Raw genomic sequence first — 144,179 nt, forward strand, 5'->3', positions numbered from 1 at the left:
CTACGTTTTCTTAGGACTCAAATTCCCCCACTTCACTTTATCTTATTGAATTATTATATGGGTCTCTGTATACCACTTTAAATCCTTTCTTAAACCAAGTGGATCCCATGTATAACTAAATAGTTCTCCATTCATCTATGCAGCCACTCCACAAATAATCAAGGTGTTTCAGGGTCAAGATTCCTACACCCCAATTTCTTCAGGTACCCGATCGTTACTGTTTTCCATTCTCAAGCACCTTAAGCACACAGCAATAATGGTAAACCATATATGCAAACCACACAGAAGAATACGGTTGTTTCACATGTATCCACCCAATCAACTTTGTGTCCTATTGTTTCTTGGAAGGATACAGAGTATGTTCTACAAAGTCAAGCTGCTGTCCAACTTTTGCTGCCTTTCTCCTATGAAGATATCATTGACCTTCCACTGATAGAACACTGTCTTTCGGTTGTTTTTGTGGCACTGACTCATCCAAGAAGCAGTTACTGAATGTCTAACACATCACACATTGTACAGGGCATCAGGGAGGTGAGAGTGCTCAAGACACCACCTGTCCTCAAGGAATTTAGAATCTAGTGAGACCCAAAAACAGGCAGGTGAGTACCATACTACAAGATGCATATTATGAATAATAAAAGTCAACAACATTTACTGGACATTTGCTACATGCAAGCACTGTTCTGTGCATTTAACAGGAGTGATCTCTTATATCCTCACACTGACCCTGTGAGGCAGGCACTACCATTTCCCTCACTTTGTAGTTGAGGAAATGGAAGCACAGAAGCTGCAAGGTTACATTGTAAGAGGTAGAATCAGACTTCAAACACAGGCAGTCTGACTCCAGGGCCTGCACCCTGAATCTCTCTCTACTATGCTGCTTTTCTGCCATGTAACATGATGGAGAGTTGGAGGAATAAAGGCTCAAGGGATCTTTGGACCCAGGAATGCAAAAAGGTAACTTTGGACAGAAAAAAATAATTAGTGAGACGAGAGAAGGGCAGGATCTCTGGCAAAGCAGATTAGGTAGCAAAATCAGGTAGCATTCCATGGCACGGAACCATGGGTGGAGGAAAGGCTGAATAAGCATCCTGCAGTAATGACCCGGGGAGCCGTTGGAGGGTGGCCACCGTAGAAAACTGCAGTCCCAGCCCTCAGGAGACCAGTGGGCCCCATACAGGTAGCACTTTTATATAAGGATCAAAATCAGCACCTTCCATGGAGTTCATCAACAGAGCAAGGCCTGGAAGCCTGAGGCCTGAAGAGGCCTCACCTACAGCCTTCACACGGGACAGAAGACAATGGAGTTTGCAGACAGTCGTTGTCTGAGAATTCTGTGTCTTTATGTGCTCTGTGTTTTAATGTTGGACTTGTGATATAAAGGATTTCTTAATTATCCTCCAGGTCTAATTTAGGGCCCTGTTCCAGTTACCTTCTGCTACCTAACAGAGCATTCCCAAACTTAGTACAATAGCCACCATTTTATAAAGTTCACCATTTTGCAAGTTGGGACTCTGTACACACCAGAGCTGGAATGGCTATAGGATGGCTTGAATAACTGGAATTGACTAGGACAACTTGCCTGGGGTCACATGTCTGAGGCCTGGGTTCTGAATTCCAGTTGAATTCCTAGGTTCTTCTCTATGTTATACAAGCTGGGGTTGAAGTATCTGAGATGGCTTCTTCACTCAGATGTTGGCACCTGGCTGGAATGGCTGGATAACCAGAGCTCATGGGTCTCCCTCTTCCCACAGGCTCTCCACCTAGCTATCCTGGGCTTCCTCACAGCGTGGCAGTCTCAGGACAGTGGACCCATTACCTGGCGGCTGGCTTCCACTAGAGCAGGCATTCCAAGAGAGGATGTTGCTACCTCTTTAAAGCTTGGGTGAGGCATCACTTTTTCCATATTCTGATAGCAGGCACAGTCTCAGAACCAGTCCAGATTCAAGGGGAGACGATATAGAAGTCAAAGAATTTGTGAACAAGCTTTCTCTATCACAGGGCCCTTCCTGCAGCTCCCCCTGGTACATTGTACTTGCCTCACTATGACGTTTAAACTGAATTGTGACTTCACAATCTTAGTCAACATTATAACCCAGAGGCCAGCACAGCATCCTCAATAAGGTTTTGTTGAATGAATGAATGAAAATTAAGAGGGTTTGCCCTATATTTTAGATATCACCAAGGATTCTGAGAATTGGAAAGCAAACCACCCAGAAATATTACCTGAACGAAATCACAAAAAATTTACCAAGGAAGATACCATAGAAATGTGTGTGTATTTGTATTTATACATGTATAATGGACACAGTATGTATATGTATAATTATGATGGTTTTGTGGATGCATGAGAGAACAGAAATAACTGTGCTATTATTAAGTAACTCTGTTTATATAGTGCTTACTATGTGTGCCCAGCACCATACTAAGCCCTTCATAAGAATTACCTCAGTACAGGAAGTTACGCTATATTATGGACTGAATTGTGTCCCCCCAAAAATTCATATGTTGAAGCCCTAACCCCCAGGACCCCAGAATGTGACTGTATTTGGAGAGATGGTCTTTAAGGAGGTATCTGAGTTAAAATGGGGTCATTAGGGTGAGCCCTAATCCAATATGACTGGTGAAAAGGAAACGAAGACATAGACAGAGAGGGAAGACCATGTGAAGACTCAGCAAGAAGACGGCCATTTACAAGCCAAGGAGAGAGGCCTCAGAAGAAACCAACCCTGCTGACACCTTGATCTCAGACTTCTAGTTTCTAGACCTTTAATAAATTTCTATTGTTTAAGCCACCCAGTCTGTGGTACTTTGTTATGGCAGTCCTAGGAAACTAATCCAAGGTCCCAGAAGATGTGGGCAGTAATACTATCAAAAAGGATGAAACTTCCCCTCATTCTTGGTCAAATGCCATGGAAATGAAGGAAGGATTGTGGTTCTTACCCAGAAGCACAAAAGATGACAGCAGCCTGCAGAAGGAGATATTAGACAGCAATGGAAGATGAACAGAGCCATCACTGACTGTTCAGAGGGAGGTGACAAGGAACCACTCCTAAAACTCCAGAGGGCACCATGTCCTGCAACTATGCAAGACAAGGGCTTGAGTTATTCTATTTATCCAGTAAAGAAACAGCCTAGGACTGGAGGACTGAAGGACACTTGGTTTAATACTGAACAGAAAGGTTTTTCTAATATAGTGGAGAACACTACCTATAAAACTTGCCTCTACAAAAGAAATAAGTTCAAAGCTTTACCTTGTATTGTAAAGTGCCAGAAAGCCAACTTTCCCCTGCAATGGCCTCAAGAAGTCTCACCCTCCCCCTGCCACCACCAGCCCCACTATTCCTGCCAGCAGGGAGCTCCCCTGCAAATGGGCAGTGGAGGGGAAGATGAGCTGGAAAAGGGATATTATATCAGTTTCCTGTGGCTGCTGTAGAAATCACCCCAAACTTGGTGGCTTAAAAATAACATAAATGTATTCTCTCACAGTACTGGAGGCCAGAATTCCAAAGTCAGTGTCACTGGGCTAAAATCAAGGTGTCAGCAGGGCAGTGTTCCCGCCGAGGCTCTAAGGGATAACCTGCCCCTTGTCTCTTCAGCTTATGGTGGCTGCTGGCATTCCTGGATTTGTGGCTGCATCACTCTAGTCTCTCCCTCCCCCCTTTCTGTCTCTGTGTCAGATCTCCCTCTGCCTCTCTCTAACAAGGACACTTACGATGGCAGTTAGAGCCCACCCAGTAATCCAGGATAAGCTCCCATCTCAAGATCCTTAACTTTACCACATCTGCAAAGACCCATTTTCCATTTGTAAAATAGTTTACAAATACTTCAAAAATTACAAATTTTTATAATATATTCCATGTGGAACCATAAGGTAACATTTACAGGTGCCAGGGATTACGACCTGAGATTTTAGGGGCCGTGATTCCTCCTTCTAAAGGCATCCTCCACCTTTGCCCGGCAAACAGGATTCCACCAGCCCTGGAGAGACCATTTTTGAGGCTGCTTGGGATGTCTGTCTTGAGATAGACCTAACATATATGATTTTCTGTTTGCGTGTATGATTAGCTGAGCACCGAAATGCTAATTTTCCTAATGATATGAATCTAAACATCTTTCATTCATGTTATGTCTACATCTATCATCTTTTATTTCTTTAAGGCCGCAGGCTGGCTCCAGGCTGCAGCTCAGAGTGCAGGTTCTTCCGACATGCCAAATATACTCAGATCTGCAACTTCTCCCTGATAAAGAGGTTGGAATCCTCTCCACCGTGCAGTTGAGATACACAGGAACTCAAGAGCTGGGGTGAAGGCCAGCACTCAGAGACCTGGGGCAGCAGGATGGAGAGGATGGATGTGTGATTTTTAGCACATTAGCACATTTAGATGTGTCAGTGTTCTGTGTCCGTTTGACTACAGCTGGAAACTTTGTTCTCCAGGAGCCTCTTCCCTGTACAGATGTGGGTTAGAGTAGTCAAAAAGAGGAACTTATGGAAGAAATGAAGTCATATTCTCAGGTCACAGCGGGAAGATGCGACGGATGTAGGCGGGACTGATGGGATCCAGCCTCCAGCTGCTCTTTCTAATGAGGACCCACCAAACAAGAGCGGCCCCAAGCCAATCTCCAGAGCCAGCAGCTGCCCCAGATTTCTCTAGCAGCCCCCTCTGCAGGTCCCCGTGGGCAGATGGCCACCCACAGGTTGTGGGATTTCCTCCAAGCCGTGGCCTGCTCGCCTGGACCAGTGCTTCAGGCTATCATGTTCAGTGACTGTTTCTCTGGTTCTCCAACCTCCCCTGCCAGACTTTCACTTCCTCAGCTCTGCCCACGCTCACTGTGGATGTTCAACCCCTTGTTCCCACAGTGACTCTAGTGGTCCAACTGATGATGGGAGATGGCTTTTCAGAGGCACAATTCAGCTTGTAAGTTAGTGAACTGAGAGGTATTTCTCAAAGTTTAGTCCAAGACCCTCCTACGGCAGATATACCTGAAGAGCTTTTTAAAAACAGAACTTCAGGGCTTCCCTGGTGGTGCAGTGGTTGAGAGTCCGCCTGCCGATGCAGGGGATGCGGATTTGTGCCCCGGTAGAGGAAGATCCCACGTGCCGCGGAGCGGCTAGGCCCGTGAGCCGTGGCCGCTGAGCCTGCGTGTCTGCAGCCTGTGCTCCGCAATGGGAGAAGCCGCAGCAGTGAGAGCCCCGCATACCGCAAAAAAAAAAAAAAAAAAAAAACAGAACTTCAGACCTATGAACCAAAACCTCCAGGGATAGAGCCCAGGAGTCTGCATTGTAACAAGCAAGTCAAGTGGCTCTTGTTCACATACAGGTTAAGACAACTGTAGTATTGCTAAGATTAAAAACATTGGTGATCCTTAAAAACAGTAAGTAGTTCAGCATAATGTACTAGCAGTATACACTAAGAAATATTATGTTGTACTAAAATGTTAGGTTTCATTTTCACAACTTTTATTTTATAATGTATGCTACCGTCATGGAAGAGAGGCCTCCAGATCTCCAGCTTTTAGGAGAGAGCTTAGAGACAGGTATGGCCTGAAATGGTCCAGGTAAGCACATCACTGAACTATCACTGGTTACTTGTTCTGTGCTACAGACTGGGTGATGACCTGGTGATAATTAAGAGTATCTCTTGTCCTCATGGAGCATACACTCCAGTATGGGCGATGAGAATGTGATAATAACAGTTCATATTTGTCCAACGCTTACTATGTGGCCATTTGCATGCATCGTTTCACTAACAACCCTATAAGAGACAGACTCTTATGAAATTCATTCTCCAGGCAAGAAAGCTGAGGCTTAAAGAGCCTAAGTCCAAATGTCACAACCCAGGACTCCTAACCTCTGTGTCACCCTGCTTCCACAGAATCATGGAAGTGGGTCATGACTGACAGGCACCTTGAGTGTGAGGGCTGAGGAGTGCAACAGAATGACAGAAACCATAAAGTGAGTAGGAACAACTGACACCATAAAGCAATTTGGGGACAATCTTGAAATTGCATCCATAGCCTTTCCTCTACTTGGGATTTGGTAGTTACGAGGCAGAGTTATTTCATGGCCCTACAAGTCTTCAGACAAATGCCTTATGCCTTCTGTTAGTGCAGACAGCTCTGCTAAGACAGCCTGACAATCCTGCATGTTTCCCTGCGGTATGTATGAGTTAGGCGATCTGATACTCAGAAGTGTGATGCAGGTCCGGCCTGTGGAAGGCCCGAGGCAGTAGCAGGCTGCAGGTGCTATCTGTGGTTGTCACAAGTTTTCACATGAAGAGTCTTCCCTCCTGTGGGTGCTACCCACCTGGCTCCGAAGCTTGAGACATCAAGCTGCTCTCTCTCCTTGACTTCCTGATGATAATAGAATTGCCAGTTATAACGAAATGCCTTTTTCTTTGTATTTTTGTAGGTGACTCTGGAAACCCCAGCAGGCCATGATTACAAGGAAGAAAGCTATTGGGACTATAGACATCATCATGCTGAGTTAAGTAAGGTTTCCAATCCCGGGAAGCAGTGTCCAACCACAGCCGCCAGGCTTCCCTGGAGCTGCTTGAGGCTCCTACACTGCCCAGTTCCCAGGACAATCCTCGAACCTCAGGACACACAGCATCCTGCGGAGCCGTACATCAAGGACACCCTACGTCAAGGACACAGGACAAAAACCCCGGAATTAACCAAGCCCCCATAGCAACTGTTGCCATGGGCTCTCCTAATCTAAACCGGACAGCGCCCCGACTCCATATTAGGTAAAATATTCAGCATGTAGTAACCTTGTAGCATCCTGACCAATCACCTAATGCCATCCTGCCAGCAGGAATTTTCTTTGTCTTAAGGCTATAAAAGTTGGCCACTAGTCCACAAAGGGGGTCGGGCTCTCCCTGGTCTATCAGGAAGTCACCCCGCTGTGTTTGCAGTGCCCCTCAGTAACTCTGCTCTTTGTTCTCAAGAAACTCACTCTTTTCTAAAATACTTCATGTCTGGAAATTCTTCTTCCAACCGCGCATGGACCACAACACATCCCTGGACCCTTCCTGTCTGAGCTTCTCCTCTGATGCCCCATTACCATACCAAGTACCCTTGGACCAAAGTACAAGAGACCCAGATTCCCTGTTACCCTGCTAAACACCTTAGTATAAGGTTGGTTACACAGTCCTGAACCCCACCTGGTTCCAGCCACTGAAAGCTAGATCTCTCCTTGTAGATGCCATTGCTGATGGACTCCCTGGTCTTGTTTACTTGATTATTTTTTAACTGATGAACACACTCCCTCAACAGGATTTCTCACAAGAAACAAGTCAGTTTTTACTCCTACTCCTCTAACCAGAGGAATTTAAACCCAATCCAAGGAGCCCAAAGGAAACTGGTACTAAACCATCACTTCATCTTGTTCTTGCCCCCAACCAAAATTCATCCTTCCATTCCCACACCCACACTCACACCCACGATTTTGTGAACATCTGAGAACAGAAACAAACACTTGGAGGAAAGGATGGAGCCATCACAGTAATAGCACATGATAGGTTTTGTATTGGCAAATTAAAAGGTTTGCCCTCAAAACCCCAGGGCTTCCACACACCTCCCCAAGAACAGCATCAGGAGGTGGATTTTCACCAAATCCTTACTGAAATAAGAAAAGGAAAAAAAACGGCGTTTTGTGAAATTAAATTTGTTCAATTTAAATTTCTTTTGGGGATCTGTTTTGATTAGCTACTGTCACAAATATCTTGGTTTATTGCAATAAAAGTATACTTCTTACTGTGCTGGTAATTAAGCTATTGTATCTCTTCTCAAAACCCACCTTTCATACTCAGCTTTATGATGCTGGAGCTGGAATTCAGCAAACCACACTATGCTTTAATGGCTATTTCCTGAAGGTTCTAAGAGTACGAGGTCCCACAAGGGGCCTGCAAGGCTGGAGGAGGAATAAGGGATGTGCTCCTTCATGGGCTTGTCTGAGGGTTTTGCTTGTTTTTTCATGTTTTTGTGGGTTTCTTTGTTTTGCTACACCCATCAATGTCACCTGAGCACCACTTCTTACCTGGAGGCAGCTGCTAGTTCTAGAAGCAGTTGGTTCCGGTTTCCAGTTTACTTCCTCTTTCCCAGAAGGAGCCTCACCAAGCTCCCAGAGATCTCAGTAGCATACTGCAGGCCACTGTCCCCTCCTCAGAAGTCAGAGTTACGGCTCCACACTCGCTCACTCAGAATCCAGTGAAAATATTCCGGGTTGACAGTGGCCTTCCACATGGCCTTGTGGGCACTCCGGCTCCTGCTACCCTGTGACTCAGCCACTACCCGGGAACCCGGTCTTTCGCGGGAAGCTTAGCACCTGCCTCCACACGTGGAGGATGAAAGTGAGGAGGACTGTGGGGGATGAAAGTGAGGAGGATTGTGGGAGATGAGAGTGAGGAGGATTGTGGGGGATGAGAGTGAGGAGGATTGTCGGGGTTTTTACCGGCCAGGGCCGCGAGCCGTGAGCCTCACTTCCGCCCTATCCCCAGGGCCCATGTAACTGCAAGGTACGCTGGGAACTGTAGTCCGTCTGTGGCTTGTGCTGAATGCAGGGCAGTCACTGCCCCAATGTCCTTCCAACACTTGGATGTTAAAAACGTCCTTTCTTAAATAAAAAAAAAAAAAAAAAAAAAAAGTCCTTTCTTTTTTTATTGGGAGGAGTTATTCGCACGCTCCCGGGACAGCAGGGCAGGTCCTGACACTCACTGGTAAAGAAAGAACAAAATAATGACATTTGCAGCAATATGGATGGACCTAGAGATTGTCATACTGAGTGAAGTAAGTCAGACACAGAAAGACAAATATCGTATGATATCACTTATATGTGGAATCTAAAAAAAGGGTACAAATGAACTTATTTGCAAAACAGAAGTAGAGTCAGGGATGTAGAAAACAAACTTATGGTTACCAGGGGATGGGGGTGGGGGATAAATTGGGAGATTGAGATTGATATATACACAGTACTATATATGAAATAGATAACTAATAAGAACCTGCTGTATAGCACAGGGAACTCTACTCAATACTCTGTAATGGCCTATATGGGAAAAGAATCTTAAAAAAAAAAACAAAGAGTGAATATATGTATATATATAACTGATTCACTTTGCTGTACGCCTGAAACTAACACAACACTGTAAATCAACTATACGCCAATAAAATTTTTTTAATGAACTTTCATAACTTAGAGTAATAGTAGATAACAGGCTTTGTATTGGCAAAATAAAAGGTCACTTGCCCCCAAAACCCCAGCGCTCAGTATGTCAGTGAAATTCAAAAGACTGAGAACCACTGTTCCTTGCTAACACAGGTGGCCTCAGATGCCCTTTTCATGCTCACATCAAGTGATGTCCTGGTTCTGTTTATGCTCATTTCCAAGTTACACTCTTTCCTCCTGAACACAGTGATGCCTAAAACATCTCTCCCACTATTGCACAGAAGACCTACAGAAGTCATCCTTGATTCCTAACATCATGTTATGATTGCTCTCTGGTGAACTAGCATATTACAGCCTCCAGATGAGTGTTAAAACTGGAACAGCATTGGCCAAATTCTTTGAGCTCCCTGGAAGAGTTTTTCTATCCAAAAAAAAAAAGAAAGAAGAATTACATAGTTTAGAATAGTCTTTAAGTTAGTTTTGGTATTATCCTCTTTTCTACCTTTTGTTAAACTTAGTTTCCAGATAGTTGGTTAAGTTAATGTAATTACACTTGGCTGTTTCATGAATCTTTGCAAACTATGAAATATTTTGCATGAATCCCTACCTACCCGTAAATTACTGATGAACCCATATCAGGTATAGGTCACTGTAAAAGTATAGGTCATCTGACCTTTAGAAGGCAACTCTGATTATGAGGCCCTCTTCGGCTATCATCCTCTTGCCTACAAAATAAAAATGAGTTTAGCCTTTGGTGCTATTTCTATTTTAAAAAATAACAATGAACTAAGTTTTCAGGGTGAATAGACAGAACCCTTGTAATTAGTGTAGGAAGAATTTTTTAAACCTAAGTCAGGACTGTGGGAAGTAAAGAGGCAATTAATAGTCTCTCTCTTTCTTTATATTCATAACAAAAACATTTAAAAGGAGAAACATCATGCCAGCAGTGTTTTTTATAGACAGCTACTATTTCTTTCTTTTTCTGTAACTCTTGCAAATCCAAGGTGAGCTAGACTGTGCCTGACAATTGCTAGACTATCTTAAGTTCCAATTGCCTCGTGAACATCAAAACCAATGCATTGAAGACCTCTAGAAACCTATACCTCTTCCATTTTTCCTCTCCTATTCAAAGACACATCAACATCCACCAAGTCACCAGAGCTAGAAAACTTAGAATCATTCTTGGCAGCCTCCCGTGTACTATTTCTATACACATGTCTATCATTACATGCATGACATTGCATTGTATGCATTTATCATCATACTTGCCTCTCCTTCCAGCTACTGAAACATGGGAACCATTCCTTATTTTTTTTTAATCTCTCATGCTTAGTACAGTGCTGGCACAGAGTAACCACCAAGTAAGTGAACTTGAAATCGTCTACTTTCCGAGCTCTTTTTTTTAAAATAAATTTATTTATTTATGGCTGCGTTGAGTCTTCGTTGCTGCGTGTCGGCTTTCTCTAGTTTTGGTGAGCAGGAGCTACTCTTCATTGCGGTGCACCCGCTTCCCATTGCGGTGGCCTCTCTTGTTGCGGAGCACAGGCTCTAGGTGCGCGGGCTTCGGTAGTTGTGGCTCGCGGGCTCTAGAGTGCGGGCTCAGTAGTTGTGGCGCATGGGCTTAGTTGCTCCGCGGCATGTGGGATCTTCCCGGACCAGGGCTCTTTATTTTTGGTCACTAAGTCCTGCCCATTGTTTCCCTGAAATATCTCTTGAATCCATCCTCTCCCTCCACATTCAGACCCTTGTCACACTCTCACTTGAACTATCCAGAATCTTCTATCAACTGTTCCCTCTGAGTCCAGACTCACCCCACCTCTATCTGCCCTCCAGACAGTTTCCACTTTATCTTTCCAAAATACAAGTCTAATCAAGCTACCCCTTTGCCTAACACTTTCAGTCATTCCCTAGCATCTAATATCGGGTCCAAATTTCTTAGCATCATTCTCAACACAGCCTACCCCACCAAGTTCGTCTCCAGAAACTTGCCCCTGTGTGTCCTAAGCTCTACTTATTCCAAACAACTGATCATTTAATCAACAAATACTCCTTTGGGCCTCTGTGGTTTTTTCTTTCTCCTTCTTCCATTCAAAATTCCTTTCTGAGAAAACATTTTTTTGCCTCAGAAAACTCCTAATCATCTGTCAACACCTAGATTAAGTGTCACTTCTCTGAAGTCTAATTCTCCAAAATTCTCTAGTCCTCTTCCACTAAATTTTATGCCACTTAGGAATAGGAACCATGTCTAAATTATTATTGTATGCCTCGTGTCCAATTCAGTTTCTGACACCATCAGCATCAACAAATCTTTATTAAGAATAATTGCCAGCCAGGACCTAGGCTTCTTTGATATCTGAAATCCTAGTTGGTATCTTCACTTCTACAAAGGCTGGATTCCTGCTCTTCAGGATGACGCCCCCAAGTGTGTTATTATAGTACAAATTGGAAACCCTCCAGTACCTCTGCTCAAAGCCACAGACATAGTAACATCCCTTTTTAAGTAGCTAAGGAAAGTAAATTTACTCCTCTGCAAAAAATAAATAAATAAATAAAATAAAAACCTGCTGGTTGTATAAATCAGAGATGAAGTTAACACATAGTCCTTTTTGGGCTGATCTGCTTTCCTATGAAGATGGATTTGCTAAGAGAAAGGAAGGTGACAAGCTACACGAGGCATGTAAGAAGCAAATGCCAAGACGTTGTGAGGATGTGTGTGTGTGCAAAGAAGTGGGTCTTAGGTCTTGAGAACAGTAGGAAGCCTCTGGACTATGTGACGCAGGGAGGGGACATGATCAATTTGGGGTTTTATAAGGGTGACCATGGTTGCCGTGAAAAAAAGTTTGAAGTGGGGTGAGAGGGGTGTGAGAGACCAGTGAGGAGGCCTTTGCCATTGTTTTTTGCAAAAAGTGATGGAAGTGAGGACTCTGAGAGCAGTAGGGCCAAAGAGAAGGGGGCAGAGTCAACAGATATTCAGGGGCAGAATTACCAGGGCTTTATAATGTTTGGGCCAGACTGGGAAGGAAGCAGGTAGTGAGCAAGGGGTCCCTGTTTTTCATAACTGAATGGAGGGAAGTGCTATTCCCTGAGATAGACGGAAGGGAGCAGATTTGGGGAGGAAATAAGTTTCATTTTGGACACGTATGTTTGAAGTATTTTTGACACTGTGAGGATGGTGTGTAGACAGTTGAACATGCAGCTCTGGAGTTCAGAGGAGTGGTTTAGTCTGTACTGTTGATTCCATTAAAAAATTGTTAAATAAAATAGTTTGATGAAATATCTCACTTTTCAACCCATAAAAGGTGATGTCCAGAGTAGTATAAGTAGAGCAAGAAAGATTTCTCCAGAATTCAGTTTTTACCAGTCACAGCTCCATCCTTGTAGAACTTCAGGCTGCCAACCCCTCCAGAAAAGACTGCATTCCCCACTTATTTTATTTTATTTTTTTTATTGTAGAAATATATGCATTAGAAAAGTTCCCTATCATTTTATTCTCTAGAAATAACCACTGCTAAGTTTTCCTTTTTTTTTTTTTTTGCGGTTCGCGGGCCTCTCACTGCCGTGGCCTCTCCCGCTGCGGAGCACAGGCTCCGGTCGCGCAGGCTCAGTGGCCATGGCTCACGGGCCCAGCCGCTCTGCGGCATGTGGGATCTTCCCGGACCGGGGCACGAACCCGCGTCCCCTGCATCGGCAGGCGGACTCTCAACCACTGCGCCACCAGGGAAGCCCTCCCCACTTATTTTAGAAATGCTGTGGGACATGGTCTTGTTTTTACAAACCCTACTCAATGACCGTCTGCCTTTGCCACACTTGCCTGCCCGTTTCTCTGCCCCTTTGGCGGGGATGGTCTTAAAATTTCAATCCTTTCTGATTTATATCGCCATCTACTGGCCACTTCCTTGATCTGCAGCCACATGATCTTGAGCCCAGAGCAGACCTAATTAACCTGTAGTCACACACCCCAGTGTCTGTAGGGGCCATGTTTAAACTGAGTCACTGCCCAGCTCCATCCTACTGTCATGTGGAAATAACCAATATTGCTGGAGTTAACAATTTTTAAGAGAAACTGAAACTGTAAGGTTTTTTTTTTCCTAATGAAATCTCTGTACTTCTAAATGTCTAGCTCAGATTTTTTTTTCAGAAGACCACCTGGGCCAAGAAGAACCTCTTACAGTCCCCATTTGTTCCATGGACCACCAATTTGTGACTTTTGGTCTCATGGGTGGCACATGGACAGCATTCATGTATTCATTCATGACTCACCCCTAACTGATACCCTTTCCTACTGAATCTGAATGTATCCTCAGAATCTATCTCAACACAATCCTCCAGGGAGATAATGTTCCAAATATTCAGATCTGCATATGAGTTTAAACTTACTTGCCACGTCTATTCTAGTGGTAACCACAGAATAGATGCTCTTCCTCAGAAACATGAGAACATCACAAAATGCCCCAAAGTCCCTCCCTTTGCCTCCTTTCAAGAAAAACTGCCCTGGGCTTCCCTGGGGGCACAGTGGTTGAGAGTCCGCCTGCCGATGCAGGGGACACGGGTTCGTGCCCGGGTCCGGGAAGATCCCACATGCCGCGGAGCAGCTTGGCCCGTGAGCCATGGCTGCTGAGCCTGCGCGTCCAGAGAGGCCACAACAGTGAGAGGCCCATGTACCCCCCCCCAAAAAAAAAGAGAAACTACCCTGAAGCACACACACAAATGCCAGGATTCTTTCGGTGCCTATTTCTATTAGCAGGTATTGTGTTAGCTGAGTCTACAAACTATTCCCATTTCCTTTGCACCTTGCTTCTGCTTGGTGACCTTTTAAACAGCACTGAAGTTCAGTTGAATCAACATCTTTTTCTCTTTCTATTCACTCTTGGCCTTCACCTCTCCTCTCAGCTTTTTTTTTTTTTTTTTTTTGGAAATCTCAAAAGAATTTCCCTAAACACCTTGTTCCTGATTAAAAGCTGGACCTGGACACTTTTCTCTACATAATTCTCTAATGCAATGATAATTGATGGAAAAGCCTTTTCATACCCTGACCTCAGAACTCAAGGGCACTGGGAGAATCTGCAAGCCCTTGTACTTTCTGGAAATTGACTCACTTTGTTTTCACCTGAGTATAAATGAATTGAAGAAAGAGTTCCCATTTATTCCAATTAGTAAAAAACAATCATTTTCCCATGTAAAATTAAAGCTTAGCAGACACCTTTCCTTGGGAAGACATGAAGCCGAACACTTTTCATTTAAGACAAACAAGAACATTAAGAAGATATATTCCTTCAGAGCTGTACTCCTTCAGGGTCCTTGAACGTCAGTTGTTGGCTTACTTTTTAGCCAAAGTAAAAGATCTTTTTGCTGCTTTCTTGAAGGGTCACCATTAAGAAAAGAACCAGCATTGGGCTTCCCTGGTGGCGCAGTGGTTGAGAGTCTGCCTGGGGATGCGGGTTTGTGCCCCGGTCTGGGAGGATCCCACATGCCGCGGAGCGGCTGGGCCCGTGAGCCATGGCCGCTGAGCCTGCGCGTCCGGAGCCTGTGCTCCGCAGCGGGAGAGGCCACAACAGTGAGAGGCCCGCGTACCGCAAAAAAAAAAAAAGAAAAAAAGAACCAGCAGTTTCTCCATTATTGAGTTTCCTTTGTCAGGGGCAAAGGGAGGAGGAATTAGAGTCTCACATCTTGGAGAGTGGTTGTATTAGTTTGCTACAGCTGCCATAACAAACCGCCACAGACTGGGTGGCATAAACAACAGAAGTTTATTTTCTCACAATTCTGGCGGCTAGAAGTTCAAGATCAAAGTGTCAGAAGGCTTGGTCCCTCCTGAGGGCCTCTGTCTTTGGCTTGTAGATGGCCACCCTCTCTCTGTGTCTCCACATGAACTTCCCTCAGTGTCTGTCTGTGTCCTAATCTCCTCTTATAAGGATGCCAGTCATATTGGATTAAGGGCCACCCAAATGATCTCATATTAACCTAATTACCTCTTTAAACACCCTAACTCCAAATACTATCACATTCTGAGGTCCTGAGTGTTAGGACTTCAACATATAAGTTTGAGGGGAGGGGACACAATTCATCCCATAAGGGTGGTCTTGAGGATAGTCTATATTAGAGCAGAGTTTAAGTGTTTAGTGACAAGTAATAGAAACTAATTCATGCCAGTGTGAGCAAATCATCATCATAATCATCAAAAGAAAAAAACGGGGGCTTCCCTGGTGGCGCAGTGGTTGAGAGTCCACCTGCCGATGCAGGGGACACGGGTCCGGTCCGGGAAGATCCCACATGCCGCGGAGCGGCTGGGCCCGTGAGCCATGGCCGCTCAGCCTGCGTGTGCAGAGCCAGTGCTCCGCAACGGGAGAGGCCACAACAGTGAGAGGCCCGCATACCGCAAAAAAAAAACACAAACAAAAAACAAAAATAACAAAAAAAGTAAGAAAAAACTCTGAGGCAGAAAAACAATCACGCCTCAAGAAGGAAGGAACCAGAAACTGAAAAACTCTCAGGACACTCTCCTTCTCCTCCCTGCTCTCTCTGCAAACAGGCATATTCTCTCTCCACACACCTCCTTTCTCTTCTCCTCATTCCACAGGATAGAAAATGGTCCCTAGACTGCCAAGCTTCCCTAGGAAGGTCCTGCTGTTTATCCAGACTGGCTAGAAAAACTTCAGGACCTATTTCCAGGGTGAGAATCTGATGGTCCCAGCTGAGGTCAGGTGTTCACCATGGTCCAATTAGTTATAACCATGGCGATGTGGTCACCTGTTTCACACCTGACTCTTCTGGGCTCACCGCTGTGAACTGGGGTGGTTCCCATAGGAAAGGGGGGTGGAGATGCATGATCACTGGCCTCTGAATAGGGTAGATGTTCTAAAACTTGCCACTGGGTGGATAAAGATATTTTTTCTGCGTGTCCCACTCTTTTTTTGTCAGACGGTAGTACCTGTTTCTCTCCTGCTAGCTAGCCTAGCTAGATATTTCTCCTCTTGACGCATAGACAATAGGTAACTATAGCAACTGGTGGTACAGGTAATTGCAATAAAACATTGCCCGGGGTTAGAAAGCCATGGAGACAGTGATCCCTACATTCAACTGGGACATTAGTTCACAGCTAAGGTGAGTTTCCTGTCTCCAGAACAATCAGTGTTTTACCTTTTAAAATAAAGAAAAGTGTGTGTGCCACAATTCTGTCTGAAAGCTCAGGCACTGAAGTGGGCCCAGGAGATGCAATTTCAAACAAGGCTCACCTTTTCATCTTCCAGGTCCATGTCTTGGTTAGGTCTCCGGTACCTCTAATCTTCTCCTTTGTCATCTTGGCTTCAGCTGCCCACCGCTTCCAGGAGCAGGCTGATGAGGAAACACACAGGTTCAATAACATCACCTTTAGACCGGATAAGACAGCATTCCCTTGGGACTTCCCTGGCGGTCCAGTGGTTAAGACTCCATGCTGCCACTGCAGGGGGCACAGGTTCGATTCCTAGTCGGGGAATTAAGATCCCACATGCCATATAGCACAGCCAAAAAAAATTTGTTTTAGTAAATTTTAAAAAGACAGAATTCCCTCAATGTGGTCAATTCATCCTCCGAAGTTCCAGCCAGTAGGGTAGGCATCCCAGAACCTTTTGACTCAAAGTGATCTCCCTCCTCACTCACTCTCACCTGAATTCAAGGACACAAGGACAGTATCCTTCCCTCTCTCTATTTTAAAGTACACATCAAATTGGAGTGACTCACTTTGGAATCGCTGGGATAAAGAAACAGACGTAATCCAGGGTTTTACGGACTCGTGTCCTCTCTCGCCAGCCATTTGGGAGACAGCTGAGGGATAAACACATGGCTCCTGGAGCCAGGCTGCCTAGATTCAAAGCTCTACTACTTACTAGCTCTACCTCAGACAAGTTATCAACCTCTCTGTGCTCAGGTTCCTGATCATTAATGAACCAACGTACATAAAGTGCTTAGAGCTATGTAGTTTATTGCTATTATTATTACTACTGTTAAAGATCTGTCCTGAAGAGCCACCTCGGGTCGGTCTGTGACAAATGTAAGGGGCACTCTTCTCCATTCTTCAGTCAAGGCTCCCAGCTCTCCTGCCTGTTTTTATTGTCTCCTCCCCAGCACCCAAGCATCTGGGGGCCTCATGCAGACTTCCCCATCAGGCCCTACCCAGAACTCCCTCCCATGGCAGCCATACTCTCTGAAAGTGCTGACTCTCTGAGAGAGAGGTAGTTCCCCCATCTTTGGAAAGAATATCCTCAAGGTCTTCTGTCTCCTTTTGTAAGAGCTTTTTCTACTCTTTCTCCAATAACACGCATGCATCTATAGTTAATCAGGTTATACCAATTTACTAATTATCTTCTAAAGCTGTCCCCTGCCCTCCATACTCACTGCAACTGTCTGAGTTTGGATCCTCACCTGCACCTATCATCTCTCACCTGCACCATGACCTCAGCTTTCCTACTGGGTCACGCTACCAATTTTGTCTCCAATCTGCTGTCTGTAGTGCTAGCATAGGGCTTGTTCTAAAATTGTGATTTGACCACAGATTAAATATTTTTCCAGATTAGATTTTAAGGCTCCCTACTGCCAGAGAGGTATATTTCAAAGTTCTTTGCATGGCCCAGAAACCCCCTCCTGACCCCTACCCACTTTTTCAGTCTAATCTCCTATCACTGCACTTACCCATCACCTACACTTTAGCCACAGAAAGCCACACGCTATTGCCATTCTGCTCTAAGTATTCCTATGTGTGGTGTTGTTACTTCCAGCTGGAGTATCCCAGATTTCCACCCATCCACCTGGCTAACTCTTTTCCATTTTTCATGATTCAACTCAGCAGATATCTCCTCTAAAAGCCTTCTATGGTTCCCCCCAGGAATAATCAATTACACTCTCCTTAATACAACATACATGAAAAAGCACTGTAAATATTAGTTTTCTAGACTCCCCCCACTCTTTAAACACTTTATTGAGGTATAGTTAACATGTAAAAGTATAAGAAAATCCTACAACTCCACAGCCAAATTTAAAACTGGGCAAAGGACCTGAATAGGCATTTCTCCAATGATGACATAAACTTGGCCAAAGGAATATGAAAAGGTGCTCAACATCATTAATCATCAGGGAAATGCAAACCAAAACCCCAATGAAATATAACCTCAGACCTGTTAGGATAGATATTATTTAAAAAAAAAAAAAGAGGTAACAAGTGTTGGCATGGATGTGGGGAAAAGGGGACCTTGGTACCCTACTGGTGGAAATGTAAAATGTTACCGCCATTATGGAAAACAGTATGGAGGCTTCTACCCCACTTTACTGTAAACTCTTTGAGGTCAGGAATTACCTTGTATTGGTCTTAGTATTTCCCTCAGCACCAACCCCAGAAAAGAGTATGAGCTATAACAAACATTGGACAAGTGAAGGAATGAGGGAGGAAGGAGGGAGGTGTTATCCTTTACATACAGCAATAATAGTACTACAACGCTATCGACAGACTTTATCTTTTGGATACGTTTCCAAACACTGGGATGTGTCATATAGATATATCCATATATTCTCATCCTTGTTACCCTGGAACTAATGACTACAGTATGGCTGAGAGAGAGGTTAGAGCAGTCTCTGACTAGGGACAAAGCCAACCGGCTCCACCCTTAAGGAAATTCTGATCTTGGCCTCCTTATTAGCATTGCTCACTCACTCCCCAGCTGAGCCCAGAGCCTTGAACGAGGTCAGCTGGCAGCACAGCCCCGCGCTGGGATTGAGAAATGTAGCACAAATCTGCTCCAACCTGCAATGAAACCGGAAAAGCACATGTGCTACATGTCAGTGGATGGAAATCTTTTCCTCCCTTCCTGCCTTCTTTCCTTCCCTCCTTCCCTTCCTTCCTTTCTTTGATACACATTCGCAAATGTGGTGCTAGCGTAAACTTGAACCTAACAACTTTGGTGGTTGATTAAACTCTTCAGTTTCACTCCCCTGCTAATCAACTACAAAAGCCTTCGCACCACCGCAGAGAGGGTTTATCACTTAATTACTATAAAACGACCCCACAGGCTAATGCATGCTTGATCTCGAAGGAGTGGCAGTGACCATTGTGTTTTTATATCAATTGCACAGTAAGAAACAAGGATAGAGAATTCAGGCCTAGAAATATGACACAAGGTCTGATCTAAGGGGATGTGCTTTCTTGGGACTCAAGAAACGCATCCTTGGCTCCCACTACCACGCCCCGACACTTGACCTACCATTTTGCTATAATCTGAAATTTTAGGACCAGAAATGTATTCCTTTGGGTTTTTCCTATTAAAAGGCAAATATCATGTAGGATGGATCACATATCAAACTATGGTCCATCATTTATGCCTCAGATAAGTCTAGATAAATTGAGCCATTTTTCTAGGGCACTGGAGTTTATAGAGAATTGAAAGAGAGTAGCTGAAGGCAATGACCTGAGTAGCTGGGGCAGGTCCACCACCAAGGGTGGAAAACAAGGCAAAAGAGGAAGGAGGGTCGGAGAAAGCAAGTTTCGTATCTGTACCTCCTGCTTGGCATTGATAAAACTGTGGACAGTTGTGTGGAAATAAGAGGTTGAGGAGTCTGACTGTAGCTGGCATCCTATTCTGCAGGATTGAGTTACTGAAATTTTCTGCCACTGATTTTGCATCACTAGCATCCCAAGAATGAGGCAGCATGAATTCCAACTCAGTGTTTCCCTTTATACAGTGTATATGCTTCTGACAAGCTCTGGGTAAATAATTTTTCATAAGTCAAATCGTAATGTAGGTATTCCAGGGGAGAATTAGTGAGGAGATCAACTGGAACAGTGAAAATGTCTTAACTATTTTGTAGAAACGCTTGCTTTCCTACATCAGCCTTGCTTGCAAAGAAGTACACTTACAGTGTGTTTGCCTCTCTCTCTGAAAGGCAGAATGTTTAGAACTCTGTGACAACTACTGATTTAATTTACAAAATGCCTGTTCAGGTGGGCAAGGATCTGCAGGAGCGCCCTGATGATCTCATTATGCCTGTGTGGGGTGCATGAAGTGAATACGATCATCCCCAAACTGCTAAAAGGTTGTTCTTCTGACAAGTTAGTAAAGGAATGAGCAGTCAGTCTCCTCTCTTGGTAAACAGAGAAGATGCCAAGAACTAGATAAGAGGCTTCTTTCAGCTACAGGCTCTTATAGTGAGAACTGACAAAAAGTGTATTTGAACAAAAGCCTCGGTTGCATTGAAATAGTTACTAGAAACTCAAGAAGAATGATGTGTATCATTGTGGTAAATGAAGTTAGACACTCAACTTGCTTGCAACGTGGGTCAACAACCTAAAGGATGTTGTGAATAGAAAAGCATGCTCTGTATCTCATCAACTTAACTGGGTTTGCACAAGATGATCCTTTCATTCAATAAGGAAAATAACTGGCTTTTTAGGCAGTACCTTGGGGACAAAGTGAAGTATGCCCCCAAAGAACAAGGGTGCCCACTGAAAAGCAAACCAAATAAATCAACACGGAACAGGAGAAAGCAAAAAGTCTACCGAGTGCTTTCTGATGCATAATCAATGATATTGGCACAATGGAACCTTACCTTGACCCAAAAGAAATATTCTTCAAAGCTATCTGCATCCTTTTGCTTTGAATCCTTATTCAACAATCTGCTGATTGATAACTCAGCTCAATGCCTGGTAAAGGTAAAGGCATCCAGGCACAGGCAGGAGCTCTCTCTTGTAAATAATCACATTGGCATTCTAGTTTATCCATCAATCTCAGGTGAATTGACTTAGTGAGTAGCCATCACTTGAAATCTGGTCAATTCTAAGTATACTGATAAGCCCAGTTTCTGTAGCCCCTTACACAGCAGTACATTTACACAGCTGCTGCTATATAGCACCAAGAAGCCTTTCTATGGCTTTATCCTTTCCTTTACCATTGATCTTTTTCCATTCTTTCACCATTGCTTAAAAGGTTAATTTCCCCTAATGGTTTGACCAATAGGCAGTATCTCTACAATACCAAAAGAGCTAGTTGACCTCTTTGACTTGTTCAATGAAAAACCCAGCCATAATGGTTATTTGGGAGCACAGGCAGAGTTGCAAGGCTAGACTTGAAGTTAACAATGAAACCTGAGGTTAAAATTTTTAGTGCGATAGACCCCTTTAGGAATCTGATAAAAGCTTTGGAGTTTGGGGTGGTCCATGCATCCCATCTACAGAGTGCTATTTAAGAAACCTGATCTCATGCAAACCCGTCATTTTGTCCATGGGCAAACTGAGGCTTTGTGAAGGGAAATGACTAACCCAAGGTTACACAACTAGTTACAGGCAGAAACAGAATTAGGTCTTTAACATCTTCAACCAACGTTCAACTGACCAATTTTTTTTTTTTCCACTGCCTAACAAGTCATATTGACCTCAATTAGACACAGCAATAATGTGGAAATTCTGCTTGGGCACCCACCTCTCCTGAGACAGGAAAACAGCTCCAACAAGATCTCTTCCCCCAGCTGACCCCCATTCTCTCAGCCAAGCTGCACTGAGTCATTCCGCTCTTCAGTCTTTATTCCTATCTTTTAAAATGGGAGCTGAAAGAGGGAAACGGCTGACCAACCCAATCTGGAGAAGATTCCAGAAGTTATTAGTGCTCCCTCCTGCAACCTGAACTACATATGCAAACTTCAGGTTTGTCCAGTGATTTCAGTCGAATAAATGTGAGACCATGAAACGAGAATAGCCACTCTATCTGAATTCACTAGGCTGGTCAACGAAAACAGATCATCTTAGGGACCCAGGAAGGCTTCTCCTAAAGCAATTTCTCTGTAAAATATTAACTAACATTTCTATGATGTCTTATATTTCATAAAGTGCTTTCAGGTACATAAATTAACTAAGGAAGGAAAAATAAAACGGAGCAAGGGATTAGCAAATCTTTAACAATAAATTAAACAGCTCTGAAATAAAGATCTCTCTTTTTAACTCGTAAGGAATCAGACTCAGAATGGCTAAGTATTTTGCATGAAGTCACATAGTAACTAGCGGAGTCAGGACTCAAATCCTGACATCTGAGTACAGTCTTATTTGCTAGATGACAAATTGAGGTTCTAAGAGGTTATGTCACTCCTTCTATTCATCCACTGCCTAAGTTATGGTGTTTGTATTTGAACTCGCATCTTTGGATCCTAAAGCAAGCCTTTCGTTCTGTTGAGTTAATGTTTCTCAACATTCTCTGCAAAGCACCTAAATAAGAATCACCAGCTGCCTGTTCTTTAGGAAAAATAGGTCTTGAGTAGGGATTCTCAAAATGTGGCACTTGGACAGACAGCTGAGAATACTTGTTAGAAATACAAGTTCTCAGGTGCCACCCAGGACCTACTGCATCAGACAGTCTGGGGTGGGGGCCGGGAATCTGTGTTATAAGTGCTCCAGGTGATTCTGATGCCTGCTAAAATCAAAGAACCACTCACTGATCTAGTGGCATTCTTTCCCTTAACCCCCCCCCCCGCAAGACAACTCATTTTTACCTGGACCTTTTCTAGATCAAACAATTCTAACACATGTACCCTCACTTAAAAAGCACTGAAACGTATTCAGTACTTGATCTAAGTCCATCATACTTCGCAAGACTCCAAACCCTGTGGCATCTGATTCTACCACATAATTTCACTTTAATCTTTTTTCCTCAAACACTCTCAGAAATCTGAGGACTCAAGAATCTGCTGAAAATCATGGACATAGAGAACAGACTGGTGGTTGTCTCAGGGGAGGGGTTGCAGGAGGGATAGAATGGGAGGTTACGGTTAGCAGATGTAAGCTTTTATATATAGAATGTATAAACAACAAGGTCCTACTGTATAGCATGGGGAACTATAATTAATATCCTATGATAAACCATAATGGAAAAGGATATTTAAAGAAAGAATGTATATATATGTATAACTGAACCACTTTGCTGTACAGCAGAAATTAATACAACATTGTAAATCAACTAACTTCGATTAAAAAAAAAAAAAAGAATCTGCTGAAAGAACTCAACCCTGAACGTGTCCTCAGAGACTGTTCCTAATGCAGAGGAAAAAGATGCCCAACAATATCATTTGCTTAGGAACATTTCACAACTCTGAACATAATTTTTAATGGAGATGCTTAGATTAGAAAATAGAGTTTCCTCCAAGAGAACCCACCAGGGTAGGTTGTAAGGCTTTGTTTCAAAGCTGAGCTTGGCGACATGACATTGATGTGTGGGCCTTTCACAGTTTACTTACGTTTTGGTGGGTGGTTTGTTTTATGACATTAAATGTTCTTCTCAAGCAGGTGTTGGCTGGATAGAGTAAAACTAATTAGTTTGATCTTGGGGACAACTGAGCCTATGTGACTGGATTTCAGACGGTGTCCACGTTTGTTACTTGCTTGAATTACGCAAGCAGTCTAACAAGGGGTGAAAATGTATTACTTTTCCCAGAGTGTGCTATATTTTATCACGGAAAACACAATCAGTGGTACCAAATGCAAGTATAATGTTCGCTGGTTAAACCAACACCATCCTGCATCTCCCAATTTTATTGCTTAGCAATTGAATTTACCCGAGATGGGGCTGTGGGTTAAGCTTTCACAAGGAATGATGCAACACTACCACCATGTGGTTCCCAGATGCAAATGGCTGGGACAGAAGTAATATTCATCCTCATTGAAATAGATGCACTGCTTCCTGGGCCTCCCAACAAGCTTAACTTTTGCATTTTTAGCTTAGAATTCAGCTAGAAGAGGAGAGATAAGGCCTTCTTCCAGATGGACACAAAGTATTAATCAGAAAGTGCAGTAGTGAAAAAAAAAAAAAGTGCAGTAGTGCCTAGGTAATCAGGTAACCCTAGGAACCCCCATATTCACCTCTCCTTCAATTCATTCTGTTCTCTCCCCACTGTGTTCCTTTCTTGTTAGCAGCTATTGTTTGACTGCAGCTGAATCAATTTCCACACCATTCCTGAATCTCAGCTGCTGGCCATTCAATGGTGCCCCCCTGAACTCAAAGTATAGGTCCCATTCCCGTTATGTGTCTCTAGGTTTCACAAAGCCCACGTCCAACCATTAGGAACCAACCCTTATCCTGGTCTGTAAGAGGGAAAAAAAGAAAGAGAAGGAAAAACATGGGAGATTCAGAAAACTAACAATGATCACTTATGCAGTTGACTTGCCTGTTCTTGGACATTTCTTATCTCTCTATTAATCATGTAGGAGTTTTTAGTTAGTATGAACATCAAAGACTCTCACAAACCACCTGTAACTTTAGGGAAAAAAAGAATTATTTTTCTAAATAAGTTAACGATATATCTCAGGAAGCTTATTTGCAAAGAACAATCCCTAAAACTTGCATTAGTGTACCTTTAGGGTTCCAATATCGTATGGTTACTTACAATCAACTAACGAAAACTGAGCATGTACTATGTGCCAGGCATAAGTCATGTGTTACTGATAATACACAAAACAGACATGGCCCCAGCTCTCATGTTGCTCACCATCCAGGAAGGAAAACACTTAATTTAAAAAATTACAGGGGCTTCCCTGGTGGCGCAGTTGTTGAGAGTCCGCCTGCCGATGCAGGGGACACGGGTTCGTGCCCCGGTCTGGGAAGATCCCACATGCCGTGGAGCGGCTGGGCCCGTGAGCCATGGCCGCTGAACCTGCGTGTCCAGAGCCTGTGCTCCGCAACGGGAGAGGCCCCAACAGTGAGAGGCCCCCGTGCCTCAAAAAAAAAAAAAATTACAGATGAGATCTGTTCTATAAAGAAGTACAAAGTGTAACTGTTGGCTCCCCCTGAGAGATTTTCTCACCTCTCCCAAAAGGAGGCAGTAAGGGGTAGCAGAAGGAGCATAAGTCTTAAATCAGATCTAGGTTCGAATTCAAACCTTCTCACCCACCAGCTGGGGACCTGGGTAGGACTCTTGAAGCTTAAGTTCTCTTTTCAATAGAATCAATACATAAATCTCTAGTTCACGGGGCTAGTAAAAGGACTAAATGAGATATTGCACGAAAAGATGTGCAAGCTCTTGGCACAGGGTGGTAGCCCTCTACCCCTTTCAACCAGCATACTTCTGATGAAGAAAAATCTGGTTGCCCTGATTTTTACAGTTTCCCCCTATTATTGATGGCCCTACCGCATACCAAGCCCTGGCTAGGTCCTCCATGTCCGTGCTACTGCTAATTCCCAGGTTAGGAGTAGAACTTTGGTCTTTTTAAATGCTGCCTTCAAAACTAAATACACACACACACACACACTCACACACACAGTTCTTGTCTGGAAACCTCATTACTTGCAGCGGTGATGAAGAATCTGTTTTGCTCCCATAGTATGGCTGACAGATTTGGTGTTTTCTCGTTTAAATAGGTAAATTCAAAGTGGCTTTTATCTTTGTCCCTGGAGATGAGTTGACATTTAATGCAAAATGAGGCATTTGGGCTGACCATGTGAAGGCAGAGTAGGGGTATTTTCTAAGAGAATAAGCACATTTGCTTGTCTGCTCAGATCTGCTGGCCAGCAGCTTTGGTCAAACCATCGCACTAGTTCTCGCAGCTCACTCTCACCTCACCTGAAGCAACCGGGAAGCTTTCCTCCCCCCTTCCCTCCACCTTGGGAGGCACTGCTTCCTGCTGACACCTATATCAACAGAGGTCTAACTTTGGAGCTTACAGAGAAAGCTAGGACATGTTCATTCCCAGAGCATTTAAAGAAACATAAAACACACCCACACTGTGTAGCAGGACCAATATTCACTTACACTATACTCAGATGTACGGAAACAAAGAGCCTTTTATTCCTCTGTAATTGATCTGCTTCCCTTGAAGACCTTCACCAGGCTGATGGCAGGAGAAGAAAATGAAAGGTTTGTCCACCCTAGTAATTTAGTCTTGTTTGGTATCCCATCTCGGCTGGGATGGCTTGGATACATGCTGTTTCAGAGTCTGCACCTCCCTTTCCTCTGCTCCTCCTAAGGTGGCACCTTAGAGCCGGAAAGGAAGGGTGTGGCTTTGTGACCTCATGGGGGCAGAGGGGAGATGGCCGGGGTCCTTGAGATGTCAGCCAGCATCTGCTGCGGAGGGCCCAGGCTGAGTTGACCCCTGGACTGGAGACCACTGAGTCATGAACCTATGCTCTGGACATTCTGCTGGTGCCTCTGAGTCTGTTGCTGGCATCACTCAGGGTCTGTTGGACTCGCCTGACCTCAGTTCCTGGTGGCACAGTAGACACACCCCTGAGACTTGGCCAGGAAGCACTGCCCTGCTGTCCTCAGCAACACTCTGCCCACTTTGGTGCTCCTCTGCCCACCAAAGCGGCCCAGGCTCCCCAGGCAGGCTCTGCAAAATTCAGTGGCCGGCCCTGCGGACGTGAGGAAATCCTAGGTCCCTTTCAGTCACTTGAGAATTAAGCCTGGTTCAGAAGAAGCAGGCCCTCCTAGGCCTAACCTGGCTGTGCTGACCAGTGTCTTCTGATGAAGCTGTCCACAGGTTCCTGCCAAGGCAGCCTGAGAAACAAATCTACACCCAGAATCCCAACTTACTGCTGGTTACACACACACATACACACACACACACACACACACACACACACACACACACACACTCTTCCCATCCCCAGGGCTCAGGCCCAGAAGAAAGGAGATCTCACCCCTTCTTCACTTCCTGTCTCCCCTCCTCTTCTCCCCATCCCCCATGCCAGAGGAGTAGACCACGGATTTTCCATTACCTCTGTAAATTATCCTCCTTCTGGACATCAAGTCTTGTGCCCTACCTGTCCTAGGCAGAAGGAGGTGCCTCTACACTTGGAAAATCTTTATGCTTTGATCCATTGAGGCCTCCTCTCGGTAAGCTGGGAGTGAGAGGAACTCCTATGAAAGGAGCCCTAGACTTCTTTTCCCCTCTGGAAAAATGTCTTATCTTACTGCAGAATCAAACATACTACTTTAAATACCAAACCTGGAATATTAACTCCTTCTTTCCCTTTGCACCCCTGTTGTAACCTTTCTAAGAGGTAGGAAGATACCTCAAGTAAACTAGGGAGATGATTACATGGAGGGAAGTGTAAAATAAAAAAACATTTCAAAATATTCCCCTGTTGTACTACCCCAACTCTTCAGCTAAATTCTCCAGATCCTTACTGAATACCTGCTACATTCTCAGCATTTGAGAAAGGAAACAGGAAGTACAGAAGAGACATAAGACATGGCCGCCACCTCAGGGAACTTTCAGTCTAATGGTAAGAGAGACTTGCGAATAATCAAAGGAAAGACCTGACTTGCACAAATGGGTGGTGAGGGCTATAAAGTGCTCCAGCTGCCAGTTCAGAAGCCACTCTCGGGACTTCTCTGGTGGTCCAGTGGTAAAAAATCCACCTTCCAATGCAGGGGACGTGGGTTCGATCCCTGGCTGGGGAACTAAGATCCCATCCCACATGCTGTGGGGCAACTAAGCCCTCGCGCCTCAACTAGAGAGAGAAACCCCGCACACCACAACTAAGAGAGAAGCCTGCACGCTGCAACAAAAGATCCCGCATGCCGCAACTAAGACCTGACACAGCCAAAGATAAAATAAAATAAATAAATATTTTTTTAAAAAAAAAAGAAGGCACCCTCCTGACCCCTGATTTCCTGCTTCCTCTGGTATTGTGAGTTTCTTCTTCTTCTTTTTTTTTTTAATCTATCTGCTATTTGAAAGAAAAGCACTGAAGCAGAGAGAAAGCAAGCAACCACAGCATGCTAGTGTCTGCAGACAACCCTATTGTCAGGAACCATCAGTTCCCCAGGGGAACAGGGGAGTAGATGAGGACATCTACTGGGTCTCAATTTTGCATATGCAATTTGTGCCCATAATTATGTTGATTACTGCACGGGTCACATAAAGCTTGACCAAGCAAACGGCCACTAATTAAATGCTATGCAAAATGTCTCATTCCTGTGCAGGCTTCTATATGTGAAATATAGTCTACTGAAAAAGAAATCTCACATCAAGTGATTTTCACTTGTCTGCTCCACCTGACCTCTCTCTTAAGAGGTCAGTAAGACCTCTTAAGAGAATGGTACACATAGATTTTTTTTAAGTCAACTTTCACAGAGAGAAGACTTAAAAGGACAGAACTAAATATTGCCAGTAATTACTCTGGATCACGTGTGTGTGTGTGTGTGTGTGTGTGTGTGTGTGTGTGTGTGTTTATGCTTTTAAGATTAACATCAACATTTAATAAGCCAAACAGAGCATGAAAAAGAGTAACATTTAGAAATCAAAATCTTAGGCGATGCTGATACTGGTGTTGTAAAGGTGAATACAAATTAGAAATAAGAAAAAAAAGCAATTCACCCTGAGGCAAAGAAAATGGAAAGACACCTTCCTCCAACTGCCTTTTTTCTTTGAGCATTTACCTTAAAACTCATCACTGTAAGCTCTTCTCTGCCTCCTCGAAATGTATGTAAATTTTTTAGAAGCTAAATAAGCCTCTTGCCAATTTTACAATCCAGGGATGTTTCCTCGAGGATCAGGGAGCCATCTCTTTAAAAAGTAATTATCAAGAAAGATAGAGCTGTGATTTATGTCATAGAGTCTTCTGCCTATGTTTTCCTCTAAGACTTTTATAGTGTCTGGCTTTACATTTAGGTCTTTAATCCATTTTGAGTTTATTTTTGTGTATGGTGTTAGGGAGTGTTCTAATTTCATTCTTTTACAGGTAGCTGTCCAGTTTTCCCAGCACCACTTATTGAAGAGGCTGTCTTTTCTCCATTGTATATTCTTGCCTCCTTTATCAAAAATAAGGTGACCATAGGTGCGTGGGTTTATCTCTGGGCTTTCTATCCTGTTCCATTGATCTATATATCTGTTTTTGTGCCAGTACCATACTGTCTTTATTACTGTAGCTTTGTAGTATAGTCTGAAGGCTGGAACCTGATTCCTCCAGCTCCGTTTTTCTTTCTCAAGATTGCTATGGCTATTCGGGGTCTTTTGTGTTTCCATACCAATTTTGAAATTTTTTGTTCTAGTTCTGTGAAAAATGCCATTGGTAGTTTGATAGGGATTGCATTGAATCTGTAGATTGCTTTGGGTAGTATAGTCATTTTCACAATGTTGATTCTTCCAATCCAAGAACATGGTATATCTCTCCATCTGTTTGTATCATCTTTAATTTTTTTCTTCAGTGTCTTATAGTTTTCTGCATACAGGTCTTTTGTCTCCTTAGGTAGGTTTATTCCTAGGTATTTTATTCTTTTTGTTGCAATGGTAAATGAGAGTGTTTCCTTAATTTTTCTTTCAGATTTTTCATCATTAGTGTATAGGAATGCAAGATATACCCTGAGAAAACCATAATTCAAAAAGAGTCATGTACCACAATGTTCATTGTAGCTCTATTTACAATAGCCAGGAAGGACACAGAAGCAACCTAAGTGTCCATCAACAGATGAATGGATAAAGAAGATGTGGCACATATACATAATGGACGATTACTCAGCCATAAAAAGAAACGAAATTGAGTTATTTGTAATGAGGTGGATGGACCTAGAGTCTGTCATACAGAGTGAAGTAAGTCAGAAAGAGAAAAACAAATACCATATGCTAACACATATATATGTATGGAATCTAAAAAAAAAAAAGGTTCTGAAGAACCTAGGGGCAGGGCAGGAATAAAGATGCAGACGTAGAGAACGGACCTGAGGACATGGGGATGGGGAAGGGTAAGCTGGGACGAAGTGAGAGAGTGGCATGGACATATATACACTACCAAATATAAAATAGATAGCTGGTGGGAAGCAGCCACATAGCACAGGGAGATCAGCTCGGTGTTCTGTGACTGCCTAGAGGAGTGGGATAGGGAGGGAGACGCAAAAGGGAGGCGGTATGGGGATATATGTATATGTATTGTTGATTCACTTTGTTATAAAGCAGAAACTAACACAACACTGTAAAGCAATTATACTCCAATAAAGATGTTAAAAAAGAAAGAAAGAAAGAAAGATAGGGCCCCTATCTCTCAGTTTCCTGGGAGGACAGGAGCCTACCTTCCGGGATTCATGTTGCAAACTTACCTCCTGTCATGAAGATATGAGAAATTTACTTTTCCTTTGGGTAAAGGCAACTAGCAAACACAGATGGTTATCCCAACTATAAGGCGAAATTAGGGTGAACTATGTGTGGCAAATAGTGCTGTCAAGCCCTCTTATTTGAGTACTAGTTATCGTTTATCTTGAGAACGTGTATGGAACAGGTTGTATCCGCTTGGCTATACAAAATGGTGAGATTTCTTTCTGTTTCTGTAATCTCTTAATGGATTGCCTGCATTAATGGATGTGCATCACGTTCTTGTTTAATGCTCATTCAGTTAATAAAACTGTTTTTTTCTCTTCTATCTTTGTGGAGAGGTTTTCTGGGTTGGCAGGAGGTTTTGTATTTCCTATGTGTTTTTTTTCTTATACTCCAAACTTTCTGTATTGAATAATTAGTACATTTGTGATTTTTAAAATATCTTAATGTTGTACCATGGAATTAATATAAGAATTAAAACCACCTGAATGCTATTTAATTGTCTTGAATTGAAGAAAAACCAAATAGCAATTAACATCAGGAAGGAGGGATAATTCTGGAATATTCTGGATAATCTTTAACATGATTGATTAACTATTATAGACTTTGGTTTCTCCATCTAAAAAATGAGGATTATGTAACTCATGTATTAATCAATTACAGGTTTTGGAAGATGTTTAAACATCTTTTCAATATGTCCCAAAGTATAGTAAACCTCTGGTTTGATAACATACCTATACCTCCAGGCCCTCCTGTCATCTGTAAAAGTTTTCTTGGATGGAGTAAGTCTTCTTTTAAAACTATGGCTTCTGTTAAGAAAAAAACAAAAATGGTTCAGGATTTTTCCAGTGATTTCCAAAGTAAGGATACAAAATGTTTTTTAAAACAATGGGTGTCTTTGACATTGGTGTAAATTCATCCCCGTACATTATCCACATTATCTATTCTATTTCTATCAGCAAAACATTCAGAGATTTGGTCATTGGGTATATTCAGTTTCTTTTTTTTTAACACATGTATTTTAAATCCTAGATATAAATACTTCCTATACTTTTACTTATATTTATAGAATGCCACAGCAATGAATAATGGCCTCATCATAAAGATCGATAATACTTTCTATTGCATTAAATCTTTTACCAACCCTAAATTTGAATACCATCGTACTAAGATAATTATGAGCAAACAAACAAAAGGCTATCTGGTATCTAAGTCCCTACACTAAAACTCACAGTTAAAAAAAAAAACAAAAAAAAACTCACAGGTAGACTTATAGACTAACCATCATATATATCTTACAAGGTATATTTTGTTATTTACACCACTTAAGATTAATGTTAGCAATTTAGCATTGACCACTAGTCATACAAGAAGCCCCCAGATTCCTAAGATCCCAAGACCTGAACAATTAAGAGCATAGATTTGAAATCAAACAGATCTGGCTGAACTGTGAACTAACAGAGTGACCTTAAGTTATTTAACCTCTCTGAGAAGTTTCCGCAGCTTAAAGGGAGTTACAATTAAATGAGATAATACCCTTAATAAAGTTTAGCCATAAGAGATTGTTACATAATTGCTCTGTCCAGCTCCGTCATTTAAAGTTCTTCTTTGTAGTTGCCAGTGTCTCGGCTTATGACCTTGGTAATTTCTTGTTATCGTTTTTTAAAAAAAGAAAGAAAACAGGAGAAGTTTGTAAAATGCTCTCACAAATTCTCAGGCAACCAAAAGCCAATAAAACTCAGCCTGACTTCCAAATAAAGGACAGATTTTTCAGTTTGTCCCTTTAAGAAAGCAGAGCTCCGAGTCCACCACTCAGCCAAAAATAAAATAAAAATACAACTGCAGCTCACTCCTATCAGAACGACTTATAGCTCTCAACTCAGTTTCTCATTCTATGGTACAAATCAGCAACATGACAGCATGTTTCAAATTAATTAAAAGACATTCCTTTCCATCCAATTTATAATCAAGGCAATTTATTTCCAAACATAATCAAGAAACTATGTAAAGGAAGATAAAACATATGAAGAATTTTTTCATATGTGAAGTTAATTGATTTTCATATCTTTTTTAGTGTTTCAGATAAGGATTCTAAGAGACTGGGTTTTCCGAAATAACTCAGCAGAGTTTTGAAAAAAACTCTTCAAAGGAGATTACACTTTCCACCAAAAAGAGCGCCCAGGCTCCAGGGGACAATGGGGCACTTAGTGAATCTGTTATGGACCTGCAGCAGCTACATTCAGAGTTCCTGGAACTCTTGGCCAGAATTCCTTTGAATAGTCAGAAGAGGGCAAAAAAAATGATGAAAACATGTTCTTTCAGTAAAGCTTGGAGCTGTGTATTTTAACAGGCCAGGTAGGGTTATGGAGTGAAAACTGCTGGCCATGTTTGCTCGTCTTGGATTCACTGGGAAAACAAAACAAAACTGTTCACCTGCAATATTCACTTCCATAAAGAGGATTGGTCCCCTCTATTGAAAGTCAAGTAAGAGCCTTGTTGAGACAGCAGACACAGATGCCACCATTGCAAATGGGGATTGTAAAAGCTCTCCCAGTCCCAGATCTCTATGTTCGCATTTCCATGGCCCCTTAAATTTACTCCTGAGTCCCTCCAGTGAACCCCCCTCCGACATAGAAATATTGCAAAAGGGCAACATTATGGTCCCATGAGCAGTCATCACCCATGTTTGCCCAATATCTTCACAATTAAGGATCCTTTTTATTGTACCCTTCCCTGAACCTCCATGGAGTCGATGTATTGAAACATCATGCTAATTAATAATAAGCTCATAGCGCTTATTAACAATCCTTTGTTCTGCATTTTTTTTAATTAATGAAGGACACAGAAAATGACAATTTAAATTCTGGTCAGCACCGGATTACCGACATTACCACAGTGAGTTGATATAATCCCAGCCAAAATCCAGTAAGGGGGGTTCAGAGCCCAGACTCTGGAGCCAGGACACCTGGGTTAGAATCCCAGCTCTGCCACTTGTCAGCTGTGCAACTTTGGGCAAGTTATGCAACCTCTCTGTGCCTCAATGGTCTCATCTGTAAACTTCTAGTAATAATAGTACCTATCCATAGGGTTGTTGGAGAGACTAAATGAGCTCAAATATTTAAAGAACTTATAACGGTGCCTGAAAAATAGTAAATGCTAATTTATGCTAGCTCTAATTTTTTTAACAGCTTTATTTCTAGAAATGACTCCAGGAAATACTTCTAGAAACTTGTGTCCCTGGATGTCTGGATCTAAGTGAAGGACTTTACATTAAGGCCTTTTAAAATTTCATCGTGTTTTCAGGTGGCCCACAATTCAGCCATCACCATAGAATTAATCATAGCTTTAATACCATCATTCTGCTTCAGTTGAGGTGAAAATAAATAAAATTATCTGTAATATACTAACTGTGTTAGTTACACTAATGTTAATCATTTAAACTCTAGATCTTTAAAAATCACTATTTCTTCATTCATAAAGTGTCACTAGGACATACATATTATTTCCATTTCCTTCACTTTATTTGGAGACTCAAGATAGAAGCATTTGTCTGATAAAGACAAGCACTTCACAGGGGGCAGAGGAGAGCTAATAGGAAATAGAAGGGCAAGAAGAGTCTACTGGGGGAAATAAGTCAAAATGCCCTAAATGGACAACTATATTACTATGCCCAGAAAAAATGAAGAATGCAATCATCTTAGCATAAGGAAATAACTCTGAAAACGTCAGTGGCCCAATCTTTCCAAGTGAAATGGATAACCACCCAGAGGGTGAGAGAGTTGGGCTATACAATCCCCATACCTGCCATCCCCAAGGCCACCAGCACCTGCGACACTTTTCCCAAGTGCTACCCTCTGGACAGACACCACCCTCACACCCCAATCGTTTCTAATACTGGCTCTGTGACCTTAAGAAGTTACTCTGTGGCTTGATTTCCTCATTTGTAAAATAGAGATAATATCTGTATCCACCTTATAGGGTTTTATAAGGATTAAATGAGTTAATGTGGGGAAAGCTCCTAGAACAGTGTCTGGCACAAAATGTTACCTAAGTCTAAAATATTATCTTTATTTTTTAAAAAATACAGGTTCCTAAACTTCTCCCCAGTCCTAATGAGTCAGAATCTGCAAATCTTCCCTCAGGCGATTCTGATGTGGATCAGCTTCGAGAACTATGGATGGGCAACTTTATTATTTTAAGTGAGATTATCACTTAGTTATCTCATTTAAAATATCTCCAAATGGGGCTTCCCTGGTGGCGCAGTGGTTGAGAGTCCGCCTGCCGATGCAAAGGACACGGGTTCGTGCCCTGGTCCGGGAAGATCCCACATGCCGCGGAGTGGCTGAGCCTGCGCGTCCGGAGCCTGTGCTCCGCAACGGGAGAGACCACGACAGCGAGAGGCCCGCGTACCGCAAAAAAAAAAAAAACTGTTTGGGTGTGAAAACCCAGTTTCGTCTTTTTGTCTGATAATTTCCAGTACATCTTAGATGGCTATTTTATAAAACAGAATAAAAGTAAATTACTGGAAAAATGAAATGCGGCTTGGATGTCACAGCAATTTCAATTTGCTATAAAAGCTTCTAAATGTTTGCTCTTATTTCCAGACTTTTCTTGCCATGGACTTGTAACAAACAGTTCACAGAACCACGTGGGACTACAGACCACACAGAGAGGCATTGCCCTAAATCCCTTTTCAATTCAATTCCAGACATTTATTAGGCAATTTCTAGGTCTATGCTAGGTGCTGTGGCCACCACTGATATTTAGATGACTGGCTTAAAACCTCTTTCAGATGCTGAGATGAATGAGAATGAGGCTGGGCTATTGCAAAGTGAGAGTGTAATTAAATAATCCACAGGTTTCAACTGGAAAAGAGGGAAAATAGCACTTGGCTTGAGAAGTATCACAAGTCAGAAAGATGATGTTTCATAAAGAATGAAACCTCCTACTATATCATAGTGTTATGTTTGGAAGTTCCAGACACATCTCAAGCCCCCATCAACATGTTTTTCTTTACCCTAGCTTTAACCCTCAGAGGTTGGAAGAGAAAACTGTGAAGCATAAACTTAGTATTCAGCCTCAAGTCTTCTCATCCACTCAGCCTCCCCGTATGTAATCCCTCACTGAGTCCCATCAACCCCATCTCCACTATAGGTCCTGAATCCATCCATTCTCTCCACCTTTGCTATTAACACCCAAGCCACCATCACCCCCCACTTGAATGACTGCAAAACCAGCCACATAGCGGGTCATCTTGCTTCTTCTCCTGACCCCATCTCAACACCAGCAAGCAGAGTTGATCTCTTAAAATATAAAGCATATCAAAGACTTCAAATAAAACCTCCATGACTTCCTGCAGCACAGAGATTAAAATCCAACTCCCTACCGTAACCTCCAGTATCATACAATCTCAGGACCACCCTACCTGCCTCAGTCATCTCCACCAACCTTTGCTTTCTCTCATTACACTCCAGCCACGCAGGCTTTCCTTATGTTTCTCTGGTCATCAAGCTTTTCCCACTTTAGGGTCTTGTCCTAGCTATTGGCTCAAAAAGGAACACACTTTGTCCTGGTCATTGCAAGCCTGGCCCCATCTTGCCACTATGGTCTCAGCTTACCTGTAACCTCCTTAACGAGGTTTTCCCTTTTCACCCAAATGCTCTCTTTCACTTCATCCAGGTTGGTATTCATCACAGCAGTTATCAGCAATACGCATTCTGTCTTTGCTGCTGCAACTCCAGAGAGCCAGTGCCCTTGCTTATCAGAAGCACTCAATAAATATTTATTGTCTGTAGGAAAACTTTCAGAGCCATCCAGGATCTTGTGCTTAGTTGCTCCCTAGTATGAAAAATCACAAATTCACTCCAAAAAACAAAAGTGCAATAAAAGAAGCTGAGGGATTTGTTCGCTGACTTACTTGGGATTTAATTACATGGAGGATTTTGAGGAAAAGAAGGAAAAATATTGTAGTACATTATGGTGCTAATGTGTGGGAGTTTTCATTGTTTACTCCTGTCTCCTTCCTGGGGTATTATTAATGAGCCAACTATCTTGTATGGGATAATGTATTACAATGAGTTGTGCTGGGTTGTGGGTCAAGATAAAATGGCAGAGTCCAATTTAAGCCAAATGACATTTGCTTGGTGAATGGCAGACTCATTTCACGCTTGCTCCTCTTCTTCTGCACTGTAGCTGTGCTCACCCTGAGTTGAACAGAGCCAGCCTCCCTCCCGTCTAGCTGATGGGAGGAGGTAGATGAGCCAGTTGCTCAGCAATCGAATTGGACTTCTGAAAAAACAAGAATCAAGGCGGCCCCTGCAACGGCCACTCATCGCAAAGGCTCACCGCCTTGCATTCGAATGATAGAGGAGTTCTTGACAGCCACCTCTGGTCTTCTGAAAATACGGGCAGGTATTCACCACCTGGCTACTCTCAGAGCAGCTCCTGGGCCAAAGCAGGGCACTGACCCCAGGGAGGTGGCCTTCTAGTTCAACAGACGACCTTCAAAAGACAGGCAGCCCCTTACGCCCACCTGCGTTAACTGTCAGCGGCCCACGAGAGCACAGTGGTGGGAATGCCCCTCTTATCTCCAGCTTTCATCGCTGTGGTGGGGAGAAGCTGCTCTTGGGGGCCGAGAGGGATGGGTTTTCAAGGGTTTCTTTGCTTTTGATGTCAACCCTTTACCACTGCAAGATGAACACGTGCCATCTGTGGTGTAGTGTCTGACGGGGGAGGGGGATGGGCAGGGAAATACATACAGATACTGGTATGTGCCACTGATACCACATCATCTGGATGAGCCATCTCTCCCCAAAAGAACACGGGGCTCAACTTCTAGAAAGTAAGGTCTATTTGCTTCTCCCCTTAGCTATGGAATGTCAATAACTTGTTTGAAGCAATGAGTCTAGCTAGGGTAGTACTAGGTCACCACGGGGCTCCCCAGGATACTGCACTGACTTCTCTTTCCTGTGTCAAAACTGGCCTCTCTGTGATGTTACTAAGTATCTAGCCATTCATTTTTCTTCTCCCACATCTCATCTAATATGATGGTGAACATGCGGTAAACACTCAGTTGACGCTTAGTGTTTTCTTAATACTTTCTATTTTGACTAATTATTACTTAAAATGTAATGACTGTCAAATTTGGGGAAAATGAACATGGGAGCACACTTTTAGCAAAATGTAATTCATTTCTCATTCTAAACTATGGTAATGGCATTGGACAGGTTATTTGTTTGATATATAGCGTATTAGAGCTTAATTTCACCATAATGAGAAGTGATCACTTTGGGTACCATCTGTATAAAACCCTTTGTGACCCTTGAAAATTGAGTACCATAACTAAACAGGATATAGTAGACTCATTTAGGCCAACAAATACAGAAGCCATTATGTAAGTGAAGAAATTTTCCAGAAATACTCTGACCAGCACTTTACTCGGTCCCTGACTTGTAAGGGACTCACATTTCCTTATTGTTTTGAACACAGAAACATCTCAAGTCCAATACCCAAGCCCTCATCTGCAACTTGCACATATTCTTCTTGTTTGTCTTAACTGAAAGCCCCTCCTCCAGAGTTCTGGGCACCTGCATAGCAGTAGCCAGGTGTTCAGCTGTTCAAACACGAAACATCCACCAACATGTACCTCTCTCTGTTACACTTATACTCGGTGGGATCGGGGGAAGCAGAAACCGATGCTACAAGCAAAGCTCACAGGGCAGAACAATAACAGGAATAGAGCTGAAGAAACAAATGCTGCAGGTTTTTTCCCCAGAGAAAAGTTAGCAAACTCAATTTTAGCAAAACAAAAAGGTAACACAGACTAACCAAACTGTGGATTTCATTCACATTTGAAAATAAGTTGGATTCACTGCAAAATAATATAAATATATATACACATGAAATATATATCATATATATATAGATAGATATAAAAACATCAAGTCATCAGAAGTCATTAGAGTCAATACATCAATAACAGGATAATACTATAACCAAAGCATTTAAAGAAAAGCATAAACTGCTCTCTGGAAACTAAAGTCTCCTCAGGAATCAGTTGACCTTTATTTTTCAAGCTAAGTCCTCTATAAGTTCAAGACAATGACCTTCTTAAACCCAAAGGACTTAGGAAATCATTTTTGCAAAGATATCTGATATCATGGTTTTTTTCCCCCCAAAATGCCCCAATATGTCTGTGATTCAGATACTTTCCAGGTTTTCCCATCTTTGTGGGTAAAAATAAAAAGAATTAGCAGTTTTTTCTGCATGGTTGTTAAACACCCTAATTACTTCATGCACCATTACCACCACTTGCACATAAGCCATCCCTTGAAAATACTTTTTAACCTAAACTAAAATTCATGCTAATTTCTTCTGAGAATATAGCCAATATTAACACAATTTGGAGAGTTATTGGATTTACTTTTTTAATCTTAACAGGGATGTCAATATTCTAAATGCACACAATGGAGATAATCTACTACCATCTGAAGTGGAACCAACAACAAAAATCTCTTTAGAAAGACTGCACATTTTTATAGTGATGCAAAGTATTATAATTATTTATCATGTACCATAACCTTTATTACTGACTTGCCATTATTTTGATACTAAAATGTCTTCATACATTCCCTCATGCAAAATTCACTTACATTAGAATCATATTGTTGGGTCTTTTTTTCCCTCTCATTTTTGTACTGGATGGAATTACTTTTTCTGATTGTTCTCTCAATAAATCAACATTCTGGTGCAGCTTGTGCAGACATTTTGCATTTCTTTTCTTTATCATAAATTCAATGGATTAACAAATCATGACATTAACTATTTGTTTGTAAAAACAAAACGTAACAAAAGAACCAGACAGTAGATAAACATTAGTTGAATGAATAAATCTTAATGGGATCCATTTTTGTGGCACTCTTCCTGGATTTTGTAAGGAAATGAAGCCAGATAAGAACCATAATACGTAAGAGACAGTGCTTCCTAAAGATGCAAGAATGAATGAGATTTGGTGTTTGTCTTTGGAGTCGGTGAGGGGGGTGGGTTCCAGTGAGGGGGGAACATGTACACAAGGCAGAATGTGACAAGTAGCAACAGTGTTACAAAGTGATATCCAGGTTCTGGGGAAGATGAAATTATACCTGGTGCATCTTAAAGGATGAGGAGAAATTCACTGGGCAGAAATGAAGGGTGACCATCCAGAAAGAAAGAACAGTAAGAAGAAAAGCGTGAAGGTGGGAGGCAAATTTGGGAACCACGTGTAGTCAGTTTTGTCTGTATCGTGGGGGTACAAGGGAATAGAGCCTTGGATGCTAAATTGAGTTTTTAATAATCAGTAGGCAATGAGCAGCTAGTAGTAGTTTTGAAACAAGATAGTAACATTAAGATGAATATGAAAACAATGCGTAAAACAAGCCAGGATGGAAAGAATAGAGGCATTTAGAGACTAATTGGGAAGTAGGAAGGCTTCCTGGAGGAGATAAGCAAAAATGAAGTCTTGAATAATGGCCAGGGGGGTACAGAGGAGAGATTGGAATGAAAAGGTAGCGCAGAGGCCAAAATAATAGCCTCTGGCAACCAATGTGGTTCCAAAAACAGGAACATCAGGAAGAGAAAAAGGAGCTGCTTTAGAGGATGGAGTGCCTAACACATGAATGCCTCGTACATTCCAAAGGCAACGCAGCCAAAGACCCAGCACCTAATGCATCACTTCCCTCTCTCAGTGTTAGGGATCCCAGAGCTTACCTAGCCTCCACTTGTTCACACCCGACGCTTTCTACAACACGCTGGGAATACCCAAGTCCCTCTTGGAATCTCCACCTCTTACGGCTCATTCATTCAGCATCATGAACACAAGTGCTTCCCATCAAGGGGTGCCATGCTCATCCTTATCAAGGATGAGATGGTACCTTCACTCTCTCAGTTCTAATCGTCTAGCCCTGATGCAGCTCTGGCATGCTGTCCTGATCACTCTGGATGTGGTTTCTTGGTGTGTGTTTGCTTTTCATGGAACTGGCTTTACTATTTAGCAGATTTAAAAATAATACAAAATTCAAAAAAGAAAATAATACACACCTTGCAATAAAAACGTGGAAGATAAAGTTGAGGAAAATCTCAGAGAACAGAGCAAAAGGAAAGAAAACAGAAGAGAGTACGAAAACATTGTAGTAGCATCTAAGAAGTTCAATATCCAAAAAGCGAACATTCTAGAAAGAAAGAAAAGAGGAAATGGAAGGAAGCAAGTCATCAAAAAATAATTCAAGACAATTTCCCAGGACTAAGGATGTAGCTTTCCCGACTAAAAGGCTACTGAGTGCCCAGGACAAAAAATTAAAATAGACATGTGTCAACACAGATCATTGTAAATTTTCAGAATACTGGGGATAACCAAATCATAGAAACTTCCAGAGAGAGAACAATATAACCTGGCACACACGTCCCTCCAGTGGAGTCTTCCCCCAATACAATACAGCCCTACCCCCTTTCCACCATCTCCCCCCGAATGGAAGTCAGATTATGTCTCTCCTCTGTTTAAAAACCTCTTGTGGCTTACATGACACTCAAAATAAATAAAAGTGTAATGAAAATGAGGGAATTAGGCTTTAAGACCACCTCTAAAATGTGATGACTCTTATGAACATTAACATTTTTGAATGAATGGTAAAGGCTTCTGCTTTACAGACAGCTACCAAAATGGAATTTTTCTCCTTCCTACCTCACTCTTGAAGTTCGGTTTTCTTTTTCCCTTTCCAGTTTTCCTTTAGTCATCAGTCCACACTTTTTAATGTAGAATGTTGGCAATATCAGTATTGTATCACAGGGATAGGGTTTTTAATGCTAAGAAGTCATAACAAGGTTTCAAAAGAACAATTGAGAAGCGGGTCAAGTTTCCATGTGAACCAAGAGTCTCTCAATTTTCCATGGAGTTACGGCAAGGAAAAGAAGGAACAGATTGGATGGAACAGTTCAAGCCAATCAGGTGAGGCTTCCCAAATTTGCATGGGCCACCGGATTGTCATGAGTCTAAGAAGTAAGAATATATACCAAAAGTGCTCAGTACATGTCTAACTAAACTGAATCAATGAAATGGACCTCTGGGTTCTTCAAACTAATAAGCTCATACTTTAGGTGTGATTCATTCAGTAAATATTTATTGAACACCTACTTTATTGCAGGTCCTTTTCAGGTGTTGGGGACACAGCAATAAAAAGACAGAGGAGGTCCATGCCCTCTTGCAGTTTATGATCTAATGGGAGAGTCAGATAAGACACAGACAAGGTAAGATAATGGGATAAACCGGGAAGGAGTGAAGGTTGTAAGAACGGGATTAGATAGGGTGATCAAGAGAGAGACTGGGGAGACACATTTCACCTGAGACCTGAATAATGAGAAGGACCCAGCTACACCAAGACTTGGGAAGGCCAATCAGAAAGAAGAGTGCGAGCAAAGGTCCTAAGGTGGAAACAAGGTGGAGTGCTTGAAAAACAAAAAAGAATATGAACTTGTTAGAACATAATAAAAAATGAGGAAGAAGGTACAAGATGAGATTGGAGAGGTAAGTAGGGGCCATAGGGTGTAAGGGCTGGGTAGGCCAGGGTGAAAAGTATCGATTTCTCTTCCACATATGGAGAAATATTTTTCTAGGAAATTCTAAGATTGTCTCTTTCATGTCATTTCCCATGCTATTGTACTCAGGTACCTTCAACCTCCAAGAAACAAGCCCATGAAATGAAAATTTTTTGTGTCTTTTTCATATTTTAATTCATCCACACAATTACCTAGCACATAAGGAAAATTTATTCTTTTAAATGAGGATACAGCTCTATCTCATTCAAGGGAAAAGAAATTTCTTGATGAAGGAATCAAGGAAGTTCAATATCAGGTCTAAGTATTTCTTCTTCTTGTGCAAAACTCCCCATAAGATGGATGCTGAAGGAATAAGATTGCTTGGTGTGCCACCACACTGAACAAGCTAGGGCTGGTACTGCAGGCTTGGAGTGAAATTTTCTCCATTCAAGTTTGTTCATGTTGTAACTGCTACCTTATTTCAAGATACTCTTTTTTTCTTCCCTCCCATTTTGGTGTATACATGCAGGAGCTTCTCCTTATCTTCTACTCTTTCTTATACTCAATGCCACTACCTAATCCGGGTAAGCATTATCTATGAATACAAGCTCAGGCTTCTTCTAAAGGTACTTGGTTAGCGTTTGCCAGCCAACGTAAAATAAACCATTCACATCGATTCAAGGGACCCATAAAGCTGAAAGTCATAGAGGAATATTTGCTAGTTAGGGGAAGAGTAATGGTACGGTTGAGACAAAACTATTTCATTCAAAGGCCTTAAGGGACCCATTTTCCAGTGTCACTTTTGCTGTAATGCACAATTGCCCCAAATAATGTAGGAATCAAAAATTTCCAAAGCGGGGGACTTCCCTGGTGGCGCAGTGGTGAAGAATCTGCCTGCCAATGCAGGGGACACGGGTTCCAGCCCTGGTCCGGGAACATCCCACATGCCACGGAGCAACTAAGCCTGTGCACAACTACAGAGCCTACGCTCTAGAGCCCATGAGCCACAGCTACCGAGCACACATGCCACAACTACTGAAGCCCGCGCACCTAAAGCCTGTGCTCCACAAGAGAAGCCACCGCAATGAGAAGCCTGCACACCGCAACGAAGACCCAATGCACCCAAAAATAAATAAATAAAATTTATTTTTAAAAATTTCCAAAAGGAATGAAGCCAATAATACACCAACTCTACAGATAGAATGCTCTACAGTAACATTCACCTGCCATCTACCCTGCCTAGTTAATGGAATACTCCGCCAAAGTGTAATTCTTTTTGAATACTTAGTTTTGTTTCTTCTATTATAAAACTATTTAAGTACATAGAATTGGGATGCCTTAAAAATGGTGAAGTCTTTCTTCATCTAAAATACCAAAGTGCTATGTGTATATATATTGAGTCAAAAGAGATCCTCTGGTCTTATGAACAATTATGTCACAATGCAGTTGTCTCCTCAAGTCAGCATGTGTGTATAGATTGCATGCTAAAATCTTGTTTTAACCTCACAGTTGCTCCCTTGTCCCCTCATTGCATCAATCAAAAATCCTTGCTAGTTCTACATCCAAATCTCTAATCAAATCCATACCTTCCACATCCACTTACACTGCCTTAATTCTGGCTCTTATCTCCCACACAAACTATTCTAATAGCCTCCAATCAAAAAGTCCTACTGATTCTTCCTGGCCAGCCTCAAATGTCACCTCCTCTTTGAAGATTCTCCAGCTCTCCAAGGCATAATTTAATAACTCCAACTTGCTTTGCGCGTACCTCTTAGTACACATTATGCTTACAAAACTCATTACACTCTACAGCAGTGCTGTCAAATAAAAATACACAAGCCACACGTGTAATTTTAAATGTTCTAGTAGCCTCATTAAAAAGGTAAAAAGAAATTGGTAATTTTTAATAATATATTTTATTTAACCAGATAGACCCAAAATATTATCATTTCAACATGTAATCAATATAAAAACAAGAGTCTATAATTTTTCATATTAATTCTCTGAAATCCAATGTGCATTTTACATTTATAGCATATTTTAGACACTAAGTTGTCATCAAAAGTAAATGATCTGTATTTAGATGTCATAAAATTTACAACTGAAAAAGCAGATTCACATACCCAAGTTGTTCCAAATGGACTTGAGAGTTTTATAATAAGTGCATCAAATATCAACTTTATATTTTAAATGAAAATAAAATTAACATTTAAAAATCAGTTCCTCAGTCACACTAGTGGCTAGTGGCTATGATGTTGGACAGTGCAACTCTACCATAATTATTTTATACATTTGTCTTCCCCACTATGTCAGACCATGTCTAATTTACTTGTATCCTCCCCATTGCCTAGCATAGGCAGCTCTACCATAATTATTTGTTTATACATTTGTCTTCCCCACTATGTCAGACCATGTCTAATTTACTTGTATCCTCCCCATTGCCTAGCATAGGCTTGGCACATAAATGGTGTTTTGTGAAAGTCTTTTGACTAGACAAAGAAAAATAGATGTGGAAACCACCTGACTACAGCAATATTAAATCAAGAGCGTTTTTTGTAAGGAATATAAATGGCACTTTTTATGAATATATACACACACACAAGCACAGGCCTGTATGAAAACTAATTAAGACTAAGTACATTTGAAATTGGTGCAGCTGGTATGGAAAACAGTATGGTGGTTCCTCAAAAAACGAAAAATAGAGTTGCCACATGATCCTGAAATCCCACTCCTGGGCCTATATCTAGACAAAATTATAATTCAAAAGGATACACGCATCGCAACGTTCACAGCAGTACCATTGACAATAGCCAAGATATGGAAACAGCCTAAATGTCTATCAACAGATGAATAAAGAAGATATGGTATATATATATATATATATATATATATATATATATAATGGAATACTACTCAGCCATAAAAAAGAATGAAGTAATGTCATCTGCAGCAACAATGGATGGACCTAGAGATTATCATACTAAGTGAACCAAGTCAGAAAGAGAAAGACAAATAACCATATGATATCACTTATATGTGGAATCTAATATATGACACAAATGAACTTATCTAGGAAACAGAAACAGACTCACAGACATAGACAACAGACTTGTGGTTGCCAGGGTGTTGGGGGGGGCAGGGGAGGAATGGATGGGGAGTTTGGGATTAGCAGATGCAAACTATTATATACAGCAGCAGTCCCCAACATTTTTGGCACCAGGGACCAGTTTCATGGAAGACAATTTTTCCACAGACTAGGATGGGAGCGGATGGTTTTGGGATGATTCAAGCACATTACATTTATTGTGCACTTTATTTCTGCTATTATTACATTGTAATATATAATGAAATAATTATACAACTCACCATAATGCAGAACCAGTGGGAGCCCTGAGCTTGTTTTCACTTGCCACTCACTGATAGGGTTTTGATATGAGTCTGCAAGCAATTGATTTATTATGGTCTCTGTGCAGTCAAACCTCTCCGCTAATGATAATCTGTATTTGCAGCCGCTCCCCAGTGCTGGCATCACCGCCTCAGCTCCACCCCAGATCATCAGGCATTAGATTCTCATAAGGAGCTCACAACCTAGACCCCTCGTGTGTGCAGTTCACAGTAGGGTTTGCGCTCCTATGAGAATCTAATGCCGCCGCTGATCTGACAGGAGGCAGAGCTCAGGCGATAATGCGAGCGATGGGGAGCGGCTGTAAATACAGATGAAGCTTTGTTTGCTCACCTGCCCACTGTTCACTTCCTGCTGTGCGGCCCGGATCCTAACAGGCCACAGATGGATACTGGTCCATGGCCCGGGGGTTGGGGACCCCTGATATACAGAATGGATAAGCAAGGTCCTACTATATAGCACAGGGAACGATATTCAGTATCCTATAATAAACCATAATGGAAAAGAAAAAATAGAAATAAAATATATACAGTCAAAGAAAAAAAAGACTAAGTACATTTGATGTTACTGATTCCTTCAATGATAAAAGTTACTTCGTACACACTATTCCCCCTTCGTCTGTGCCTTCACCACTTTTTCTCCTCCCTTTAAAGCACTCGTGGGTATTTTACACAATTAGCACTTCCTAATAGTTTCTACATTCTCTAGTTGTCTTCTCTATCCGTGCCTTGCCTTCTCAAATGATACTGTAAACTTCTGGAAATAGAGATCATTCCTTGTACTTTGTAACTTTCCTCACACATGGCTGAACAGCAATAACAAAGTGCAAGAATTTAATATATGACATATAATCAATTCTCAGACGCTTTCTTTTTCAGTAAAGTCTTTTCCCAATCAATCCTAGACGCCCAACCTCTCAGCACTCACATTCATACCACTATCTCTGGACACCTGAGACCATGACCTATCACATAGTCAGTTCTTTGTGTTTTGCATGTTCAATTGCCCTTCCTCCCCAAGGAGGCGGGATGAAATTTCCAGTCTTTGTTACAATACCCCACATTACCTAGTTTCCGCACTCTCATCAGATGGACCCTTCTGTAGGCACTGCTTCCTGTCCCCATTTGCCACCTCCATCTCCCCCGACCAGCCATGGATGCAGCCATGTGACAGAAGAGAACTCTGTAAGGGTAGAGTCTCATAAAACCCTGAAAAGTTTCATCTCCCTACTGACAAATAACTCTGATAAATCAACGCACACACAAATTTCCACAAAAGGGATTATAGTAGGTATATATTTTATTCTAATGTCGCTCGAATAAGAACAAAATAAAAATAAACACGAAGATGTCTTGGTGGATCAGTCCCGGGGTTTCTCTAAGTCTGTGCTCTTTCTCCTTTGCTTGCATAGCTCTTTGATGGTATCTACCTCTGCAGGAGTGAACTTGGGGGTTAGCATCACAGCGTCATAATCAAATTCTTCATCAAGTGAGAAGGGCCGAACTTCACCTCCGACTATCTATAAAAGGTAACAAAGGAGGAAAATAACATATAATCATTGTAAATGAAGATAAAGTTGAAAACATAAACTCTCTATTAATATTTAATTAAACTTTTTTTAGAGTTCAGCACTCTGAGCTGATTAAGCTGATTTAAGTAAAGGAATAAATTCAATTATTCAATTTGACCTAATTTAAGCCTCTTAATATGCCCCATTTGTACCATCCTGCATCTGAATGAATATCATTAACTAATTCTGCCCACGGCAAGAAGAATCAGAAAGTCTCTCTTGCACACATTCATTACATTTTTACCATTTGTAGTGTTAGGGCTACAGGCATATGGAAAAACTAAGAGTTATATTCAAATGTGAGAAAATATACCTTAAGATTTTGGTCAACCTTAAGGACACTTTTACCATTTACTAAAAAAGACCTGTAGCAATAAAACATCATTTTCAAAGATAAAAATACTCTCTGCTTAATATACTTACTTCTTCAGATAATACTTGGGCCAATAGCAGCAGGAATTAAAACACATAGTAGCACCCTAAATTAAAAAGTAGCACCCTAAATTAAAAATTAAAATTAAATTAAAAAGCATCCTTTCTTCCTACCAAGAATTTTTTAAATATTACAGAATTTATCTGCAACTCAGAGTAGCTGCAAAGAGATGTAATAATTTTGTATCTACTTATTCATAATCTAAGACTTCCTAAAGGAAGGTAGATTAAAAAAAGCATATTTTCCAATAAACAAAAGAGATTTAATGCCTTAAATCTCACTGTATCACCCCTTAAAAGGCCTCTCCAAAAGCAAATGGTGTGTGATACAGTGAAATCACCCAGCACCTCTGTGTCGCTCTCTATTATGTATGGTGATGCTGAAATAATTGAAAAGGATGGCTTATGCAAGAATGAAAAAAATGCCCTGAAGCTATAATCAGCTTTCAATAGTCTTGCATGGAAAATGATCTCATTTAGTGGCTTTTGCAATGTTCTTGAAAATGGAGCATCTAGCTCAGCAACTGTGTACTGTTACCAAAGGTGCAAAAAAACAAAACAAAACACCCCAAAACATGAAAAGTAGATATCTCCTATCTGTTTAGCAAGCTGCATCTTGTAGTTGGGTGTGCAGTGCTAATAGCAAACACCCAGCCATCTATCATCCTTTCTCGGTAAAACCAGCACGAGAACAAATTTCAGAGACTTGCTCACTTCCTCTTTGTTAGAAAGTGTCTGTGTGCTTTCCTGACAAAGGTAATGATGGGAGCTGCCACCGAGTGAGTCCCCACCACGCGCCAGCCCCAGTACTAGGAACCGTGCAGGCATTAGCAGTAATCTTCAAACAACCCATCTTACAAAGCTCTGAAAGGTTAAGTAACTTGCCAAGGCTACACAGTTAGTAAGGAAGAGAAGCAAGATTTGAATCCCGGGCGACCTGTAGATAAAGCTTCACCTTCGCAACAAAAAACACCAGTAAAGATCGACCTTGAAGTTTTCACTAAGCCGAGTCATAGCTCTTTGGGAGAAAAGATATTTTCTAAATAAGCTAAAAAATTCTCACAGCCTATCATAAAAAAATGCACTCAAAAAAAAAAAGAGAAAAAAAAAATGCACTCGAGGATCCACATAATACCATGACTATCTTTAAAAGAGCAGCTGTACCCTGGAAGCGACTCAGTCTGCCGAGTGGCTAATCTGTCCATTTAGGTCACTTTCTGAAGATTAAATTTATTGTCACCACAAAGTGACAGTGGGGGTAATATGGCTAAGACCAGCTCAAATGAAGAAACACAGACACAAGGACACAGTATGCTCATTTCCTGAACAGAAGCATCCTCGCCGTCTCTAACTCTATCCAGCAGTAAGCGCTGAGGTTTGCAGGCCTGGTCCTGGCAGAAGACGAGAAAGAGCCCCCTCTCTGCCAGTGCTTCGGTCTGAAGGGATTCTTACTGCCCGTGGACACCTGGTTGAAGACCTGCCATCCACATGTCCACCAAGTTTCAGGCTGCCCATTGCACTAGGACTTTGAACCCTATCCTGAGGTCTCTAAAACCTGCCTAGACCTTACTAGCCACTCTCACTAGATGCGGCCACTTTGCCTTCACCCAGCTCCCTCTGAGGCTGGAAAGCAGGTTCAAATTAGACAAATCCCTTTGTTGAGCTAAAATCCCAGCGAGACCATCATACCATCCTCCCCGCTCCCTCATCCAGCCCGAGCAACCCTCACACGCCCACCTCCCTGCCCTCTACGTGTTCACTCCGTAAACACTCACTGAGTGCTTAATGTGAATTAGATACCGGGAACACAAGGATGAAAAGAAGCAAAATCTGTGCCCACGAGGTTTCATAACTTCAGGGAGAAGACGGAAGTAAATGAGTGATTTCATTATCATGCTCCATGCTCCCCAACAGAGGGATGCAAAAAGGGCTAAAGGAGCACAGAGGGTAAAGTGCTGAAGCTTAACTTAGCCTCAGCTGAGTGTGGCCACTCTCCAGAAAATCCTACTCACCTCCCCACTCATCACCCCACTCAGGACCCACCTTTTATCAGCAACGCAGACAGACTAAGGCTTGTATGTTGAACTTCCAGACTCTCTGACGAGGGCTGACTCCTGTGACCAAGTTAGTCCTTTCTCCCAGATAGGGTCCAACCCACCACCTTCTTACTCCTCTCCCTTCCCCACGGTCCCCATACACCTTTCGGCCGTAATATCCAACAGTATGGAACGTAATATCCAACAGTATAGAAATTTATCCTTAAGTGAAAAGTTTTTTATTTTCCTTTAAGTTCTTTTTCATACACTGAAATTTTTCTCTATTGTGGAGCATGATTTCCTTCATCAGTCATTTGTTATTAACCGAAACAGCAACGAGAAATAAGTTTCTAGCTAGCCAATAAACATATGAGGCCAACACAATAATTATTCATTTACAATACACTTAAAAATATAAAAATATACTTATAAATGTCTTCACTTAGAAACTGAGTTATTAACAGCAGCTATCATTGTTAGATTAGTTCCTTAGGCAATCAGTTAAATGCTGAAATATAAAAGCAAGAAACGAAGAATAATAATAATTTCATATCTGCAATGCCAAAATATGATACTCAAGACCTTTTAAAACATCTTGGGGGTATCACTGTCTCTCTATACTGCAAGGTGGCCAGTACATCTCTGGATCAAAATGTCAGAGGAATAGTCTCCTGCAATCATTCAGATATATTCCATTCTTTCCACAAAAGTTTATTAAAATCTAGGCACTGTGTAGGTGCTGAGGATACAAAGATGCAGACTTGTATGAAATCACAGAGAAATGAGATAGACACATCAACAGATCATTGTAGTAAAATGTAGTAAGTACACATGGTATAGTTAGAAGGTGACAGGAACAGAGAAGGAACACCTAACCCAGCCCAGGTTGGAAGGCACTGGGAAGGATTCAGAGGAGGCTTTCTGGAAGAGGTGCTGTCTAAGCAGAATCTTCAAGGGTAATATTATTTAACAAGGTTGAGGGAAGACGAGCTTTGCAGACAAAAGCAGGTCTCATGAACAGGCCAAGTCAGAAACACACAAATTTCACATATGTGTATCTGCGAGTAGTTCAGTGTTGTCAGAGCAGAAAATGTCAGGTAGAGAGTGGCAAGAGACGAAGATGGTGCCAGATCATGGCAGGTCTTATATGCTACTTTTCCCAGAGATGAAGAAAAGTTGCTGAAGGATTTTTTGAAAGCAGGTAGATACTTGGTATCTGTGCATTTCGAATAAATTCCTTCCTTCATTCAAATGTTAACTGAGCACCTACAATGAGACACAGGCGTGCAGAGAACAGGAGGAGACCCTGAGCTCTTGGAGGGTACATCAAGAAAGATCACTCTGAAGACGGAACAGAGGGTAGATTGGGAGTCAGGAGACTAGCCAGGAGCCTGCTGAAGCAGTCCAGACAAGATAATGAGAACAGGGCATTGAGAGCAGATATTTTAAAATATTAGAAAGTGAAATTAACAGCACTTGATGACTGATTTGGATATGGAAGGGAAGCTCAGTTTTTAACATGTTGATTTGAATGTACCTCAAGGAATCCAGATAGAATTGTCAACAGGCAATTGAACCCACAAACCTGAAGCTCGGCAAAAGGTCTGAAGCTGGAGATACAGATTTGGAGACATAAGCACAAAAGGTAGTAACCTATAGATGAAAACAGATCCAAGTATGCAAGTGGGAAGAGCTGTAGGTTTAGCATGGAACCCTGAGGAATACCAACTCCTAAGGGAAGCATGGAGGGAAAACCCCCAAAGGAGGCAGGGAAAGAACACTCAGAGAAATACACAAAGAATCTGAGAAGAGCTGGGAAGAGAGAACCAGTGGACCATGAGTGTCAGGGAAAATCAATGGTAAAAACCACAGTAGACAGTCCCATTAAAATAAAGACTGAAAATTGTCCATTGGGATGATTGGCAATGATAAAGTATCTTTATTCTGAATATGTCCAGGCAGGTGATTAGACCAAGGGCATTTTGCAATGAACTGAATGAGGAGTGAGGGGAAAGGAAGCAGAGTCAACTAGAGGAGTCGAGTCTGTTGGTTTCTGAAGTTTGATGAAAAGGGAGAAAAAAGACTAGACAATAGCCAAGGGGGGTCCGAGGTAAAGGGAAGGTTGTTTTTTCTTTAGTTTTCTTTCATTTCGTTAAGGATGGGAGAGACTTAAACATGTTTACACGTTGAGGGCAATGAACCAATAGAGAAGGAAAGAGACAAGGACCCTAACCATCTTATTATACCAGAAAATCACTCCCTGTAGCGAGGAAAGTTTCCTGATTATTTGTTCATTCAATACTTATTGCATGTCTCCTATCCGCAAAGCACTGAATTCGGCACTAGTTCCGAATTTTTTGCATTTTAATTAAATAACCTTATAGAGACACACACGAGTGAACGTAGGGTCTTCTAAGACAAGGGGCATATATGTAATTCAAAGTGAACCCTGATGTACACTGCAGTTCAGAACACATCACTGTGATCTTCAAAATGACAGCTTTTCAAATACTGTAAAGCTGCAGTTCTATTTATGCATTTCAGCTGTTGGCTACTGTGGCGTACTTTGGGAATTCTCTTCTTACAAGTTAGGTTCATTTTGAGGTTCTAAGATATAAGGCTCCAAGTTTTTTAGATTGCAAAATGAACTTCTGACTTATTTCAAAGAGCAGAATTCGTGCAATGGAACACCAAATCCCCTGCGACGAAACAGAAAACAACTGTGAATTAAGTTATTAACTTGTTATTTTTGCCTAAGGAGCTGAGAGAAACACGTGGATTTCAGGCGTCTAATTTCAAATCTAATTGAAATCTTTTTGTAGCCTCTGAGGGAACAGAATTTGTACACTATTAGAAAATTGCTAGTTTTCTTAAAATTGCTCACGTGATTTATTCTAAAAGGGACACTATTACAGAAGGAATCATTTTCATTCATAGTACCATGTAGGCAAATTAAAGGAAATAGAACTAATGCTCAAATCAATAATAGCAGCATTTAGCTGTAGGTTATCTTACATAGTAATATGATAAATAAACTGTCTATACAGGTGAAAAATTTCAGAGTCCCATTTTTTTTTTTTTTTTTTTTTTTGGCAGTATGCGGGCCTCTCACTGCTGTGGCCTCTCCCGTTGCGGAGCACAGGCTCTGGACGTGCAGGCTCAGCGGCCATGGCTCACGGGCCCAGCCGCTCCGCGGCATGTGGGATCCTCCCGGACCGGGGCACGAACCCGTGTCCCCTGCATCGGCAGGCGGACTCTCAACCACTGTGCCACCAGGGAAGCCCTAGAGTCCCATTTTGAATTGGAAAAACAGGCAATCTCCCATTAAAATACTACAAAAGTTTCTTCAATGACCTCTTCTATATTTTGGGAAGTAGGACAAGAACTCACAATTTTTCATCTTCTTAATGTGAATTCTTTTTGTTCAGTAAAGTTGTTCAAAACTTCCAAAATTCATCAAAATAGAGTAACTACGGCAAGAAGTTATTCACAAAGGGAAAGTGGAAGGCTCTTGAAAAACGTTTGACTGTAAGGAGGAAATGCACATGTATAAAAGCGCGATAAAATTAGGAAAAAAATGGGTCCAGTCCATATCAGGAAGTTACGGATTCTCATTAGGCAATTAAGAGGAAGTCAGGACATCCAGGATAAGTTTCATCTTTTGAGATTGACATCACAGAAAGCAACTACCATCTCTCACCCAAAACAGCCCGTTGCATGTGCTGGAAATTGGTGATTATGTTCTTTTACCTACATTGGGTATTTTAAAATAAGATTAATACTATTAAACCAAGGCAGAGTTGGTGTGATATTGTGACTCTAGACATTCTGAAACATTTCTCTAACAAATAGTGGTTAGAAGTTAAAATCCCACCCAAAATATTACTCTGGATCTTTAAAGAGCAGCAAATTATTCATCTATGTCTCATTTTTGCCAACACAAAAATTGTTCATATCATTTTGATTCAAACATTGAAAACTGTTCACATTCTCTGGGAAGAAATTTATACTCCTTTTAAAGATACAACAATACACAGGGTTTTAACTGGCATTTTACTGGCTATATGATTGATTCCAGAAATCATTCTTTTTTTTTTTAACCCATCAACTAAAACCATTTTGTAACAATTTCTATAAGGTGCCACTGACCACTGACTGGTCCAATAATTTGTATGGTCACAACTGAAGTCAAGAACATGAACAAGTCTTTAAAAGAAACTGATTCCTGCTAGAAATCACCTTGTAATTATAGTTTCTTAATATTCAGGGAAAGCAATCTATAATTCAAAAAGCACGTTGAAAAGTGGCTATCTCCGCAAGTTTATCTGGTAAACAATTTGGGGTTTAATATAAGTCTGCAAGCATCCTAGATAGACTTCTGTGATGTCAGTGAACAAAAGTTCTATGAGAAAAGGGCAATTTAAAATTGAAATGTGTGGATTACTTCTGATTGAATGACTGCTTCCATAACATCAAGTGACAAGACTAGTACCCAAACAACTAAATAATCACGAAACACCCTAGTGTTTTTATTAGGAAGCAATAATAAAGAGCCCTTAACAACTTCCTGTGCCCGATCCCCTTTCATGCTAGAGTAATAAAGGTGATAAAGGTCACTACCCAGCACCATCAGCAGCCTTGGTTGGCACATGCTTGTTAAGTATATGTAGATGAGTTGCAAATGATGGTGAAAGATGGCTTTCAAGTTGTGCATTTGGGGGCGTTAACATGTGGCAGATTCCATTCTCCTGTGCTGGTGAAGCGCATGTCTAGATGACATTTCCCAGCCTCCCCAGTGACCGGATAGGAACATGTGACTAAGTGGTTGCCAATGGAATGTGAGCAGAGATGAAGGGCCCTGAGTCCTAAGCCTTGGGGGAACTTGCTGCCCCCACATTCTCATCCCTTGCCCCTGCAGGTAGGACAGTGACCTGACTTGGAATATGCACATGAGGACAATGTCCTGAGGTTCAGTGGAGATCCAGAGAGAAGGAACCTGGGCCCTGGTAACCCCAGGGAACAGAAGCACCTGCTCATTTTAAAGGCTCTCTACAGACTGCCACATGAGAGAAATAAACTTCTGTCTCCTTTCAGCCACTGATTTATTGTTGGGATTGCCTACTATAGCAGCCTGGCCTTACCTTAACTAATGCAAAATGTTTTTAGGACCTTGGAAACAATAATAAAAAGAAAAGTGGCCAGTGCAGACTAAAAGAGATAAGAAAACTTTCCATCCTTTATCTTGCGGAGTCCCCAAGTAGCATTGTCCCTGTAGCATGGCGAACATCATGACACAAACAGTTTCCACGTAAAAACATAATTGCTCTCTCTGTGTGTTTAAAAGGGATTATACACATTAGAGAGAGATGGCAGTGAGAGGGACCCAATTAAGCAACCTGAACTGTAAATCTTCCCAAATCTCAGAAAAATACAGAAGCACAAGGGTGTAGTGGCATTACTCTGAAAGGACTGGTTACAAAATCAAGGCAATTTCAAGAGGATTGAATTCCCTGTGGAGTACCTCTTCCCTTTGTTCCCCTGCTCCTTTTCCAGTGGGCCTTGGCTTCACTCCAGAGGTAAGAGGCTGGGCCACGGAAGGAAGGTAAGAAGGAACACTCATCCTCCTGTCCTGCTCCACCTCTCCTGGAAGCAGCAGCAAATCTGTCGAATACAAAATATTTCACTTGATCCCTTCACCAAGTCCACAATTGACCTAAGTCATCTAAAAGTCTATGATAGTCAAAAAAATGAGCAAATATGCTCAAGTGAAGCAGGTCCATTTCACAATGCCTGTCCTCACTTGGGAACTTGACTCAGGGATTCTCCTTTCTATAAAATAGAAGTCGTCAGTGCGTTGGCTTTTATTTTATAGTTGCAATGTTACAATCCATCCAAAAGGTCTGGGAGAAATGTTGTTTTCGGAATAACTTGATCACGCTTCTCACCCTCAACCCAATTCTACTTCTACAGGAAAATAAGTCAAGAAGATGCTACTTTTGCCTCATTTTGCCACATTTTCCTGAGGGGGTGAAGAGAAAGAAAATGGAGTGCTGATTTCATCCTGTAACAACATGGCAATATTTCAAAAAAACATATTAAAAAACAATGATGTCAGAAGGAAGGAACTTTAACTTCCAGCAGAAAAATGAAATACTCTGTCATACTCAGAACGCATGGCCCACTTCTCAACGCATGCAAACAACAACAACAATGTGTTTCCGGCTTGTTTAGCACAATCACAAGAATTCAAAAGCCAATCTTGGTTTTCTGATCGATCCATTAGAAGTGGATGTGTTTCCTTATTTTTGCACGTGTGACAGAACATCGATGCATCACAAACAACTGATGACCTTCCGCAGCTTTCTCTGAAGACAAAAACAAACAGAAGCACAACAGGATCCCTCCTCCGTCTAAGTTTTTGCAGGACCAGAAGGGCTGCAACCAATAACTTGCAGCTGGCGCAAGATGCTGCTGCCTGCTATTCAATGATGATCCTAATTAAGACACTAATTAAGTTCTCAGTGGAAGTGATTAATTAACAACAGGCATGCCTTGGTTGTTGCCAAGGGCAGCATGTATGGGGAGATAACTGAGCAGGTATTGATATTCAAAAACTGAAACTTATTTGAAATACGTGTCTCACCACTACAGCTATCACCTCCACAAAAGACATGATTACAAAATTCTTAAGACTTCAGCAACAGGGAACATGGCAAACAGCCTAGAAACTGAGCACATGGGCAGGGGGATGGTGAAGAAGGAAGTTCTACTATGATTAATTATTGAAATCATAGAATATGACCTGATTAATTAGGAGAAATAAAAACAATAATAATAGCCAGCATTTTACATGCATTAACTCCGCCAATCCTCTCAACAACTCTGTTATTTCCTCTTTTAGAGGCAATGAGCTCTAACACTGAGAGTCACCCCAGCCACCTCACTCACGGCGCCACAGCTGCAGTCTGTCCGCGGAGCCCGTGCTCCTAGCTCATGATGCCACATCATGAACTTACTTTTAAGTAAGCACTTTCACCACATATATTATTTAAAATCTATCAGATTGTACCTCCAAACTCAGGGCCAAGAAATGTCACTACGACAGCACATTAGCGTGATTAGTAAGTGTTCAGGGCATTTTACAATTTTATAACCAGAAGTAATATTTTTTAATATATATTTCTTTTTTAAATTTTCTAAAATTAACTAATTTATTTATTTTGGCTGCGTTGGGTCTTTGCTGCCGCGTGCGGGCTTTCTCTAATTGTGGGGAGCAGGGGCTACTCTTCATTGAGAGCCCAGGCTTCTCATTGTGGTGGCTTCTGTTGCGGAGCACGGGCTCTAGGCGTGTGGGCTTCAGTAATTGCAGCACGTGGGCTCAGTAGTTGTGGCGCACGGGCTTAGTTGCCCCACGGCATGTGAGATCTTCCCGGACCAGGGATCGAACCCGTGTCCCCTGAACTGGCAGGCAGATTCTTAACCACTGTGCCACCAGGGAAGTTCCAGAGAAGTAATATTTTTAAATTCAATAAGGTTGGTGGAAAAACTGCTTTCTAAAGTATTCCTTTATGAGTCCAAAGCTAACCTCCCTCACTGGTTAGGGGCCTGCCAACAAGACATGCAAGAAGAGAAAGGTTCAAGCCTCTTAATGTGAAAACCAGTATCTACCATCCCCATTGGCTGCCAGTGCAGACATCCCTTTGAGTGTGAAATCAAAATCAATTCTACTTTCAGAGCTATTTAAAATCTGATGGACAGTACTGTGCACCAAGAGGGACAACTCTGCAATTCCTTTGCTGAAACTCTTCACATCCTTCATATGTTTGCAAAGAAGGTACGGTTTTCAACAAAAATGGTTTATTTCATAAGAATTCCACTGCCATGGGTACAATTCTTTCAAAACAATATGACTCAGTATCCACTGCATTTCCCATTCCTGTCATTTGTTTCTCCAGTGTAAAGGTAAAATGCACAAACGCATAGCTGTTGGAGCCTAACATGACACTTTATATGTAGTCAATTCTCAGCACATACTTGCAGAAAGGAAATTAATTTCCTGCATCTCAACTTTTAAACTGAACGGCAAGTATGAAGAGTCTACCTATCCACAGGACATTGTGAATGATGCAAAATATGTATAGTCCTTTCCCTCAAAAACTAAATTTTTTTTTACAGGAGTAGGATTTTTATACATAAAATCAGACAATAGTCAACACAAAAATTGAACTGCTTTAACTCTAAATAGGACAGATTTATAAAAGAGTGAAACCAATATGCACACGAATAGTCTGATAAGACACAAGTTATAAAGAAGACACAAGTTATCTTTTAGCCATTTTATAATCACTGATGGGTTATTTAAATATTCATTCTCTCAGGGGGAAAATGATTGTATTCATTGATGATGGGGAATGGAATTTCTGAAGTTCTCTGCAAAGCTTTCCCAACTGAAATCTTATCTTTAAGACACTTCATCTGACCTTATTGTTTCTAAAACAATTAGTTTCCTTCTTAGCTAAATACCACCATCTTGACTGATGTGCTCTGTAGAGTTAAGGCACCTCTCGAAAACCGAATCTTGATGTTGGATGGCAAGCCTAGTTGAAAGCATTTCAACCTCTTTCTCAACTACCTGACAAGAACGTCCAACGTTTATAAACTATGTGTTTGTGCCATTTGTCTTTCTGCATTTAGCCAATGACCAGCAAGTCAAAGGCTATAATCATGTAATTTAATACAACATTAAAAAGTAAGCCATCTACCTGACATCTGATAATCTAGATAATAATATTTAGTCTGCCTGTCATATTTATAAAAATTAACCAATCCATTCCTTTGTTGCCATGTAGAAATGGCCAAAATTTCCTGAAATTTCGGGTGTTCCTCAAGACCAAAAAGGATACAGATAAGAAGTGCCCTCAGGCCTCCTCTGCACATAGCTTCCAGCTGTGATAGTTTATATCAGGTGGTTCTTGTCTTTAAAATTTTTTGAAGACCCCAAAGAGCTTTTGTTTATGGGAGTGATATCTATCAATATTTACCATATTAGAAATTAAAATTTCAAATATTTGCTTATTGAATCATTAAAATAATACTATCATATATTAAAATAAATATTTTTATTTAAAAAACCTCTTTTCCAAAAACAAAGAAAATAGAAGAGAAGCATTGTTTTACATCGTCTCAATCTTTTAAATGTCTGTCTTAAACAGAAGAATGCTGGATTCTATATTTGCTTCTGCATTGAATTTTTGGAATATGCTGTTTCAGTTGATGAAAATGAAGAAACTCTAGTCTCACACAGATATGTAGCTGGAAAGGGGAGGACTATTTTAATACTCTTTTTATATAACTGGGGATATTATTCTTTGATACACACTAGATATTGACAAATGATAAAGTTTTTAAAAATAATTTCAATGTGCAATATGAAACCCTTTCAGTAAATTTTTCATACTCTTATGTTAAAATCCATTGGTCTATCTTACATGTTGAATGGATTGCGCTCCTGTGCATGATTTTGTAACATATATTGGTTATTTGGAAAATGGTGGTTCACTATGTTATGCAGATCTTTCAAATGTTGACATATTTCATTATGCAATATAAAAATCACATTAGTTAACATTACCAATTTTATCAGAAAAGGCTTTAAATATTGGGAAGCTCTCAAGCTCACAGTACTGGATGTAAGTTTTCCAAAAATCCAATTTTCACTTGACCCATTGCCAATTTTATCATTGGCAATGAATACTGTCAGCTGTTGTCTTGTAGAGACGGGCTCACTTCATTCCTTTTTGAGAACTATACTTTGTCAGTCATTCTTTCAAGTAAAAACGTTGATCCATGAAAGAAAAAACAAAACAAAACAAGTTCAGCACACCCCTCAATTGCACAAGTGTTTTTTCATGAAAAAGTGTTTTTCATTTTTTCCATGAAAAAATTTTCATGTATTTCATGTATATGTGAAATCCAACTGTTGTATTTCAGTATGCAGCAGACGAGGTGTACTCAAGCCTCAAGGTTTAATAAAATTAATAATTTTTACCACTTCATCAAGGACATTTGCAATGGAAACTGGCATTTGCTTTAATTACAAATTCAGGACAGTGAAGATTACAGTGACTACTAGTATAGTTTGGTGCTTCTACCTTGATTCACACTAAGTTACTAGCATCTTTACCCATCATTGCTTTTGCAACATCAGTGCAAACGTCAACTTATTTGACCTTCAGACCTTGGGGTTTTCCAAGGAGCTCCCAGACCACATTTAATATGAGTCTGACCCTCCCACCAAGAACATTAGAAAAGCTGAATAAATGATAAAAAATCAACTACTTAAAGGCATTAGAGAGCTACCAGGGAAGTCCAGAACTTGAGGGGCCAAGATCCTGGAGAGAAGGAAAGTAGTGAAAGTGAATCTAAGAGTCTAAGCTGTTTTTCAACTTATGTCATTTACTGATTTGTAAGCAGAGGCTGAAAAACCAAGAAGTGAAGAAGAAATAGATTAAGAGGCTGAGAAGCTTAGCAGAACTACCAGCAGGTTCACAGTGCTGTGAAGATAAAAAATAGAGTTTGGGATCTCCAAGAAGGAGGGGCTGTGATTTACCTTGAAGGGCTACACCCTAGCAGTAAGCAAGAACTAGAAGTAGAGCAGCCCTCATAAAGCCTGAAACCCAGTTACCAAATCAGCTCAATCCCACATTGGATTAAGATAACCTATGACTACTCTAACTTCTAACAAAATGTTGAAGAGAAGCTTTTCTAAAACAAGATTAAGATAATCATCCAGAGCCTATGTAATATTTTATATACAATGTTCAGCATTCAAACAAAAATTATACAAAGATACCAGATCAAAAGGGAAAATAATATAAATGGACTCACAGGACACCTCAGTTATTGGAATTATGAGACAGGAACTTTAAAATAATTAATATATTCCAATAAATATATTACAAAAATGGAAAATTTTGGCAGGGAACTAAAATCTATAAAAATAGATATTCCAGACCTCTTGAAAACTATAATAACTGAAATATTGATGGCTTTAACATCATATTTGATACAATTCAAGAAAGTATTACTGAACTAGAACATAGATAGTAGAACATATTTGGACTGAAGAAAGAAAGGAAATAAAAAAGGATGGAAAATGCAGGAAATAAAAAAGGATGGAAAATGCAGCGTAAATGACATGTGGGACATGGTGAAAAGTCTGGGCACAGGTAATATTTGAAGACATAAGAACTGAGAATTTCCTAACATTTACAAGAATCTACAAACCCCAAACAGAACAAATACAAAGTTAACAATGCCAGGGCATAGTGAAATTACTGACAAACAAAAACAAAGAGAAAATCATAAAAGTAGTCAAATGAGGTAAAAAACATATTACCTTCCAATGTGCAACCATCAGATTGACACTTGGTCTTTCGACAGTTTTCAACAGAGGAAAAATTAACACCATAACAGAATAGAATAACGTCTTAAAAATTCTGAAAAAAAATAATTACAAACCTAGAATTCTCTACCCAGCAAAAATAAGGGCAATGAAACAATAATATGATAATACTCAATTACTCCAAAATAGGCAAAAAATGAGTGAAGCACATATAACTGGCAGGACAAATAGAGAACAAAATAGTAAGATAAGAGATTTAAAGCCAAATATATCAGCAGCTACATTAAATGTAAATGGATTAAACTCACCAATTAAAAGATGAAGTTTTATTTGTGTGTGTATGTGTGTGTGTGTACATGCATATGAATAAACCATATGCCACTTTCAAGAGACACATTAATGAAAACTTACTTTGAGAAAAAAAATAACTGCAAAATAAATAAAAGTGGAAATGTAAACAGAGGAAGATTACTGCCCATCCAAGGGGAAGGTCAGGAAGGTCAGGGAAGAGTTACTTCATGGGCGGAGTTGGCATTTGACGGTGATAATAAATCATATCCCTCTACTTTAAATACAGAAATAAAAGAAAAATCCATACAGGAGTCAAAAAGATGGGGATCAAAATATGAGCTTTATAACTAATAGAGCTGACTTTGAAAATAGAGCTTGTCCTGCAGTCACAATTTGCCCTCTTACTTATCAAACTTTCCTTCCAAGTCTAGACCTTGGACTACCCCACCTGACAGGGAGTCTGCACAGATGACATGAATCCAGCCAGGTATAAGGAGATCCTCTTCATATCCCTAGAGCCCTTAGAGTAGGGGCTCAGAGTGATACCTCCAGACATCTGTCTGGAGATGGTTCTCAGCTTCAAATGCATGTTAGAGTCACCTGGGAAGCTTTAAATACTGCCAATGCCCACGACAAACACCAGACTACTGGGAAAGGATCTCCAAAGGCAGGATCCAGGTATTGTCGTTTTTCTTTAAGCTCCTCAAGTGATTCCAATGTATCTCTCAGATTGAAAACCACCATGTAAGGCAGACCTGGGCCCCTTTTAAAGTGTGTCTACTATAAGAAAGGTGACACAGGCACAGAAGAGAGAACATACACCTTCCAAACAGCATGAACCCAAAAGAAGAAACAAAATGTCTCATCCATACACATCAGTTTTTTTCCCTAATCTCTCCAATTAGATAATGCCTTCCTTTACCCTTGGGGAGAAATAAATAGAGGAATTATTGAAAGGGTGGAATTATCATCCCAATTCTGTTTCCTTCTCAGGAATGGAGTGGAAGCATTTGCCTTTGTGGTTGATACAGCTTTCAAGTTTGAATTTAATAGATGGATAAGTTTGCACATTAAAAAAAAAAATTGGAGGAAGAGCGATAGATGAACATTTTGAAGCAAGGATTTTTCCCTCTCAATGATCTTTTAGTGATCTTCGAAGCAATGAAAGAATGATTTTTAACAGTCCCAAGTGGAAAGTAAATGAAATGCCTAAACTCTATGTTGGCTGAAATATGCCATCTTCTCCTAGCTCAGGACCTTTACACACACTGTTCTTATGCTGTTCCTATACTCTCTTACCCACCCCTCACCCAGTTAATAATTACTCATCCTTTAGATCTCAGGCTCTTAGCACTTTCTCTGATCCATGGACAAATTAAATTCCCCTGCCATATGCTCTCATGAGATCTAGAGCATATGTAATTATATATTTGTGATATGTCTGATTCTTCCAATAAACTATGAATTTCCAAACACAGGAACCAGATCTGTTTTATTCTTTATTTTATTCCAGGATCCAGTCACAGTTGTTAAATATCTTTGAATAAGAGTCCAGGTCATTCATAGTCTACATAAAGCCTTAAAGTTGCAGATAAGGAAAGAATTTTTTTAAAAAAGAGGGAGAGACAGAGAAAATGATGCCTTCATTAGAACTGGGAGTACTGGAGAGATTGAAAATGAAAATCAAATAAGGCTGCCAATCTTTGAGCAGGAATCAGTTGCCCATTTTCATCCAACACAATCAACCATAGCATGAGTATACCCACTGGTCAAGAAACTTGTATAAGATAATATAATTCTGAAAACTAGGCCTCAAAAAAGTCTCTTTGACCTTCTGCACTCATCCAGAGAACATGCTGGGCCAAGTGAGGGGGTAAAAAATAAAGACGACCAGAAGATTCTTCCTACTCCAATGGCCAAAGCATAATAACTAATACCTATTCCAAACAATAATCTTTCCGGGTAACAGTCTGGAGCATGACAGTAACTAACCATCAGGTTAACTATCTTATCTCAAAGGAGGAAAAAATCGTTAATGTGACATCAAATAAACACAGGGCACCAAACTCTGTGGCCAAGGTTCCCTCCAACAACTGGTCAATAGCACGGCACTGAGTTGTCTGCTTGGAAAAACTGTCTCCACCTGGGCTGCCAAAACAATAAGCCAAATACCAGGACAGAAACAAGCGCCTGAATCTTGGAAAATATTTATGAAAATGAAAAAGGTGAACAAATAAAGTCAGTGGTAGAAAAACAATACGCAACTCACTTCCTTGTTGCCCCAAGCAAATCTGTTGCTTAAACAATAACAACAGAATCTAATCAGTAAACCCCTCAGCTGCCAAAATCATACAAGCAACTTGCCTGTTTAAAATGTCACGTTTCCCATCTGATATAAATATTCGCCTTCTGCTCCCATTCCTTAAGTGTCATACAAATCAGACACAATCTAAAATTCACCCTGGCACAACTATTTCTTTTTTCTTTCCTTTCAAATGACCCAGATTGTGCATTATGAAAATTGTGAAGCTTGGTGGTCTTTTTGGTAATTGGAATAGATCACTGAAGCCTAGGTTGCTTTTTAGCCTTGGCTTTTCACATTATTTTACACCTGGGAAGGTCCTGACTAGCTCATCCAAGTCCACTGAGACTTGGTTCAGCCTCAGTAAGCTTTTATACACACAAATGCAAAACTACCTGTTATCTCATTTCCAGAAAAATCATACTAGTGAGACATTTCTTTGCAATTTTTTAAACAACAGAAACAGATCTGGTAAAAAAAAAAAAAAAAAACTTAAAAGATGGTTAAAGAGGGACTTCCCTGGTGGTACAGTGGTTGAGAATTCATCTGCCAACGCAGAGGACACAGGTTTGATCCCTGGTCAGGGAAGATCGCACATGCTGCAGAGCAACTAAGCCTGTGTGCCACAACTACTGACCCTGCGCTCTAGAGCCCATGAGCCGCAACTACTGAGCCTACACTCTAGAGCCCATGAGCTACAACTACTGAGCCTGCCCACTGCAACTACTGAAGCCTGTGTGCTCTCGGGCCTGGGTGCCACAACTACTGAGCCTGCGTGCTGCAACTACTGGAGCCTGCACACCTAGAGCCCATGCTGCACAACAAGGGAAGCCACCGCAATGAGAAGCACATGCACCACAGCGAAGAGTAGCCCCCCGGTGCACCTCAACTAGAGAAAGACCCAACGCAGCCAAAAAAAAAAAAAAGTTTAAAGAAAACAATGTGAAAATAATGGAAAAGGTAAGAAGACTAATTTAAAATATTGATACAACCAAAATCAAATTCGCTGGCTATGCAGGATTATGTCAGTATACAGACCTTCTCATTACTGGCAGAAAGCAAGAAGTTTAAACCATCACAAAAATGTTCAACCTGTGCACTTTTGTGCCCTCCTATGAAATTTATTTTATGTTGCAAAGGTATACGTGCAGACTCCAAGTATCACCCACAGATGAACCATATCAGAATCCCCTGGGGTAGTGGTTAAAGATGCAGATCACTAGATGCCACAAAAGACCTTCTGAATTAGACTCTTTCTTAGGAACAGGACCCAGGAATCTGTTCCCTTTCCCCAAATCACCCAAAACCCAGAAAGAGTGGGCTTGCTCCACAAATTTGGCTTCCTCATAAATCCTCAGCAATCCCTTCTAATCCAATCAGAGCCTCTAAACTGCTCTAATAAAGAAATTCAGAGCTGCCTAAGGCATTAAAGTTAAGAGAACCTCTGTGATTCTGTTAGATCTCTGATCTCCCTTGAACCAAGCAAGTACGGAAAAAAATGTGCAAAGTCTACCGGTTAATAGAGTGCTTGAGTAACAGTGCCTTCAACAGAGTAGTGTGATGTTTGGAAGCAGTATAAAAATGTTAATTGCTTCCAATTACCAAAGCCTCTCAAATTCAGGCAGAGAAGCCAAAGCAGAGGCTTATACGGTCAGTTCACAGACAGTGGCCATCCCCCAAGCAACTACACCCTGCACTTTAACTCCTGTGTGATTATAAAGAAGCCCCCTTCCCCAACAATAATGACCATAGTCGCTGTTTATGACCACCTAAGGACTGTAAACACAATCAAACACCAACAACCAAAACCCCATGGAAACTGCCCCTTCCCTAACATTCAACTAATTTTGAGATATTCTTACACATTAAATTAGGAATGAGAGTTTTCAAAACAAGTAACTCAAATTTTGAACATATTTCAAAGCCCCTTTGAGCAACAAAGGATACCTAGTCTTACACAGAAACGTTAACCAAGAAAGGAAAAGGCCTCATCTACATAAACCTCAGAGAAAGCCCCAGAAAAAACATTCACACTATATCTTTAGTTTTAATTGTTTGGTTTACATATTAATAAATATTTATAAAAGCAAAGATTTTGATTTTATTTTTTTGTTTATTTTATGATCAATTCTCGTAATTTTTATGATTTTTATGATCAACTGATATTTTAAGTAGCACTCAAAAATAATCTCAATTTACAACATGGTGCTTCTAAGAAATAAGGGTTTGACTTAAATGACTCTGAGACAATTATCCAAAAATCAATCACATGGTAAATGGGGGTGGGGGGTGGGAGGAAGAACACCTTCCCTTCATTTAAGACCAAAGACATTACAACCTTCAACAAGTTTTGTATGACCTTTCAGCTGAAATCTTTATTATCAAAAAAGAGACTGCAGGACTCCAGTTTTTCCTATCTTAGGGAAAGCAGAGGTAAGGATTGCCCCCCAAAAAAAGAAAGAAAGAAAAGAAAAGCTGTCTAAAGTCTTATTTGTAGAGAAAAAGGTCAAGCAGTGGTAGAAAGGAAACAGAAAGCATACTCTTACTCATTTGGGGCTTAATCTCTTCATCCAAGTCCAAATCTTCTAAATCAAGGAAGTTGTCTACCTAGAAAAGGATTAACATCATCTTTATGCAAATTAGACCTAGAGAAAAATATGCAATTAAGAATCAGTGAATCCACTTCCACAACACTCAAGTGAGCAAATGAATCTCCTTTTCTCATTAACTTTTGAGTCCCAGAGAGAGATCTTTGTGTTCACTGTGCTTTCCCAGAGACATCTGAAAGAAGCACTAAATCTGGAAGTTGGCCGGGATTTCACAGGCACCACAGTAAGATCTCTATACTGAAAGGGAAAAAACAGTCTGGGAAGTTTTTGAAAAGTTTTTGATCCTGATTCTATCCCAGAATATATACCACCATCAAGACAGTCTGAAACAATGTTTCTATTTTTTGGTTTTCTTTTATTGCTTTTGCTCCTCAAGCAAATGATGGTGGTGGGTCTGGCTATTCTCACAACAGTGTGCTTTAAACTCCAAAGAGAGAGTAGAAACTAAAGAAAGCAGGGGAGAAGGTTCATTCAAGACAAAATCATCCTGCCCCAGGGAATCACAAGAGAGGTGAACAGAGCAAAAAATCAAGTGTTCTCTCTTTTGAGCAAATAAAACTGAAAATTACTTCAAAGGTAAAAAGCAGAGCAAATGACCTTTACAGACAGTAGCAGCATTTCAATGTTGCTTTCCACTGCAAGCTGACAATGAGACATTTTAGATTAACAAAATGGTAGCACTTCAGACATGAACGGATTCATCTCAGGTGAATATCAAAGAGTGTGAATAAACAAATGATTTCACCACTGGCACCCGAAGGCAGATCTAGTAAAGGCATGATGTCAAAATGCCTTTTATGCTTATGACCTAAAACATGTACATAACAAAATACCATAAAATTATAAATTTAGATCTCATCATTGGAATTCAAAACACAGCCTGGGTCTTTCTTCCCCACTCTCTACCTGCCAGACCATGGCTTGGAGCTTCCATACTTGGAAGTACATAACTACAGTTATTTTTTGACTTCCAAGGGACAGCAAAAATTTATCTTCCATATGATGGTTTCAGTACTAAAACTTGAGAATCTGTTATATTGTCAGGACGAGAGTCACGTTTCTCTATTGAAGCACCCCTTCCATTTGTAAAGCTTTGAGGAAAAAAGATCCAGAACCCAGGCCACCAAGGACAGTTTAAGATAATCAAACACCACTTTTTTTTTTTAAAGCATATAGACAAAATCTGCTGAATTCTCCAAATTTGTATGACAGACAGCAAATGAGTCCTGTGAGGTTTTTATGCTCTTTCTGGGTTTTGGCCATGGAATAAAATCGAATCATGCCTTACCTTCACCTTTCCTGCCCGATTCAGATCACCCTGAAAGGAACTGCCAACTTTTTGGCCTTCATCCATCACTATCTGGAAAAACAAACAAACAAACAAACAACATTGAGGACATATTGATGGGAAGATGAAACAAGTGAAAATAAAGGAGCTGATGTTGTAGCCCTTCAGGCACTAAAATTCCCTTTCCGCTTTCTGTTAATTAGCTATGCGTGACAAACCATGACACCTTAGTGACAGCAGATTCACTAAGTCATAGCAGCCATCAGGGAATAGGTTCCAGGAGGTCTGACTTCTACTTCTGTCTTCTAGACTCATCTACAGTGTAACCTAGGGTAAATTATTTAACCCCAATTTTTTCATGTGTAAAATATGAACACTCCGCACCTCATTACCCCAGCCCCCGTCCCATCCCACCCCAATGAGCCGCTGAAGGACAAATCAGAGAATGCTAATACAATATTTTCAAATTACTAGGAAAAAATACCGTGGAACAATTCTTTGCCTCTCACACACTGGTTAAAGACTCAATAGAAAATGTAATTCCAATTGCCAATGATGGCCAGTAGACAGTGAATCCTCTAGAAAGAAAAGTTCTTGTCCCATAATCACCTCACTGGAAATAAGTTATAGAATTAAAGAATTATAGCCCTTCGCTGTATATAAACACACTTCTAACATGGAGATTTTTCTCCCTTGCATAAAACCATAATATACAATTCTGTCCACAATATCACAGGGAATACACGATGAGATAGAAAGTAGAAACTCAAATGGCTTAAAAAATAGAACAGCTTCCACTAGGATTCCTCGATAGTTAAAAACCATAGCTAAAGAGAATGTGAATATAGTCTATGAAGTCTTGAAGATTAGGAAGAGAGCATCTAACATTTATTTATTGACCAAATCTTGGGAGAACCAAGATAACATATTCTACTTTAAGTCTGAAGGACATGAATCCAGGACAGGTAAAAGAAACTCTCATTTACACAGAGAATTACAAAAAGGAACTCTTTTGTCCCAGAGGACAAGCTAAAATATAGACATAATTTCAAGAAAAATCTGTAGATGGCAGATCCTTAAGAGGTTTTTAACAAAAATTGGGGATAATTAAGTTACTATCATAAAAGTTGGCTGTTGAAATCATGAAATGTAATGATGATTTTCAGTAAAGTATCCCAAAGGCACTCCTTCTAAAATTAGGAATCTGAGTTACTGATCCAATAGTTGTCCAATGTTCCTTATTATGGTCTCTTTCTTTTTTTTTAATTCATGAAAAAATTTTTTTTCTCTGTTTCTGTAAATGTGCTATGGTATTACCTGTTCCTCTTCTGAACACTGTGACGAAGTACGAAGAAAGATGGCTTTATTGCTAAGATGGTGATCATTTGGTTCATTTCTCTGAGTAAATTTTACTGAAGGAAAATTGTTTTCTGAAGAATTGGTTCCAAAGGCTCCTCTTTTGGTCACATTATCTGAAATGATAAATTACATAATATTAGAAAACACCCACCACATCCAGTCTAGTTTATTTTGTGTTTATTGAGAATCTTTCTTCCAAACAAACAAAAAAAATACTTTTCAAAAAAATCTACAAACTGAATACTTGAAGCATTAAACACTCTTAACCTATAAAGTTATTTCTAAAAATGCATAGAAAGATAACACTATTTCATTCACTATTCAACAAACATTTATTTATAAGTTTGTATCCAGCACTGTTCTCAGCCATTGTTAAGAGGTCAATAAAGTATTTGCAAGACTCTTGGACATTACCGATCTCATTTTTTTTCTAAATTTGAGGTTTTTTTTAAAAAAATATGGAGGCAATGTATGGATGATTTTAGAAAATTTGTAAAAGAAAAAGATTAAAATTAGAATATCACTCATAATCCTACAAGACAGAAAAGCTGCAACAAAATTTTTTCAGTGGCTATTTTTCTCATCTTTTATCTATTCACCCATAAACTTCTAAAAGTCAAATGGAACTGTACTGTATATACCATATTATAAGTCAACTTGAGAGCAATATTTTTTTCATACTATTGCATATTCTGCATAATTTTAATGATTATAGAGAATTCCACCGTATATATTTAACATAGTTTATTTAACCAATTCCTATTCTCAACTATTTAAAACTATAAACAATGAATACGTTTGTGTTAAATCTTTGCACATTCATGATTATGTCCTTAGGATAAGGAAAGAGTCTAAGATTCATCCTAAATTAAGAGAAAATTACAACATGATGCCATTAACAGAAATGTGGGGGACAAATTCAGATGAGAGAGAATGAATTAACTTTTGTCCATGCTGCACTTGAGGTGCCAGTGGAAACTGTGAGGGAAATGTCCCAGAGGCAGCTGCAAATGTAGGCTAAAATGTGGGAGAGAGATCACAGCAATAGGTAAAGAGCTGGTAGTCGATTACACTGGGGCAGTGGTTTAAGCCATAAAATTATTTTTAATATTAGCAGCAATATTAAAATAAATAAGAGTTAACATTTACTTGAGGGTCAGACTGTCTTTTATTATGCATCTCATAAATCTCATTTAAGCCTCACAACAAGCCTAGAGGTAGGTACTGTTAGTATCCCCATTTTACAGGTGAAGAAACCAAGGCCTACAGAGAGATTAAATAATTTGTTCAAAGTTACACAGCTGGTAAGTAGCAGAGTGGGGATGTGAACCCAGGCCTTCCTAATCCAGCACTCACTGCTGTGCAACTTAGAATAGTACAGTAAATGAAGGGAAAGGGTTCTTAGAGCATAGAAGAATAAAGCAGAAAAAAAAAAGAAATTTTAAAAAGCCCAGAAAGGAGACAAAGAAGAAAAGTTTACAACAGTACCAGAACCCAGGGAGCATGGCACATACTAAAACTAGAACTCCCTTGCTGCAAATGACAATAGCAAAACACAGGAATCTACTTCAAGGATCACTAGAAGAGTGACTAAGGGATTCAAAAGAGGCCAAGTGGCAGAAATCAAGCTACCGTCAGATTAGGGCACCCTGTTCCATCCCCTTACAATACTCCACCATGGAAAGATTCTGGAGACATGGGTTTATTTGTGAACAACCTGGTCAGGTATCTAACTGAAGGGGTTACAAAACAGCCTAACCCACCAAAGTGGCATGTTTCTCTTGAGCCACTGGTTGCATGGCTTCAAAATCAGTAAAGATTCTTGTTGTTCTAATGATCTCGGCCTGGTACAAGGCCGCCAGAATCCTGTGTTTGCTTCTGAATACCTCATCATTGGTAGAATTAAGACTTGTAGGGGGACTTCCCTGGTGGCACAGTGGCTAAGAATCCGCCTGCCAAAGCAGGAGGCACGGGTTCAGGCCCTGGTCCACGAAGATCCCACACGCTGCACAGCAACTAAGCCCGTGCGCCACATCTACTGAGCCTGCGCCCTAGAGCCTGCGAGCCACAACTACTGAAGCTCACGCGCCTAGAGCCTGTGCCCCGCGACAAGAGAAGCCACTGCAGTGAGAAGCCTGCGCGCCGCAACTAGAGAAAGCCTGCGCGCAGCAACGAAGACCCAACGCAGACAAATAAATAAACAAATAAATGTATTTAAGAAAAAAAAGACTTGTAGGGGTATCTATAGGACATTAACACAGAAATACTGTTGGGGAGAAGAGATAAGGTAGCCTAGCCTATAATACAGCATTAGCTCAGTAAGCCAGAGAGGGAAAACACAAATATTTAAATGCACCGCTTTTTCTTTCAAAGGGATTTATTAGCAAACACCACCAGCTCAGGCCAGCTCTCTCTACTGCCTCCTGCACCAGCACCCACGACTCCTAATTAGCTACTACAGGGACGGGTGACCCCTTCCTTGTGCCCCAACAAATCCCTGCAAACTCTGATATGAAGCACTCGCCTTGGCTGCTGGGGGTGGAGGGGCTGAGGGGCTGATTAAGGAAGGTGATGGGAGGGTTACAGGAACACTGCTGGAGTAACCAGCACGATGCCAGGCCACAGAAGTGAGGACAAAATGGTCTTAGGTTTACCCTCCCTGACTTCTTCCTCTTTTACAGCCACAATTACGGCTGTAAAATCATCAGTCCTAGGGCAGAGACCAGCAGTGGCAGCGGCGTGGAGCAGGACAGGCATGGAGATGCTTGGAAACAGGAGTGAGGAGGGATGAAAGGGTTCTTCAAACTTCATCAAAGTTAGAGGCACCCAGTGGCTCCCTGCCATTCCTCAGTGCCCTGTTCTAATAAGACGCGGAATAGTTTCAGTTCTCCTTGCTTATCCTTTAAGTTTAGCACAACCTAAACCTAGTATTTCCTGAGAAAATGCCGTGTACTCAGCACAACACTACTGTAATAATCTATTGCTTTACATACTTGAAAACCACAGTGATGTCTGGGAAGAACAGATGTTCCGTAAGGACAAGTTCTGTTTGTTCTTATCATCACTCAGTGTGCTCCTCTGCCATTTCCAATAAAACACCAGGTTATTTGACAAATAACCAGATGAAACTCCTTCAAAATAAAGAGCAAAATGTAATGAAGTCCCAGCTTCTGATGCTGATGTGGAGCGATGGTTGAGGTCTCAGATCTAACACAACTTCTTGTTTACTCTTTCAAAACTTCGTCCTTTCATAAACATAAAGCTCTCATTTTTAAAATATGGAAAGATTCAGAAAAGAACTTGTTCCCTCTCTGACTGAACCTACAGTTTCAGACTCCTTTCTAAACCTTGAAAGCAGTTTCACAAGAGAAAGTACTATTTCACTCCAAAGGCCCCGAAGTGCTTCTTACAAATGCTTTTATCATTTTTTAAAAAAACAGCAAAAAACAAAAAAAATCTCTTGGCAGCAGAAGATAGGAAAGAAGTTCTTTTTCAATATGATAATGACAAAACGGCAGATGTTGGCACAGCCCAGAATCCGAAGTGGCCTAAAGCCTGATTAGAGTGCCAGATGCTGCTTCCCAGAGTTATCCTGGTGGCCATCCAAACATGCCACCCAAGTGTGCGTTTCATCTTCTTCTGTTTCTGCTTCTCATCAGAGTCCTTTTCTACCTTTTCATCTTATCCCTAATGTTCCTTGCTTTGAAATAAGTGCCAGACATAACACACTTTGGAAATCTAACAGCAATATTTCAGAGAACAAGTCGGTTACTGAGACCTGAAAGAGTGTTTCTTTGGGCATTTCTGAGTCAAAACTTCAATACACATGAAACAAAGGTTTTTTGCTAAAGGTTTCATTATTCTGAAGCAATGGAATTTCAATTTTCTTTTGATACCAAACAGACAAGCTTCCAACAGATCTCCCTTACAAGGTCACCAACTACACCTACAATGTCTAATTTCAGGCCAAAGAAAAAGGTTACACTCCTGCAAAAGGTTGAAACTATGGACGCCTCGATAAATTAAACACCAATCGTAAATTGACTGTACATCTTCCAGATGAAAGCGGTCAGTTTCAGAGAACTCGGTTTTGAAAGAAACTTTTTAAAAATTCAAATTCATCCATTCAAAGGCCAGACTAGTGTCCATGAGCTTAGAAGAAAGTTTACACTTTACAGGAAAGTTCTCACAGATCAACACAACCAACATCAGAATTCATGACCTAATTCTCCCAGCAACACCTGAGTGTCCGTTCTTCTGCACCATGGTCAACAGAAATACAAATCAAGAGCATGTTCTCAGTTGTGAAGAGATACTGAATATGTTGTTAAGTAGGAAAGAAACATTCATGGGGGGGAAATTCTGTGCAACACTGGGTAGTTGCCAAAAACCTCCTGCCAAGAGCATAGGGCATAAGCAATCATGCTTATAACAAGAGTGGGTCCTTTGAAAGTCAGGGGAGTGATTTTCATATCATACTCCTAGCCTAAAGCAATGTTGCTCTGGACAAAATTTGCCCTTCATCTGCCCAGCCAAACTACTTCACTCCACTGCTTCTTAATCACATACTCCTTGGTATATGGCCTCCCCTGGAGCGACAGTCCTTAGGATTAAATAAGCAATTTAAAAACCAATCAATCATAAATCAGAATAAGTCCAAAGAAGCTAAATTCAGCAGACAAATGTTTTGTCTAAATTCCCTTTGCAGTGGTCTGAATTCCAACTGTTTCATGTTCTTCACTGGAAAGGGCACAGGGAGGAGAGGATTACCTTAGCCTGGCCAGTCAGGAATAATTGTACTTTCCCCGAGGCTGGATGATAATTGACTCATTATTCATAGACATAGCTCTCCAGCTGCCAAGACACAAATGCACAAACCTAGCTCAGAAAAAAAAAAAAAGTGTGTCAAAAGTCTAAGATGAGGCACACAATAGCAGTAAGTTGACATTTTGAAATGTCCAGTGTTAGGCACGTAACAGAGAGAAAAAAAGAAGTGAGGATAGTGTAAAGTTGCTGTAAGTTTATTTTCAGGGAGAAAAGCTGAGTGGTAGTTGAGTTATGCAACTTATTCAACCCACAGGTTGTATCATGGGCATCAACTATGTGCAAAGTGACCCAAGATGAGTAAGACCCAGTCCCCGCCCTTATGGAGTCTACGAACTAAGAAGTTTAGCCAGGTATGCAAACCACCCAAATAGAACACAACTAACGCAGAGGATATAAGGGAACACAAAGTTAGAGAAGGGTGAAATCGCAATTGGTTTGGGAGAATCACAGAAGGCTTCATATAGGAATGGGGAGTCTGAGCCGGGCTTTGAAAGACGGCTACGATTTCAGCAGGTGAGCCCTGTGAGGAGGTATCCCACAAAGGGAAAACTGCACAAACAAAGCTCCCAAGGTGGGAACACGTGGGGCCTGAGGAAGAACCACCATGTATTCCAGGAAGGCAGGAACACATATTCTGCGATGCATGGAAGGGCCGCTATTTGCAGGGCTTGACAAAAACTCTGTACTACACCAAGGCCCTTGGGAGTCATAACTAGAGCTGTGCTCTAAGATGAAATGGATGGAAGGCGGCAGAGTGGTTCAGATACTTTCATACTAGAAAGTATGGCGCTACTGTGGCAATCCAGGTGAGAAGTAAAGGGAGCCTCAGCGATGGATTTAAGAAACGAGAAAACAGCTCACAATGTGGGTTCTTTTTGTGTTTCTAGAACAGAAATGAAGACACTATCTCCAAGCGGTTATGTTTCCTCCCTCTAGATATCTCAGAATGTTCACCTTATCTTCCCATGGCAATCTGTATTATTATTTTAGTTTAATTTGGCATGCCCCAGATAACTTAAAAACAACAACAACAACTAAACAATCTCTGTGATGGTGGCAGTAGACATTACAGCATGCTTGCAACCTGTCAAATGGATTACATGTTGGTACAAAGAGGCCACACATATCATCCCATAATATAAACTCATCTTCCCAACTGCTTTAGTCAAGGCCACAGAAGGGAGCTGGTCCAGCGTGGGAGCAGATGCAGCGTATTTGAGCACAGCTTCCCTGAGCTCCCAGAATGCCCAACAGGGTGACACTGTCTACACAAAGTAGGATCTTGTTTCTTTTTGTATCACTGTCCTTATCTACTTAAAAATTTCAAGGCTATGCACAAATGGTTTATTTTCTTAATAGGAAATATTTATGACAAGCAGCATCCTCCTAGTTCTTCAGCCAAACCCAGAGTCACGAGGCCATATGCTCACCCAGTGAAGCACTCAGGTAAGGATCTAGGTATCCGTGAATAGTAGCTCCACCTCTCCATAGCTTTAGTGAGGTGTATTTATAGAATTCACTTAAGTGTACAATTCAATAATTTTTAACAAATATATAGAGTTGTCCAACCATCACCACAGTTACATTTTTAGATCATTTCCATCACCCCGAAAAGTCCCAGGTACTCATCTGTAGCCACTCCCCGTTCCTACTGCCAAACACAGGCAGCCACTAATCTACTTTTTATAGCTAAAGATATGCCTTTCCTAGACATTCCATATAAATACAATCATATGATACATGGTCTTTTGTACCTGACTTCTCTACTTAGAATGACATCTTTGAGGGTCATCCATGTTGTAGTATATGTCAGTATTTCACTCCTTTTTATTGTCAAAAACTATTCCATTATCTGGATAGACCACATTTTGTTTTTCCATTCACCAGTTAATGGACTTTTGGATTGTTTCCACATTTGGTACCCCCTTGATTCTAATACTGAGTTGGATCCAAAGACCACCATCACTAATCCAATTCCACGCGGTGCCACGACATGCTGAAATCAACACAAAGGCCAACCACAGAGTTCCAGCTTCCCTTCACACCCCAGCAAGGGGAAAAATGCATATAGTAATTGACGCTACAACTCTGATCATCTTATCGTCTCATATGGTCACAGCCTTAGAAACATGATCCTGTTTTCTTCTCCAAATGTATCTGAAATCATCTGCAATTACATTTCTTAATTGTCCATGCTCTGTCTCTTCCCACTAAAATGTAAGCCTAAGGAGAATAGGGACCTCTCCATCCGAAACTTACTCACAATTCCTGAAAGGGAAAATGTTGTTTCCCCATTCCCAAGGACATGTAATGATTAAGACTGAAAGGTAGACTGACACACTACACTCCACCCAGTGAGCTCACTGTGTGCTTAGCACCACGCTAGGCTGGAAGACTAGGAATTGGGAAGGTTAAAGGACATGACTTCTGCCTATGAGAAACAGAATCTATCCCCTTAAAACTGTTACTCACTCAAAGGCATAACATTCTGCTTATCTTTCAGCCAGCATTTCCATGTCTAAGAATGTATCCAAAAAAATAATTAAGTATGTGGGCAAAGATTTCACTACAAAGCCAAAAATGTCTGACCTATTCCCCTGAAAAGTTTTACTTAATCAAGGCCTTACATTTTTTCATATCTTTGAACGAGCATTTCCATGTGTAAAAATTTATCCAAAGGCCACAAATGAGAAGGGTGCAAAAATGTAGCTACCAAAAATTAATACTACTACTAATACAGCCAAAGTCATTACAAGGACCTACGAGGCTATCCATGCCTCATCCCCCACCCCCACCTCCACACCCCCCGACCTCAGCTTCTCCTCCTCTCACCCCTGCTCAGGCCACTCTGGTCACTCTGGCCTTCTCGTTATTCCCCAACCAGGCCAGGCACTGCTGTCACTAGGCCTCTGCACTAGTTGTTCCCTTGACCTCAAATGCTTTTCCCTCAAGTCTCTGCAGGCTTAACTCCCTCTCTTCCTTCCAATCCTCACTCGGAGTTTACCTTCCCACGGAGGCCTAACCAAATCCCCCTACATAAAATTGCAACCTCACACCCCTGCTACCAGCACTCATGATCCTCCATACGCTGCACTGTATTATTTTTCTTTCCCAGAGAAATTACTATTTTCTAACACAGATATTTTTCTTATTTGTTGTGTTTATTGTTTGTTGTCTGTCTCCCCCTTACAGGATGCAAATTCCCTGAAGATAATGATCTTTGTCTGTTTTGTTCACTTATGTGAACAGCACTTCGCACATACTAGGTGTTCAACGAGCATTAACTGTATGAATGAGGATGTGCAATATAACATCATTTATAGAAGCAAAAAATTTGAAATAACTTGTGTTCAACAAAAAGGATGGCTAAATAAATAATGGCCTATCCATACGATTACATACAATGCAGTCATGAAAAATACTGTTAAATAACCAAATTTATTGACATGGAAAGATGTTTATAACATAAGGTTATATGAAAAAGCAAGTTACAAAAAGAGTATATAGTATGATCACACTGTTACAAAATAATTATAATAAATTTGCTGAATATATAAATGAAAGAAACTATTAGGTTGAGCCCTTACTATAATTCAGGTACTATTAATATAAACAAACATCTATGTGTATGTGTGTTTTATAATTATTTAATTCTAAGAATCAGCCTATGAGGTAGAGCCTATTACATCCATTTTATAGATAATAAAACTGAAGCTCAGAGATATTAAATAACTTTCCTAAGACCACCTAATTTGGAAGTAGCAGAGCTTAGGTTCAAATCCTGGTTGTCAACAAGTCTATATTCTTAACTAATAATTGTATACATATATACAAATTAATCAACAGAAAAATTCAGGAAGGACATATAATACACTCATGGTTTATCTCTAAGACACGGGATTATGGCTTTATTAATTAGATATAGGTTTGCCTACATGAAACAGATACCCAAAGTAACAATCAGTTAAACAAGATGGAAGTCTATTTCTCACTCATGCAATAGTACAGGTGTAGATAATTCAGGGCTAATATGGTTGCTCTGCTCCACAAAGTCATCCTAGAACCCAGGCTCCTCCTATCTTTCTGCTCTGCCGTTCCTAAAACACGACCCTTCTCCACATAATCCAGCATGAAGCACCACCACACCCTTGCTCCAAGCAAGAGTATGAAGAAAGAGAAAGAAGCCTGGACGTCTATTTCCCTCTGTTACTAGTGAAGGCGTGGTTTAAGCTACTATATCAAGGAGGCATCAAAATAGAGCAGCTGAAATAAGTATTTTATTTCTCATGTAACAGTTTAGGGCAGGTAGACAGGCTCTGTTCCATGAGATGACCCAGGAATCCAGGAATCAGCACATGGCTTCTACCTTTGGGTCTAAGGAGTTGCTCTAATGACTGCCTAGTTCCTGCCAGGGGAAATGGAATTAAAAGAGTCCAGGGCACGTTTCTTAAGGATTTGACCCAGAAGTTACACATATCAGTTCCCCTCACTTCTTACTGGCACATACTTAGTCAAATGACTATACCCAACTGCAAGGGAGAATGAGAAATGTAATCTTCATTCTGAATGACCACAGAGCAGTTAAAAATTTTACTGCTGCAGAAAGAGTATGTTTTTTGTTTTGCTGTATATCTGTATATGCATGTGTTTTGGTGCCTCTCTGTATTTTCTAATTTTCCTACCATGAACAAAAAAATAAACATTCATTTGTAAAGGTGAAAAGCATTTTCTTCAAACCCTCAATCCAGGGAGAACACATACATGCATCTCCTTCCTCCTTAAGAAGTCTTTCCTAGAAATACCAAAGAAAAATATACATATACATATATGATATTTTACACTTACATTTTTTAATATTTTGGATTCATGTTTCCTTTAATATTTAACTTTGAGGTCCCTCTTTTAAATCATAGTTACCCCAATCATAAAATTTTACACTTGAGTACATTTTTTAAAATTACAAAGTACCCTCATGTATGAAATACAGAGCAGAAAAGTTACCAAAAGCACAAAATTATTGGAGGGCCATCTCCTAGAAGTACGTGCAACAAGATGCCTTCATAGCCCAGGTGGTCTCCCAAGTCTCTTGCCTGTGTACTCGCTAATGGCAAAATACTCAGATACTCTTCTGGCAACAGTAGAAGTAGACAGATTTCCCTGTGATTGGGTAACTTTGGCCTGCAGACACATGCACTATAATCCTTCAGACTTGGGACAGAATATATGCTGAACCAAAGCCCACCCTAAAATTCTGTAAGCTATTATATCCTAGCCTCTGTATCAGATTAGCAAGATCAAAGTAAAACCATTCCTGTAGTGCTTTGCTTTGGTAACACAGATACTAAAATTGGAACAATACAGAGAAGTTTAGCATGGCCCCTGCACAAAGATGTCACACAAATGGGTGAAACGTTCCATATTTTTTGAAACTAGAGATTATCATACTAAGCGAAGTAAGTCAGAAAGAAAAAGACAAATACCATATGATATCACTTACACGTGCAATCTAAAATATGGCACAAATGAACCTATCTACGAAACAGAAACAGACTCACAGACATAGAGAACAGACTTGTGGTTGCCAAGGGGGAGTGGGGTGGGAGAGGGATGGACTGGGAGTTTGGAGTTAGTAGATGCAAACTACTATATATAGAATGGATAAACAACAAGGTCCTACTGTATAGCACAGGGAACTATACTCAATATCCTGGGATAAACCATAATGGAAAAGAATATAAAAGAACGTATATATGTGTATAACTGAGTCACTCTGCTGTATAGCAGAAATTAACACAACATTGTGAATCAACTATATTTCAATTAAAAAATCATTCCTGTAACATGTCATGCTTTTTCACTGTCAAAGTATCTTTTTTAAATAATATAAAATGATGACATTAAACTAAAGTTATATTTAAAGTAAAATAATTGTTCTTACACTTTGGGTGAAGAGTGTGGACAATTTCATGAAAGCTATGGAACTTATTCCTAGAGAAATACTATATATACAAAAGCACAGAATTTTTTTTTTTTTTGCCGTAAGCGGGCCTCTCACTGCTGTGGCCTCTCCCGTTGCGGAGCACAGGCTCCGGACGCGCAGGCTCAGCAGCCATGGCTCACGGGCCCAGCCGCTCCGCGGCACATGGGATCTTCCCGGACCGGGGCACAAACCGTGTCCCCCGCATCGGCAGGCGGACTCTCAACCACTGCGCCACCAGGGAAGCCCAAAAGCACAGAATTTTGATGAATTCATCCATCTTCCCTCGCCCCTCCTTAATCTCATTTAGGGTGTTTCTCAAAGCTGGTCTGAAAGTCAAGCTTCCTGGGCTGCACACTAGAACTAGTAATTCAGAATTGGGGGACTGATCCCCAGGAAGCTGCATTTTAATAAGCATCTCCCAGGTGATCTTTACATACACTTAAGGTAAGAGTCCCAAGTAAAGATTCTGTGGAGCAGAATCTAAAAATTCAGAATTAAAAAGAAGTTTCTGATACCTCATCTTTGTCAAAGCACATAAATACCTTTGCCTGAAGGTTATGTGTAGACATATTATTTAGTGCATCCACCAGAGGCCAGTGTAGGATTATTCCCTGCATTGTATAGTGTTACACTATACAATACACACTATACATAGATACTACACAATACATACTGCACATAATTGGTTTTAACTACTTCAATGAAGAGGTGTGGAAAATTATACTGAAATATATAAAATTTTATAAAAATATAAAATACTGTAGACAGTATTTTACATTTTTTATATTGTATAATCAAGATTTCTTTAATATTTAACCTTGATGTTCCTCTTTTAAATAATAAATAGTCCCCATTGTCATAACACTTGAGTAAATCTTTAAAACTTATCAAGTATCTTCATGTATATTTCATCTGATTCTCTCCATAACCATGAGACACCAAGCAGACAGAATTATCCCTGATTTATAGATTCAGAGAGAGTAAGTGGCAGGACAGCAGTCTCAAAGAGTTAATAAATGCCTGGACCAGGTCTTCTGAATCCTACATTAGAAAAGCATCCTTTCCATTACACTGGTCCTGCCCACAACAAAATAAGAAATATAAGGGCAGTATACTCAATTCTTCATAAAACTAAATTCCTCCAACCTAAGAAATTTCCCTTCACCTTGAGATCATGCCCTTCTGCCTGCCTACACAAAGATGCATCTACTCAAGACAACCTCTTTTATTCATATAGGTTGGAGAAAGCTGGAGTAATTTTCTTCTGTCTCCTTTATAAATAAATGCTTCCTAGAAGTTTTCAAACTTTAAAAGGTAGAATAACCTCTTCTATATAAATTTGTAATAATATAGGACTTGTACATTGGCATATGAGAGCAATGCAAGAACAGACTTAAATTATACATGTCTTTCACACTCCCTCGTTTTTTTCAGAGTGCTCCAAGACATCCCTTGAATATAAAAAAACCCTGAAGTAAAAAAAAAAAGAAAAAGTCTTTAAATCCGCTGTTCTAAGTATTCTTATTGCTCTTTTCTTAACTCGTATTAAGTGTTTATTCAATCTAAAATTGAGACTCAAAAACCAAAGGCAATATTCTAGATAGTGTTTTATGCATTGCCTGAGCAATCAACCTGTAACTGTACGTAGTCTACAGACATATAGATTGCTATTGTGCCTTCACACATCTAGAGCATTTGGAACACCCAGCACACAGAAATAAATAAGAACAACATATTTCTGTCTCATTCATCTTGTATTCCCAGATTCTAGCTCAATGCCTGAATTATAGCAGGAATACAGTCAATACAGAAATGACCTCAACATTAGCAAGAACTGGATTGACACTACAATTAGGGACTAAGCCCAATACCCCGAAATTAGATGACTGGCTATAAGTCACACAAAGCCTAATTTGGAGAAGGTGGAAAAAAAAGAGAAAATGGTACTTGATTCACAATCCCTTTTTTCTAATCAGGGATTCACACGCTACAAAAACTAATACAAAGGCAGGCTAAGTCCGGAAAGAACATGAAAATGGTACAATCGTTCCTCACTGTGCTAAGGGAGCAATGGGCTGCAAAAAGAGTAAGCTAACTATAGTGTTCACTTCAATCTATCCCACCTGGAATGAATCCAAATAGGAAGGAAAAAAAGACACAAAAAAATCTCATACTAGACTGATTGTGGTTGGATTTTCATATAAGGAAGATATGAGTTCGGTTAAAATAAAGTTTCCTGTTTGTATCCCTTTGTGTTTAGCTGACCGTTTCAAAGAAAATATTATTATTCTATGGCTGAAAGAACATTTTGCTAAAACCATCCAGATGTGACTATGTACCCATTCACTGAATCAAAGGACACAATCTTATGACCACCTCAGTTTCAAGTCCAGTAATTTACTCTTTTCCATCAAGTATAACAACATATTGACAACAGTAAGTAAAAATTAAAGAAAAATGCATATGAAACAAATGTGCATGCACTTAATATTGTTTAAATTGGCTACTTAAAGGTTGATAGTAACCATCTTAAAAGTTTCTTTGGCTACCAGTAATTCTTTGCTTGTGTTTTGGAAAAGTTCAAAATTCCATTTGCCTAAGAAAGTTCACCGAATTTATATGTACATATAAAATATACTATATAATATATATGTATATGTGTGTGTATTGAAAAGTTATAAAGAGAGAAATAAAATGATTCATTTGGACATAAGTCAAATTTAAAACTTCACATAATATCTTATGTGTGTTTTACTGAGAAAACACACTAGAAAAGATATTTATTGCAAGAAAATATGTGTTAAAAACACTGCCGAAAATAAATGTAATGATTGTAATTCAAAATGTTGTAAATACTTAAATACATTTTCTTTCCTTATCCAATTACACCTAAACTACAGCAGAGAAGACAAATGACTATCTATGGACCAAATATTCATGTGTAAAATTAATATGAATTGTAACAACTGCGGCTGAAGATTTATGGTAATATCTCTAAAACAAAATGGCTTGATCAGCTCAAAATCTATCATAATTTGAGAGGGGGAAATTTCCTTCTGCAACTGAACCAGCAGTTTTCTGTGTTTCATAATTTGTCAATTTGTTCCCGAAGAGAAGTAATTTAGTGATGACAAAAGAAATAGAGAAACAAATGAAAATTGCTTAATGACAGTTTGGGGGACAGTTTGGTCCCCCAAAGAGAAAGAAAAGGTTAAACAGCTGATGATGCTTCTTCCAAAGGACTCTGCTATAAAGTAGTTCACTTCATCCAATACTTTTTTCCTCCTTCAGTGTTCTATGTGATATTTGATGTTATTCTGTGATAAATAAGTCACATACAGATAGCTACTAAATGTATGATCAATATAAAACCATGAGCTTTTTTTCTTCTCCTTTTAGTCTTTTCAACAATACCCCCCCCAAAAAATCAATCAATCAATCAATAACTCTCTCCTGTGATACCAGGTTAATTAGGTGGGGTTTTTTTTTAATTGCCTAGTTGCTTTTATTACCAAGTCCTCATATGATGCCTTCTACAAATTTCTCTTGAATTTAACATCCCAGTGGTCTATATCTTAAGTTAAAGCAAGTTTACTGCTACTTGCTGTACTTGCTATTTTCAATAATGCACTTTACTGTTAAACTCACATTTGCAAAAGTGCTTCCCAAGTTGCCTTTTTTTCTTAATGTGGCTAACGTAAAAAAGGAAACAGAAAGACACTGCAAATGGCCTGTGAACTAAAAACACCGCTCAATATTCAGCAGGGAATTAAATGACTGATAACAACAGCACAGAAAATGTGGCTTAAGTGCCACCTGGAAGCATAAAGCTGGTCAGTTCATTTCCAACTTCCGCTGGCAGGCAATCTGCCAGTCGCAAGGGTGTCAAAACAATGCTAAGCCCGCTGGTCTCTATCTAATACTAGACAGAAAACAACTGCAAAAGGCTGCACAGCGAGGATTATTTTTTGTTGTTGTGTTTTCTTTATGAGAGAAAGCTGTTTTTATGCTCTACTGAAATTCCTTTTCTGCTCTGAAATTGGTAAGAGGGCCAGCTGCTTTCTCTATTTTTCTCTGCGGTATTTTTCTACAGCAGATTTTAAATTCATTCTTCAGATGGGGAAAAGACTCTTTGTCCCTCTTTGGAAGTTTAAAGATGCATTTCTAATGTTCAAATTCAAAATAGCTTTGGGGACCAAAATGATATGTCAACTTCGGAAACATGCTGTTTTATGTGCTGTCACCAGTTTCATTTTTAATTACATTTTTCAGAAGTTGTCAAGTGTGAGTGGTGATATTCCTTTGGCTGAACTGACAACTCAAAATGTATCAGTCCAGAAGTATAAACCAAGTCCCAGCCCAAGATTCTGAGCTCTTGACAGAACATACGCTCAGTAAGGGAAAAAATAAAAGGCTCCTGAAATGAGAACTTTGAACAAGTCACTTGGCCTCAGTGGGCCTCAGGATCTCCAGGTAAAACACTTGTGACTCATCTTGGTTTCTTTTCCCTAATCCTCCGTCAGTCACCTGTTACCAGGTACTGTCACTCTCACTTGCATCGGCCCTATCTCCTTTCCATTTCCTCCTCCATGGCCCTAGTGGAGTCTGTTGCAACCATATATGCATTTCTGCTCAGCCTCCTAGCTAAGCTAGTCTCCCTGACTCTAGTTGCTTCTCTCCTTTTTTGCCTCTATTTTTCATAATCACTTGCAGTGTGCGTGTGTGTGTGTGTGTGTGTGTTGAAATTCTACTATGGTTCCCAGTTAGCTAGTATATCAAATCCAAACTCGGGGCATCATGACATCGGGGCATCCTTTGGTGGGCTCTTCTTACTGTGCCTAGCCATTAAATGTGTATGTTCTTTAGGGTTTGGTCTGAGGCCCTCCTATCTGTGTTTCTGACATCCTTCATTCTCTTATTTTCTTTTTGTTTCATTTATTCAACAAATATTTATTAAGCATTGATTTATTCTACATTACCAAACACTGCTTTAGACACTAGAATAATAATGGTGAACAAAACCCCCAAGCAATCAGCCATCGTGGAGCTTACACTCTGGAGAAGTACAGAGTGTAAGTGTTTTGGGGAAGCACATCCATTCCTATGGCTCACATTATCCACATGCCAGTGAATCCCAGACCTTGAGAACTGCCCGATGCTGTATGGAAGGCAGCCCGGGTACGGGCTCTGGAGCCACGAGGATTAGGCCCATAATGCAATGTCATCACTAACTAGTTACATGACCTTAGGCAATTCTGTTAGGGCTGCCATAACAAAATAACACAGACTAGGTGGCTGAAACAACACAAATGTATTTTCCCACGCTTCTGGACGCTAGAAGTCTGAGATCAAGGTGTAGGCAGGTCTGGTTTCTCCTGAGGCCCCTCACCTTAGCTTGCAAATGGCTGCCTTCTCACTGTGTCCTCCTGTGGTGGTTTCTCTGTGGACAGGCATCCCTGGTGTTTCTTCTTATGAGGACACCAGTCATACTGAATTAGGACCCCACCTTTATGACCTCATTTAATCTTAATTACCTCTTAAAAGGCTCTGTCTCCAAATACAGTTGCCTTACTGGTTAGGGCTGCAACAGATAAATTTTGAAGGGACACAACTTAGTCCATAACAGCAATTTACTTAACCTTAAGCCTTGGTTTCCTCATCTGTAAGTTAAGAATAATAAAAATAAAAATGTAAAAAAGAAATTCACTAGGTAATTACAAAGATTGAGATGACCCAGGTAAAGTGCTAAGCATAATACCTAGTACCTAACAAATGTCAGCTGCTTATCAATAAGAGAAGGTCAAACTCTCTCATGAGTATTAAGATTATTAAAACCTAAGAAAAACTGAAACCTATTCAGAGGTTTTGAAACTAAGAGTTTGGGACAATCAAAGACTAGACCACCACCAGATTATAAAGCCACAGGCATAGCCATTTGTCCAGAACATTCAGACACACAATGTTCTACCTAAGGGGGAATTTAATTCAAATATTAACAAGTGTGAAGGGAGAAAGGGAGATTGAGATGACAGGATATTTTCTTTTCAAATATATGTTGAAAGAACAATAAAATGCTAAAAGCACGAAGTATTGAAAGTGAAATGAGAACAGCATAAAGAAAAAAAGAAACAAAATTACACATCAAAATCAGAAACAAGATCTTTGATCTCGACATAAGAAAATAGGTTAAAGTAGATAAATATGGCAGTTGAGTAAAAAGCTATTATTATGGGGTAATATAGAAACAGGTAAATCTGGATTCTAGGGAATCTGGATCCTAGGTATTTTAAGAATGAAATACGAAGTCCTATTTAAGAGTTAATCATAAAATCACAGTAGATTCATTTCAATTTCCAAAGCATTTTAAGCTGAAGTTGGTAAAACTGGCAACCTTAATGGAAATTAATCACTTTACCTGAAGCACAAAATCATAACAATAATGGTGTGTGTGTATGTGTACGTGTGTGTATGTGTGTGTGTGAGACAATGAGTGCTTGAGAACACAAACTATATCTTAATTGTTTTTGAATCCTTAGCATCTAAAACAAGAAACTCAGATCATAACAAGACACAGAGGATTACTGAATGAATAAATGAATGAATGCATTAACAGAAAATCAAGTATAATTATTTATATCTGTGTTTTTGTAACCTAAAAAAAGATGGAAACATAACAGATAAGGAGGAAGAAGCATTTTTCCTTTAGACAAATAGTCCAGTATAAATTAATTATATTCACAAAGAAACTGAAATACCAAAGATTGAAAGTCAGCCTCTTATCATTATCCACAATAATGTCAAAAATATAATGTCTTCACTGATAATGAACAAAACCAAAATCTGCATGCTGATTTTCTAATACAAATCTTAAACTCGGTCTTACTTTCTTGAACTGATGACACTAATTGAGAATTCAATTATAAACGTCTGCTTAAAACTAATAAGTAATATGTCTCTTTAAACATTTTGACAAAACACTGGAGTCATCATCAACTATGCACTGTGATTATTAAAACCAGAGCTGCTTTTTAAAAAAACTGCAAGGGCTTCCCTGGTGGCGCAGTGGTTGAGAGTCCGCCTGTCGATGCAGGGGACACGGGTTCGTGCCCCGGTCAGGGAAGATCCCATATGCCGCGGAGCAGCTGGGCCCGTGAGCCATGGCCGCTGAGCCTGCGCGTCCGGAGCCTGTGCTCCGCAATGGGAGAGGCCACAACAGTGAGAGGCCTGTGTACTGGAAAAAAGAAAAAAAGAAACAAAAAACTGCAAAACATGGTCAACATAAATGTACTACAGTTACAGTTATGGTACAATATTAACAGTTTCCAACTGTTTTCCAAGCATCTGAAGCAGTAATGTGAATTTCTTCAATAAGGCTATAGTTTAATTTTTTCCAGGGAAATATTTTTAATAGGATTACTGACCCCTTTAACACTCTTGGAAAGAAAATGAATCCCATAAACATTCTGGCATATAACTATTATAAAAATAAATAGAACAATCAGTGGAAATGGTAATGTACTTGAGATACTAAACTTACTAAAGAAATGTACATAAGTATATGTGGTGATAGCCAGTTTAACACAGAAAAGATTCCACTTCATATCAGCAAAACAACCAAATACACTAAGACAAATGAAGGGCTGGAAAGAAGGAGAAAACTTTGAAGAAACAGCTTTCATGTCTTCCGTCAAACAGAACTAACAGACAGAACACACTGACTGATCAATTCTGCTGGCTATCATTCAACTCTTAGGCTTGACCCTAGGTACTATTTGGCTTTTCAGAAGGTATTTAAATGTTTCTGGGGGAAAAAAGGACACTTACTGATTTAAGACATATTTTTCCACTCACAAATCTTTGTTGTAGGAGGAATTTTTTCAGGTCATTAGTTTATAATGTGAACTGGCGCCTAGGGACATTTTGAAAGGGAAAAAACTAGTGTGCTTGGAGATGCAGTTTATATGACTTGTGTCATCATTTATTTCAGCTCAGTTTGGGGCCTAAAACTGAACTCAAAATGAAGTCACCACATCTGCAACAGTTTCTCTCGGCATGGAATGAGCATACAGAAAATTGAAAAAAGAATTAGACCCCTTATCCCAAAAACAAAAACAGCATAACCTCCTTAGAATATCCAAGTCCTTGCAAGGAGTTCTTAGTCTTTCAGAGTACAAAAATAAAGTCCGCCTTACAAATAAATTTCCGAAATAATCTGGATTATCAAAATGCCACTGGCACGCCGAAATGCATTAGTTCTGCCAGTTTTACCCTTGCTTCCACACCCTACCCCAGCCATTCATACTGCCATGTTTGGCTCTGGAAAACATGGAACTAAATCATTAGGCTCAGAGAAAGCAAGCATCTTCCTAAATCCATGTGCATAGACCAAGAGATGATTTGGCCATTATCAAGATTAATTTGATCCACATATCATGTCAAAATAGATCATTCACAGCCCAAGTTAACAAGAATTTCCTAAATTTTCTGTTTCCCTTAAGTGTAAACAAAATAGATAATGATATTCCCACTACCTGGCACAATAAAAGAATCAGGTTGGAATCACTTTTCCTTTTCTTCATTATAACTACCCTTCTTTTACATTTCTTAAGGACACATGAACTATAACTTCAAATCATGAAGTCAGGTATCCTGAGACTGTCATGACCAGATGCACACTGGACTCCGCTTAAGAGCTGAGTCAACAGTCTCCCGAATGTGGATCCCATGATCCCATGATCGCAAGGTTGAGAGCAAGAACTCAATGCCTACAGGAGCCACTTAAGTGAGGGAAGCAGGCAGGGTATACACAGGTTTTTCGAGTGTGTGAGAGCCAGAGAGTGTGTCAAACGAGGGAGGTCACATGGCAAGGGCTCCTGAACTCCAGCTGATATTGCCATCAGGGAAATAAGAGGTAACCGACCTTCTCACTTAATCAGGGGAAAAAAAAGCAAATCAAGATCTTTATGTAAAATTTCCAACTTATAACTGTTGGCTCAATAAAACAACAATACTGCATGAGGCAACCAAACACATCACAAGAAACACACAGCACGGGTTTGGCCTTTAGGGTTTTAGTTATCACTCCGGTCTAAAAGGTTGTTTCCATTCTTCAGAAAACATAGGATCATCATCATCACAACAACAACAACAACAACAATACTACTAATACCTAGCCTTCATTAAGCATGTATGTGCTAGCCACTATGCTAACAGTTTTACATGGGTTATCTCAAATAACCTTCATCAACCTTTAAGGTACTATTATTATCCCCTCTTTACTCAGTGACCTCCCCCCAAGGCAGAAAGTGGCTATGGCAGAATCCAAAAGTGTGCAGTGTAACTCCACACCCTACACTATGCTAGATTTCTTCAATGTTTTCAATATGCTTTTAAAAACCTCCACTTTTTTGCACTTGTGTTTCTTCAAAAATAAAACGAAGGGATTACTACTAAATGATTTCTCAAGTCCTCTTTAGTTCTCAATGGCTCTGCCTCCATAATACAGCTCTTGATTGGATAAAAATGTTAGTATTTACATGCATCAGTTGCAAACGCCCTGATGAGAATCACCTGATCAAAGAGACTGAATGAATGCTCATTCAATAGTCTTTCTGAAAAAGACAGCAAAGACATAAAACTATAATAAAATTCATTGTCTCAACTGCTATAGAAAGTTTACTTCTCCATTTTACCTTTTGAAAGATGAGTGAAAGTGCTCAGAAATTCTTCATATGTTTGCTCGTGACAATTCACAAACTTATCCAAGACTTCTTCAATGTGCCAATCTTCATCCATCACCTCCAATCCTGGTATCTGGCAGGCATTCCTATTCATGAAGCCACTTTCTCTGTAAGACAAAGAAAAACATGAGCTACAGAGAGTTGTGCGGTACCAGCCTCTCCTCAAAATACTCCAGATGTGTAGGTAGAAGAATTCCAAGGCCCTAAAAGGACAAGTCAAGATAGTTAGTAGAGCAATAAATCCTGTTCAAGAGACCAGAGTTTTATTCCTATCTCAACGGCTAAACTGTTAACTATCACAATTTTATTTTTGCTTCAGTTCCTCATTTCCATCTTCTTAATTCACAGGAATATCACCACAGTTACACAATCAGAAACCCAAAATCTTTCAAGGTAAGGTGAACTTCAAAGAATATGTCAAACAACCACCCTTCCAATGACAACAATAGTGGCTAACATTTATTAGTTCCTTTTGAGCACGTATTAGGTAACAGGTGCTGTTCCGAGCACTTCATAACAATTCTAGCTCAGATCACAGAGCCAGTAGGCAGAAGTGTCAGTTCTAGAAGTGTGATCCTAGAACCCATGCCGTTAAGTACTTCACTATGTTTCTCTAACCATTGCATGACACACACATACCCCTCCATACTACTGTACTATTGCTGCCGAACAGCTGACTTGTCTGTGCTCTAACACATCCAGACACTGGGAACTCTGAATGTTCCAAAGAAGCCTTTGGACAGCTCTATTAAAGCCTCCTTCTAAGACTGAGCCTAAATCTGTCTCCCTGTACCCTACCCCAACTGGTCCTGAGTCCCTGGATGGGACTGAATAATTTCAATCCTTTTTATCCGTGATATCCTTTCAAATATTTGAACAAGCCTATACTGTCCTTTCTCAATCTTCTCATTTCATTCACTTCATTTCTTTTTCAAAACCCAGTTCAGAATTCAGTTTCTCTTTGAAAGCTTTAGCTTCCCATCTCCCATCATCACAGGAAGAGCAAATCATAATTTCTGTGCTGCCTCTTTATAAGCGGTGTCTACTGTTCCACTTATCACATTGTATTGTAAATAGTTGTATACATTTCTGTGTCCTCTGTTAGACTTAGAGCCCGTGAAAGGCAGGGTCCATGTCTTTTCATAGCTCAGGAGGTGGCATAGAGCTGGCAGTCCATCAGTCTTAAGCTAAAATTATGCATTTGAGCAGGTACTATAGTCAGATATTGCTAGAAGCTGGCAAAAGACTCAACTAAACCTGCCCAATCACTATATCTGTACCTTGTATGACACGGCTTTGGGTCCTTTCACCCTTTTGATCAATCTACCTGGAAAAGATTTCACAGTGCCTGCATCCCTTTAAAATATGCCATCCAGAAATGAAGACGAGACTCCAGGTATGGTCTGGAGACACTGAGATTTGACTAACTCTCACATTCCAAATGTTACACTCCTGCTTTATACCTGAAGATCACGTTCACATGCTAGTGCCCCTTCACATGGTCAGCTCATTCATTGACTGCTTCGCTAACTAAATGCTTGTCAGCTAAGACACAACGCCTCAATCCCTGCGGAGTTTGAACTGTTTTTGGTTGTGATATTTCATCTTGTTAAATTCCATTCATTCTGTGTGAAATATGATTCTTACACAGCTTTGAGAAAAAATGACTATCTACACAAAGCAGAAGAATAATGACAGCCTAAGCACCCAGTGTAATTCATGGGGGATAATAAAAAGGAGGGGTTCTCTGATACTGTATAGACACCATGTTCTTCTATTTTTCCAAAACAAGGGTGAAAATCTGGTGTCTGTTATTAACTTTATTTGGTATTTACCAAAAAGCTCAGAAAAAAAAATAGTAAAACAAAAATGTATTCATAAGATGATACCCAAAGTCACCTAGTGGCAAGACCTGACCTGAATTAATATGAAAGTGTTTATGACTTTTATTTATTCTGTTTAAATAGTATAACTATTCATATGCTTCCCTGAAAAAATACTAATGGGCTTGCTTTTGAGGTGCTTTCCTGATCTCACTGGAGATTTTCTGTAATACGTGGCATTTGCCCTGATTACCTTTCTAAACTCCAAAAACTTCTGAATTCTGAAAGACATCTGACCGCAAGGGTTTTAAACTGGAATTGCGAAGCTACAAGAACCTCCCAAGATTGCTATGAGGATTAGATGAATATACATGGGGCCTCAAGAAATGTTAGCTGTGATGATGATGATGACGATGATGATAATGGATCACTCTTAGTACTCTGTCCTTTGTCTACATGAAGACATGTTCTGACTGTGACCCCTTTGACTTTGAAGGTACTAATATTACCCAAAGATCAATCAAGAGAATTCGTGATGCATTACAACCCTAGATAAAACATGGTATTGTAGAAGTCCAAGTGAAAATAAAAAGTGTAGCTATGTGCCAACCCAAAGTGAAAGAAACTGTTTCAAGTTATTTGCACCTGAAAATTAGATATAGGAAAAAGCATCAGTTACAGTGTATGCAAATTTACCTATAATACTGCCAGGCTTCAGCAACCCATAGTTTAATATATTATGCTTTCAGTTGCTAAATAATAAATAATGATAAATTCAAAGGTGGCTATTATTTTACTATCAGTAGGACATGTACTTAATTACAAACACTTCTGCTCTTCCAGAAGTGCATCCCAGCAAGATTCCAACACTGTACTGTATCAGTCTCTTTCTCAAGGCTTCTCAGGTAATCTACTTCTACAGGCAAAATATCAAACAGCAGCAGCCAGGTTGTGTTTTATATTGCTGTAAATGCCTTCTCGTGGATGCTTTAAGGGTGATAATAGAAATTCCTTTAAACTTCCTTCGCAATTCTCAAATTGGTGTATTTTGAGTATTTAGCCTTAACACATCTCAGCTTTACTAAAAGGCAAACAATCAACCGGCTGTACACAGCACAAATTCAAAATCTTTCAATGCCTTTAATTTTATTCATGTGGTTACCAGAATACAGGAGAGGTTATGTTTTTACTGACTTTTTAAAGACTTTTGGAAAATCCAGTTTTACAAGCTGTCATTGTTTAGAGAGTTTAAAAGATACCCACCTTCAAATTTAGAACTTTCCTTATCTATAAAAATATAAATAACCTCATGTTAAAAGTCCCCAGAGACTGACAGAGCAGATAATCATTTACCAGTCAAGTGGTTTATGCAAATCCTAGTGGTTTTCTAGAAGGAAGCAATGCTTTTTCAGTTACCGTTCACATTAGTTTGTGTTTTTACCATAAAGTACTTTTCTAAAACAGAAAAAGGAAGAGAGAGAGACACACACATGCTTGGACAACAGGATTCTTTGTTTTGGTTTGGTGTTTTGTTTTAAGGCTTAAAGCTCCACATAAAAGACCCAGAGCATATTGTGATGATAACTAAAACTAAATGTGTAACAACGCCCACTGGTAAATCAGAAGTAACACTTTCACAGTCACAGCACCCAGAAGAACCACTGGGAGGATGTATTGCTCTGCTTTGACTACTGAATTTCACAGGGAGACCACAAGCTTCGTTAGGAACATGGCTCTCTTCTTACTGAGTCACTGGGAGCTAGCAAGAAAGTCACATAACCTTCCTGGAGTCCCCTTTCTTACTAACAACGAAACTAACGACCACTCAAGCCGGTTAGTGTCACCTGCTCTCTGAAAGGACATGTAACTAGATGAGGCTGGTACTGAACCCAAGTTTGACTGCTCACTGCTGGAAAGACCAATACTTGAGAGACAAGTGTTGGTGAAAACGGAAAAGTTGCTTTATTCAGGAGCTGATGCCATGGCTATAATTCCCCACTGTCAACCCTTCATTCCCCTGCTATGGAATAGCAGGGACGTCTGTCTTTTGTAACTTTTTCTAGGAGACAGCAAAAGCAATGGTTGCAGCATTGTATTATGTACTCAGAGCCTCCATGATGGTTTAGGAGTTTCAGTTTTTAATTGATCCTGGCGTGTCATCAAGTTCAGGTCCACTTGGGGCCAGCTGGTTGAACCCACAGGACATTATCTCCGACAGTCTGGGGTCATAAATCAAGGCATTGGTTTAAGATAACAATCATGAAAAAAATTAAGTTGGGCTTGTACTTCCTTTGTTTGTAAATTCCCTCACTTCCCTAGTTAGTAGCTGTTTGAATCTGCTCTTTGGAACTCAGGGAAGATCTAGGAGACTAGAGCCTTTTTACAAACAAGAGGCAGGCAGAGGACATGGGGTGGGGAGGGGGGTGTCTGTCCCAGGAAGGTCCCTGTAAAGGGTACCTGCTCCTTTACAGACATTATTATAAAATTCGGTATGTGGAATTATCACCATCGCTGTAGCATATCTTTGATGTTTATCTTCACATCCCTGCTTCATGAGACTTAGCTAAACAAAACACAACTGTCAGAGACGAGCGTGATAAGCCTTAAGAAACAAGTCACCCTGAGCTAGTGTCCCCTCTCAAAGTACATAACCTGCTTTCTAACAGCACAGAAAGGTGTAAGTCTGCAGAAAGGTTTGTTTGTGTTTTTTTTAATTGTGAGGTTTACCACTGATGCTTGAAAGTAATAAATAACAACACATTTTTAAAGAGTTGTGCAGGGGCTATCAAAGCCCACATTCTCAAATTCTCATAGTTCTTCTTCGTAAGAAGCTCCTGCTGTGTGAAACGTAAGATGGGATATTTTAAAAAGAATTCATCTAGTCTGAGGAATGAAACCATCAACCTTGAGACTTCAAAGGCTAGATCTCCTTTTATACTTTGGAAAATGGACAAATCTCAAAAGACCAAATTACACTGTACGGGTATAGATTTATTGACATGATAGAAGAGACTCGGTGTGAACTGATGGCTTTTGCCTTGACTGAACAACAACTATTTTGCATCCTATAATTCTTTTTATGTCGTTTAGATCATATTAAGGAGTACGAAATCCAAGGACAGAAATTGCCAAAGATTCTCAGAGTTGAGAGAAATCTAAAGGTCATCTAGTCCAATCACAGAGAACAAATAAAGGAATCTGGTAAAGAAACTGTAAGTGAGGTTTTTGTCAACTAATGACTCTACTGATGAGCAGTATTATGTGGTTCTCGTATCATAAACAGTAATGAGATGTTCTTGATTATGACTTTTAAGGCATACATGAAGTCATCAGGAACGTAAACAAAAAGCGGCAATCTCACCCTGGTTGGATGTATCCATGCGTCTGACTACAAGCACATTCTGTACCCCAATAACATACAAAACATCTTGAGACAAAGCACACACACACACAGACACACATGCATATATACCACTGTCTTACACAACTACCAGCAGGAACAAGAAAACAAAGGAAAAGAGGAAAGCATAAATACAAAACACCTTACAAAACAGAAAAGGATCTAAACTCCTTTAAACTGATAAACAGTTTATCAGGATGAGATAAAGACATACATTCTAGCATCTAAGAATACACAGCATTCCAATTTATAAGCTTCTCCCAACAAGCCTTTTTTAATACGTTAAAAAGCATGGAATTCTCCATTATCACCGAAAAAGTTGACAGTATAAGCCTCTGGACTTCCATATAAACTCCCCTAGGTACAAGCCTCTGCAGTGAATATTATGGAAAGCATTTATGGGAGGCAGGAGAGGCTTAGGGCTGAACGTTGATTACAAAGCTTTAGAAGACAGAAGTTGTGTATTGTCATCTGTGCAGAGGTCTCAGAAGTACGCATGTCTTTGTTTTACTCTTTCCTTGACAAAAGATCTCACCTTAAGGAAAAGAGAAAGAGAAGACACCCAGTAAAAGTTTACCAAGAAATGTTGGAACTCAGGCGTGTTGATTGTTTTCCTCTTGCAGAAAGCTCTGGAGGATGGGAATAATACTGATCTATAAAATTACATGTTTAAGCAGAAACTTTCCTCTTGAAAAATTTGCTTCCCCCCTTTCCTGATCATCCATCCAAGTTACTGCAATGGGGTTTCTTGAGGCTATCATTCATTAAGCCCTATTGTTCATCAGCAGACTGTATAAAATCAATTTTATTTCCCCCAAATATACTCTTCCTCCAAGCTGTTTAAGTCAACCCAGAAACGTCTGCATTGACTCACTGAGGCAGGTCAACTATTAGACTGCTTTCAACTACACCGTTATTAATTCCATTAAACAAAAATGCCAACAGTTAAGCATTCAGAACTGCCTCTCCCTGCTCACTCCCTATTGTTTTTTTAAAAAGCAAATTACCTGTGGACATGGAAGCTGAAGGATATACCCATAAGACAAATTTCAGAAAATCCATTGTTTTTGAAAGCAGAAAGATACCTTTTCACTAACATTTTTTGTTTCTTAATTTGCTTTTTTGAAAAATTTAAGAGTCGTGTAATCACAAGTCAATACCCTACCTTCACCCCCTAACAAAACTCCTACAAGCATATTAACTGACCTCTAGACTAACACATTTTATCAAGAAAAATGTACAATACACATATTTCAATCTTATTCAAAACTGATCTCCTAGCCTCAGAAATGTGATCAACTACCTCAGTGAGTTACAGACAGTAACAGTAAGTTTTTCAGCGCACATTTTTTCAAGGCCCCTGATAAAGCTGTGAATCCATAAGGCAGTAGAGTTTCTAAGTTAACTTTAGAGCTCTATAATCACGCAGTAAGATTTCAATCATAAAAGATTTATTAGCTCAATTGTAATCCCACCTTCCCGTGGGACGCAATGTCCCATTATTGCTCATTTTATCTGTACTGCATAACTACTGTGGCACAAAGGCATCTACTCTCAATTAAAATCATCCCTTTTTCTCCAGCTCCGGAGCCTGTCGGCCACATGCACAGTGCACAGCACTTTCACAAAACCAGAAAGCCTGCTTTAAAGCAACACCTGCACAGTTAGTTAGGAGCAGGTGTAGACCAACCAAACTAAATCAACTCTGCTTTTAGGAATTCATTTCCAAGTGTTTTGAAATGCCAGATCTTGCAAATAAAGCTGACCTTTTCATCTGACGTTATCTTAAAAGAAATAAGGTTTTAAAATATATTTCTCAGCTATTTTTGATTCTAACTTCCTATGACCATGGAATAATAAATGGGCCTTAAGAAGTAATACAGTGCTTCCCTAGCTTCCAATTTCTCTCAGCATTTTATTTGCAATTTTGCCTTGATGTACACCACATAACATACACACACACCAACATAAAAACAATTTCTTTTTGCCATCATGGTTTCTATACTCAAAGGTAGAAATTAACATACACAAATTCCCTCCTTCTCTAAGAATAAAAATTTTAAGTGAATTTTCCTTCTAGTATAACATTGTAAAACACCTCTGAAATTTTGCTCCATTTTATTTTACAACTAAGTGTCCACCTTACATCACGGAACATTCTGGTCAGGTGGCTGTATTTAATTCATTACTTTAAATAAAAAATGACAAGTCACTTGTCACATTCTTCTCTTGACAACCCATCATACTAACTGTAGATTGCTTCCTTCTATACATTTCCTTTTCCTTCCTCTTTTCTCCTCTTGGCTAGTTTCAATTGTGGCTTCTATCATGGGATTCATTCAACAAGCCAAACATCTCCCTTTCCCACACTATTTACATTACTTCCTGAAAAACCAGCCACTTATTAAAGAAGTAAAAATTGTCTATGCCTTTTTTTTTTTTTTTTTTGGTACGCAGGCCTCTCCCGTTGCGGAGTACAGGCTGTGGACGCGCAGGCTCAGCGGCCATGGCTCACAGGCCCCACCGCTCCGCGGCATGTGGGATCTTCCCGGACCAGGGCACGAACCCGTGTCCCCTGCATCGGCAGGCGGACTCTCAACCACTGCGCCACCAGGGAAGCCCTGTCTATACCTATTTGAATGCTATGAAAAGCTGCCACTGACCTCATTTCAAACACTTGCTAACCCACTGAGCAACAATGTCATTTAAGTTTTTTCTCCATTTATATGATGGGGATGGAAATGCTTGAGAGGTCACTGCACTTCTTAAGAAACACTGTCATGAGTTCACAAAACTGTGCTGCTCCCCTGCCCTCCTCCACCCACCATGTACACACACCCCTGCAGCTATGTTACCCTTTCAACTTATTTAACTTTTCTAGCCTTAAGCAGTTTGAATGTAGGTATAAGGGGACTGGACTTGAAGCTGTCTTCCATCTCTGACGTTCTATTTTTCTCCAATTATGCTTCCTTTTCATTCAATTACTATGTCAGTATATCCCATTACTAAGTTTTTTATTTCCTCTGTGGAATAAAACTTATTCTACTCTGTAATGACACTGACTTGTATTCTTTAATTGTCCATAGTCTTTGGATTTAAGGCACGAGAAATCCATATATTTCGGTAGGAATTTGGCTCTGCCCCTATAACTGTGATTTCTTGGTGAACTTTTAAGAAAGGGTGAGCATAGGAAGAATGTAAAACATGTTTATCCTCAATCAAGAAGTTGCTTCATCCTGCTATCATGCATGTTCCTTAAGGGCAAGAGCTGAGTCTGTGATTTTTTTTTCCTAATTCTCCGCATGACTCTATACATAGTGGATACTCAATAAATATTGTTCATGACTTCACATTTAGTTTCTATGCTGAGGACTCTGGTAGACGGGGGGCTCTGAAGGAGCTCACTGCGAGTCTAATGCTTTCTTAATGTGTGGCAAGGGCTCAGGGTTTAAAAATCCATTTCCAAATATGTTGCTAATTTCCAGTCTCTTTAGGAGACAAGTAACCCATTTAGCAAAAAACTGCCTGTTTTCTGGTGTTAGTAGAATGCAAAGGCTAAAACACTTACCTAAACCTACCCCTGGTTTCTAGGTTGCATTTCTTACTTTATATTTACTGTGGAGCTGTCACTGATGCTGGAATCTCAAGTGCCAGGATCATTATACACCATAAACAGGTTAGAGAAATAACCCAGTACTCGTTTGCAGACAAAGAAAAAAAAGGTCATCATGGAAGTAACAGAAGAGATGATGACACTTTTTTAAGGCATGGACCAACATTCCAAATGCCAAGAATCAGCCAAACAACTGAGCTACTTGTCAGTTTTTTAAAAGTCAACCCTGAAAATATATCCTAAAATTTGGCAAAAAATGAAAACCTTCACTTACACAAATATATTTATGGCACCATCATCATTACACAAGATCTACTGAGTACACTCTTTAAAACAGTTTATATCCATTAATCCTCCCAGTAAGGCAGGTATCCTCCCTGTTTTAGAGATAAGGAAATTGAAGGTCAAAAAGGCCATTCAGCTAGTAAGTGGCAGAACTAAGACCCAACTCCAAATCTGTCTACCTCTGATCCCTGCATTCTATCATCTAAGCCACATAGAACCTGATTAAATGACCAACAATACTGAATGGTCAGATATATTTACTTAATGGAATTTTAGGCAACTATTAAAAATTTTGGAAATAAAATATACATTTCATAGTATATATGAAATAATGTTACATTAAAAAGATAAAACAAAATTTAAATACATTCTTATCATAACTAAGTAAAAATATGTATACATTTGGGAAAAAATTAGAATAGAGCACAAAGAAATGAAAAGTTTTATGGTCGGGAAATGGGCTTAACAAATGGTATATATTTTTCTTGATGTAACTGTTTTTAATGAATTGTTTAAAATTAGGTCAGCTACAGTAATCAAGACAGTGTGGTATCGGTGAAAGAATATACAAATACATCAATGGAACAGAATAGAGAACCCAGAAATAGACCCACATAAGTATAGCTAACTGATCTTTGACCAAGGAGCAAAGGCAATACAATGGAGCAAAGACAGTCTTTTCAACAAAGGGTTCTGGAACAACTAGACATCCACATGCAAAAACAGGAATCTAGACACAGACTTTATACCCTTCACAAGAATTAACTCAGAGTGGATCACAGACCTAAGTGTTAACAACAAAAATTATAAAACTCCTAGAAGATAACATAGAAGAAAACCTAGATGACCTTGGGTATGGCAATGACGTTTTAGATATAACAGTAAAGGCACAATCCATGAAGGAAATAATTGATAAGCTGAACTTCATAAAAATTAAAAACTTATACTCTCCAAAAGACACTAACAGGACTTCCCTGGTGGCACAGTGGTTAAGCATCCACCTGCCAATTCAGGGGACACGGGTTCGATCCCTGGTCCGGGAAGATCCCACATGCCACAGAGCAACTAAGCCCGTGCACCACAACTCCTGAGCCTGTGCTCTAGAGCCCATGAGCCACAACTACTGAAGCCCACGTGCGACAACTACTGAAGCCCGTGAGCTCTAGGGCCCGCGTGCTGCAACTACTGAGGCTGTGTGCTGCAACTACTGAAGCCTGCGCACCTAGAGCCCGTGCTCCACAACAAGAGAAATCACCACAAAAAGAAGCCCGCTACAACAGAGTAGCCCCCGCTCACCGCAACTAGAGAAAGCCCGTGCACAGCAATGAAGACCCAACGCAGCCAAATAAATAAATAAATAAAACTATAAAAAAATAAAATAACAAAAGACACTGACAAGAGAATGAAAAGAAAAGCCACGTGATAGCAGAGAATACTTGCAAAAGACACATCTGGTAAAGAACCGTTATCCAAAATATACACAGAACTCTTAAAATACAATAATAAGAAGACAAACAACTTGATTAAAAAATGGACCAAACGCCTTACTAGACACCTCACTAAAGAAGACATAGAGATGACAAATAAGCAAATGAAAAGATGCTCCGCATCATATGTCATTAGGAAAATGAAAATTAAAACAAGATAACTACTACACACCTATTAGAATGGCCAAAATCCAGAACACTGACAACACCAACTGCTGGCTAGGATGTACGGCAACATGAACTCTCATTCATCGGTGGTGGTTATGCAAAATCATACGGCCACTTTGGAAGACAGTCTGGAGGTTTCTAACACAACTAAACATACTCTTACCATATGAATTATCAGTAGTGCTCCTTGGTATTTACCCAAAGGAGCTGAAAACTTATGTCCACACAAAAACCTGCACATGGATGTTTACGGCAGCTTTATTCATAATTGCCAAAACCTGAAAGCAACCAAGATGTCCTTCAGTAGGAAAATACAGTAGATAAACTGGAATATCCAGACAATGGAATATTATTCAGAGCTAAAAAGAAATGAGCTATCGAGTCATAAAAAGCCTAGGAGGAAACTTAAATGTATATTACTAAGTGAAAGAAGCCAATCTGAAAACTATATGACGTTCTGGAGTATGCAAAACTATGGAAACAGTAAAAAGATCAGTGGTTACCATGGATTGAGGGGAGGGAGCAACAAATAGGTGGTGCACAGAAAATTTTTAGGGCAGTGAAATTATTCTGCATGATACTATAATAGTAGATACATGCCATTATACATTTGTCCAAAGCCATCGAACATACACCACCAAGAGTGAATGTTAATGTAACTTTGGGTGATAATAGTGTGTCAATGTAGGTTCATCGATTGTAACAAATGTACCTCTGGTGGGAGATGTTGGTAATGAGGGAGGCTATGAGTGAGTGGGGGGCACGAGGTATATGGGAACCCTCTGTACCTTCCACACAATTTTACTGCGAACCTAAAACTGCTCTAAAAACTTAGGTCCATTAAAAAAAATTAAGTCAGCTTTTTCATCTGTTCTCAACCTTTTGGTTTATTCTTCCTTTGATTATGAAACTTTGGAGTGGGAATGGGGAGGCTACTATCATAGTTTTTAAGACCACTGTGGGATATTTTCCTTGGCTAAGCACTTCAAAGACTTTATCTCATCTAGTCTTTTTGCAACAATCTTTTGACGTAAATATTTCTATCCCCATTTCAGAGGTGGGGGAAAAGAGGCTTAAGGACTAAGATGACTCCACCTGGAAAATGGCAAAGCTGGCAGAGAAAACCAGGTCAGCTTGACTCTAAAGCCCATTTTCTTAATCATTCCACTATACAATATTACACAGCAGTTCCCTGACACAAAGCTGGTAGTAGGCCTCCCATAATCAGAACTCCTTCTGAGCCTTGCATTAAAGAAAATGAGACCACTGAGGAGCAATTCACGGTCAAAATAACTGACATTCGTATTAGTAGTCTCTGCTTTAGTAAAAATAATTTCCCATTCGAATCATACAGTATTTTTAAAATAATGTTTATTATTTAAACATTAAATATTAGTGTTTAAATAACAAACATTATTAATGTTTATTAATTATATAAACATTATTATATTATTAATGTTTATTAAGTGTTTAAATAATAAACACTTAATAAACATATTAAACATTCTAAAATGTTTTTAATATATCAGGATTTTACCAGTTTTTTGTGGTTTTTTTGGTCTTTACAGATAATAGATTATGTTTCCATTGTTCACCAGTAAGGAAACAGTTAAATCTTGAGGGTACACCCCGGTTGGATATCTCCCTTAACCATCTAAAGAAAAAAAAAAAGGTCACAGTCAGTTACTCCCGTTAGATCAGCGTTCACTGGAACATCTGTAGGCACACATACATACTCTCTTTACTGTCATCCTTCTGCAGGCCACGGTCAGAGTGAGCAGTCAGTGAATCTTCCCCAAGCGCTGACGTTTAATACCTGGTTTAGCAGCAAAGATTCAGAGAGGGGTGAGCTGCGCCCCTGGCCTTCAGGTAGGTCCAATAACTTCATTTCTACCAAAGCTAAAATATGGGAGCCTACGTTTGTCAACTTTAAGGGAAAGATGCCCCCCTTCAGCAGTATGTTAGTTCCAGGTGGACTGGGTGTCCAGATGGGGAAGGGATGATGTAGAATTTGGAGAGAGAGGGGCTTTCTGGTCTCAGGCTGCTGCAAGGATTTTATTCCCGTGGCATCAGTGTTGAAATTTTAATCTTAGTGCATAAATGCTTCTCTGGCATAAGTGTCAGAAGGAAGACCTAATCCTGGTTTTACTGCCAGCAAAAAAGTCAAACACTGTATGCCTCAAACCTGATTAACCGTGCAAGAGAGGGTTAATTCGTACACGAAAAGACTGCAGTTACACGAGGTTACCTGCTCTTTTGGAGCAATCAGGAAAACGGGCAACACTGATCAGCAAGATTTAATGCTTCCGAGTACAGTAGCTTCCTTTGAAAGGAAAAGAGTGTCAATTCAGACACACGAAACTACAAACCCAGACCTTACATCATTAGCCCTTTTTTGATTCTCAACTATGCCCTAGCTTCACAGTGAATAAATGAAAATCTCCCTGCTGAGGAATGTTAGCATGGGGTTGGGAGACTTGTATAAATTTATTGGTCCTATATTTCTGACCTTTAAAAAGAATCTTTAATGTGTTGACTTTGAAACTTCTTTCGGTCACAGAACAGTGTCTTTTTTTTCCAAATCTGCCTGTGTTTATCTGGCCTATTTAAAGAAAACCACTTCAGTAGATTTAGTTCTAGTGTCACCTTTTAAAAACCAAGATGTGATGAATAGAGTCATAGTAAAACCGTGGAAAATATACTATAGTCTATTCCTGTAAAGACATACTTAAGTTAGTAAAGCAAAATTGCAAAATAAACAAGTATGGCAAAATAATGTGAAAACACTTTCAATGTTCTTGTTCATTCTTTAAATACATAAGTCATCTGCCCATAGTTTAAAATGAATAATCTAAAAATTAAATACACAGATTCTTGAACTGTGTTACAAGAGGTAATTCATCTTAACAGTAATCAACTTTACCACTATTTTTAGGGCCCTGAAATTATGAGGTGAGCCAAATAGCAGGGCACCAAAGGGAGAACAGGTCAGAAATCTTTGGGGACCCAAAATAAGCTACAAAAAGGGGTAGTATTCCTTATGTCTTGCCCAAGAAAATATTTCTGTTTAATCTACAATAACACTGTTTTCACTTATGAGAAGCCAAAATCCCTATGAACTTTAAAATGAAGCCAATGGGCTACAATGAAAACATTTTATTTTTAATTTTCCATTTAAAAGCAAGTGTTCTTATTGTATGGTCACCCCTTGGGATCTGGGACCCATTACCTCTGTAGAGCTTGCTTTCTATCCCAATAACGGTCTTCACAGGTGTTTACAACAAGCAGGCTTTGGTGCTCCCTCAGCCCAAACGTGAGCAACTCTCTAAAAATCATCACACATCATGCTGAGTGTAATCGCGTATGGTTTTCCTTTACCAAACTGAGCGCCAAGAATACTTCCTTTCAGTTCCCATGGAGAGCGTTTTCTTAGTTGCACAGATGCCTTCTCTCATGTATACCTGCATAGGCCACGAGTAAATAAAACACTTGCCCAGGTTATTTCATAAGCAAGGCAAGTTGCTGAACCTACAAACCACCATGGTCTGAGGAAGAAAAAGGCTTGCTTTCATAACCTTAGTAATAATCCTTCTCATTCACCAGTTCCTCACTTGGTTTAATAACCCACAGATGATTATTAAAATATCACACCTTGAGGAGTCTCCCAAGTAAGCTAAACATAAGTAGAAGAGAATAATTAGCAATTAATTACACCTGATCTTCAAGGCAAACAGCCAAGATCTCATTAGACTGACCATAAACTCCACACGGTCCAAAGAACCTTTGCAAGGGGAATAAAAATAAATTACAGCATCAATTAACATTTCTTCAATACTTATTATGTGCCAGCATATATGATCACATATGTGCTATGTGAGTTACATGTGTCACCCCATTTATTCTCAAAAATAACTCAATGAATAGGTACTAATATTATCCCCATTTTGCAGATAAAAAAAGAGACAAAAAACTTGCCCAAAATAGTTACACAGCAAATAACTTTTAGAGCCCAAATTTGGACTCAGACATTCCAACTTCAGAGTCTGCATATTTAATGAGGGGTTAGAGAAAGGGTAACAAGAAGAATGAAATATTTCCTGTTATTTAAACTGAACCTACCACCAACCCCTCTGTTGTATATGTTTATCTAATTCTCACTAGTCTAAAAAATTATCAGTCTACACCCACTAACCAGATTCCCAGATCCTAAAGCCCTTCTAATCATCTCCAACATTATAAACATCATCTGCCATGACTGGCAGGTAACTGCATTAACAACCTTACTTTTTATAAGTTCAAGCATGATCGTCACAGCTATGACCTACAGTGTATAAAGCCCTGTCCTAAGTGCTTTGCATGTATTAACTTACTAATCACAACTTACATCAACCTGTAAGGTAGGTAAAATTATTATTTCATTTTACAGATGAGGAAACTGAGACACAAAGAGGTTAAATTACTTGCCCAAGGTCACACAGTAAGTGACAGAGCCAGGATTTGAATCCAGCCAGTCAGCCTTCAGAGCCCATACTCTTAGACACTGTTTTATACTGTTTTTGAAGCATATTAACAATTTACTCTTAAAAGTCAAGGAATCTGTGCTATTTTGTTTCCTTTAATCTTTAGTGCCTAGGACCTCACTCTGCAAACAGGGCGTGCATTTCCCATTAAGGCTCCTGACATCTCTCCAAGGTAAGTAATAATTTTTCTAAAAATTAAAATTTATCGGGCTTCCCTGGTGTCGCAGTGGTTGAGAGTCCGCCTGCCGATGCAGGGGACGCGGATTCGTGCCCCGGTCAGGGAAGATCCCACATGCCGCGGAGCGGCTGGGCCCGTGAGCCATGGCCGCTGAGCCTGCGCGTCCGGAGCCAGTGCTCCGCAGCGGGAGAGGCCACAACAGTGAGAGGCCCGCGTACCGCAAAAAAAAAAAAAAATTAAAATTTATCAAGCTTACTCCATCTAGTAAATACCTGTTTTAAAAAATCATACAAATATTACATTCTGAATAATTCTGGCACCTCTTTGCTTAATGCCTGCTTACAACAGAATTACTAATTACTTCCAAGGTTCTGGGGCTGGAAAGAGAGATCTGAAATAACAGCCACTAACTCTATTTTCTTACCCAAAAAGAGGGAGGAGTGGGGGCTAGGGGAGGAAGGGAGAAGGAGAGGTGTTTAGGAAACTTCTCTGCATCCCTAAAAGAACTCTAAAAACCGGAGGAAGAGCAGCTGAGAAAACAAATGGCCTTTGGCGTGGTACCCGCTAAAGTCTCATTACTGTGTTTCCATGACTAAATACAGGAGTGGTAAAAAACCATTATCAGGTAAATTCTCCCCTGCACCCCAGGTATTCAGAGACTAATCTTTCGGTTCCGCAAAATAGTCATAGCTTTTTATTCTCTGTGCCCCCGTCACACCCCCGCCCCATTAAGCTAAGGAGGCCCGGGGGTGCAATTTTTTTTTTTTTTTTTTTCTGCTACGCGGGCCTCTCACTGTTGCGGCCTCTCCCGTGCTAGCTCAGCGGCCGTGGCTCACGGGCCCAGCCGCTCCGCGGCATGTGGGATCCTCCCGGACCGGGGCACGAACCCGCGTTCCCTGAATCGGCAGGCGGACTCTCAACCACTGCGCCACCAGAGAAGCCCGGGGGTGCAATTTTGACTCGAGCTCAAAAGAAGTCCGTGAGGACACCTGGGCCGGGAGTCTCTTCGGGCTGCGGTTTCCAGGCAACAACCCCGCTCTAGCCACAAGCAGCCCTGCTTCCTACTGGGTCACCTGTTAATAAGAGTCCCCAGGAGACGCTCCAACAACACCCGGGCGGGGGTAGCCTGACGCCGCTCCCGGTGCCGCAGCTTTCCCGTAACCTAGATGTTGGGTCTGCGTCAGCCATTCTCACCTCTTCTTCCCTAGTTTTACGTCTTGGCTCCCATCTAGTCACTTCGCATTTTTGGCGTCTTTATTCAGACAGACTCCTCTCGCGGAGCCACAGAGACAAACTATCGTAGCCACGCATCCCATAGAGAACGGATTTCTGGGAAATGTAGTTCTTTCTGTTGGCAAGCGGCGAATCTTTAAGGGAAAAGGACTACAATTCCCAGAAGTCTAAGGGACGCTAGTCCATGTCTAAAACGGGTCCCAGCTTCTTGAATGGTATTAAGCTGGAAGGTTCTGTTTCTCTTTGCTTACCTAGCTGCCTGAATTTTTGCTATTTTGCGAATTCAGGCCACTACGAGCTTGTGGGACAGCTCTTTTCTTAAAATGCTTCTTACGTGTGAGGGGATCTAAACACAGTGATTTTATATGAAGGGATGTAGTAAGGCAAAAACAATTTTGTAATTCTTTCAGGTAAAAGATCTATCCACGATCAGAAAATATGTCACTACAAATGGTAACAGTCGGTAATAACATAGCCTTAATTCAACCAGGCTTCTCATTAATGAATTTTGATGGGCAAGTTTTCTTCTTTGGCCAAAAAGGCTGGCCCAAAAGGTCCTGCCCCACTGGAGTTTTCCATTTTGATATAAAGCATAACCATCTCAAACTGAAGCCTGCAGTTTTCTCTAAGGACTCCTGTTACCTTCCTCCTCTTCGTTACCCAGCCACTTGCACATTCAAAGGCAACTTAGAGTCTGAAAAGCATCAGTACATCATCCATGGAGGGAAAACACCAAACAATGAACTTTCAGATAAGATCTATATCATGTCTGTTGTTTGCAAGAACAACAAAAAAGTTACTTTTCGCTGCACAGAGAAAGACTTGGTAGGAGATGTTCCTGAAGGCAGGTATGGTCATTCCATTGATGTGGTGTATAGTCGCGGAAAAAGTGTGGGTGTTCTCTTTGGAGGACGGTCATACATACCTTCCGCCCAAAGAACCACAGAAAAATGGAACAGTGTAGCTGACTGCCTGCCCCATGTTTTCTTGGTGGATTTTGAATTTGGGTGCTCTACATCATACATTCTTCCAGAACTTCAGGATGGGCTATCTTTTCACGTCTCCATTGCCAGAAATGATACCATTTATATTTTAGGAGGCCATTCACTTGCCAATAACATCCGCCCTGCCAACCTATACAGAATAAGGGTTGATCTCCCTCTGGGTAGCCCAGCTGTGAATTGCACAGTCATGCCAGGAGGAATCTCTGTCTCCAGTGCAATCCTGACTCAAATAAGCAATGATGAATTTGTTATCGTTGGTGGCTATCAGCTTGAAAATCAAAAAAGAATGGTCTGCAACATCATCTCTTTTGAGGACAACAAGATGGAAATTCGTGAGATGGAAACCCCAGATTGGACCCCAGATATTAAGCACAGCAAGATATGGTTTGGAAGCAACATGGGAAATGGAACTATTTTCCTCGGCATACCAGGAGACAATAAACAGGTTGTTTCAGAAGCATTCTATTTTTATACGTTGAAATGTGCTGAAGACGATGTGAATGAAGATCAGAAAACATTCACGAATAGTCAGACATCAACAGAAGACCCAGGGGACTCCACTCCCTTTGAAGACTCAGAAGAATTTTGTTTCAGTGCAGAAGCAAATAGTTTTGATGGTGATGATGAATTTGACACCTATAATGAAGATGATGAGGAAGATGAGTCTGAAACGGGCTATTGGATTACATGCTGCCCTACTTGTGATGTGGATATCAATACTTGGGTACCATTTTATTCAACTGAGCTCAACAAACCTGCCATGATTTACTGCTCTCATGGAGATGGGCATTGGGTCCATGCCCAGTGTATGGATCTGGCAGAAAGCACACTCATCCATCTGTCAGAAGGAAGCAACAAATATTATTGCAACGAGCATGTGGAGATAGCAAGAGCACTGCAAACCCCCAAAAGAGTTCTACCCTTAAAAAAGCCTCCACTGAAATCCCTCCACAAAAAGGGTTCTGGGAAAATTATTACTCCTGCCAAGAAATCCTTTCTTAGAAGGTTGTTTGATTAGTTCAACAAGAGCCTTTCAGATTCAAGTGCATCAAATTTTTAAACCTATTTTAAAGAATCATAACAATGATAAAATTTATATTCCTATTTTTGTTTATTGAAAATGTCTAATGTTTTCTTTTAGTTATATGAATGAAGTGCCAGGGAAAAGTGCTTATAATACAATTCTAACTACAGTCATTGTATTTAGACCTATACAGGACCTATAACCTATATTTTGAAAATATTTTACTCAGTTATCCTAATGAGAATTTATGATCTGAATTTTTTATTCAAGGGATCTTAAACACAGAAGCAGTAATAATAATCAAGCTATGCTTATATCCCTTATAGGACTTTTGATAACAAATAATCCATAGAGCAGTTAAAACAAATTTAACTAGTAAAGAAACTAACACTCAAAGAAATTAAATGAATTATTTTGTGAACTATAGCAATTTGGTAGTTGACCAAAAATTAAGACTGAATCACCTGTATCCCACACAAATGTTCTTTGTACACCTCTACGATGGCCACTTGACTATGCCCATGTACAGAAAACGCTATGAGGAGCTAGGTAGGTAGGTAGATAGATAGATAGATAGATAGGAAGAAATAAATAATCTCCATTGACATGAAGGAAGAGAAAAAAAATCTACATCGTTTGTTACATTTTATCAAACTATCCACATGCACTTTCTTCAAAGGACCTCCCCCCCCATCATATGGTCCACAGATGATGAACCAGAGCTAGGCACTTGAACCAATTCTTTGAGAGATTTAATGAAAACTGCAGTCCACTGCTTCTTAGCTCTCCGAAACAGGGCACTAAGAAAGAACCACCAAATAAATCTCATGGAGAGGTTATTTCCCCAAGTAATATTGATTACTCACCCAAATAATAAAAGTTTAGAGAATTTGATAAAGTTAATAGGTAGATGATTTTTAAAGAGAAAAAAGAAATGTGTGTGTGTTTATGAGTCTAGTTAATATGTGGAGTTTGCTGCCAATGAAAGTTATAAAGTCAGTGAGCTTGCTAAGATTCAATTAGATACTTGCTAGAATTGAAATTAAAAGGACTGTTAATTTTGAGGCTTCGCATTATCAATTGATAATTAGATGACCTTAGATACAAATGTCTTCCCTCCTGGAATATTTTTCTGGAAAAGTATTTCACTTTAGCTTAAGAGCTTAAACCATAACCTCTTATTCATCAGTTTTCACTAAGAGTCCACAGTGTATAAGTTCTTATTGCCAAATTTAGGGGAAATATGAACCATACAGGAGATGAAATCCTGGAACAAAAGTTCTTCTGCTAATAGTTCCATGTTTCAGATACTGAAATTAATTTGAAAAAATTAAATCATGTTCACTTTGTTTCAGTAATGTTGCTTGATGAATATAGCTTTTGAATAATTGCTTGATGAATATACCTTTTGAATAATTTGCTGTACCACTGTTTTGATTTTTGTTGCTTCCATCACCTATATAAAACTAATAAAATATGAAAATGTCTTCTGTTTATATTGATTTATTTCAATTATTAACATTTGTAGTTACCCAGTTGCTGGCAAAATGATACTGTTTAATTTTCTCAGGAGTTCTCTGTTTTATTTTTTATCTATTAGTAGGAAGTAGCACAAGTTGGAACTGAGACACCCTCCACAGGGTTCAAAAGGGTTATTCCCTCAAGTACTATATACGTTCTCTTATCTTGACTTGTCTTCAGTGACCAAGTGGCTAAAAAATAATTACCCATATTTTTTTTGTAATCAGTGAGATCAACATATGGTAATCTGAGTGATTCAATTATAAACTCACTGGGTTCTACAGTCAAGCTCAGATCTCATTAGCATAGCTGTTTTTTTTGGGGGGGTGGGTGTCAAGAGCAAGTACTTTGGTTTTACTTACCATAAATTTTTGTAAAAATAGGTCTTTTAAGTCATCTCACCAATGAGTCCACCAGATGTGATTTTATGATAATAAGGTTTCTTTTCTACTAAGCACATGCAAACTTTCAAATGAACCACATTAGAAGAGTATTCACTTATCCCAATGGTATAATGCTTTTGCCGAAAACATTTCTAGGACTCACTTTTCAATCACCGTCAGAGCCTATGTTTCATTCCTTTGAAGATACTCAATAGTTAGAGATGGATTTGGTTTCTGGAAACAGACAAATGTCCAAAGGCTAGTAGGGCGTAACTCTCAGTATTATTGGCACTTTAGGCCCAAAAATGAAGTCTGAGATAACAAAATGGGTTTTCTGATATGCCTCACAAATGAGTGCTAAAGGTAAGTCCCAAAACGCTTTACACAAGAATAATATCAATAAATAAGTATATGGCTTTCCAGCGTGACTATTTTAAGGGACTCTACTCATCTACAAGTACAAATGAGTTCAATGTGTTAGGAGGAGGGAAAGCATAGTGGAAAAGGAGTAGTTTGTCTAAAGGATGAGATGAAGCTTGTCACGTTTGAGGAACTGAAAGAACATCAGTCTGGGGAGCACATAGTAAACAAGGGGAGCAAGGAGTGGCATACGCATGGAGAGGTGAGCAGGGCAGGGGCCCCCAGTTTTTCATCAGTACAATAAAATCACATACAATTTCATTCCTATCATGTTGACCTGTCCCCTACTGCTTACCTCTCTGTTTTACTACTCTCTTCACACTTTGTGCTCAGTCTCCAAAAATGCTGAACTGATAACATTTCTGGTGAGCAGCTAGTTGTTTCACGCGTACTCAGGGCCTTGGGGCAACCCATTCCTTCTGCAGGGCACATTTTCCCTCCTGTACTTTATAACACCTGCCAATACCCTAGTCCATCTGGTCCATTCCTATCCACTCTTTACATCCCAGTTCAGACACCTGCTTCTCCTCCAGGAAGCCTCCTCCGAGCCCCATCACCTCCTTAATAGCTGTAATGCTTGCAAATCTCTGCTTGTAGACTCAGAGTTACAAGAAATAAAACTATTTTTCTGTAAATCAACTCACATTACATTATGCATCCCTTTTACTGTGTGTTGGAAATTTAGCTTTAATAAATTTAGAGCTCTCTGTGTTCACCCAACTTTTTCTCCAAGTTTCAGAAGAAATATAATGCTGAGGTGTCAAGAGTAGGAACGAGTGAGGGTGAAGTATCTGGTACTTAGGGTCATTGTCCCGCCTCACTAGCTGCTTCTCAACATCCACACTCCCACCTGGCCTGAGGTTAGCTTGGAAGATGACTCCTGGGTTGCACCTCAGCCTTAACCATAAGGTATTATAAGGTCTAGAATGCTCTCACTCTCTCTCTCTCTCTCTCCCTCCCTCTCTCCTTCTCTCCCTCTCTCTCTCTCTCTCTCTCTCTCTCTCTCTCTCTCTCTCTCTCTCTGCCACTTTCAGGTCCCTTCTGGGCTCACATGATGAGGAGATCTTTCTGCCCCTTCCTTTCCCAGCATGGCCACAGTTTTCTCTGTGAGACCATCTAGGACTTGTCTGTTTTCTGTACCACCCCTGGGCACATCTTCCTGCTCTTGCACCTTTACTGGGTCACAGAACCTCTTCCCAAGTTTCTCTGGCTAAACCACTTCATCACCATTTCGCCTCTGAAAGTCACTTGCTTCTTCCACTCTGTCAGGAAAGTGAGGTGCACCTTCGCTCTGCTCCTGACTTCCCCAAGCTTATCTGGGGTTTCTACTGTTCTCCCAACTCCACAGTTCAACCCAAGGTATAGGATACTTTGTAATTTCTATATACCTAGTACTTAGCATAATGCCTGGCATTAAATTGTCACTTTAAATTGTCATTGAAATGACACTTATGTCATTTCATTCAATGTCATTGAAATGAACTGAATTAAATTCTTCAGTGAGTTGCATCTGTATTCCAGTATGGGCAGTCCAAGAGACCTATTCATTGCCTAGCTTAACACTGATATAGATATTTAGAGTAAAATAGAGTGAATAAATTTTACTAACTGAGTAAGCAAGAGATGTAAGAATAAATGGAACCAACAAACCTCTGAATGACCCCATAGATGAGAATAAGAAAATAAGTATGTCAGGATAATTGACACTGGCTGTGCTAGCACAAAATATCCCAAACACCAGTAAATTGTCACAAAGTTTATTTCTCACTCAAGCAGGTTGCAATGCAGGTTTCCCTTATTAAGCTATCCATCTGAGTGGCATTCCTCCAAGATGTGTCCCAGGGAATCAGGCTTTTTCTGTTTGGCAACTTTGCCATCTTCATCTTTATCTTGGATCCTGAAGACTTCAGATACAGGGAAAAGAAAGAACACAGAGAAGGCACACCCTCGTGCAAATGTTTCAGCCTGCAAGTGATAGATTATTTCCTCTGACATTCCACTGATTAAAAAAACAAAAAAACAAAAACTAGTTGTATGTCCCCACCTAGATGCAAAGGGGCTGGGAAATGGGAAACATAGTTTAACTGTGTGCCCAGAAAAGGGAAATGGATGTGGTAAGCACGAAGCCAATACCTGTTATAGCATATATTTAAACAACCAGATGAAATAGTCACAAGTACCTGGAAGTTATAATGAAGGGTACTAACAGAGTCCTGTTAAAGTAGAAACAAAGCCCCATGCTCTGCAGACTCATTGCCCCTGTCTGTATTATCTTGTGCTTAGACTGTTTAAACAACCTCCTGACTTGGTCTCCCTGCCTCCACCATGGCCCCTCCAATCATCTGACTGTTCTGAGACCACAGAAATCATCCCAAAATGACCTTACATAGGTGAAAACTTTCCTGTGATTCCCCATCTCCCATGAGGAAAAAAGATCCAAATGCCTCAGTATTAAATGGGATGATTCTCTAGGCTCCTCCCTCCTCTCCCCTTACCCATTTTGTACATGATTCCTCATCAAAGCTGAACTTCTTCCATCTGGAAAACCCTTTCCCCTAGTGAATGATTACCATCCCTCAAGATTTGATTCAATCTGGAGGTTCTCAGTGAAGACTTCAGCCCAAGCAGAGCAAAGCACTCATGTTTGTGGCCAAGCCATCCCGCTTTCCCCATTGCTTGCCCTCATAGCATTTATCCACTTACATGACATTTATATGCCTGCCTTCTCTATTTGGCAGTGGGCTCCTAGAAAGCAACTTTGTATCCTTGGTACCAAGCATGGTTTCTGTTACATTATAGTTGCTCTGAAAATGTTTCTTGAATTAAGCTCACTGTATATGAACTGAAATGTACTCACTTCTGCAGTTGTCCTTCTATCTTTCCAGTCTTTAATAAATGAAGGATGAGATATGGAAATAAATCTGTGTTCTAAATATCCTGATCAATCAAACTATCACATCTCATAGAACTTGGGAACAAAAAGTATGGTGAAATTCACAGAAAGAGATGAGGTGAGGTCTTGGGTTAAAATTATTCTCTTTTCTAGTGAAAAGAGTTCACACAAGATTAGAATGGATATCATGGTATATTTAGATAGAACGGGCAGTCATTCTAATCCACAGTGCCAAGAATTCCAAATTATTTATATGCTACCAAATTCCATTCCAGTATAGAATATTGCTTTTTGTCTTGGAATTTACCATTTCCCAAACCTAATTCTGTCAGGAAACATCTAATATAGCCCACTTATTCCTAAGAGAACTAATACCTCATTCTGAAAGCCAGGAAGGAAAAGAAATTTCCGTGAAAAAGAAGGGAAAATGTCAGGGGAAGAAATGCTAACTTTATGAACAGGTGAGGCTGTCAAGTTGAGGATACTGCAGAATCTCCCTGCATCTTCTCCAGCCTAGAGTTGGACACAGTCACCTAACTAAGGGAGTGAGACATATGAATTAGCAGGCAGTGTGTGACCGATGTCAAAAATGTTTGAAAGAGCTACTCCATCATTTAAACTTATATGCATAACCTTCTCAATCTTGGAAATCCTTTCACATTTAATACCTTCCAAAAGCATTTCACTGGTGTCCCTCTCCTGGCGTGGCATGGATTGCAACAGTTACCTGCCTCAAACTCCGCAATGGTTTCCATTTGCACTTGGGGTAGGATCCAAAGTCTTTACCAAACCACAGAGTCCTACATTTTGAGGCATCTGCCTGATTCTCTAGACTCATGCAGCACCCTCTTCCTCTCTATCTGCTTCTGCCACACAGACCTTCCTTCAGTTCCTAAACACCTCCAATCACTCTCCCACCTCAGTCTTCCCATAGGCTAAGTTGACCCAGGTCTATCACCTCTCACCTGCCCTCACCCCACTCATCCTACCAGTCTCCATTAAAGGTTCCTTCTTCCGAGACACTTCTCTGATTCCCCAGTTTAAATTCCATTGTCTTACTGTACTTTGATTGTACCTAGTACTTTTCCTTCATAACACATACTAGACTGTGGAGTCATGCATTTGTTAGCCTTATAGTTGATTCAATGTCTACCTCCACACAGTTCTTTGTGAGTGGAAACCATCTGTGTTCAGCGCTATATCTCTGGTGTGTGCCAAACACACGTTGCCTGCTCATAGAAGACATCCTATAAATATTTGTTTTAAAAATAGGCTGAAGTAGTTACAAAGGGTATTGGGAATGATACAGAAATTAGCTGGACCTTAAAGTGTGAGAAGATGCTTCATTCTCAAATGCAGGGGGTAATGTTCAAATACTTGGTCAAAGGGTACAAACTTTCAGTTATGAGTAAGTTCTGAGGATCTAATGTGCAGCTTGGTGACTATATTAATGACACTGTACTGCCTTGTACACTTAAAATTTGTTAAAAGCATAGATCTTAAGTGTTCTCACCGCACGCACAAGAGGTAACTGTGTGAGGCACTGGATGAGCTAATTAACTTGATTGCGAAAAGTATTTTACAATGTATATTTATATCAAATCATCACTTTAAATAAATACAATTTTATTTGTCAATAATACCTCAATAAAGCTGGGAAAAAATAGTACAAGGCAAGGATAATAGGAGTTTTTTTAAAAAATGAGTGAAAAAAGAGGGTGCAGGAGCAGGTCCTTAAGGCTCCCTGCTGTGCCAAAAGTTAACTTGTTAGATGCTGGATCTGAGATCCTGGGGGACGGGGAGGGGCTGCAGTAACAGGGCCTTTGGGGAACAGGCTACCTACCTACAAGTACAAACATATTTCGATATTAAAAAAACTGGTATGGTTGCATGGAAGCAGCCAGGCTAAATCTGTGTTCTGAGTAGGAGGGAGCTTGGAAGTCTCCAGAAAGTGGCACTAAGTTACTTGAAATTTCACGGATGATGTGGAGATGACAGACTAGTATGAAGGTAAGATGGACAGAACTAGGGGGAAGATTGCCAAGACGTGGTTCTGCCATTTTCTGGCTGAGATAAGCTTCAGGGACCATGTGTATAACATGAAGAAAATAGTGGTACTGACTCCAAAAGGATCCAATGAGAAAACCATATGCAAAGTGTCCACCACACTGTTTGGTCAGTGGTAGCTATCATTACTGTTGTTGTTACTGCTGCTTTTGTTGTTATCACTAGGAAAAGAACTGGTCAAAAGAACCTGGACTCTAGCTCACTTCTACCATTATCTGTGTGGCCCTGGACAAGTCAACTACTCTGACCAAAATGTTGGTATATGAATGTGTGAATTTTCTGGGGAACAGGGTCATATTTTTATCAGACTCTCAAAGGAGTTTAAATGCAACTCATTTTCACATCCTACATTTACCTTAAGTATCTGGAACCAAATCGTCTCTCCTATAGTAGTATAAATTATACTCATTGTCACCATTCTGTTGCCTTTTATTATAAGATCATCAAATTTATTTTGTATTTCCCTCAAAAAAAAAGTTACTTCATTTTTTTAAATGTTGCACTCAATATTATTATTTGAATACAAATCACAATACTCACTATTTTCAAATTTTAAACTTTTATTTCAAATACTTAAACATAAAGTTGTTAACAATAACCATAACATTAATAAGGAATGAAAATATTAAAATATAAAAATAAGTATTGAAACACATATTTTAATTGAAATCATTTGACATGAAAATACAGGTCCTTTGCATCAAATCACCAAATAAAACAGTTGCATCCTGGTACCTGAATTTTTCCTAAAGCAAACACAAAAAAAAGAAGAAGAAGAAGAGCCTTGGAAGCAAGTAAACAAACTTTACAATTATTTGTATGAAAATAAAGTGAAGTGCAATTCCACAAAAAGAAAAATCTCACCAAAAACGAATGAGGTATATATTTATGTAGCTTACTATGGTTAAATGAAAAAAATAAAATAGGGACAAAATAACTACTCTTATTAAAAAACCTCTTAACATTGAAAGAATAGTACCACCTCCCATACAATAACTGAAGACACATACATATCTGTAATCAAAAATCACTTGCAGGGCTTCCCTGGTGGCGCAGTGGTTGAGAGTCCGCCTGCGGATGCTAGGGGACGCGGGTTCGTGCCCCGGTCCGGGAAGATCCCACATGCCGCAGAGCGGCTGGGCCCGTGAGCCATGGCCGCTGGGCCTGCGCGTCCGGAGCCTGTGCTCCGCAATGGGAGAGGCCACAGCAGTGAGAGGCCCGCGTACCGCAAAAAAAAAAAAAAAATCACTTGCATTTAAATGATGATTCATTCTCCCGACCACCACTGGTGCTTACAAACTCTACCTCCTAGCTGTGTGTAATCTGAATTCTGTTTGATCTAATGCGAGACCCACAGGCTCAACCAAAAAAATCTTTATCTTCATCTATATTTTGTGAAAACAAATGGAAGCAAAACTAAATTTCAGTTCACCTGGAAGGAAAAGGCATCTTTTCCTCCTGCTCTTGCTTCTTGGTACATATTTATTAATCCCAAAGCACTTTTTGGCCTCATACTGACCATTCATCAATTTTCATCAGCCATTATCACTGGTCCCTGCAGTGCACCTCAGTGGGTTGGCAGGAGAACTTGTAGAATCAGGTTTCATGGGAGAAAAATGCATTGCACTTCTCAAGTCTCAGTCTATACTTAAAAACAAAACAAAACAAAACAAAAACTCCACTCATTGTGGTGAATTTCCCTAGAGTGTGTGGCTGCATTTACAGTGGGCATTGTCAAAAATAAACCTTGAATATAAAACCAGGGTCTAGTATATTACAATCTCAACAGTGAGGGCAAAAACAACCATAGGCAGCATTTCTACATATTGAAATTCCTGCAGCCAGATGTTCCTGGGGTTTGTCAAAATGTGATCTGATTAAGGGATTATTGGGAGGATTGTGCTATAAATCATGCTGTTACTCACATGCATTCAGAATAGTTCCTAAATGCTAGAAAAGTTGAATTTAATATTGGAAAGTATTTACATTGCCACCAATCGAGTAACAGAGTAGCAGCGGGAAAAAAATCTACAAACCAGCGCCAGCATGCTTCAGGGAGTAAGATGATTACATGAATTTATCTGTTTATTCGTGCAGAGACATGCTGTAAGGATTAAATGGGATGAAGGAAAGTCATGGCTTCAAAGCCCATTTGTTTACAAAATGCAAAACTTAAACATTTTCAAGAAAAAATAAAATTAAAATATGTATATCTTTTTGAAAACTAAATTACAAATGTCTTTGTAATTTATGTATTCTATATATATAAAGCAAGAAAAAACGCTGTATTTTTTAAATGGAAAAATACCAGGTTCAATCCCTGTAAAAGGACCAAATGCATACCATTTAGGATAATATCACTGATGCACGTTTGACAACCAAATTACAAAGCTCTTTGATATACTCTGTATGAAGAGTGGCAATTAAGACCAATAAAATCAAAGGAAGAAAAAAACTAATTAACACTAACATATCATTATGACTCACTAGCATATAAAATTCCATGCCTGCTCTAAACTGCCAACAATTGGCAATTCCCAAATTTCTAAGGATACAGACAATAGTTTCCCAAAACTGGAGCCACCAGAGGTTTGGGAGGCTCTTGGGAATTTTGGCAATTTTTTCTTCCAGCAAAAGGCCCAAAGCACACCAAGGACTTAAAACCCACCCATCCCTGCCCTCAAGAAATGTAATCCCAAGATTACAAACTATAGTGATTAGTTGTAGATTCTAAATAAATTATATTACTTCCTTATTAAAAAAAGGAAAAAATAAAAAAAAGTGGTTAATTTTCGTGGTAGAAACAATGTGGAATTTGGAGACAAAAGGACTGTGTTCAAATTCCAGATCAGGTATGTACTATCCCTGTAACTTTGGGCAAATCATTTAACTCTCCACCAAATGAAAATCATAACCATGCCTACCCCACAGAGTTGTAGTGAGGAAAAACGAGGCAAAATGAATGTGGAAATATTCTAAAAGTGGCAAAAAAAAAAAAACCCTCTACAAATATTAACTCTTCCACTGTACCATGAGCAGGCTCCACGTAAACTTAGCAGGTGAGAAAAGTACAAAGATATCCTGCTACAAAAATCTTAATACACTGAAAGTAAGCTGATCATAATAGAAAAAAAATAACACATTGCAAAGGGAAAAACTCCATGAAAAGTGGATTTAGTAAAATTGACCCAGGTTTCAAATGAAGAAAACCTGGCAGAAATTTTCAGCAAGACTGTTTTCATACAGTAAACAGAACCAGATTTTAATAGCCTCTGTGGCTTTGAGATTGTATGGAAAAGCATTTGGAGAATCTAAATTAATTAAAAGTAAAAAATAAAAATCATACCTGGCTACTGATAGCTAAGTAAACATGTATTATCACAAGATTTAGTAACCAACTGCAGCTAACAGTTTTATTCTCCCTTTATGATTGAAAAATCCATGGTACCAGATGATCTCCTAAACTCCAAGAGTTACAACAGAGACATCATTTAAATCCAGAAAAGGACTGATTTTCCAAAAATCTTCTGGATGTAGGGTATTTCTGCATAAGTGTACCAAATGACAAAAGGCACCAGGAGCATTGTCAAGGTCATTGTGCCATACAAATGTAAGATATGATTATTAGAGAGATCTGAAAAGCTTTCCTGAATCTTGTAGAATAAGCCAAAATATGTGAAATTTATAAAATAAATAATTCTGCAAAAATGATATAGAAAACACACATCTCAATATAGAAAACACATCTCAATATAAACTAGAATAACTGGGGAGGTGGTGGTAGATGGAAACCACAAGTCAAATTCCTTTCCTGCCTTCACTGGCTGTCCTTTGACAACCTTGACTTTGATTTTCACGTCACACGGTCACACATACACATATCTTTGTTCATCTCTGGTCCCCCGCAGTGACTCCTGTTCTCAGCTATTGAGCTTTCAAATAACTGATTCCTCCTGTTCCTTTTCTGAACTCCCTAAATGGCTCAAGCAATCAGCTCACCAGTTATCCATACCTGACATGGGTTCAGCATCTGTGGCCTTTCCAACCTACCACCGCTTGGGTGGTGAAGCCCCATACACAGGAGTGAAGGGTACCAGGAGAAGGTCACAATGCCACCCAGAGGAAAATTTATTTGCAAAACCAACTCATAAGGGGCTGCCCTTCTTAAAATTCCATTGAATTTTGAGATTCTGGACAGTCCTCTAGGTCTAATGAGTCCCCTAAGCTTCCCTGGGAGTTTATGGTAAACCCTGAAGTTTTCAATGCATTATGAGCATTCATAAACTTCTGCAGGTATTTGGAGGTATACAACCAGTGATGTTTCAAGACATCTTCCATTTCGTAGTACTTGGACTGCCTGGCATTCATTTTCCGGAAGCGCCTAAACAGTTTGTTGCCAGACTCATTTCCCTCACTTGCCCAGGCCCCAATGGAGCCATCCCTCTCAATAATTTCAGGGACATGAGCCAGGGTTTTGTGAAAATAATTGGTGATTTTGCCCTCGTATCTATACTTGAACTTGGTGGAGAGGAGCTCAGCAAAACGCTGTGAATTGAAGCTATACTGGCAGAGGGATTCTGGGCACTCCTTAGCAGGGCATGATGATCGCCAGACGGGTTTCATCTTCAAATAAAGGTCCATTAGTTCCCTCAGAGCTTCGTGCCTCTCCTCGGAGGGAATTAATTCACAAACTGCTTCAACCGTCTCTTTGGTCATGAGCTTCCTGGCAAAGTTGCCATTCATCCTCATGATTGGTTTCAGATTCATCTTCTTCCGGAGGTGCTTGTCCAAGGCAGCCTGCCATCTTTTCCTCTCCTCTTTGGAGGCACTGGGGTTCTTATACACCTCCCCTATCTCCAGCTGGAAAATCTTGTAGAACTCAGCGGCGTTGCCGATGTCGCAGTGGAGTGCATCTATGGAAGGGACCGTCTCAATGAAGGGTTTGGCCGAGACCCCCTTCACCCGGTCCCGCAGTTCCTCCACCGTCTCGTGGTATGGGTTGGAACGCCAGACCTCATAGCGTTCCAGATTATCAACGTGGCTTCTGGTGATGGAGTGGAAGACAAGATTTTGAGAGGCTTCCAGGCGGGTGGCATCACAAAGGGTACAAATGTAGACTGAGCCGGAAGCCTCGAGTCCTTCCACTTCCCGGACAAGTTTCTCATCATACCCAGTGCCCCTAAAGATGAACTTGAAAGTCCGGAGGATGCCTCCCATCTCAAGCATTAATCTGCTGCTCTTCATGGCCTCCCTCTCGGCAATGAGAGGACTCAGGATGGCTGTCAGGGTCTCGTGGTCAGACTCATCTGCCAGCATGAGGCACAAGGGCTTGCAACACAGTTCAGAGTTAGGCTTGGCTTCCTCAAACACCTTCACATTCTGTGACCCGTGAGCGATGGTGATTTTCATGATCGTGAAGGAAAACCGAACTGCCTTTTCCGGAACTGCTGGCCCACTGCCGTGCTTCTCACCCACATCTCCCATCCCATCACAAGACTCCTTCACCACTACGGTGAAGGGGCCATTCAGGTAGTCCTCGAGGTCTTGGTCTCTCATGCCCGCCAGGATGTCTTCTTCCATGTCCATCAGAGCAGACACCAAAGCTGAATCATAGCGGAAGCGCTTGGCGATGGTGTCCACCGGGTAGTCATCCACAGAGGAGGACAGTCCAGACAGTCCATCAATAATGCCCACGTCAGTGCTGGAAGACACGTTCTTCAGAGGTGGCTGCCACTCGAAGGGGTGGTGGCCTGGCAGAAGGGCCTTCTCAGCACTCCGAAGGGCGTGCAAAGGCTGGAAGATCTGCCTGCCTGTGATGGCCTTCACAGTCCTGTACATCTTGTGGTACTGGCTGCAGCTGAGGAAGGTGTTGACACGGATGGCTAAGCAAACAGCCGGCTGCAGGCCGGAGCCCCGTCCCTGCATGATGGCCTCCAGCTCGTCGGCTTGTCTGTGCTCATTCCTTGCCCTCAGAGCCAGCAGGAACAAGGTCAGGCACACCGCCTTCACATCTCCACCTTCTTCTTTGTCAGCGAAAGCCTTGACTTGCAGCTTGAGCTCCCTCAGACGGTGCTTCTGAGCCCTCCGGGTCAGGGACAGGAGATGCTGGCGGGGCCGGCCCCCTTTATTAATATGCACGAAAGTCTCTTTCGATTCCTTGTGGCTTGAGACATGGTGATTATATTTTTCCAAGCTGACCTCCTCATTACACTCTTTGGCTGGACATTTCACCATCAGGGAATTCAAGATGCTCAGAAAAGACTTCACTGGACTCTCCAGGTCAGTAGGGAAGCAGGGGTACCGGCAAGAAGGACAATAATTTCCCATGACTTTGAAGCATCTGAGAATGCAGATCCTGCAAAATACATGCTTACAGCTGGTCTCTACAGGGTCCGCCAGAATGTGTTCACAAAGCTGGCAGGAGACAGATTTCACAAAGTGCGCCGGGAAGTCCAGTGCCAGGAGCTGGGTACTGAGATGTATCTTACTGCAGCTGGCGATTTTCTTCTTCAGTTCCTTGCTGCTGATCCCGGCCTGGGCTCTCCTCTTGCGCCGACGGACTTCTCGAGCTCGGTCAATCACAGTTCTGAGTTTTTTGCTGAGCTGCGCGCTTGGCTGATGACTCTTCCTCTTGAGTCCCTGACGGGCAACGTGGCAGATGTCGCAGGGTGTTGTGTGGGAGGACCACTCCATGGTTGCATTCCTTGGGGAGTAAGCCTCACACGGGGCACTGCTAAACCTCCTGTGCATGAAGATCCAGCAGTTATGGCAGAACTCAGTGGGATGAATCGAGTCCACATCGGCCTTCACATCGATCCGGAAAACCTTGGCAATGAGGTCTGGCCAGGACGTGGCCCTCTTTTCCTTCTTTCGTAAAAGGACTTGGGTTTTACCATCCACAGGCCCATGGACTGGGTATCTCCTATTGTGCCCATCGGCTTTGAAAGGATTCCCGCAGATGCGGCAGAGATGTCGCAGGTTGGCTTGGTGCATGGCTTTGTCTCTTGCTTTCCTGTCATCATGGGATTTCTTCAGAAACTTTGGGTGGGGCTTCAATGCCAGTTGAGTCAGAGCTGGTTTCTGACCACCAGGCGTGTCCAGGACTGCTGGAGATCGCTCTAGAGAGTGTTTCCCTTCGGAGGAATCTTGCTTTTCCGCTTGAGCATTTTCAGGTGTCTTTTCAAAGGATCTCACCCTGAATAGCTTAAATTTCCATTCTGAAAATTTAATATGTGGGTGCTGGATTTCGTCTGGGACGGAACTGAGTCCCAGGGTGGGTGGCAAAGAGACAGCCATGCTGGCCAAGGTACCTAGAAACAATAAAAACAAGTCAGATTAGGAAAAAATGTCAATATCCCACTGATGTACCTTGGAAGGAATACAAATGAGTACATTCAATTATTCACTTATTAAATCATCCAAAAAGATAATTATTAAACCTCCTATTTTAATATACTATGTTAGGTGCTGATCATATAGCGGAGAGAGAGTCATTCCCTGATCTGACAGTGCTGATGGTCATTTATACCATGTATCTAATTACATGCAACACCATGGTTTATTTCACATATATATGTACAAACTTATTTTTTTAACTTATGATTTTTTATTGAGGTATAGTTGATGTACACTATTATATATGTACAATATTATTTCCCTTCCAGTGAAATCTTAAGGTCTTTGAGGACAGAATCCTTGAGTGATTTATCTCTGTCTCCCCAAGTTTCCTAGCACACATTATGTGCTCAATAGTTATTTGCTGAATAAATGCAAGGAAAAGCTGTCTACTAAACCAAAGAAAAGTCGTATTTTCTGCATTGTATCAGTCTCATTGCATTAGCTGGACAATATATTTCCAGCTTTTTAAAGCTGTCTCCCGGGAGGTTGGTTGTTGATTTCTTCCAAATGGAACATAAAGGGATGATAAAGCTACAAATCCAAAGAAACTAATTACTCAGGACGTGAAAGGATGAAGTGAATTTTGAGCTTTATGAATGCACGCTAATAATAAGTATCATGGATAGTAATTATGCTTACAATTTTAATTAGCGAACGCTGCTGTAAATTATAAGGTTGTTTCTCCATCAGGAATAAAACCCACAGAACTCTCTAAACCTGCAACAAACCACAGTGTGCATGTACAAAGATTCTGAAGAATTTTAAGATGAAAATTTCAAGTATTTTCAGATAAAATTACACAGGCCATCCTGAAAGTCATGACAGGGCACTGGTCATTAGCTCCATAGTTTGTAATAAGAAGAGGTGGGAGTAATATTTTTCTTCTTTGAAAAACATTAGCAATTATACATTCCAGGAAACCCTAGCAATCTGGCTTGTGGCGTAGACATCATGGAGCAGCAGAAAAAAGTCTCAAAATGCCATTTGAATGTCTCTGGACCCAATTAGCCCAATATTCTCAAAATTCTTCAGTACACATAACTGAGAAAACAGCAACTGTATTTTCAGACTATCATCTATATTTCTCATATTTGCCTGGGTTAATGCTCTTGACCTGCCAATTTTATCAAACAAGGTTTCCCCCTCGATTAACTAACTAACCAAACTGATGATAATTTTTCTAGTCATGTGATCATGGAGACTAATCCTCAGATGAACACACTTTGCCCAGAGGTGGGATTTGGGGGTAGGGGTGGGAGAGGAAGCCACAAGCGTTGTCCTGACAGCTGCTAACAAAGCTTCCTGTCAGATCACCCCTTTAAACCACTGAATTTTGTGGCATCTTGCATGCGTTATGCTTCAGAGGTTTATGTTTTTCATAAAAACTAAAAGCCAACTTCCAGTCTTTGTTGAAAAGGAAATCCTGTTACCTTGTTCTATATGCAGAACTGTGTGAGAACCAAACAGTTCCAAACCATTCAAAGGTCTCATTAACATCAGAAGTATTCAATATTTCATCTGCAGCCCAGCCAACACCTCAGAGCTGTTTACAGTTCTATTATGTTCCTAAATTCTGTCCTGGGTCAGGGCCGAGGACTTTCCGTGTCCCCTGCCCTTCTGCCCCATTGCTTTGAACTCATTCCCAAGTGTCTTTTTTATTTCTTTAGGCTTTCCCTTCCCTGTCTTTTTCTGCACTAGTTCTCTGGAATTCCAAGATAATATTTTGAGTTCTTCTTAAAAAAAAAAATGCATGCATGACCCTCTTTAGAGCTACTCAAGTTAAATACTGAACTTTCACAATGAGTAAGTCAACCACAAGGCATGTTGGAAGGCTCCCTAGAACTCTCTCCCCTCCCTACCCACCCTCTCCTGACTGGCATTGGCCTGAAATGTTGGGTCAAAATCTGCCAAAATACATTTGTGTAACTACTCCCATGGAAAGAGTACCATCACCAAGCAGTTATTAGCCATTGACATCCAAATCAAATTTATTTATTAGATTGTTTTTCTGCTTAATTGCTAAAAGTTTATCCAAACTAAAAGTAAGAGGGAGTGGGAGAAATGTGTTATTCTTCTTATTTTTAGGGGAACATACACCAAGATGCTAATAGTGGTGATCTGTGAAAGCTATAGATGTTTTATATTTTTTATCTTTATCTATGATTTTTACTTCCTCTGAAATAAACTTATATTACTTTTAGAAGATAGAACTTTTAATAACTAGTTCTAATAAGGTATCGTTTGTCTATCTGATTAGCAAAAATTAAAAATATTGATATTAATCAGCATTAATATAGGTGTGGGGATTGCAGATATCTTCATACAGTCTTGGGAGAAGTGTAAATTGGTATAATATTTCTAGTGGAAATGTGGCAATGTCTTTAAATTTTTTAAATATATATTATCTTCTGTGCAATAAATTTGCTTTTAGAAATTATCCTATAGAAACATTCCCACAGGTTATTCCCACAGTGATATTTATATGGAGAGAGACAGAGAGAGAAAGAAAAAAATTAAAAATCTGTTTAAAAGATCTGTTTGTTACTTTGAAAAATAGAAAACAGCATAAATGATCACCAATAGGGCATTATTAAATAAACTCTGGTCCAGATATACAATGCAAAACAACACAGAAATTTTAAATTTCTATATGCATTGATACATATGTGCAATTTCTATATACGTCAAGATACAAAGAGATGCCCACATGACAAAGCAGAGAGCAGAAGAACAATAGCAAGTATAGTAAGACTTCATTTATACATGTTTGTACATATCTGAAAATACAGAAAATCTGGAAGGATATGCACTAAAACCTTAACAATGTTAACTCTCTAGAAAATAGAATTGGCACTGGTAAGGAGATCTCTAATTTTCTATTTAATTCATTTTTATATCATTAGAATGTTTCACAACAAATACAGATTATTTTTTTAATTTTTGTGATATATTCACTTTAGGGAAAAAATGTTGTAAAGGCTAGATTTCTATGTACCCATAGTCCCTTTTCCATATTTCTTCCTAAATTTCCCCCCAGAAAAGTTTAAGATTTGGCTAAGACTCAGATCTGACCACCGTTCTTAGCTTATCTTTCTTTTCTGGTAAACATGTTGAAAGGGGACTGAAATATGGACCTGCAGACAACATGAAGTTAGGACTATGAAAGAGTTATCTTGTCGGTCATGGATTTTTTTTGTTTTTGGCACTCAGGAATCTTGCAGATGCTTGATCTCCTCTCTTCTAACAAAAGGTCTCAGCAGTGGACCAGCCTCAGGCTCTACAAGGCGGGGTGGTTGTTGCTGGCTCAGCCCTGTTCCCATGGGCTCTGCCCTCTCAGCACTGCCATCACCTGCTATCACAGCTACAGGGCTCCTTTTCCCCACAGCGCGTGGATTCATTTTGACAAGCCGGTCTGGGGTGGCTTGGCTGGGGCAGAAGTGTCATTTTTATGAGTGCATCCTTAGTTATTTCCGGAGGTAGAACCACAGCAGCACCACCCGTGACTCCCAACCCAGCCCTACACACACACACCCTACACACACACCCTACACACTCAGACCCTACACACTCAGACCCTACACGCACAGACCATACACACTCAGACCCTACACACACAGACCCTACACACACACACCCTACACACACACACCCTACACACTCAGACCCTACACACACACACCCTACACACACACACCCTACACATTCAGACCCTATACACACACACCCTACACACACACAGACCCTACACACTCAGACCCTACACGCACAGACCATACACACACACACCCTACACACACACACCCTACACACACACACCCTACACACACACACCCTACACATTCAGACCCTATACACACACACCCTACACACACACAGACCCTACACACTCAGACCCTACACGCACAGACCATACACACACACACCCTACACACACACACCCTACACACACACACCCTACACACACAAACGTACTGGTACTCGGTCCACAATCTCTCCTCTTAACATTTTCAACTTGGTCCGTATACAATGTTCAAGTGACTACTGTGTGGCCCAGAGTTACCCCTTATTGTCACTGTCCCACTCATTTATTCGTTCATTCACTCCACAAATACTATTGTCTACTATTTGCCAAACACCAGCATCAAAAAGCTGAAAGCATCAAAAGACTTTTTATGTCTCAGGCATCCACAAAATGACCTGAAGATTCTGGTTCTTCCTGCAGGCAACATCTTGCTTGAACCACTTCAGAAAGAGAAGTGCACTGTCACAGCCCATGTTCAGGAATCCCATTCAAGAACGTAACCTCTGTGTAGGGTCTCTACAGTGGCAATTCTCAAAATTGCCATGTATCAGAATCACTAGGGAGCTTGTGTTTAAAAAAAATACCATCAGGTCCCAGCAAGTCTGATTCTCCATCTGGGATGGAGTCCAGAAATCATATTTTTTAACAAGTATTTCAGTGATCCTGCTACTAGGGGCCCACAGGTCATGCTTGGGGAAATACTGGTCTTCTGCTTAGTCCGATCTAGTTCAGGAAATTCCTGGCAGTACTTGGCAAATACCTGAGCAAGTATACATTTCCTCCAACCCCAGAATTTGTTTGCTCCTGATTATTTTTCTTGCCTGGACCAGCACGGTATTTTTTTCCAAGTACCTCACACCTTTCCTTCTGCTGATTCACTTTACAAATCCATTCAAGAAGCACTCCTTAGGGAATTCCCTGGCAGTCCACTAGTTAGTACTCTGAGCTTCCGCGCCGGGGGCCCACATTCGATCCCTGGTCGCGGAACTAATATCCCCGGGTGTGGTGTGGACAAAGAAAAAAGGCACTCCTTAAACGCTTCCTTTGCCCGCAGTACTCATTTACAGTAATTCAGATATTTTGCGTCTTCTCCATGAACCTACAGTGTCTCCCTCAACTTGGTTTTTTGTTCCTTTCCTATTTTCGTAGATTAGAGAGAAAAACCAAATGTACATCAGCTTCCCTTGCTCCCTCCTCTCATTCCCTGCAAGGGAAAAAGCCCAAGTACTGCTAAGTAGAAACATAAAAATGTAATCAATATTGTGACTCAAGGCGTGAAAAATATGAGTGTTACCTTGCTCAGCAGGCTGCCTGGACAAAGTGTTGGGATGTCTGCAATTTGGTTGATATTACTTGATATCAAAGAGAAGGCAGAGAGTGTCCTCCTGTCTTTCAGAGCAGACTGCTGCAATATTTATCAGCCTCCACTGTCCTTCCCAGCCTCCCCCACCACACAGGGCTAACCACAAATGATGGCAGCCAATCACAGGCCAGCAGCCCCCAGCTCCAGCTGGGACCTGGCTCCTCAGGAAGCTTAGCTGGGGGGCCTGAGTGTAGAACCACACATGGGCGTGTGCTGGAACACTGCCAAAGCTGCCAGTTCACTCCCCAAGACTGTTTGGTTGGAAATGATCTTGTCAACATAATTTGGGGCTTCTGCCAGTGTTCTATAGCTCTGTGCCTCAGTTTCCTCATCTGTAAGATGGAAATACGAATTGTATATACCTCAAAGAGTCAATGAGGTTATACAGTGAGAGTTCTTATAAGAAAATACTTGGAACAGTGTCTGCCTTTAGTAGGTACTCATCAAATGCTAACCATATGATCGTTTTTATCATAATTTTGAAATGACCTACCTGGTCAGTTCTCAGTCAGGGAAGTTTGTGCTCCTTGTAACAACATTACGTTTACATTACTAGAGTTTTGAAGTCACAGACCAGGATTTAAATCTTGCCTCAGGTCTTGGATTTATTACTTAAACTTTATGAGGTTCCATCTCCTCATCTACAACCCAGGATTGACAATATTAGCCCCTAGTTATCCAGAGCAATAGGCCAAGCTTCCAAGTGCTTTACATATCACTTATTTTTCACAACAATTCTACACATTTGATATTATTTTCTCCAAAGAAAAGCAACAGAAGTTTAGAGAAATGGAGAAACTTACCCACAGATACACTTCACTAAATAATGAAGTGGGTTTCAAAGTTCATGTCCTTAACCACTTTACTATTCTGTAAGCCATTGGTACCAATAGTGTGAGGATGACTCAAAAATGAGTCATCAGTCTACCTAGGACAGTCTCTGTTTCAAATCCCCTTTATAATTCTTAGACCAGCTTTATCCCCCAAGTGAGGGTGGCCTTGCTCTCATTTCATCTTCAGCAAAGCTGTCAAAGAAGCAGGTGCAAGGATTTCTCCATGCTGTGCCACCCTCTTTAGATACTTCTTGTATATCCCCACTATTTTATACCCAGGCCTGTCCAATCACACAACAGTCCTGGGGGACACAGCTTTCTGCTCACTAAGATAAAGAGTGAGCAGAAGCCACTGCAATAATATGTGAGAGATGGCCTGTGGCTTGGAGGAGCTTCTGTTTGTTTATACCCAAGGTTCATATGACATCATGAGGCTGGGCAGGTGGGAGCTGAGAAGTTCCTGAAGATGGAGTCCATGTTCAAATCAGCAGGAAGTAGGGGCTCTGGGATGTGGCTTTATGGGTCTTCATGTCCTCTTTGTACAAGGGGTCAAGTGGAGAGGAGTCACAGCATGGCTGACGTGGAAGAAGATTCCCTTCCCATCTATCCTCCCACACTGCAAAACCCTGCATCTCCACTGGACTCCCAGAAAGAAGAAGGGCCAGAGGTTCTTGCTTCACCTTGAAGGAAACAGGAAAACAGTAACAGCTCACAGAATTGGAACAAAGCATCAAGTCCCAGCTTCAGAGGATCAGGCTCCAGATCCATAGACCCACTTAGAAGTCAAGTGACACTAGAGTGACCAACTGTCCCACTTTGTTTGGAACTTTCCTGGGTTCAGCCCTGAAAGTCCAAGGCAAACAGGGTCAGGGGGTCATCTTCAACCCCAAGCCAGAGTTGGAACATTTCTCCATCTCAAACATTCATAAATGGAGTCCTTTTCAATTTTTCTTAGGAAAGTTGGATGTTTAAAGAGACTCATTGAAGAATACACACCAGGCCATAGGGGTCAGGGGCGTAAGTGTCAGACCAGATTAAACAAGAGCTTTATCTTTTTTGTATCATATTTACCAAAAATTTCTGTACTGTTTAATTTTTTATCAGTCATATGTCCCTTTTAAAATAGAAAAAATAGATACACAATAAATTATTAATAATTAATTTTAAATGAAGCAAAATAAAATATTGGGTGCATATGAAGAAACTCTTCTATTTTTTTATATTTGAAAATCTGGATTTTTACACACCAGATTCTTCAAGAGCAGGATTTCCCATGTTTTCTTGTCCTTCCCCGTTACACCTGGGGACCTCTTTCTCCCATCCATGTTGAAATCATGTCGCTGTCCCCTGTGCCCTGCTGAGAGATGACCTCCATTGGATTACCAGGAAAACATGCCGAGCCCCTTTTCCTGGTCACTAAAATTCCACCCACTATTCTCGTTTCAAATCTTTTCCATGTGACAGACCCCACCTAGAGCAAACCCTGACTTCCATCATGAAACAGCAATGTCAAAGCTGCCAAGATTTCCACGTTGTTCCAAGCAAATTAAAAATAAAATATGGCCGACAGATCTTGGCTAAATTTAGCAGTAGGAAAAGGGCAAACTAGAGTTTGGATGATTTGATGCCAGGTCCCAGTGTTGAGTAGAGCCCTCCCGGCTGAGTGACTAGCTGTGGTTAATCCTAGAAGTGCGGACAGTGTCTGCACTGGCCCTGCTCCCCCTGGGCACATGCACTCTGCCGTCCCTCCCTTAACCTGTCTCTCCACCCAAGCCCCAAACCTGTAGGCAGGTTGCCTACACTTATTCCCCTGGGCTCCCTGCAGGCCCTTTTAAAAGACCTTTTCAAATTCAATTTCCTCCCAGACAGCCTGGAACTCCAGTTGCTGATATCAATCAAAATCTACTCCTGCAGCTGTGGTCTGAGAGTGTGAACACTGCATTTTGTGCTCTTATCATAATCCAGCAGATGCTGTTTACTGACACTGTGATTACATATATAAGCATGTATCTACATATTTCCAGCTCACAAAACTCTTGTCTTCTAACATCACCAAATCGAATGCCAGAGCTAGAAGGGAATTTAGAGATTATCTGACCCAATGGATGTATCTTAGAGGTGAGAAACAGTACCTGAAGGGCAAAGTGTCCTGTTCAATGTCACAGGAGGGAATTAGTAGCAAAAAGAGCATCACAAGCTGGTCTCTGGAGTCCCAAGACAATATTCTTCCCAGTGAAAAGGGAGCATCCCTCCCCCACCCACCCCGATGCCTTCTTGCTTCTCTTAGCCTGGAAAGGAACTCGACTTGGCATCAAAGCAGAACCGTAACAGGTCATTGCTAGATTAGAGCCTTCAGTGATAATGCAAACTTGCCACAGCGCTGGTGGTAGAAAGCGAGCACCCGCACACGCTCGTTTCTCCCCCACTTCTCCAGTCTTAAAATTACTTTCTAATTAACTCAATGTGGATTATCCCTGTTAGTAAATTTTCTAATGTGTTATTAATTGCTGTCAACGTCAGCTGCAGCTCTTTCGCCACAAATTCAGGAGTGCCTTGGCAGGCTTTCTGCCGTTAGCTAAGCTGTTTTCTAAACAACTAGTGCCATCATGTGGGCAAAAAAAGGCTATATCATTGAGTTATCAGGAAAACTCTCAAGTCCATGAACTAGTTCAGTAGTCAATAAGTTTGGTTCTCTTCTCTCCTCCATTTATCCCAACCTCTATCTTCCCTACCCATCCCCTCCACCATCACCTGCCTCTGTAGGAATCTCCCATAATTCCTATTGACTATGAAACAACATCAAAGGCTGAGACGGTCAAAGTAACTTGCTCAGGACCCCAGACCTAGTTAACGCTAGTCTTCCACTAAAATCAAGGGTCTAACATGGAACTCACTATTTTGCTACTGCTAACTGGTCCCAGAAAATATGTAATAAATGCCTTCTCTCCATTCCTCAAACAAGTGAAGATGTAAGGAACATGTCTTCATGAGGGAGTCTGAGGAATGAGAAGTGATGTCCAGTGTTTCGGACTCTACTAGACATCCTTTCTAAACCGGAGACATCTGTTCCATTTTCAGACCCCAAATATAGAAAGCCATTTCTTTCCTCCTCATCTCATTCAGCTGTATAAGGTCTAAGAATGAGTTCAAACATCAATGTAGAATGAATTTGATCTAAATGTCTCAGGGTTAGAATTCAAGTTTGAGAAATGGGCTTTCTCAAGCCTAGAGTCAACATAATGGCCTGAAACGACTAATTGCAGGACAGCAACAGATATCTTTACAAAAAGCCAAACTGGGAAACTATCCCAAGCTCTACAGTTTGGGGGCTCCAAAAATTTTATAATTGTTTTTGGAGAGTGAGAAAGGAATACTTTTAAACAAAGGGCATTTAACTATAATTTAATTTGACTTGTGTTTCTATCTATAGTTACTATGTGGCTTAATTTTCTATCTAATGCGAACAATTGCTAAGTTTTTAATAAATTTTAATTAAAAACGATATTCCTTTTCAACTTATGAATAGTGGTTCTGGAAAGGCATAGGTAGAATCAGCTTCTAATTATATTTGTTCAAAAACCTGCCATTGAATTGTCGATAACATGTTTATTAAAAAAACTGTAAAAATTACTATGTGATTTAAATGTATATCTTGTTATAAGTTTTTCCTGGGACATTCCTCCCTCCCAAAAAGAGTACAATTTTCAAATGTGGATAAAAGTGCCCTTTACCACTGTCATTACAGAAAGAAGTCTGTATTTTATTTCCACATCTGAAGATAGTATTACTAATAGTAATACTTTATTTATTTCATTATATAAGTTTCTATAAAAAAAAGTCTGGATTCTACTCTTTCTTGTCTCCATGTCAGTTCTAAAAAGTAGCTTTGGGGAATTCCCTGACGGTCCAGTGTGTAGGGCTCTGCGCTTCCACTGCCTTGGGCCTGGATTCGATCCCTCGTCAGGGAACTAAGATCCCACAAGCTGCACAGTGCAGCCCCAAAAAATAAAAAATTAAAATTAAAAAAATAATAAAATTTTCAAATAATAAAGATAAAAAGTAACTTTGCTTTGTGACAAATAAGGGGAGACCAGTGAATTCAGCTTTAACTGAGATTGGTTGTTCTTTGTACTTCTTTCAAAGAAGAATTTACCTTCATTCTCCTCAAGCCCCTCTCAACGTTTCCAGGATCTCCAACGCCCCCTTCAATCCCCCAAAATCACCAGCCATAACAAAAATCCATGATTATCTCTAATATGTACATATTACATATGTTATACTAGAAAAGAAAAAGGTTCTTAGTAACATGATATCAGAATAGTCCTCAGACCTCCTCAGGGCCTTTGTGGCTTCTCTGTTCCTCATGGACCACAGACCATTATGTAGAGACTTGCATAAAATTCCAGGAATCAACTCCAGGTTCCGGGGCCTTTTGGTCACCTGGATACATAGCTCCCTTTCTCCATCAAATCTATTTCTCCTGGTAGTAATCAATAATAACATAGTGTAATGTTGAAGCAACTTGTGGTTTATGCCTATTGATCTAAAGGTAGGCTGAATTATGTTCTCCTCAATTCATATGCTGAAATCCTAACCCCCAGTACCTCAAAATGTGACTATATTTCAAGATAGAGCCTTGAAAGGAGTGATTAAGTTAAAATAAGGTCATTAGAGTGATCCCTAGTCCAATCTGACTGATGTCCTTACAAGAAGAAATTGGGACACACTGAGGCATGTGCAAGCACAGAGGAAAGACCATGTGAGGGCACAGTGAGAAGGTGGCTGTCTACAAACCAAGGAGAGAGGCCTCGGAAGAAACCGACCTGAAGACCCCTTGATATCTGACTTCTAGCCTCCAGACCTGTGAGAAAATAAATTTCTATTGTTTAAGCCACCCAGTCTGTGGTATTTTGTTTCGGCAGCCCGAGAAGACTAAGAAAGTAGAGATCAGTCTCTCATCTTGTACACTCTTTTCACTCATCCACTCAAGGAAGAAGAGTTTCTTTGGATGGTCAAGTCTGAGGACGCTCACTGGACCTCAGTCTTAATGAGCAAATATGGCTATCATGGCCACTATTATCCGTATAATGTTGGGCTCTGGTGTGGAGTACCCCAGGCTTTGGAGTGACATAAACCTGGGTTTAAATTCTAGCATCACCTCTTGCAAGCTGTGTGACCTTGGGTATATTTCTTAACCTCTCTGACTCCATTTCCTCATTTAAACATGGGAATAATAATATGTACCTGGTAATGTTCTCAGGAGAATTAAATGAGTTAATACATGTAAGCTGCTTAGCACACTGTTAAGCACAACGTTGCCTCAAGAACCCCCAATCCTGCCGCTCAAAACCACCCTCCGGAGCCACAACCTTTTTCATCAAAGGTAAATCCCCATTTCAAGGCAAACTCTTAAAGTCATCCTTCATTTCTTTCTTTCTCTAAATCCTCACATCCAATCAGTCACCAAATTCTCATCTTATTCATTTTACTTCTCTGATCAAAATCCTCCTGTTGTTCCCCATCTTGGGTTAAAGTAAAAGCCAAGGACCTCACAAGGACTAACAAGGAGCATTTCTTCTTCTACCCACTTCACTACAGATACACTGGCCTCTGTGCTGGTCCTCAAAAAGTCCATATATGCTGCTACTTGCTATTCTCTCTGCCTGAAATATTAGATTAGACACCGCCATGTTAGGGCTCTCCAGAGAAACAGAACCTGTAGGAGACATCTCTATCCTAGCTATCTAGGAGAGAAGTTTATTACGAGGAATTGGCTCACATGATCGTGGAAACTGAGAAGTCCCGTGGTGTGCCATCTGTAAGCTAGAGACCCAGGAAAGCCAGTGGTGTAAGACCCAGTCCGAGGGCAGGAGAAAACGGACGTCCTACCTCAAACAGTGAGAGAGAGAGGAGGGGGCGGGAAGGGAGAGAAAGTGCTCAAATTCTCCCTTTCTCCACATTTCTGTTCTATTCAGGCCCTTAACAGATTGGATGGTGCATGCCCACCCACGTTGAGGAGGGCAAGTTGCTTTACTCAGTCTACTGATTCAAATGATTTTCTCATCCAGCAACATCCTTACAGACACACCTAAAAATAACGTTTAGTCAAATATCTGGGCACCTGTGATCCAGTCAAGTTGTCACATAAAATTAACCATCACAGCTGCCTTTGACTTCTAGGAACTTGCAGTCTAATGTGGAATTAAGATAGACCTGGAGTAGTAGGTAGGGTAGATAGAGATAATGAGATAGAGAGTCAAGAGTCAAGGGATACGAGATGTGCTTTCTGTTCTGTCACTATGGACTGTGTGACTTTGAACCATTCATGTAACCACTCGAGTGAGGATTTTCTCAGTTTAGTTTCTATAAAAATGGGTAACACCTACTTTCCAGCATCCCTGGGGGATCAAATAATTAAATGAAAATGCCTGGCCCAAGAGTCTGACACTTGGTAAGTACTTAATAAATATTAAGCGCTAGAAGGAGGGGAGGTGAGAATAGAACCACATCCCAATAAGTTTTGGGATCTGAGAGCACAGAGTAACTTCCTGGGTTGAGCCTGGGAAAATGAGCAAACTCCCACAGTTTCACTGCTGTATGATTGCATGAGGTCACACAGCAGAGCTGATAACACCGCGTGGGGCGCTGGGGATCAGAGGTCGGAGACAAGCCACGGGTTCTCTGATGCTGGAACAGTGAAAGGGACACAGACAGGTCAAGAGAGGACTTCACCACCACAAGGAGGAGAAGGCTGAGCTAGAGTCAGATGACCGGTGATGAAAAAGAGTTACATCTGCAGATTCTGGGATGTGATCGAGATCACACCCAACAACCTGAACAGATGTCAGCCAGGTCCCTACCCTCCATCTCCAGCCATGATGTCAGACATGTAGTAGCCACCAAGGAAGAAGGAGAGAGAGAACAAGAGAGAAAATCACAAGGACTGGCTAGTTTCATCTCAAATGACAGCCATTGTTAGATTAATTTTCCTGTCTTTGGACGGAATGGGGGCTCCTAGTGGTAAGGCTGCCGGCTTCTGAAAGTAGACATTCACTTATGTGCAACTGAACTGTGTAACTGCTCTGCACGTGATTGTATATATAGTTTCCATTTTTCATATTTTTCTACATTGAAGGTAAATAAAATTTATAACAATAATTATTTGATTGATGAATTAAAAGGGAAAAATCAAAAATATAATTTAAGGCCCCAAGTTCAACTATTGACACCAAGCTCTATTGCCTTCACACAGCACGGCCAGCTCTTATGCCCCTTTGATATGACTGAAAGTACCAGGTTTCTCATGCCTCTTAATGCCATGAAGACCACACTCCCAAATACTAACACGCTTTCTCCTAGCAAAGAGACCAGTGGAAGGGTGGCTGGCCAGAGACCCTCCCTGTGTGTCAGGCATTGCCATAGTGAAGGTCCAATGCCAAGCTCTGGTTACTTCTGGAGCAGCCTCTTTTTCCTCTTGGGCATACTGGTCATAACAGGTGCCACTAGTCAATTATCTCGACTCTCCCAACTCAGCCTCCCAGTGAAACATTACAAAAGAGGCCTCAGTTTCTTCATTTGTAGAAGCAAAAGGGAGGGGATGGGATGCCAGTATCTTTATAATTTCACTCTGTACCACATTCACGATTTTTGCCTTATCCAAATACCACCTGCACTATTATTTGTTTAATATTTGTCTTTAAATGAAGTTACCTTGTTTACTTACATCAATTTACTTAGAGAAGGATTTTATACGTTATCAAAGGTTTGTAGCAGAAATACAATGTAGGAAGGAAAATGCTCTCACTGTTGGAAAGAAAGGTGAGTGAGTGTCAAGGTTTACTGGCATCAAATAGACACTTTTTCCTTCCCAAATTAAAAAGGATTGAAAGAAAACTGGAAAAGCAATTCAGCGTTAACCTGCACCCAATGTTAATATGTCTCCACCTGAAGTCATCTTGTGTGCTACCTAAACTCATTTCATGCACCGCAATGAGACTTTGTTAAACGTCAGGGGATGTGGTGTCTGAGAATCCTCCCAACTCTAAGAAGCTGAGACTTGTGTCTGTTACAAACCATTGCACACCCGTCGCTGAGCAGCTGACTGCGGAAAGTCAATTTTGGAACATGCCCAGTGGGTGGCAGGATTGAGACAGTGCTGTAGATGGAGACCTTTCTTAATGTAGCTTCCCTTGTTTACAGCTCTCAGCCGGCCCGCAGCCCTTCCTCTTCATCTGCTGTTTGTCTACATCTGCCTCGAGGTCCCCGAGGAAAACAACAGACCAGCACATCACTTCATGTGGAAACCAGACTGGGGGCTCCAAAATACACAAATTTGTTGGAAGAAGCCCCCAGTTCCTTCACTCCTCATGGAATCTGCCTTCACCATTTAAACATAGGAAACTGAAAGGATCAAGAAGATCCCTGTGCCCTGGATCCAATTCGAGGTTTTAAACCAATCAACCAAGTCTTCAGCATTTTTAAGCATAAGTATTGTGTTAGACAGAGATTAAAAGACTTAATAACCTGCTGCTTGCGAGCTAGGTTATTTGGGCAGATGATATTAAAGCTGTCGCTATCAATGAATGGAACAGATCAGGCATAACTGCTAAATTACATGCTAGAGACCATGAGAAATATAAAGTTTCAGAGGAGATTGAGGGAAGGCCAAGGGAGCCCTTCTTCCCAATGCCCAATGAAAGTGTCCACAAAATCATACAACATTTCAGCAGTACCAGATATAAGTGATAAAAATTAGACATATGCCAAGATCCCCAGAAGGAGTCTCTACAGATGAGCAGAATGATGATAGGGTCTGTATTAGTTTTCTAGGGCTGCCATAACAAAATACAGACTGGGTGACTTAACCCGTAGAAATTTATTTTGGACAGTTCTGGAGGCTGGAAGCCCAAGATCAAGGTGTCATCAGCATTGGTTTCTCCCAGAACCTCTCTCTTTGGCTTGCAGGCCACTTTCTTGCTGTGTCCCCACATGATCTTTCCCCTGTGCTTACAAATCCCTGCTGTCTCTTCTACTTCTTAAAAGGACACCAGTCCAATTGAATTAGGGTCCATTCACATGGTCCCATTTAACCTTAATTACCCCTTTAAAGGCCCTATCTCCAAATATAGCCACATTGGCAGTTAGGGCTTCAACGTGTGAATTTGGGGGGCGGATATAATTCAGTCCATAACAGGGTTCCAATGCACTTTTCGATTTTTGCAGAGAAAATCGTCTGGAAAGAAAGTAGTCAAGAAAGGGGGAGGGAGGGGAAGAGGAGAAAAGGGAGGAAAGGGATAGCTCATTGAGGATTGACCTGAAGCCCCCTTCTTGACAGCCTCAGGAATACCTTCCAACTTGGAGATGGGAAGGGAGGCTGCCCTGATGAACAGGGTTGCCCAAAGCAGAAAGGCAAAGATCAGGATAGAGAATCAGCTTCGAGAAGCAGCTGTTACAAGTATCTAGAAGCCAACTCCAAAGGCAAGAATAAAAATCCATTTCAGGCAAGCAGCAGTGCACTAGCCATGAAATCAGGCAGAGGGGACAGGTTAAGGAGTCCCTCATGAAGCTTCTCCCTAAAACCCCTTTTGCCTAACCACAGCTTTAGAGGCATATAAAAGTTTTCTCAGTTCAATGATGGTGTATTTGTCTTACCATACTAAAACTATGTTACGAAACTAAAAGGAGCCTGCAGAATATATAATAAGCCAGGAACCTATCCCTATTTGTCTTCTTATCCTGTCAAATAAGAACCCTTTAATCAAGTAAGAACAATTTTACTGAGGCTCTTTGCATTTGCATTCAAGAGCTTTAAGTTTGGAAAGAAAGCTACCGTTGTTTTTTCTTACAGGGAGACCTCATTTGTATTGCACGTCACTTTATTGCACTTCACAGATGCTGCAGTTTTTTACAAATCGAAGGTTTTGACAACCTTCCATTGAGCAAGTCTATCAGTGCCATTTTTCCAACAGCATTGGCTCACTTCGTGTCCCTGTCACAATTTGGTAGTTCTCGCAATATTTCAAACTTTTTCATATTCGTTATGGAGATCTGTGATCAGTGATCTTTGATGCTACTACTGTAATTGTTTTGGGGCTCCATGAACCACGCCCAAATGAGATAGTGAACTTAATTGATACATGCTGTGTGTACGCTGACTGCTCCATCAACCAGCTGTTCTCCCACCTCTCTCCCTCTCCTTGGGCCTCCTTGTTCCCTGAGACAATTTTCAAAATTAGGCCAATCAATAACCTTGCAATGGCTTCTAAGTGTTCAAGTGAAAGGAAGGGTTGCATGTCTCTTACTGTAAATCAAAAACTAGAAATGATTAAGCTTAGTGAGGAAGGCATGTCAAAGCTGAGATAGGTCTAAAGCTAGGCCTTTTACATGAAACTGTTGGCCAAGTTGTGACTGCAAAGGAAAACTTCTTGAAGGAAATTAAAAGTGATACTCCAGCGAACACACAAAGGAAAATAGCCTTATTGCTGATATGGAGAAAGTTTGAGTGATCTAGATAGAAGATCAAACCAGCCACAACTTTCCTTTAAACTAAAGCCTAATCCACAGCAAGGCCGTAACTCTCTTCAATTCTCTGAAGGCTGAGAGATGAGGAAGCTGCAGAAAGAATGTTTGAAGCTAGCAGAGGTTGGTTGATGAGGTTTAAGAAAAGAAGCCACCTCCATAACGTAAAAGTGCAAGGTGAAGCAGAAAGTGCTGATGTAGAAGCTGCAGCAAATTATCCAGAAGATCTAGCTAAGGTAAATAATTAAGGTAGCTACACTAAACAACAGATTTTCAAGGTAGACAAAATAGCCTTATATTGGAAGAAGATGCCATCTAAGACTTTCATAGCTAGAGAGGAAAAGTCAATGCTTGGCACCAAAGCTTCAAAGGATGGGCTTTTTCTGAAACAGAAGACAAAAGGGAAAATATCCTATATTCCTATAAGGAATTGCCTCTGTTGAACAAGCAGTGTTCTTGATGAGAAGAAACCAAGATAAGAAGCATGTGTAATGAAACTAACACCCAAGGAGAAGACATACAATGAATACATTGGATGCCATAAGAGACAAATTTGCAACTTACTGATATAGAAAACAAACTGGAGAAAAACTCTGATATCACATAGGAAGTGAATGCAGAGACGAAAATAATGAGGAAAAGGTTAGGGATAGATATTATAGAATAAGTGAAATAGTGAAATGAAACACACAGGATGGTGGGTGTTCCCCCAAAGATAATTGAATCCAGTCAAATCACGTGGAATAAAAGCATTACTCAAGATAACATTGAATTTTCCAGCACTAAACAGAGCTTTAGCTCTAGGAGAGCTCACCACCATACTCTGAAAAAGATAATGAATAGAGAGATCTCTTCCAAAGTGTAGGCTATTAAAATGTCAACACTTAAAGAATAATAAAGATCATGAAAATATCCATTCATGGAAAAAAATTACCTTTGAAAAGGAAAAGTTAAGAAATATGATCAATATAAAATGACCTTCATTATGCCAGTTATGCTTTTTCCTTGATATCTACTGTGGTTAGGATAACTCTTGCTGCCCTGCATTGGTTTATTTTCGTTTTTAATTTACCATAGATGATGATGATGAAGATAGATAGATGATAGATAAATAGACAAACAGACTGACTCCATCCTTTTTTCTATCTATGCTACTTTTCTTTTTAACTTATTTTTTAATGTGCTATAAAATATATTACACATACAGTAGAGTGCATAAAAACATTCATGTGTAAATCTCTTCCCCTTGAATTCAGATAGAAACTGTGACTTGATGTAAGCAAGGGAATATGGCAAAGGTGATAATTATGTCTTTGACTATGCTACATCATATAGGACCCTGTCTTAGTAGCCCAGAGAGAGAAAATTTTCTTTCTCACTGGTTGGAAGAAGTAAGCTTCCACATTGCAAGAGGGCCTATGGAGAATGTCGCCAGACAGGGAAAGGCCGGCAGCCTCTCTTAACTGAGAGCAGGCCATCAGGCAATAGCCAGCAAAAAAATAGAGATCTCAATCCTATAACCTCAAGGATCTGAATTCTGCCAACAGCCTGAGCTTGAAGCAGATTTTTCCCCAGTCAAGTTTCTGATGAAATTGCAGCCCAGTGAAACTCTGGGTATAGCTAAGCCTTGCCTGAATTCCTAACATACAGAAACAATAAGATAATGCAATAGCCAAGGGGTGAAAGCAACCCTTGTTTCCATCAAAGAATGACTGGGTAAACAAAATGTGATATATATATACAATGGAATATTATTATGCAGCCTTAAAAAAGAAGGACTTTTTTTTTTTTTTTTTTTTTTTTTGCAGTACTTGGGCCTCTCACTGTTGTGGCCTCTCCTGTCGCGGAGCACAGGCTCCGGACGTGCAGGCTCTTAATCCATGTTTTGTTGGATTTTTACCTAGGTTTTTCAGTTTTTTGAGCTATTGTAAATGATATTATATTTTAAATTCCAGTGTGTACAGGCTCACTGCTAGCATAATGAAGTACAACATTTTTTAATGGTTATCTTATATCCTGAGATCTCCTGACTCATTTTTTTAATTCTAGGAAGTGTGTGTGTGTGTATCCTGTAAGATTTTCTACATAGATAATCACATCGTCTGCAAGTAGGGACAGTTTTATTTCTTTTTTTGTGATTTGTATGCCTTCTACTTCCTTTTCTTGCCTTATTGCATTGACTACAACTTCCAGAACTATGTAATATAAGAGCAGTGCCATTGGCTATCCTTGCCTTGTTCCCAATCTTATGGGAAAGCATTTAGTCTTTCACCATTAAGTATGTTAGATGTAGGTTCTTGTAAACACTCTATCAAGTTGAAAAAGTCCAAAGTGCTGATGAAAGAAATCATAGAAGATGTACATAGATACATACTATGTTCATTAGTTGAAAGATTCAACATAATAAAGATGTCAGTTCTCCCACAAATTGAAACATAGGTTTAACACAATTCCTATCAAAATCCCAGTAAAATATTTTGCAGATAGGCAATATTATTCTAAAATTTATATGGAAAAGCAAGGGAACTAGAATAGCTGAAGCAATTTTTAAAATGAAATCAAAAGTAAGAGGACCTCATCTATTTGATTTCATGACAATATATAACTACAATAATCAAGACTCTGTGGTATTATTGGAGAGATAGACATACAGATCAATGGGATAGAATAAAGGAACCCAAAATAGACCCACACAAATATACCCAACTCATTTATTTTACAAAGGTGCAAAAACAATTCAATGGAGGAAAGATAGCCTTTTTTTTTTTTTTGCGGTACGTGGGCCTCTCACTGTTGTGGCCTCTCGCATTGCGAAGCACAGGCTCCGGATGCGCAGGCTCGGTGGCCATGGCTCACGGGCCTAGCCGCTCCGTGGCATGTGGGATCTTCCCAGACCGGGGCACGAACCCGTGTCCCCTGCATCTGCAGGCGGACTCTCAACCACTGCACCACCAGGGAAGCCCTGGAAAGATAGCCTTTTAAACAAGTGATGGTGGAGTAATTGGACATCCAAAGGCAAGGAAAGAAAGTAGCAAGAAATGGAAGGGGAGGAGGGAGGAAAGAAGGAAGGAAGGAAGGAAGGAAGGAAGGAAGGAAGGAAGGAAGGAAGGAAAGAAAGAAACCTAGTCTCACACCTTATACAAAAACTAATTCAAAATGGATCACAGTAAAAAGACTAAGAATATAATTAGAAAATAGGCAAAAGACATGAAGAGACATTTTGCCAAAGAGAATGTACAGGTGGCAATAAGCACAGGGAAAGGTGCTGCACATCATCAGCCATTAAGGGAGTGAAAACTACAACCACAGTAATACATCACTACACATCTATCAGAAAGGCTAATGCAAGAAACCTGAATCACACATACATTGTTGGTGAGAATGTGTAATGACAGAGCCACTCTGGAAAACGAGTTGGCGGTTTCTTAAAAAGCTAAAATACAAATACCATATGACTCAGTGATTGTACTCCTGGACATAAATTAAAATTTATGTTCACACAAAAAACCTTATAGGAATGTTTATAACCAATTCCAATGCAAAAGTTTCCATACTATGTGATTCCATTCATGTGACATTGTTGAAATGGTAAAATTATAGAAATGGAGAACAGATTAGTGGTTCCCAGTGTACAAGGGGGGTACAAGGAGGAGGGAACTAGGTATGGCTATAAAAGGGCAACATGGGGGATCCTCGTGGTGATGGAAATATTCAGTATCTTGACTGGATCAATATCAAGATATTGTGATATTGTGCTATAGTTGTACAAGATGTTACCATTGGTGGAAATTGGGTAAAGGGTAAATGAGATTTCTCTGTATTATATCTTACAATTGCATATGAATCTACAATCATCTCAAAATTAAAGTTTATTTTTTTAAAGATTATATAATGACAAGCAAATGCAATTGCAAACTTGGGCTGGACCCTGGATGGAAAATCAAACCGAGGTAACAGCTCTAAAGGATTATTGGGGTAGAACTGAGGAGATTTAAATATGGTTGTGTGTTAGATAATATTTATTGTACAAGTTAAATTTCTGAGTGTGATAATGGTGTGTGATAATGGCGTCTGAGTGTGATACATAGGAACCTATATAATTGTCCTTGTTCTTAGTACACTGAATTATTTAGGGACAATATGATAATATGCAACTAGTTCTCAAGTAATTCATAAATAAGTTTTTTTTTAAACTCTCAAATAATTAAGGGAGGGGGGAGAACGAGGGAAAAAGAGATTGAGCAAGCCAGCCAGCCAACATGGAACATTCCTGAAAGATAAGCAAGTAGGCAAGAGTGATGATGAGGGAAACAGCTTCCATAATCAGTAGTTATGAACTCTGTCCCATACTAAGAATCTTTAATGTCCTATTTGCCTAGACAGACACTATCTCTTTTTCTAGTCCTTTAGATAAATGCTGTAAACTTTTTATAAATCTTAAACATTTTACTGATCAGCTACTGTACCTGTTTCAGTACCTTTAAATAGGCTTTTTCAAGTTTGCCAACTTATGTCTCCGAAGTATACATTCCCCTCCGGTCTGAATGTCCTGGGGTCTCATCTTCCCCAGTGGAATGTCAGTAAGCTGCTAGGCAATTCCTAAAGGTGGCTTTAGATTGTACTAATTAAAGTGTTGTGACGTTGATGAATGCAGGGATTGGGGTGTAGTGGTCCCCAGGTCTGAGCAATAAGCACTCTCCTCCTTCCAGAATGTAGTCATATAGATAGCAAGGCCATGTTTAAAAACGTTAAGTTAGTCATTTTTTTTCCTTCACAGTGGTTTCTTCAGGAAAGTAGAACTGAGTTTCAAAAATGTAAGGGGACATTTTTTCTTTTATATTTTTTACCTTCTGTAATGAATATTTTATCTTGTATGTGAGTTTTAATTTCTTTTTACAGTTATTGGGGTATGTGGTATATGCGTGTGTGTTCATTTGTTTTTTAAAATAATACACTAACCTAGAATCCTGGGGAGAATGAGTAAGATACATACCAAGAACTAGATGGAACAAAAATTGACAGTCTTTCTGGGAAGTCATTTGAAACAGAAGTCATAAATATCCATAGCCTTTGACCTACCAATTTCCACTGAAGAAACCCATCTTAAAGTCGTAGTTTGAAATGTGGGCAAAGATTCATCCACAAAAGTTCACTGACACATTATAAAAGCAAATACTATAATAGAAATAATCTGATATTCAAACTTAGAGGAATAGTTAATTTATTATAGATTCAGGCATTTA

The 144,179-nt window shown here is 40.3% G+C and overlaps 3 protein-coding genes and 1 non-coding gene across 5 annotated transcripts; 2 read left to right on the top strand and 2 right to left on the bottom strand.

Annotated features, from left to right (window-relative positions):
- Positions 1 to 46,446: 46,446 nt before the first annotated feature.
- Positions 46,447 to 105,790, bottom strand: IFTAP (intraflagellar transport associated protein). 2 transcript variants are annotated; one of them, XM_060157725.1, is made up of 7 exons: positions 105,672 to 105,790; positions 88,956 to 89,110; positions 68,415 to 68,569; positions 67,098 to 67,169; positions 65,747 to 65,807; positions 54,725 to 54,864; positions 46,447 to 46,684 (listed from the first exon to the last, which is right to left on the bottom strand). In XM_060157725.1, the coding sequence occupies exons 2-7, from the start codon at positions 89,095 to 89,097 to the stop codon at positions 46,526 to 46,528; spliced, it is 729 nt and encodes a 242-aa protein (XP_060013708.1). In that variant the 5' UTR covers positions 89,098 to 89,110; positions 105,672 to 105,790; the 3' UTR covers positions 46,447 to 46,525. The 2 variants fall into 2 exon arrangements, with proteins under 2 accessions (XP_060013708.1, XP_060013709.1); XM_060157726.1 differs by having other exon boundaries at positions 105,551 to 105,691.
- LOC132526642 (U6 spliceosomal RNA) lies at positions 78,600 to 78,707 on the top strand. Its single transcript, XR_009542633.1, has one exon. It is a non-coding gene; the product is annotated as a U6 spliceosomal RNA (small nuclear RNA).
- Positions 105,791 to 106,148: 358 nt separating the features above from the next.
- Positions 106,149 to 107,732, top strand: RAG2 (recombination activating 2). Its single transcript, XM_060157727.1, has one exon. The coding sequence runs from the start codon at positions 106,149 to 106,151 to the stop codon at positions 107,730 to 107,732; it is 1,584 nt and encodes a 527-aa protein (XP_060013710.1).
- An 11,454-nt stretch (positions 107,733 to 119,186) lies between these two features.
- RAG1 (recombination activating 1) lies at positions 119,187 to 122,318 on the bottom strand. The gene has a single exon (XM_060157728.1). It carries the CDS (start codon positions 122,316 to 122,318, stop codon positions 119,187 to 119,189), a length of 3,132 nt encoding a protein of 1,043 aa, XP_060013711.1.
- Between the last annotated feature and the right edge of the window lie 21,861 nt (positions 122,319 to 144,179).

The sequence above is a fragment of the Lagenorhynchus albirostris genome, chromosome 9 (assembly GCF_949774975.1).
Source record: "Lagenorhynchus albirostris chromosome 9, mLagAlb1.1, whole genome shotgun sequence".
Lineage (NCBI taxonomy): Eukaryota > Metazoa > Chordata > Mammalia > Artiodactyla > Delphinidae > Lagenorhynchus > Lagenorhynchus albirostris.

Coding starts and splice junctions, on each gene's coding strand:
- IFTAP (XM_060157725.1), bottom strand. CDS start 89,097: ATGAATAGGAATGCCTGCCAGATACCAGGATTGGAGGTGATGGATGAA. Junction 65,808..67,097: donor ATCGGGCAGGAAAGGTGAAG/GTAAGGCATGAT, acceptor ATCCTTTTCTAG/GTAGACAACTTCCTTGATTT. Junction 46,685..54,724: donor CAGGGGAACAAAGGGAAGAG/GTACTCCACAGG, acceptor TACCTTTTATAG/ATAGTCGGAGGTGAAGTTCG.
- RAG2 (XM_060157727.1), top strand. CDS start 106,149: ATGTCACTACAAATGGTAACAGTCGGTAATAACATAGCCTTAATTCAA.
- RAG1 (XM_060157728.1), bottom strand. CDS start 122,318: ATGGCTGTCTCTTTGCCACCCACCCTGGGACTCAGTTCCGTCCCAGAC.